The sequence below is a fragment of the Scardinius erythrophthalmus genome, assembly GCF_964197995.2.
Source record: "Scardinius erythrophthalmus genome assembly, chromosome: 3".
NCBI classification, from domain to species: Eukaryota; Metazoa; Chordata; class Actinopteri; order Cypriniformes; family Leuciscidae; genus Scardinius; species Scardinius erythrophthalmus.
In genome coordinates, this window is record NC_138223.1 from 6175603 (window position 1) to 6300207 (window position 124605).

General features: G+C 37.4%; 4 protein-coding genes across 5 annotated transcripts; 3 read left to right on the forward strand and 1 right to left on the reverse strand.

Moving 5' to 3' along the window:
* Window positions 1-1185: 1185 nt before the first annotated feature.
* Window positions 1186-8665, reverse strand: mdh1b (malate dehydrogenase 1B, NAD (soluble); the record flags this gene model as incomplete). Its single annotated transcript, XM_081362346.1, has 9 exons — window positions 1186-1888; window positions 2287-2426; window positions 2761-2936; window positions 3172-3313; window positions 4023-4537; window positions 4990-5132; window positions 7911-8045; window positions 8183-8295; window positions 8644-8665. The coding sequence occupies 9 exons, from the start codon at window positions 8663-8665 to the stop codon at window positions 1847-1849; spliced, it is 1428 nt and encodes a 475-aa protein (XP_081218472.1). The 3' UTR covers window positions 1186-1846.
* Window positions 8666-8892: 227 nt separating this feature from the next.
* fastkd2 (FAST kinase domains 2) lies at window positions 8893-19314 on the forward strand. Its single transcript, XM_081360604.1, has 12 exons — window positions 8893-9005; window positions 10323-10948; window positions 13229-13332; window positions 13468-13576; window positions 14662-14785; window positions 14879-15018; window positions 15146-15318; window positions 16943-17106; window positions 17191-17415; window positions 18340-18424; window positions 18564-18678; window positions 18962-19314. Exons 2-12 carry the CDS (start codon window positions 10361-10363, stop codon window positions 19088-19090), a joined length of 1956 nt encoding a protein of 651 aa, XP_081216730.1. The 5' UTR covers window positions 8893-9005; window positions 10323-10360; the 3' UTR covers window positions 19091-19314.
* A 7947-nt stretch (window positions 19315-27261) lies between these two features.
* On the forward strand, window positions 27262-44285 carry gtf3c3 (general transcription factor IIIC, polypeptide 3). Its single transcript, XM_081360837.1, has 18 exons — window positions 27262-27896; window positions 28096-28195; window positions 32751-33025; window positions 33112-33235; window positions 34538-34729; window positions 35638-35803; window positions 36036-36183; window positions 36902-37034; window positions 37951-38051; window positions 38518-38689; window positions 38818-39020; window positions 39098-39199; window positions 40453-40588; window positions 40831-41056; window positions 41903-42093; window positions 42297-42421; window positions 43719-43871; window positions 44072-44285. The coding sequence occupies exons 1-18, from the start codon at window positions 27810-27812 to the stop codon at window positions 44192-44194; spliced, it is 2757 nt and encodes a 918-aa protein (XP_081216963.1). The 5' UTR covers window positions 27262-27809; the 3' UTR covers window positions 44195-44285.
* Window positions 44286-46201: 1916 nt separating this feature from the next.
* hecw2b (HECT, C2 and WW domain containing E3 ubiquitin protein ligase 2b) lies at window positions 46202-103657 on the forward strand. 2 transcript variants are annotated; one of them, XM_081362130.1, is made up of 31 exons: window positions 46202-46692; window positions 59849-60002; window positions 65905-67750; window positions 73327-73434; window positions 75283-75377; window positions 78604-78679; window positions 79506-79675; window positions 80073-80215; window positions 80528-80628; window positions 81748-82433; window positions 83266-83560; window positions 86162-86263; window positions 86398-86548; window positions 87947-88047; window positions 88161-88285; window positions 89411-89596; window positions 90548-90682; window positions 93044-93143; window positions 93310-93406; window positions 93488-93571; window positions 94534-94643; window positions 96051-96171; window positions 96249-96362; window positions 96584-96736; window positions 96908-97006; window positions 97725-97854; window positions 97939-98085; window positions 99946-100060; window positions 100284-100369; window positions 100464-100576; window positions 102707-103657. In XM_081362130.1, exons 3-31 carry the CDS (start codon window positions 67417-67419, stop codon window positions 102816-102818), a joined length of 4389 nt encoding a protein of 1462 aa, XP_081218256.1. In that variant the 5' UTR covers window positions 46202-46692; window positions 59849-60002; window positions 65905-67416; the 3' UTR covers window positions 102819-103657. The 2 variants fall into 2 exon arrangements, with proteins under 2 accessions (XP_081218256.1, XP_081218255.1); XM_081362129.1 differs by lacking the exon at window positions 59849-60002.
* Window positions 103658-124605: the final 20948 nt, after the last annotated feature.

A 124605-nucleotide genomic window follows, 5' to 3' on the forward strand; every position in this document is an offset into this window, starting at 1 on the left:
ACATATGCGTTATAATGCTTGTTTCTGCTTTTTCTTCGCCTGTTTTTACCATATAACACTAAAAACATGGATTGCTGGAAAATGCTGTCAATGGCAGGGAAGAAGTTCATGGCTGTGTCGGAAAATGTAGTGATTTTGTAAGCATTGTTTGTGCACAAAGGCACCTCACGAAACAGATTTCTGAGAGACTTCTGAGGCAGTGTAATGGTTTAATGATCTACTGCAAAATAGACAGAGCTTTTGATAACTAATCAAATATTGAATTACTACAATAGTAATTTCTCGCTAAATGACATCAGAAGTGGAAAACGTTGGTCAAAAACGTATATTTACACACAAACTGACCACCAACCATCTTTATTTTTTAGCTCGCACAAGATTGTGGGATATCAAAGACAGCGAAGGATACATCTATGCTGCGTTCAAAAAACGATCAGATGAAGGTATCTCAGGAGGGGAAGCTAACATTGGATTCGGACATGCCTTACCTTGACACAGTCCATGTCTTTATACTTTAAAATATCCATTAAAATTTTAGGACTGGGGTCCCTCGCACAAGAATTTGGGGTTCGTGGTGTCTAAAAGATTGAAAACCCCTGATGTAAGAGTACAGGTTTTGATATGTTTTTGCATGAAATATTTGCTGACTGCGCTTAGGGAACAGCGAGAGATAAAGCCAGGCATGAAGAAGGTCATGTGAGGTAAGGCTAGCATGTTGACAGGCCTGCGGTGAGCTGGCAACAGAATCGAACGCAGATGGTTGCACGGCTTATACTCGGAGGTGACTGTAATCTCGATTATTGGGGGTGAATAATCTCTAAGTATGGAAACATTACAGAGGTCTTTGGTATTAAATGGAAAGTTAAGCCACAAAAAAAAAAAAAAAAAAAACTGTCATCATTTACTCACCCTTATGTTGTTCCAAACCTGTACGAGTTTCTTTCTTTTGTTAAACTAAAAACAATATATTTTGAAGAATGTTTGTAACCAGACAGTAGCCATTTACTTCCATAGTATTTCTTTCCTGTTATGGAAGTCAATGGCTATACCGTCAACTGTCTGGTTACCAGCGTCTATAGCACCAACAACCATGTGATTGGCTGATTAGATATTTGTGTTAAAGAGCAGTTGCACCTAATAAAGTGGCTGGTGAGTGTATTGAGGGAAGAAAAAATGAATGATTTCAGAGAGTTTACATGTTTATTTTATGTGCTTTTTAGCAATTTAATTAAAAGTTAGATTAGTTTAATAAATGGATAATAACACTTTTAAGACAACCTGCAGTCCTCTTAGAAATTTCCTGAAAACTGCTCTAACCCTTTGGAAAATTAATTTTCAAAGTTAGATTAAGGAAATTATAGCATTTACCAATAAATGGCAACTATGAGTGCATCACCTATTAATATATTACTTAAGCACAAAGTTCTTCTGGTATTGGTTCACAAATTTGTTTACAAGGAAAATAGTGACAACCTGAAACACACTGTATAGTCTTCCAACTCACATTTGTTTGGTAAAATTGCATGACACTATTAAAGCCTATCATCAAGAGTCTCTCAAGATTTGAGCTAAACATTTTTATAGGCCAAGTTCGACACATTTAAAGCATTGAGATTGTGTAACCCAAAATAACTTTAAAAAAATGCTCTCTAAAAAATGCTGTGTTTTTTAACCCAATTTTGGGTCAACAGTGGACAAACCCAAATGTTGGGTTAAAAATGTAATTAAAAAATTTAACCCAATGGCTGGGTTTGTCCATATTTGACCCAAAGTCGGGTTGAAACAACCCAGCATTTTTTGATGAAGTGTTATCGAAGGGTTATCGAAGTCTGCTTTTGGAGAGCCTTCATTCATCTTTCTTCAATATTCTAGCAGCAACGTCTTTCTCCTAGAGCAAATAAATACATAAAACAACATTGATTAACCACTGCAATCTTATCAAAGCTGATCAAGTGTTCTATCCATGTCTTATCAGAAACATAAAATGCACATTAAAAGCATGCCTTTATTTGTTATTTAAAGTGCCACCAAACTTTCACTAAACCTTTGAGGTTTCCAAAACTCTCCAAAAAAGCAGAGAACATTCTCTGGTTGGCTAATAAACTTTACACTCTAAGAAAATCTTACTTTACAGTAGAGCCTTAAAGGTTCTTTCAGGCATTGAATACATATAACCTTTTAGGGGTTCCCATCATGGGATAATTTCATTGATTTAGTACTAGAACCCCATTTAATCATATATATATATATATTTTTTCTTTTATTTTTTTTACTTCTTGCACTCACCATTTGAAGTTCATCAGCACAAGCATCAAGTTTTACCCTCAGCACATCTGTAACTGTAACATCTGAGCGCACTGTCCAGCAACCATCCCTGAAGCTCACGGGCATAGAAAACACCAAACCTGCTGGAATCCCAAACTGACCTGCAGATTTAGAAAGGTCAGACATTTACAAGGATTAGCCTATAAAGTAACTACTGTGCAAAATTATATGATCAAAAAGTTATTACAACATATGTCCATTTACATTGCTTTGTTTAACTCATCAACAAACAACAAACAAATAACAAACTTTTTTAGTTATACAAGGTTCAACTCATTTTTTTAAGTCAGTTTAATATAATTTAAGTTGAAATGACTTAAACATCCAAGTTGATTGTAGCCTACTTAAAAATTTAAGGCAGCATATTATATATATTTTTTTAAATACTGTAAGCCATATTTATTTTATGTTTATGAATGATTTGAATGGTCCTGCCTGTGCTGAGTACACCCATTGAGAAAACTTTCTCTGGAGAAGCGTCATTATTCCAGGCCCTTAAAATGGTCATTATTCCATTGGTTGATGATATTGCAGTGGCTTTGTTGGTCTTCGACGAAATTGTGGCACGATGTTTATGTACTAAACTCATAAAATCTGTCTCCAGCCATTTCCTTATGAAACAAAACATGAGTATGATTACATCAATGGCAAATGCATTTAGACAATTTAAAATATGTATGGAATTTCAGGTGTTTATCTGAAGATGACGCTCCAGTTCGGCAACGTCAGATTTTTGGTTTACTTACTGATAAAATGGTACCCTTTAGAATAATTCATGAATTGATTCATAATGGAATTGCATAAAAGAGCCATATGGCTTGAGTCATGCACCACAATGACCTTTACCAATCATATATCATGTTCATGACTCGCTGAGAAAAACCATCTGGTCCCCGAACTGCGCCATCATATCTGAGAACCTCCGCCCTCTGCAGGTCAACATGGAAACTGCCACTGATGTTTCCCCATACCACAACATCAGTTATGTCTGTGAATAATAAAAAAATAAATAAATTGAGCACGCGCAGAAAGACAGTAAAAAAAAGCATAATTTATTTTATTAATATTACTTATTAAAAATAATATATATGGTATTAATTTGTTAAAATGAATAGCATTTATTGTTAAATTATTTTAACAATGCAATTCTTGATTAAAATTAATATATCACATATATATTGTACAAAAATATATATTAATATACAAATGAAATATGTGAATACAATAAAAAGGGGAAATTTGAGCATGCAAAGGCAAAAGACAATAAGAATCCTTTTTTAATTATTTTAATAATTAAATTATGTGTATATATATATGATATTATTATAATTATCTATAATTAATATAAATTATTTTTTAAATGATTTAAACAATATAATTCTTGATTAAAATGAATATATATATATATATTATTGTTTATAATATAATTAATATAAATATTAATATTAAATAAATTATACATATATATATGTGTATGTATTATTATTTTTTAATACTTTTTTATATTAATATAAAATTGTATGTAATAATACATATCCTTCATGAGCTTGTGAATGTATAAAATGGCATATTGTGTCTTCAGAATATTTTCTAAAATAATGATTAATCATATCAAAATAGTCAAACTGAACTGAATGAAATTTTGAATGTATCATTGTATTGCAATTTAATATTAGAATAAAAATGTATTATTTTACCTGCTGTCTTCACCGATAACTTCTGTGCAAGCTGAGTTCTTGCCTCGTATTCTAGTTGCGTCGTCATTGCCACAAAGTTGTGCGGGTCAACGGAGGGTGCGTTCTCAATTAACAGTGAGCACTTCAGGTTAATAACGGAGTCTCCTGCCACTAGCACTCTTACGTCCTTCCGTGCATTCGCCTCGATGAGTTGCCCGTAGCAACAGAAACATTCAGCTACCCGGCTCACCATGTGGTCCTTGTCATCCGGCTCATTGTTACCTTCACATATAGGCTGCAGGTCATCCAGAAAGATGATGAAGTGGGCTTCCTGAAACGCCTGTGTCTGGTCTGAATGGACAGTGACCTCATGGAGCTGAGGTAGCATGAGGTCTTCTGTTTCCATCTTGAGTCCTTGCATCATTTCCTCAGAGCCGCAGGTGTCCATGAGGTGAAGGCTGAAAAGGGGGAGACCTGGAAACAGTCCCGGGGTGAACAACTGAGGAATGAGGATGTTGCAGATGGGGTTCAGAGCGCTGAAAGAGGTTTTCTCACGTTAAACATCATGCATCTAAAGACAATAACAACTTTTCTTTACTCTTTTAAAGTGCCCCTATTATGCTATCTTAAAGGATCCTAATTTTGTTTTGGAGGCCTCCTATCTCAATTCACATGGATTCGTTTTACAATCTCTTGATGAACTTTTGAAGCGTCAGAGTGGTAGTTGTGTAGCTGTCAATGGAGGGACAGAAATCTCTCAGATTTCATCAAAAAGATCTTCATTTGTGTTCTGAAGATCAATGAAAGTCTTACGGGTTTGGGATGATATGAGGGTGAGTAAATGATGACAGAATTTTCATTTTTGGCTGAACTATCCCTTTAACATTCACAAACAGCTATATCACACACTGCATGAAATGTAATATACATCCGAAAACATATAATAGGGGCACTTTAAATGTGAAGTGGCCTGATAAAAGACGTCCACCTGCTGATCCAGATGTGCAGAGGTCTGAGAGACTTGAGCCGGTGAACTTCCTCCTTCATACACAGTTCTTTAGTTTGTTGATTCTCTGCTGCAATTTTTAGCATCAGATCAGAGTTCATATCTGAGGTAATGCCATAGTAACCCTGCAGGAGTGGACAAAAGTATTGATATTCACATACAGTATCTAAATTAAACAGGATGTCGCTGATCTTGGATTAGCTTCTGAATTAATATAATTCAGGGCAGAAAGTAACTTTCTGCAGTCATTTTGGTCACTGTGAGATAAAATGGAAGGTATTTGTTCAATTTTAAGTTTTATCTCGCAGTAATTTAATAGCTAAAATTAGTGATGTAGTACTCGAGTCCGGTCTCGAGACCGATTTCTGCTTTCTCTGACTCGACTCGGACTTGTTCCTCGGACTCGACCCTTCAAAGACTCGGTCTTGACTCGGACTCGGCATAGGCGGTCTCGTCCCCATCACTAGTCCACTAGAATACATACCACTAGAAATTTTTAATTTGCTCTGCATGTCCTAACTATGATTAAAAAAGTCAGGGTGGGCTTAACATGTTGATGACAAAGCAGTACTGTTGAAGCAGTTTAGAAAAATAGGCAGAAGATGATGCATGTGGTAGGGATTTTTTTAATGATAGTAAAAGCATAGTCCATATTAAGACGTTAAGACTGCTCCTCTAAACAATTCCCAATCTAGCTTAGTCTGTAGGCCTAACTGTTGATTATTAACTAGGGTGATATTAAATCATGAATATGAAAACTGACATGTTTTTATGGTCTTGGTCTCGACTCCTAAAGACTCGGTCTCGACTCGGACTTGCTTCCTCAAAGACTCGGTCTTGACTCGGACTCGACTGAATTTGAAAACCAACGGACTCGGTCTCGACTCGGACTCGACCCTTCAAAGACTCGGTCTTTACTCGGACTCGGCATAGGCGGTCTCGTCCCCATCACTAGCTAAAATAAAATCTGATATCCACCAGAGGACACTCCTCCCGACTCCTTTGCCTTTCCATCATGAACTTTATTTTCCATAACCCATTGCCTGGACTCATTATTGTTTGATCACTTGCACCTGTGTGTCATTATCTTACATTTACATTTATGCATTTGGCAGACGCTTTTATCCAAAGCAACTTACGCTGCATTTCAAGGTACACATTTACATTCTTATCAGTTCTTGATTTCCCTGGGAACTGAACCCATGACTTTGGCATTACAAGCACCAACGCTCTACTGTTTGAGCTACAGGAAAGGCTTCTTGTTATACTTATAGAGCTATAGGCTTCTTGTTATGGCTATATAAGCCCTGTGTATTCACTCTCACTTTGTGAAGTCTTGTTTGTGTTACACTGTATTTCTGAGCGCTTTCTCTGGGTTCCCGTATTATGGTTCTGATCTACTGCCTGGTTTCCTGGATTTCCCTGTTTGCCCTGTGTTGTGACCATTTGTGTGATATGTAAATTACAATGGTAGATTACCCCTAATAAAGCTGCGTTTGGATCTTCTAACCGCAGTACATAACAACCTGACATTTCTTTTGCAAAAAAAGCACTGCATAGCAGCTATTACAGTTTTTCTCAATTGCTTTGGATCGGTTCTCAAATGTGATTTAATTAATAAGTTCAGATCTCTGAACAATAAGTTTCTAGTTCACTCATTATTTGCGTGATATACTTGTGTGCAAAAGAGTAAATACTGCTTGCAGAGATGAGTTGATTCTCAGTGAAATTGACATGCTCTTGACTTCTAAATATTCTTTCATTGTGTGAGCCATCATCACATGCAAAACGATTCATTCAATTACAAAATCTGTCTGACACATACATAAAATTGTGGCAGTGACCACTTTGCTTACACAATGAGTTTTTAAGCATGAATTAAATGTGTTTGGTGAGTAGGGATGGGAATTGATAAGAATTTAACGATTCCGATTCCATTATCGATATTGCTTATCGATCCGATTCCTTATCGATTCTCTTATCGATTCTTATTGGGTGAGGGAATAAGTACAAATTTGTTTGTATTAACTCCCTTTAATATCTGATCAAATTGATCATTATCACATTCATTGATCCGGACAAAAAAAAAAAAAAAACTGCCATTTATGTGCCATAAAAACTAAAAACACAGACTGAAAACAGTTAAGGAAGAGCTTGTGCCTTTTCGAATATTAACAGTGCTCATTTGTATTAGGCTATTGAGTTACTTAAACAATCTTTGTCAAATAATACACAGGTTTTCTTCACATTTTGAACGTTTTTGTTTCCATTTGTTTAATTTCAAGATCTGATGTGACTTATCCATTGTTGTTTTTACATCTACAAAGCTGGGAGCACTAAATGATATTCAGTCACATTATACACGCTTTTAACATTAAATAAAGCACATAAATAGTACCTGATATTATCATTGCCACACTTTGAGATTGTTGTTCCAGCGCGATGTCGCAGTAAAATAGGATCCGTTTCAAATAGAATTGTTGCGTGTCGCGGCTGGTTAAACTTTGATTAACATGGAAAATGATACTTTTTATTGCGTGTCGCACCGTCGTGTCACATGTAGTTAGGACGCGGTCAGAGCGCTTCTGCCTCGATGCCATGTTTGCTCATAGTGTTTGCTACATTCTGAACCAAAACAACGCAGCACGTGTGTGACGTCGTGTCACATTTGAACGAGCGGAACCGATAAGCGGAATCGTTAAGCAGGCATACTAACGGTTCCAAGGAATCGATTCACTGGGCACCGGTTCTGAAGAAGAACCGGTTCTCGGTTCCCATCCCTATTGGTGAGTGACTACATTTTGCAAGCGTTTTCAAAAAATGAGCCAAAGCAACTCAGAAAAACAAATTTATCCTTTTATGCTTGATTCCTCTATTTTATTTTGGTATGCTGTCATGCAAACCTGAGCATGCTCAAGGAAATCGTTGAAGCCTCCGAGGAGCATTCCTTTCCCCCCGCGGTCGATCAGCTCCCTCCAAACTAAAGGACAGCTTGAATGCGTCCATCCATTTGATGCACAGGTGTCCTCCAGCCATGTCTACAGAGAAAGATGGTTCAATATCAATACAAGACATAAATGAGTCAAGGACATCTTTAGTTCAACTTAAAAATACTGTGAACGGTGTGAAAAGGATTAAAGAGCTCTTGAAGCTCCACATGAACTCAGAGGTTTACCTCCCAGTCACTGGGATGCACACAGATCTTGTGAATGCGAAAATCTGGCAGATTTCTTTGCAGCACATCAGCAAGAAGCTCAGCTTTTGCATAATAAGGACAATCAGCTTTCCCTGTACAGATGAATAGATAATACTATATATGCTGCTGACTGTGACATGATTTACTATAATCATACTGAAGAAGAAACTACAGTTACAGCTATAATGTGGCATAACATTTAGGGCAGACAGATAGACAGATAGACAGACAGATAGATAGATAGATAGATAGACAGATAGACAGATAGACAGACAGATAGATAGATAGATAGATAGATAGATAGATAGATAGATAGATAGATAGATAGATAGATAGATAGATAGATAGATAGATAGATAGATAGAACGCTGACTAATGTTTGCTTTCCTTAAAGTACTAATCTCTGTAGTTTTGTTTAATTAGCCATAAAACTGACCAACCTGCAAGAACAAATTTTGCCATAGTTCATTCACATGCGCGTCCGACCGTTGCTAAGTAACAGTGTGTGTTCCGCATAAAATGTTCCTGGGGAGGAAGCATTTTGGATTTCGCTTTCTTTTTTCAAATCTATTTTTTTAAATGATTTTTAAATAATATTGTATGCATATTATGGATTAAACAAGTGTTATATGTGTTTATTTCACTATTTGGACGGGGTTTTAAAAATAACATTGTGAAAACCACGCGATACTACAAGCGGAACTATCGTGCGGCAGCAATCGTGCGCGCGCTCCCTGTTTCTGTCATGGCTGCGCTCACAGTGAGAGCAGTACACATGTGTGAAGACAACAGCAACCGAAGGGTAATATCCTTATATTATGAGTATTAAAGATCAAGGGCGCATTCAAATATGTGACTGTGTCATAATTAACTACAAACATGTAATAGTATACTTGATTTTAGTATACAATAGTGAGGCATTTTTTCAAGGTTTTTGTACAAGGACATGAATGCAATATAAGCACAAAACTGCTGTCCTCTAAGTGTATTTGTTTATTTTACTTGGTTTTTCCATTTCCATTTTTCACTTTATTATATTTATGTCTTTAGATAAATTCAATATTTGGCTATGTATTTGTTCGTGTTGAAATGTATTGTGGATAAATCAGACAGATACGTTCATACAAATATACATTTATTTCTGGGTTATTCTGATTCTAGTAATATTTCAAGATCTTTATATAGTGTGTCTTTAAAACGGTTAAAACTTGCGTTCAAAACCTAACAATTCAAAACTGATTAAAACAGCAATTTGCAACATTTATACAGTAATCTATTTAATCTAATCAAATCTAATCTATACCACAGGAGCAAACTTACTGTAATGTAGACATGGATCATGTAACAATTCTGCAGTGAATTACAATTAGTAGAGATAGTGTCATTCTTGTCTTGTAAAGAATAGAAAACATTATAAAATGCACCTGTTGTCAGTGTGTTTTAGCTCATTGTTTAACAAAATGCGCTAGTGTTCATAGAATTAGCTGATTTGAGACACATATGAAGTGTTTTGGTAGTTTTAGTGCATTTTGCATGTGAAATGAACTGCTGTGCCAAACTGAAAGTTGGTAAAGAGAACTGTGTGATTGAAGAGTTTAAAAAAAAAGTGACATTCAGACACCTTCAACATTTCTCACATTATCACAGTATATTCGCTATAGTTTAGAAAATGGTAATAAAATATGACAAGAACTAATAATATCAGTTGATATTTCACTGGTTTTGTCCATCCTTCTGTCAGACTGTCTCACAAATGAATTAGGTTGAATAGCTGTCAGCTGTTAAATTTAACTACACAATTAGATAATACCAATTTAGGTCAACCAATTACTTTATTAATGCTTAGTTGTGTTCAGTCTGTGATGTAAAAAGGTTGCAGTAGCAATTAAAGAAAAAACACTTGGTCAGGTCAAAGTGTCTGAATAATTTTTGGTCCCAAATTTTTATACATTTTACTGTTAGTCCACTGTATGAAGAATTTAAGGTATAAAATGTCACAGTTTACTTTATTTTGCTATCCTCACTTACATAAATGAACTATAGTGTCCTGCTCCCACTAGATAAAAAAACTGTAGTAAGTACAGAGATTTCTGTTTGACCTTTTCATTTGTTAAAACAGGTTAACATCATGTCTGAAGCTTTGGAGAATCACCCACGATGAGCATGTATAAATCAGGTTTGGACATGCTCAGATGTGCTCTGAGATCCACGTCGCTGTGGACATGTGACTCTTTTAGATGGACACAGATGTCTTTATGCTATAAAAGGAGAAGCTTTGCTGTATCATCTCAGCTGGGAAGAAAACACACATTAAAACAAGTCCGGTATTACACTGAGAGTGGTCCTGATGCTCTTAACGTTAAGATTAAGCAAACTGCAGCTTCTACAGAGACCAGCGAACCCCTGGATAAAGCAGAACGGACTCCTTTCTACAGCCATTTGCAGAACTGTGTTAGCCCCACTGATGTGCTGGACACGCTGAAGCAGTTCCCAGCTTCGCAGCATGTCCTCAGCAGCATCTTCACACGCATCTGGGAGAGCACAAAGAAACTGACGGATGAGCAGCGGAGCTGTGAGCTGCGGCTGATGTACGAACACCCGGGGTTTGAGGAGGTCTGTGAACGGGCTGCGACCGAAGCCTGGCGCATGAGGAGCGAAGATCTGGCCTACAGTCTGCTGGCCATCGTCAACCTGGGAGTTTCACAAAACACACGTGTTGTGCAGACGCTGCTGCGTGTTATACAGGTGAGGCGAGGCCTGTGAATGTAATCACATTGGAGGTTTTGTCTTCTAGGCTGAAAATGTGAATATTCATTAAAGGTGCAGTATGCAAGAAATGCTGTTGAAAGTGGATCGGACAGAGTCAATCATTTGGAAAACATTGAAGCTTCCCCGGGAGCCGCCATTAATTAGCAGACCATCACCTGCTGTTAGCATACCATTGACTCCCATTCATTTTGGCGTCACTTTGACAGCGAATAACTTTACATCTGAGGCGTTTAAAGACTTCTTTTGTCCATTATTTATTTCTAAAGAAACACGACAATGTAGAAAAGGCTCCATTACCTTGTATCTTACGTTATGGCCCCGTAGAAGCCGTTTTTGTAAAAATAGGCTAACAATTGCGTCATAACCACGCGACTCTCTGTCGCACACTAGAGAGATTACCGTATGGACAGGAGGAGAAGCTCGCGGGCGATCGGGGGGACGTGGAGGCAAAATGACAAAATAATTAATCAGAATACTTCGCAAAAGTTTCTCCTGCTCCTAGCTCATGGACACCTCCTCACACTCTCCGTCTCTGCAAGTTTCGGAAGGGAATGATTCAGATTTCTCTTGGCACAGCTACTAGAAGACAGACGGGTTGCTCTCATGTCACATCTACGTCGTCAAGCTCAGTTTGAGTCTGCGCAGTACGCTCAGCCATCAGGAAGTGAGTGCTTCTAATTGACTTCACTTTTCTCCGTTGAATCCAATGGGGTCACTGTGTCCAGTTTATATACCGTCTATGACCACAACACACTTGTAGCCAATCAGCAGCAGTAGGGGGCGTGTCCACTCATGATGGGGAGGAGAGAGAGTGAGCAAGAGGGAGATTTGAAAAAAGACTGTAGACAGAGAGCTGGCTGAGAGACATTACAAAAGAGAGAAGATCAGAGGAATATCACTGGAAAAAGAAGGGTTATGTTCAGGAAAGAGCTTTAGGACCCGCGGTAATACTAGAAAGGCTTTCCAGCGCTGGAGAGACCGAAGTGGGAAGGCCTGAAAACAGACGCCAAAGTTGCTTTGTTTCTTGTCCATATGTGAGTAACATTAGTTTTGCTATGCTTCACAGAACCAAGATATGCTGTTGTTGTAATATAAGCTAGAGTAACAGCACAGTTTGGAGCATAGACTGTAAAAAAAGATGGACGACGCCCCGTTGCTCTCTTCCATTGGTGAGAACTGAAGCCGCCAGTGTCCCGATCTCGGGACCAGACCTGCGCAGTAGTGAGCAGGAAGTAAAGACGCAAAATCAACGCTCCGCCCTCACTCTTGCAGAATGCACTCTCCCTGAGTGCACTTTTTTTAAAATTGATTGCAGTACGACAAGAGGCTTGTTAAAATAAAGTAAATACAATTTCCTCAGAAAATGTCCGTTGGTGCTTCAGTGACTACTTCGCTCAGATAACCTGTCAATCACAGCTGTCAATCATGACGTTACACCACCGTTTTTATAGCATCACGAAACTTATTTTTGAAACAGACACTTGAACTTACATCAGCGTGATATAGAAACGACAGCAAATGAAAGAAACCACCTTTGGAAAAAAGATATTTGAAGTGTAATTTAATTGTTTAGTTGGTCTCACGTCCCGTTGAATAACACGGGGAGGCGGGGCTTATGACCTATACTAGGACCAGTCACCGGGGGGCGATCGAGACGTTTTGGCTTCACTTTTCAGGGCTTGTGCGGCACGCTTGGTCTGGAGCTGGTGAACGAGCAATTGCTCATTTTTCGTTCTTGTTCGTTATCTTCGCTTTATTTTTCGCAAAGCATTATTTTGATTCACTTCAGCTATGATAAATGATAAAAGCATCTGCTAAATGCATAAATATAAAAAGACATCCATTCTTGCATTGCATTTTGTGCATTTTGGCAGCGGAGCAGTGTGTGTTTGTTTAGGTTGATTGCACATATATATCAACAGTGTTTCTCAGAAATCACTTATTGCACCTTTTAATCACAGTCATGAATGTTGTAATAGTTGCACAATATTTAAATTCAGATTTGATTTAATAAATGGATTTTCTGTGTATATTATATTTATTTTTTAATGTTTTTGATATTAGTCTCTTCAACAGGGTGCCATTTATTTGATAAAAAATACAGTAAAAACAGTAGTGTTGTGAAATATTAGAATTAAAAATAATAGTTTTCTATTTTAATTAATATAATTTATTCCTGTGACGCAAAGCTGATTTTTTTAGCATTATTACTCCAGTCTTCAGTGTCACATGATCCTTCTGTTATGCTGATTCCAGGAACGGCTGAATCAGTTTGATATCAGGGCTCTTTCGGTGTTGGCTGGCTGTTTACGGGAGATGGAGGACTGTAGGAACGTTCAGGCCCTAAAAGAGGCTTTAAGGTGTGAAGATGGATACAGCCCTAATATGACCTTATAGTGTGTGTGTGTGTGTGTGTGTGTGTGTGTGTGTGTGTGTGTGTGTGTGTGTGTGTGTGTGTGTGTGTGTTTTCATCACTTTGTGTTCTGGTTTTGAAGGCTGTTGCTGAAGGATCGTATTCCTGAGATCCAGAGCGTGGTTGCCCTGCAGAGCATGATGCGTGCGGTGGGCAAAAACTCTCCGATACTTCTGAAGAAACAGCTGGCGGTTAGATCTATGATTTATTCACATTAAATGTATATCACCTAAAATGTATTGTTTACTGACACTCGCACAGAAATTGGATTTCTCAATCAATTGATTTCTGTGGATGAATCTAATAAAAATGTAAAAAAAAACAACAACAAAAAAACAAAGAAGAAATTATATTTTGCATAATGAAAATAAAGCTTTTTCCGATAATGATATTATGATATTTTTTTATATATTTTTGTTTTATTATAGTTTTATTACTATTCAGAAGGAGTGTTTTTAAATTTTTAGTTTATTTTTTTTGTTTATTTTTTTTGCAATTTCGTTATGTGCCTTAGTCATATGCGTTTTTTTTTTTATATTGCCATTTAGATTTAATTTATTTTTGTTTTAGTAATTTTATTTATTTATATATATATATATATATATATATATATATATATATATATATATATATATATATATAGTTAATGATAGCAGTGCTTCAACTTAAAACTTATTTCAGTTTATTGCCAAGGCAACATTTCTAATTTTCATTTAGTTTTTCAACTAATATTTATATTTATTTTATTTCAGCTTTATTTCAATTAACAGAACTGTTTGTATAAGTTTTAGTTTTAGTCAACAATAATAACAACCCTTAGTAGTAGTTCTCATAAAATTTTCATTCCTGTAAAAGGAGTTTATTTATTTTTTATTTTATTTTTACAACCATGATATGTAAATACTATACAGTTTGGGGAAAAACTTTTTTTTTCTCAATGTATTAATTATAATTCATATTTTTGTAAATTATTTAGTTGTTTTTCACATTACAGGAATGAGAATGAGATTTGTTTGCATTATGATAGTAATCATTTGTGAAGGAAATTGTGCTTAATTGTCTTGAAAATGATATCACAAAACATATTGCTTCATAGATTAAAAATTTTTTTCAATGCAAATATAATTGAGTATTTATTTTCTTATGATTCTGGGATGAAATAATCCTAACATGATGCAGCTGTCTAACAAGAAATTATTGTTTCTTGAAATAGAAATGAAAAAGTATTTTGTCACTAGATCAGTTTCTAGCTCGATTCCTCTTTATCCCCTCTCAGACAAAGACTCTGTCATTGGCAGATGAGTTTAGTCCACCCAACACCCAGTACATGTTCTCCAGCCTGGCTTCCATGGGCCTGAACTTCAAACCTCTGCTGGATGTCTGCAGCAAGAACATAGCTGGTGAGAATGACCATGATCCCCATGAAGTACAGTAAACGGCTAGAATGAGTATAGACCAGTCACAGTCACTTGACCTTTCATTGTTTCCTGCAGAAAATGTGCATGAATTCCCCTTCGGTAGGCTTCTGTCTGTCCTGAAGTCCTGCCATGAGCTTCGCTACAGAAACTACACCCTCTTCAGCTCCGTCTCTGAGTACATGGCCAACACGTTTGATATGTGGTCCAACAAACAGGTGCGATATCTGCTGATCCAAGTCAAACTACATTGTACAAAGACTAATGCACAATATTTTTGCTGAAATAAATGCAGTCTTATTCAGCATAATGCTTCAAAAACATTATTTTTTTCATGTTTTCCAGGTTATTCTAATTCTAGTATCATTTGAGGATCTCTTGTTCAGACCTGTGGTCCTGTTGGATGTATTTGCGGAGAGAATCATCAAGAGTCCTGACAGTCTGACCCTGAAAGACCTTCTTAGTGTTTTAAAAGTCTTTTCACTCCTCAATCATGACCTGAAAGAGAAAAAAACAGAGTAAGCCATTGTTTTAATTCTTATTCACTTACACAGTCAAGTTTGGGGTCGGTAAGATTTTTTTATTTTCAGATGTTTTTGAAAAGCTCACCCAGGCTGCAATTACTTGTTCAGAAATGCAGTAAAACAGTAATATTGTGAAATGTAAATGAAATTTCTATTTGAAATAAATTAAATTTATTCCTGTGATGCAAAGCTGAATTTTCAGCATCATTACTCCAGTCTTCAGTCTCACATGATTCTTCAGAAATCATTCGAATATGCTGATAAAGGTTATGTCCTTTTTCAAAGTCTTGATTTTGTTTTTCAGGGTCTACTAGAATAGGTTTTCATATTAGTTTTTTTAAAAACATTATTTTTCACATATTTGACATTGTTGCAGCACAGTCTGTCAGTAGCGCTCTGTTCAGTTCCTGTCTCTATGAAGCCCCTCCTTCCGAAAAGCGCACTGTACTCTGATTGGTCAGCTGGATCACTAGCTATGTTTCCATCCACACGTTTTTATCCAAATTAAGTGATATCGAATGAAAAATGCCTTATGGAAACCGTAAAATTCGATTGAATTTCATGAATATCGACTCAAATGAAATGCGTTCGGTCTCATCGGATTTTATCTTGATCGATATACGGCTTATGCGATAAACGCTGATGGAAACGATAGATGGCGCGATCCATTTTGCCTAGCAAAACTTTGTTCGCAAATGTATGCTTGAATGTTGTGCAATTCAGTGCGAAAATGAAATGGAAACACCTTAAAATGTCTCAAATCAATTCGATATACCAATTTGATCGCAAAACAGCATGTGACGTCATTACGCACAGGTTTTTATTCGCTTTAAAGCCGTTGGATGGAAACACATTTTCACCAGCTTTATTCACATGAGCTTTTTTACCGAACTTCAGATAATTCGATTGACAAGTGGATGGAAACTTAGATAGTGTGTTATGATTGAACAACCACTTCGAGCGTGTATGGGAAATGCCACACCCCTTACCATAACCGTGAGTTTCAACACACTGCTAACTTATTTTGCGTATGCCGTGGGCGGGAATTGTTTAAATGAGGAATATTGTGACGTGTTCGTTCCCATCGAACTCAAGACTACAGTCGACTACAGGGCGTTCAGAAACTGCGCACTGATATAGAGAATAAGACAAGTTTAGACTAGTCGGTTGCAAAAAAAATTGTTTAAACGTTAACTAAATTAGTCATTGAGCATATCCCTGAAAAGGACCACTTTAATATTTTCAACTTAATATTTTTGTGGAAACCACTATACTTGTTTTCAGAATTTTTTGATGAATGGAAAGTTCAAGTTCAACTTTACTTTATTTGAAATAGAAATCTTTATGAACAACATTATAAATGTCCCTACTGTCACTTTTGATGACATACTTGCTAAATAAAACATTAATTTCATTAAATAAATAAAAATCTTACTGACCTAAAACTTTTGAACGGTAATGTATATTCAATGAAATGATTTACCAATCAAAATAAATATTCTTTCTTACATATCAGAATATTCAACAAGTCCTCCAAAAACCCAAAGTAACAGTTGTTTTTGCAGAACAGGCATGTCTCTGACTTCAGCAAACTTACACTTGCTTGCTTTTTAATCAGGTTTCTGGCCAGTGTAACGAAGGTCTTAGAGTCCTACCTTCCAAAGATGTCCTCCACCGACCTACTGAAAGCCATTCACTATCTGGCATTGCTGGAGCACGTCCCTCAAACCCTACTGGAGAAACTGCTACAGCGGGAAACCCTGGACCAAATACTACAGAAAGGTTAATATCTCTTACTCTACTTCCTCTCTCTCCTCATCTGAAGTGCCTCTTAGTTCAGCTGTCGTCTGTTATGTGTCCTCACAGGCAACCAGTCGAATAAGGTTCAGAGGTGGCTGCACATGTTGGCTGTGTGTATGCGACTGGATCAACCTCAGCTGCCACACTCCTTGAGGTCTATCCCAGACTTCCACTTCACAGTTCCTGCTCATAAAGTCCCAGTCAACCAGGAAATGCTTAGTGCAATCAGGAGCATTGTGGGAAATGATGCGGTTCAGGACAGTGTGCTGGAGGAGAGCATCTACTTCATTGGTGAGATGAATCTCGTGTTTCTGTGCAGTTTTCAATTAGTTATTTACAGTGGCAGGATTCAAACTAACATTTACCACTCAATGTGTCGAGGCAGATGCGCTAATCGCTAGGACACAGCTCAGACTTTAAAAAACAGAAATGTTCAAAAGTTTTCGGATAAGTATAATTTTTTCCTCCTTACAAAATACTTCTTTTATATTGGTGTAATCAAAACTGAGTTGAGGTGGTAAAAGTAATAGTAACTATATTTAATTTTTTATTATTACCATATTTTATTTGTATTATTATTATATTAATTTAAGATTATTTAATATAACATAATTATGTTAAATTAATATAATATAATGTCATTTATTATATTATTTCAAATAATAAAACTTCCAATAAATGTAAAGTACTTTTGACAAATGTATAAGTGTAAAAAAATTATTTCAGGAAAACATGGCCAGGTTAAATTTACTCTAAAATCAAAAGGATAAAAACAATAAATTATATTTTGCATAATAAAAATAAAACGTTTTGCACCATGCACCATTTGACACACTATGCAAGCAATAAAAATTAAAACAAAAGTTTATAAAAAAAATAAGATTTATCAACAATGAAATGTCCATAAAGCAAAGTAGAATATAAATAAATTATAATGAAAATATATAAAATAAACTAATAGTAAAAAAATTATAATTATAAGACAAATACATAAAAGCCGTACTAATAAGTGGGTTTTTAATATGCACATTATATTAATTTAATATTAATTTACATTATAATTGTATTATATATAAGCTAAAATAGATTACTTTGGACAATCAATCAAATCTCTACATTCCCGCTGAATCATTTTACTCAGAAAAGTTTCACATTATGGATGTTGTGAATGGCATTTTATGTTGGATTTAACATTGTTTGCATCTTTTGCTCTAGACTGTGTGATTACTCTGCCTCGTCCAAAAGAAGAAACCAGCGACCTCCATGCAGAGGATTCTGGGTCACCCGAATGTGCCCATAGGTAGCAAAACACAAGACAGCTGTGATGTTTATATGAAGAATCACATGATAATCTCACATACCAAGATGTTTCCCCCCAACTCTGGATTGTTGGAAGTTTGTTTTTGAGACAAAAAGCTCTTCTCTGTCCTATATTTCAGGATTGCTGTGGTCTGCGTTCCACCTACGTCATTTTGCTTTGGCACAACACATCCTCGAGCCAGCTTGGCTATCAAACTTCGGCATCTCGAAAAACTTGGTTATAAACCTGTTTTGGTAAGTGTGTTAAACTCTGATACACACTAAATAATCCCACCAAAACCTGACACTCAATATTTTTGGTACATGTGAGACATGTTTTTTAGTCGTATGATTCTTTGAAATACGAGCAGCATGTAAAATACCATATGAATATGCTAAACATCACAGTGCTGACATAGTACTTTTTTGTTAGGGTAAACTGCTTATGAACAACTGGAGAGATGTAACCAAAAGATCAATCTCTGGTTCTCGATTTTGCATTTCCAATACTATTCCTCATTTATATCATCCTTTTTAGGTTCCTGTAATTGAGCTCAACTCTAAAACTGAGGAAGAGAAGAGTCAGATGCTACAGAAGCTCATTTTTCCAGCTCAGGAATCCTCTGGAACGCAGGAAATACTGAACAACATCCCAAAAGCAGAGTGAATTTCATAACAGTTCCTGAGGGAGCAGTTCTGTGGTGTTTAATTTGCCTTCATGTGTGAAGGACATTTTGATCTTACTCAAAGATGGATTCATGATACATATTTATTGATGTGTAATATCAATATTGTACGGTTATGTATTCCTCCAACACCAAGTGAAAAACATAATGAGAGAATGAATAAATATGCACTGACATTTTTTGATAATAAAAAGGAATGATTGATTTTTTCAGTGCTTCTTTTCAAACTGGTTACATTTTGACTTCAGAAAAATAAGATTGGGATTGTTCTGCCTTTTAACACAAACTCTCCTGACTCAGTCCATGAAGTAATATCTTTAGTTTTAGACATTTTATTTAAAATGTAACGAACATTTTTCACACTCCTCTACGGAATACTCTTTAAAATCTGGTCTTCTTTTGCAAATTTTTCAAAAATTTGTGTTTCTGGGGTACATCCGACATGCTAATTTGGGTATTTTCTCTGGGGTTTTTAATAATTAGTGTTCAAGCTAATGGTCCTGCTGGATTTACATTGAAAGAAGTTGTTTTGTACAATATACAAGGCACTCAAACTTGTGTGGTGTACATACTGAGTCAACACTTGTTCAACTACTAGCATCTTTCATAACATCCAGTATAAAAAAATTTGTCTTGTTGGTGGGGAACAAACGCTCGTCATTCAGGGTCTGTGGGATACCTTCAATACATTTAATATCATACAGTTTTAACAATTCATCATACAAAGGTTGTACACAATGTTTTCAATATTTTTAGAAACAACATTTTTACAAAAAAAAAAAAGTTTCTGAGCTAGAAGGACCACTTAACATGCACGGAAATGGGTGTTGTAATCTAAAAACAATCAAGAGTCTCACCCCTCGAAGACCAAACACGTTGTCAGTAGCCATATGGTGTGGTTCGGTCCGGTACCAAAACGATTAAACTACCACCTCCACCTAACAGTCTGGAAAACGCCACTATTTCAGAAAGTGTGTCATGTAAAAACATGGTGTATGCTAAATCTGTAGAAGATATCTCCCGCAGATTTATAAACCTGTGGATTTCCAGACCATTGAACCGAGTTTGTGACAGTACAGTGAACACATTCACATCGCCACCCTCTCTACAAGTGATTCTATATCATATCTATATCTATATGGCTATGTGTGAGAACCTATTGTTGGGTGCAGCAGGATTGAGTGTGCGGTGTGACTGGGTACCCGATCCCTCTCCTGACTGGTGAGAGGATACAAGATCTTCACAATCAGAATGTGGTTCAGGATCCTCATCTGTCATCGATCTCATAATGTTTATTAATTCTAGCAATGTATCAGTTGTAGACTCAGACCTATTCATATCCTCCGTTGTCTGAATTAAGCAGGGCAATGTTTCTGTGTTACTGCACTGTTCAAGGGGGACCGGCACTGCCATCGCCATCATCGAGTTTCTTTTCAAGCATGAGCACGACCTGCTTTAAAAATTCCACCGTCAGGCTTTGATCTCTGGCTACTTGTTGGATAGTCTCACTATGCAACCGCTACGCTGCTATTAGTAGGGAGGTTAAGTGACTTTTGACTTCAAGTCATGATGCAAAGGTCCCCTTTGGTATGGAAGTACCTTAGGGCCATAGAAATAAATTTATCCTAAGACACACGTGAGATCACATTTTGTATCTTATATACGCACATTTTTTTAAAATGGCCGCCGACCATACTTGAGAGGCCCATATCTTTGCTTCTGTTATAGCTATAATGACAAATTTGGTATCAACGTGTACATTTTTGGGGTCAAGGAGTCCAATAAAATAGGTTCCAAGACTAAAAAACAATAATGTTGTCCTTACCATGACAATTGGAGGTGAAGTATGCAATTTTTTATTAAAAAACACATGCCAAACACAGTGTTTCGGCGCCAGAGGTTTTTTCCTAAAATGTTCGATTTTGACATCTTAATTTCAAAAGGCTATATCTTAAAAGTGATAAAAGATAGAGACTTTCTGTAAATTAGAGAAATATTAAGGATGACCCAAAGTTTATGTAGGGATTACATTTTCCCATCTAATTTGCATATTATGACGTCATTATGGTGGCGGCCATCTTGGATTATAGAATTTTCATGAAAAGTCTCGTTTAAATGATAAAATTATCAAATGCAGCACTTCTTTCCCCCCAAAATGTCCCTCACCTTCTGTATGCTATATTGCACAATACTGAATGCTCAGGTAAATAGTAAGTAGTAAACAAACTGTGTAAATCATTACTAATAAATGGTAGAAACAAACCGAATGCAAGTAGTGGTTGGCCTTTTGCTGTAGAGATACTCTATTTACTACATATAGTAAATCGTCCTCATTGGCCAAGTACTCAAAAGCCGGCATTCCCATCAGCTTGCGATAGACTATGCATAATAGCCCCTCTGCCCCGTGTCACACCGTCTCTGGTCCTGCTGGGAGCAGCGCGGCCAAATCTGCCTCGCGCGCGCGCCGAATGTGCACAGCTCGGACTACTGTCATTGTCATTGCGACTCCCCACCCTGCCTCCACGTTGCCCCCTAACTGTCCTATGAATACTTCGACCTCGTCTAACATACCCAGTGGCATTAGACAAACAAAGTCTCCACCACAATACTGTCACCGCGATTGTGGAGAGGCACACACGGTACTTTCACTTTCAGAATCAGGCAGATATTCCCCTTCATAATCAGGGTCCACGAATAGAAGACCCAACACTTCATTGCGGGTAAGCTTTATTGATGCCATTAGATATAATAATCATAATAATAATAATAATAATCTAATGCAAATACTCGCTGACGTTGACAATATTGCTCTGATAAAATGGCTCACTCGCACACTAGCTCCGCTTTTGTTCGCACTGATTCAATGCACTCTAGCTCGAAGATTTTGTATAGAAGCATGACGTTTTTTTGAGTCGCGGATGAAGTATGACATGTCTGCCATCGAATGGAGGGTAGGTTGAACGAAATTTGACACCCTATTTGACAAAATCGGCCCTTTTATTAAGTGGACTGCCTGAGGTGGGACCACGACACCAATCTGCTCCTAGTGACTGATCACTGAATTCGCTATATCTATGCTAAATGTTTTCAAGCGGTCATATGACACACATTCCTCTTTTATGCATGGCCTCCACCAGATATCTACTACCACTTTGCTGGTGTAGTTTCATTGCCAGATATATCGAAGCTGGTGTTTCCCTCTCTCTTATGTGATGAGGAACACTGCCATGTTTCTTGGATCTGCATCTTACAGAGTTGAAAATTATTTGCTGCCCAATGGATGTTGCAGCCTGGAACTTCTCAGGTCCAGGAGGTGGCTGATCAATACCTGATCCATCAAGAAGCATGTGTAAGAACGGTCTCAGCATGGGAGGGATAGAATCAGCTTCACAGGAAGTTGAGAAGGCACCTGTAAAAGCATGCTTCATGGGGAGATACTCTTGCCGAAGGATTTTGGCTGCTTTGAAGATGATGGAGACATCGGTAGAAGTGTTGTTTTTCATGTTAGCAACAGCTTTGCTCAGGTCATCATCAAATACAATGGACCAGACACGATTTATTTGTACTGATCTGATGTCAGGAATCAGGCGTTCAATATCCTTCCGAAGGCGTGTGGTGTTGCATTTGATGTTTGGAAATCCAAGATCAGCAATGCGCTTGTCATAGAGGGCTGTCAAGTCAGACATTGCCAGTGATTCCCCTGAGCAACGATAGTCCTCGATGTATTCGAGCAACTCATTGAGGACATGTGCTCTGATGACCTTAGTTGCATTACTTTCAGTTGAGTCACATCCAACAGTTTCTGCTTTTCTATAGAGCCTAGTCAGGCATGCACGATGATAAACAGCATTAATAGCAACCATGTCACCAGCAGCTAGTTCAGCCAATAGATGCCTGTCACCCACCACCTGAGCACATTCTTTCACTTTTCTATCCAAGCCAAGGGTGGCAGCCCTCCTCAGTTCCTTTTTTTTGCCCACTTCACCACAGAAGAGACACAGTTTATCAAATGATTCACATGATGATGTTGAGGGTCTGGGTAAAGCGAGTGTGGTGGACTTGTCACTCGTGCGCCATGTTTTTACTGAACTCACAGACTCTTCATGCTTTTTTCTTTTTCTTGCTCTCTCAACTTTTTGTTTATCAATCGCATTTCTGCAGCTTTTGTGCCACACCATAGGATTTTGAATCATCAGCTGAACTACATCCTGACTACCACCACTCATGTCCACTATAAACTCAGGCAGATCCCCTAATGCCTTCAGCTCCTGGATGTTATCTAAAGCTTCTTTGTAACATGATTGCAATCTTTCAGAATTGTTTCTCAGTTTGAATGATGAAGAGGGATCTATCCATCCATCCATCCATCCATCCATCTTCTTCCGCTTATCCGGGGCCGGGTCGCGGGGGCAGCAGTCTAAGCAGAGATGCCCAGACTTCCCTCTCCCTAGACACTTCCTCCAGCTCTTCCGGGGGGACACCGAGGCGTTCCCAGGCCAGCCGGGAGACATAGTGTCTCCATAGTCTGTCCTAGGTCTTCCCGGGAAGGCGTCCAGGAGGCATCCGGAACAGATGCCCGAGCCACCTCAGCTGACCCCTCTCGATGTGGAGGAGCAGCGGCTCTACTCTGAGCTCCTCCCGAGTGACCGAGCTTCTCACCCTATCTCTAAGAGATCGCCCAGCCACCCTGCGGAGAAAGCTCATTTCGGCCGCCTGTATCTGGGATCTTGTCCTTTCGGTCATGACCCAAAGCTCATGACCATAGGTGAGAATAGGAACGTAGATTGACCGGTAAATCGAGAGCTTCGCCTTGCGGCTCAGCTCTTTCTTCACCATGACAGACCGGTACATTGACCGCATTACTGCAAAAGCTGCACCGATCCGTCTGTCAATCTCCCGTTCCATCCTTCCCTCACTCGTGAACAAAACCCCAAGATACTTAAACTCCTCCACTTGAGGCAGGAACTCTCCACCAACCTGAAGTGGGCAAGCCACCCTTTTCTGGCCTCGGATTTGGAGGTGTTGATTCTCATCCCAGCCGCTTCACACTCGGCTGCAAACCGTCCCAGTGCATGCTGAAGGTCCTGGTTTGATGAGGCCAACACGACAACATCATCTGCAAAGAGCAAAGACGAAATCGTGTTGTCACCAAACCTGACGCCCTCCGGCCCCTGGCTGCGCCTAGAAATTCTGTCCATAAAAATTATGAACAGAACCGGCGACAAAGGGCAGCCCTGCCAGAGTCCAACATGCACCGGGAGTCCCGCAAGCCAACCAGGCCCGATAGGACTCCTTCTTCAGCTTGACGGCATCCCTTACTTCCGGTGTCCACCACCGGGTTCGGGGATTGCCGCCTCGACAGGCACCGGAGACCTTACGGCCACAGCTCCGAGCGGCCGCTTCGACAATGGAGGTGGAGAACATGGTCCACTCGGACTCAATATCTCCAGCCTCCCTCGGGATCCGGTCGAAGCTCCACCGGAGGTGGGAGTTGAAGATCCCTCTGACAGGAGACTCGGTCAAACGTTCCCAGCAGACCCTCACAGTACGCTTGGGTCTGCCGAGTCTGTCCAGCTTCCTCCCCCGCCATCGGATCCAACCCACCACCAGGTGGTGATCAGTTGACAGCTCCACCCCTCTCTTTACCCGAGTGTCCAAGACATACGGCCGCAGGTCAGATGAAACGACCACAAAGTCGATCATCGACCTACGGCCTAGGGTGTCCTGGTGCCACGTGCACTGATGGACACCCTTATGCTTGAACATGGTGTTCGTTATGGACAAACTGTAACTAGCACAGAAGTCCAATAACTGAACACCGCTCGGGTTCAGATCAGGGGGGCCATTCCTCCCAATCACGCCCCTCCAGGTGTCACTGCCACTGCCCACGTGGGCATTGAAGTCCCCCAGTAGAACGACGGAGTCCCCAGTTGGAGCACTTTCCAGCACCCCTCCCAGAGACCCCAAGAAGGCCGGGTACTCTGCACTGCCGTTTGGCCCGTAGGCACACACGACAGTGAAAGACCTATCCCCGACCCGAAGGCGCAGGGAAACGACCCTCTCGTTCACCGGGGTGAACTCCAACACATGGCGGCTGAGCTGGGGGGCTATAAGCAAACCCACACCAGCCCGCCACCTCTCACCATGGGCAACTCCAGAGTGGTGAAGAGTCCATCCTCTCTCGAGGAGTGTGGTTCCAGAGCCCAAGCCGTGCGTAGAGGTGATCCCGACTATCTCTAGTCGGAACCTCTCAACCTCACGCACAATCTCAGGCTCCTTCCCCGCCAGCGAGGTGACGTTCCACGTCCCTAGAGCTAGCTTCCGTGTCCAGGGATCGGGTTGTCGAGGCCCCGCCTTCGACTGCCGCCCGATCCTCTCAGCACTGACCCCCTTACGGTCCCTCCTGCAGGTGGTGAGCCCACGGGAAGGCGGCCCCACGTCGCTCCTTCGGGTTGAGCCCGGCCGGACCCCGTGGGGGGAGGCCCGGCCACCAGGCGCTCGCATACGAGCCCCAACCCCGGGCCTGGCTCCAGGGTGGGGCCCCGGCTGCGCCATACCGTGCGACGTCACGGTCCTCGGTTTAAGAGGGATCTAATGTTTTTTCAATCTTTAGGGCGGACTGACATAGGAAGCATAAACTCCAGTCACGGCATTCCATTATGGCTAATCTGAAAAAAGAAATGAAGTTGCTTTAACATCATAAGAGAGATAATATGAGCATTAACAAGCATTCGCAAAAGTAAAAAAATATCAAATAATGAAGCTAACTAACTAGCTAGCAACATGTAGGCTATGTGCTTGCTTCAATAAAAATGACGCTAACTAGTCACTAGCTAGTTATGATGAAGCTAACTAGTTACTAGCGACCTAGTTATAATGAAGCTAACTAGTTACTAGCTAGCTAGTTACTAGTTATCTAACATTAAAAGCATTTTTCTATTTAATGAGGAAGTCATACGAACCTCAAAGTGTTAACCTGTCACCTCTGACCTTCAACAGCTGTCACAGCTCCTGGTGCATATGGGATGTGTTGTTGCAGGAACTGATTTGCTATAGGCTACTCCTGACTGGTCGAAATCTCATGCTACTTAGGACAAATGTAATGTACAGAAGTAGCTGCACTGCTTAAATACAAAATTAAAGTTTTTGAAGGAAAAGATGAGTAAAGTCGCTCTGATGACACAATTTTTATGTGAAATGTGCATATTTACCCCCAATTGTCATGGTATGGGGAATTTTTTTGTTTTTTTCAACTTGAAACCAATTTTATTGGATTCCTTGACCCCAAAAATGTACACTTTGACACCAAATTTGACATTATAGTGATAACAGAAGCAAAGATATGGGCTCTAGAGTATTTTCGGCGCATTGGCGGCCATTTTTGAAAAAACCTGTTTATTTCTGATACAAAGTGTGATCTCACTTGTGTCTTAGGATAAATTTATTTGTATGACCCTAAGGTACTTCCATACCAAAGACGACCTTTGCATCATGACTTGAAGTCAAAGGCCTATTTTTTGGGCTTAACCTCCCTACTATATGACTTATTTAATCAAACTACCATTCAAATCCAAATACTCGTGCTGCCGTCGCAGAGCGTTAAGCATCTAAGGCCCCGTCCACACTACTGCGTTTTAGTTTAAAAACGGAGACCTTTTGCTACGTTTGCACCTCCCGTCCACACTAAAAAAACGGAGACCCAAAACAGAGAAGTTTAGAAACGCTGCCGACCCGTTTTTCGTTTTGAATCTCCGGAGGGCGTTTTAGTGTGGACGGGTCAAAACGGAGGACTTTAGAAAACGATGACGCAGAGGCTCACGCTCGGCTCTATGATTGGGTGTCATCAGTCATGGAGTACACAGGTAATATTCAGTAAACTTCACCCGCTGGAACAGTTTCTTACAGTAATAAACTGCCGCGTCTCAAATCGGTAAATAGAACCGACGCCTATTTTTCATGCGATACGTTGGAAGCGTTTCCAGGCAAAATAGAATAGGAAAATATGTAATTTTGACACAAATACATATTAATAAATGACATTTTGATGTTTGAAAGCATTTTTTTACAGTCTATGTCTGAAAGTCTCTGTTTACACCGGCACGCGCATGCCCAGTGTTGGTGAATAGTATCAATTCTAATACGGAGCTAAAACGCTGGTGTGGACGGAGATCGTATTCGTTTTAATTCTCCGTTTCTTAACGAAAACGCAGTAGTGTGGACGGGGCCTAAGCGTCTCTCAAAAGCATCAAGGCGTTCGTTAAAACGCACCATGAAGGCGTTCAATGCGGTCTTGACAGAGTCCTGTATCAGTCCGATTATGTGTTGATTGTCTATATTGAGATGTGATAACCGTCTCACGGATTTGAAGGCAGCACTTCAACATCATTTATATCGGGAACCGCATTGTCGGTTCCCCCACCTGCCAAATCCCACTTTAACCACCGTGTATATGTATTTAAAACATACTGAAAAATAAATTTCTCGTAATATACAGTCTCTTTCTTTACCAGTGGCTGACACTTGATGGCGGTGTAGGGCTTTTGGGATCACGTCACCTGTGTTTGTGTTTCACTCACCGTCGAAGAAGAGTTTGAGCTTTCTAATTGGCTGAAAGGCTGAAACGCAGTGACAACAGCGCTCATGCCGTGTTATGATTATACTGTATGACATGAAGCAGTAAACTGAATTATTTTGTCTACAATGTCCGAATTGAACGAGTATTTAGAAGGAAAGATTACTTTCGAGGAGTTTGAGAGGCGGAGAGAGGAAAGAAAAGCAAAGAATAAGGTAACGTTAACTGCTTTTATTCCATTAGTAAATTTGATCCGCTCTCATGTTCACCTTTCAGCTTCTAAATAATACGTGTCTTAATGTACAGTTTATTACAGTGCATATATCCACTAAGCATTCATTTTGGATTGTGATGTGGGCATGCAACATGGTGTTGTTGTAGTAATGTGGAGATGCAGCGCATGTTGTGTTTCAGGAGCAGAATGTGTCGGATGAGGATGAAACTGCTGAACTGGAGGATTCTGCTCCATCCACTTCCAAACTCTGTGCTGGAGCAACACGGAGACGCCAAACAGGTGATATTACACCACAGTACCAGGGTAACAGGGGCATTACACCACAGTACCAGGGTAACAGGGGCATTACACCACAGTACCAGGGTAACAGGGGCATTACACCACAGTACCAGGGTAACAGGGGCATTACACCACAGTACCAGGGTAACACGGGCATTACAGCACAGTACCAGGGTAACAGGGGCATTACAGCACAGTGCCAGGGTAACAGGGGCATTACAGCACAGTGCCAGGGTAACAGGGGCATTACAGCACAGTACCAGGGCAACAGGGGCATTACATCACAGTACCAGGGTAACAGGGGCATTGCAGCACAGTACCAGGGTAACCGGGGCATTACATCACAGTACCAGGGTAACAGGGGCATTGCAGCACAGTACCAGGGTAACCGGGGCATTACATCACAGTACCAGGGCAACAGGGGCATTACATCACAGTACCAGGGTAACAGGGGCATTACAGCACAGTGCCAGGGTAACAGGGGCATTACAGCACAGTACCAGGGTAACAGGGGCATTGCAGCACAGTACCAGGGTAACCGGGGCATTGCAGCACAGTACCAGGGTAACCGGGGCATTACATCACAGTACCAGGGCAACAGGGGCATTGCAGCACAGTACCAGGGTAACCGGGGCATTACATCACAGTACCAGGGCAACAGGGGCATTACATCACAGTACCAGGGTAACAGGGGCATTACAGCACAGTACCAGGGTAACAGGGGCATTGCAGCACAGTACCAGGGTAACCGGGGCATTGCAGCACAGTACCAGGGTAACCGGGGCATTACATCACAGTACCAGGGTAACAGGGGCATTGCAGCACAGTACCAGGGTAACCGGGGCATTACATCACAGTACCAGGGCAACAGGGGCATTACATCACAGTACCAGGGTAACAGGGGCATTGCACCACACTACCAGGGTAACAGGGGCATTACACCACACTACCAGGGTAACAGGGGCATTACATCACAGTACCAGGGTAACAGGGGCATTACATCACAGTACCAGGGTAACAGGGGCATTGCAGCACAGTACCAGGGTAACAGGGGCATTGCAGCTCAATACCAGGGTAACAGGAGAATTGTAGCACAGTACCAGGGTAACAGGGGCATTGCAGCACAGTACCAGGGTAACCGGGGCATTACATCACAGTACCAGGGTAACAGGGGCATTGCACCACACTACCATGGTAACAGGGGCATTGCACCACACTACCAGGGTAACAGGGGCATTACATCACAGTACCAGGGTAACAGGGGCATTGCACCACACTACCAGGGTAACAGGGGCATTACACCACACTACCAGGGTAACAGGAGCATTACATCACAGTACCAGGGTAACAGGGGCATTACATCACAGTACCAGGGTAACAGGGGCATTGCAGCACAGTACCAGGGTAACGGGCATTACATCACAGTACCAGGGTAACCGGGGCATTACATCACAGTACCAGGGCAACAGGGGCATTACATCACAGTACCAGGGTAACAGGGGCATTGCACCACACTACCAGGGTAACAGGGGCATTACACCACACTACCAGGGTAACAGGGGCATTACATCACAGTACCAGGGTAACAGGGGCATTACATCACAGTACCAGGGTAACAGGGGCATTGCAGCACAGTACCAGGGGAACAGGGGCATTGCAGCTCAATACCAGGGTAACAGGAGCATTGCAGCACAGTACCAGGGTAACAGGGGCATTACAGCACAGTACCAGGGTAACCGGGGCATTACATCACAGTACCAGGGTAACAGGGGCATTGCACCACACTACCATGGTAACAGGGGCAGTGCACCACACTACCAGGGTAACAGGGGCATTGCACCACACTACCAGGGTAACAGGGGCATTACATCACAGTACCAGGGTAACAGGGGCATTGCACCACACTACCAGGGTAACAGGGGCATTACACCACACTACCAGGGTAACAGGGGCATTACATCACAGTACCAGGGTAACAGGGGCATTACATCACAGTACCAGGGTAACAGGGGCGTTGCAGCACAGTACCAGGGTAACAGGGGCATTACATCACAGTACCAGGGTAACCGGGGCATTACATCACAGTACCAGGGCAACAGGGGCATTACATCACAGTACCAGGGTAACAGGGGCATTGCACCACACTACCAGGGTAACAGGGGCATTACACCACACTACCAGGGTAACAGGGGCATTACATCACAGTACCAGGGTAACAGGGGCATTACATCACAGTACCAGGGTAACAGGGGCATTGCAGCACAGTACCAGGGTAACAGGGGCATTACATCACAGTACCAGGGTAACCGGGGCATTACATCACAGTACCAGGGTAACCGGGGCATTACATCACAGTACCAGGGCAACAGGGGCATTACATCACAGTACCAGGGTAACAGGGGCATTGCACCACACTACCAGGGTAACAGGGGCATTACACCACACTACCAGGGTAACAGGGGCATTACATCACAGTACCAGGGTAACAGGGGCATTACATCACAGTACCAGGGTAACAGGGGCATTGCAGCACAGTACCAGGGTAACAGGGGCATTACATCACAGTACCAGGGTAACCGGGGCATTACATCACAGTACCAGGGCAACAGGGGCATTACATCACAGTACCAGGGTAACAGGGGCATTGCACCACACTACCAGGGTAACAGGGGCATTACACCACACTACCAGGGTAACAGGGGCATTACATCACAGTACCAGGGTAACAGGGGCATTACATCACAGTACCAGGGTAACAGGGGCATTGCAGCACAGTACCAGGGTAACAGGGGCATTGCAGCTCAATACCAGGGTAACAGGAGCATTGCAGCACAGTACCAGGGTAACAGGGGCATTACAGCACAGTACCAGGGTAACCGGGGCATTACATCACAGTACCAGGGTAACAGGGGCATTGCACCACACTACCATGGTAACAGGGGCAGTGCACCACACTACCAGGGTAACAGGGGCATTACATCACAGTACCAGGGTAACAGGGGCATTACATCACAGTACCAGGGTAACAGGGGCATTGCAGCACAGTACCAGGGTAACAGGGGCATTGCAGCTCAATACCAGGGTAACAGGGGCATTGCACCACACTACCATGGTAACAGGGGCAGTGCACCACACTACCAGGGTAACAGGGGCATTGCACCACACTACCAGGGTAACAGGGGCATTACATCACAGTACCAGGGTAACAGGGGCATTGCAGCACAGTAGCAGCACAGTACCAGGGTAACACGGGCATTACAGCACAGTACCAGGGTAACAGGGGCAACACTACAGGGGAAAGGGGTACAAATGATATTGACATTTTTATGAAACCTCACCTGTTTTTCCTGTCATTACAATGGGCCAGTTACATAAACAACATAGCAATTTGTTAAGACTGTGTCCGAACTAATTACTAGCAGTTATAATTTGTTGCTTTTGTTGAAATTTTACATGCACTATATATATATATACACTACTGTGCAAAAGTTTGGGGTCAGTAAGAATTTTTATTTTATTTTTTTGGGGAAAGAAATAAAATAAATCAATACTTTTATTCATCAAGGATGAGTTAAACTGATCAAAAGTTACAGTAAAGACATTTATAATGTTAGAAAATATTCTATTTTAAATAAATGCTGTTCTTTTGAACTTCCTATTTATCAAAGAATTTTGAAGAAAAAATTGTACACAACTGTTTTCAACATTGATAATAATAATGAATGTTTCTTGGACATCAAATCATCATATTAGAATGATTTCTGAAGGATCATGTGACACTGAAGACTGGAGTAATGATGCTGAAAATTCAGCTTTGATCACAGGAATAAATTACAGTTTAAAATATATTAAAATAGAAAACAGTAATTTTAAATTGTCATAATATTTCACAATATTACTGTTTTTTTAATTGTTTTTTATCAAATAAATGCAGCCTTGGTGAGCAGAAGATACTTCTTTTAAAAACATTAAAAAACCTTACTGACCCCAAACTTTTGAACAGTAGTATATACTGTATATATATATATATATATATATATATATATATATATATATATATATATATATATATATATATATATATATATATATATATATATATATATATATATATATATTGTTTTTAAAAGAGGATTTTCTAATATATTTGGATACATTGAGAGGGATGAAAAGTTCCAAAGACTAAAATATAAATTATATAAAAAAACCTTACTCCCCTACTTTTCATTTTCTTTTAATTAATTTAGTTATTTACTGTTTTACCCACTTATTGTTTAGTATGTTGTGTTGAATGTGATTTGAAAATTCAATGTAATCTCAGTCTTTGCTTGTAAATCTTTCAATTATGACTGCCTTTCTGTTAATGTTTAACAAGTATATTAATTAAAACAAATTAAATAGGGTAATTAATTAGTCATACTTTTCAGATAATATTATTTTGTTTTTATATCCTTGTATAGCAAACGTATGGAGCATTTGAATGAGGCATGTGGGGATCAATATTCAGTGTGAGAGCATCACATCACAAGCTGTGTTTTGTGTGCTGTCTTGACAGAGACAACAGAGGAAGGAGTCAGTCCATCTGTTCAGAGAGCCTTTGCCTCCATGATGGGAGACGGGCTGGAGGAATGTGTGGATGAGGATGAAGAGGATGAAGATGGAAAGATGGAGTGGAGCGTTATTGGAGAAGAGGACGGCGACGACGATGATGATGATGCTGAAGATGAAGAAGAAGATGACGAAGAGGACAATGATGGCAATGAAGTCACACCCGGAGACGTGTTCGCCTTAGAAATGGAGCTGAACCGTGAGAATAAGAAGATGATGAAGGTCAGTAGATCATTAGACATCACTGTTATTGATCATGATACATTTTCAGTTTATTTCTAAGCACACTGGTCTCGTTATTTGTTTAGGAGAGACGTCCCCGCAGTAAGTTACCACGGGCTCTCAGGGGACTCATGGGAGAGGCCAACATCCGCTACGCTAGAGGAGACAAGGAGGATGCCATCCTGATGTGCATGGAGATCATTCGCCAAGGTGGGTTTTTGTTGTTGGTTAATTGCGGTGTGAAATGCCTTGGTGTATTGGTGCCACAAACAGAGCCTAATAAGGGGAGAAGTTCCACTCTCAGTAAACTTCCGGCTTCTGAACTGGTTGCAGTTCCACTCTGGCTCCATATGAGGGCGCTCACAGGACGAGTGCAGAATGAATGGAGGTCAATGGCGCTATACACATCAAAATCCACTTTTCTCAGGATATAATTTTTTGTCTAGTAATTTGAATGTTGTTTTCGAAAGGAGATGCAAAGAAATTACACATTGCTGGGTGTTAGATTTTTTAGAGTCACTTATATGCTTTAAAAAGTCTTTTAAAATGTCAATGACGTCATACACATCGTACGACCAGAGATACTGCTTTACGGCAATCCTTCAGTCACTTTGGTGCATTCGCGCTCTGCACTTTCTTTTCTCTTGAGGCATCGACAACACAGCTGACACAGGTAAATACACATGCTAGAAGAGTTTTTGTTTTGTTTGTTTCTGGTCCCTCTTCGGATGACACGATGCCATCAAGCGGTATCTCTGGTCGCAATCAGTCCTTCACTGACCAATCAGCGTTCATTAGCAGAATGCTAGCGTGTTATGGGCAACAACAACTCAACCTGTAAGAAATCGAAAGGACATAAGTACTCGTTCATTCAACTTTCGACCTATAACCCATGTTGAACTTGCAAAACCTACAATCAAATCTGAGATTTCACAATGGCAATCGGGTGAAAGAGACGCTGTCTAGCCCCATTGACTCCCATTCATTCTGCACTCATGGGCGATCGCCCCTAGTGGAACTCTGGTGGAACTACAACCAAAATTCAGTACAATAGGACTTAATAGGGAGTGGCCAGGCTCTCCGTAGACGGGCTCTGGCCACGGTGTTTAAAAGTCGTACGAATATCATACCTGTGTGACGTATATCAGAGTGAAACGGCTTCTCGAACAAGAAAAAAATGGAAGGCGGGGCTTGATTTTATCCATGGGGAATTGATTGGATGATTGTGGTTTGCTATTGGTCGATCTCATGTGAGTGACAGGTTGTCCCGCCCTCATACCTGTAAACACATCATCAGAGAAGAGAAGAGATGTCACTGCAAGAGGGAGAGGGAGTTATTTTGGTTTAAGATGATGAGGGCATCTGAAAAAAAAATGATGTGTACGCATTTACAATAAACACTGCACTATATACCATAGAAAATAAATCAATTTTGATTTAATGGCGACTTTAATTGTAGTTGTGCCTGCATATTAATCCGAGAATAAACCTCGTCTCTTCCACGTCTCTCAGCTCCTGTGGCATACGAGCCGTTCTCCACGCTGGCTATGATCTACGAGGATCAGGGGGACATGGAGAAAGCGCTTCAGTTCGGACTGATCGCCGCTCACCTGAACCCCAGTGACTGTGAAGAGTGGGTCAAGCTGGCGGACATGTCCCTGGAGCAGGACAACATCAAACAAGCCATCATCTGCTACACTAAAGGTCTGTACACACACAGTAGAAACACAACCATTCAAAAATGTGGGATCGGTAAGCTTTTTAAATGTTTCTTATGGTCACCAAGGCTGCATTTATTTGAGCAAAAACATTAATAATGTGGAATATTATAACTAAAATTATAATATTAATATAATAATTTTAATCTATTTAAAATGTTATTTATTCCTGTGATTTATTCATCATTACTCCAGTCTTTAGTGTCACATGATCCTTCAGAAATCATTCTAAAATGCTGATTTACTAGTAATATCAATGTTGAAAACAGTTATGCTGCTTATGGAAACCATAATTTTCAAGATTCTTTGATGAATAGAAAGTTCAGAAGAACAGCATTTATTTGAAATGTAAATCTTTTGCACCATTATAAATGTCTTTACTGTCACTTTTGATCAATTCAGTGTATCCTTGCTGAATAAGAGTTAATTTCTTAACTCTTAAAATCTTACTGACCCCAAACATTTAAACAACTTTTAAACTAATTAATTATATTGATATATATTAGTATTTTTTTAGTTTTTACAATTTTAAAAACTATTTTATTAGTATTTTATTCATATTCCTCAATTTATTGATTCATTCATTTTTGGATATAATTTTAAATATATAGATTTATTTAGAAAATGAATATTATAATTATCATTTTTTATAATCATTGTTAATTTGTTCTTGTTCAAATAAAAAATCTTGTTGTAAATCTGTCTCTATTGACCTCTTAGAGATTAAAAAATGTTTGGTTTGGATTGTAAGACAAAAAGTGAGAGGAAGTGTGTCGCTTCCAATCCGCATTATCACTGAACTGTCAGTTACTGTACCTTACTATAAATCAGCAGATGTTTGTTTACTGAGATGCCTTTGTGAAATGTGTCTAAAGCATGCTGTTGTGTTCCCAGCTATTAAATACGACCCCAGTAATGTTCAGTACCTGTGGGAGCGCTCCAGTCTGTATGAGCAGGTCGGGGAGCACAAGCAAGCCATGGACGGGTATCGCCGAATCCTCAGCCTGCTGCCGCCATCCGACGGAGAACAGTTCATGCAGCTCTCACGAGACATGGCAAAGTACGGTGGCCACATATATTCTGAATCTTATGTTGACCAAGGTTTTTTGCATTATACCCTTAATATTTAAACACTACTACTGCTTCTGCACCTTTATGACTTCACATATGTAAGAGGACTCTTGTATTTTAAGTTTATATATAAATGTAGATATGAGTGCATGGTTGTGTCATCAATGCCATGCCCATTTCTGAATGCCACACAGTTTGAACTGTGCATGTATTTATTTCAGGAGTTACTATGAGAGCAGTGAGTTGCCTTCTGCTATAGGGGTCATGGAGGAAGCTCTGGACAGACATCCTGAACTAGTCTCACATGAGTGTGTCAACATGGCTTCTGAACTCTTCATAGCCAACCATCAACATGACAAAGCTCTAGAGGTGAGACCAGATGAAGACTAGCAGGATGATCAGTGGCCAATAACAAAATATATAGAGCAGAACAGAGTGCCAGTTGGCCGATTTAACAGCGTTATATAGAAATGCATGTCATACACACACACACACACTCACCGGCCACTTTGGACCCCTTTTTAACTTCAGAACTGCCTTAATTCTTCATGGCGTAGATTCAACAAGGTGCTGGAAGCATTCCTCAGAGATTTTGGTCCATATTGTCATGATAGCATCACACAGTTGCTGCAGATTTGTCGGCTGCACATCTGTGATGTGACTCTCTCGTTCCACCACATCCGGAATATGCTTTATTTAACTGAGATCTGGTGACTGTGGAGGCCATTTGAGTTTAGTGAACTCATTGTCATGTTTGAGATGATTTGAGTGTTGTGACATGGCGTGTTATCCTGCTGGAAGTCATCAGAACATGAGAACATGGGATGGACGTGATCAGCAGCAATACTCAGATCGGCTGTGGAGTTTAAATGATGCTTGATTGGTACTAAGGGGTCCAAAGTGTGCCAAGAAAAATCCAACACACCATTACACCACCAGCAGCCTGAACCACTGATACAAGACAAGATGGATCCATGCTTTCATATTGTTTACGCTTAATTCTGGTAATAGATTAAGAGTTTTTTTGACTCCCCTTTCCTCTGTTGTATTCATGTTTATTTAAGTGCTAAAATGCATGTGTCTGCAGGCCCTGGTGAAGTTTTGTGGCATCGTTCTGAAAAGACAAGAGAAGGAGGAAACGGAGACAGAGACTGATGACCAGACGCCTGCACAAGATACAGAAGGAGAAGAGAAGAAAGAAAACTCAGAGGAGGAAAAAGGTGAGACAAAAGATGATTGTTCTGGCATAAGGTGTTTTGTATGGAAGCTTGTTTCCGCCACAAAATAAAATATTTTAAAAGATAATTGCGACTTTTTATCTCACAATTGTGAGTTTACATCTCGCAATTCTGGATTTATTTCTCAGAATTGCAAGATATAAAGTCAGAATTGCGTGAAATAAAGTCGCAATTACGTGTTATAAAGTCAGAATTCTGACTTTTTTTTCTCGCAATTGCGACTATATCACACAATTCTGACTTTATAACACATAACTGCGAGTTTATATCTCGCAATTCTGACATCTTTTCTCAGAATTGTGAGATATAAACTCACAATTGTGAGATATAAAGTCCAATTCTAAGGAAAAAAAAGACTGACTTTTTTTTTGTACCTCAGAATAGTTTATATCTCACAATTCTGACTTTATAACACGCAATTGCGACTTTATATAATGCAATTCTGACTTTATATCTCCCAATTGCGACTTTATTTCTCAGAATTGCGACTTTATTTCTCAGAATTGCGACTTTATATCTCGCAATTGCGACTTTATTTCTCAGAATTGCGACTTTATTTCTCACAATTCAGACTTCATATCCTCTCAATTGTGAGAAAAAAAGTCAGAATTGTGAGATAAAAAGTCGCAATTATTATTATTATTTATTATTCAGTGGCGGAAATAAGCTTCCATTGTTTTGCTGTACCACAGAGGTGTCTAAATATATAATAGTAATAATAATAAAAATGTTTCCTGCAATTAAATGTACTGAAAGGCATCTTTTCATGGTGTACTGTATATATTCTGTGCTGTCTTTGCAGTGCAGAGTTTAGTTTGGTAGGACTTGGCTGATGATAATATTGTTAATCAGAGAAGAGCATTATGAACATATCGCTAACATGTTTTTAAATGCATAGGGAAAATCTTAGAGGTGGTGATTCCTGATGATGTTCCCGTCGACATCAGGGTGAAGATGATGGTGTGCCTCATCCACCAGCAAGTCTTCAAACCTCTGGATGTAAGTAGATTCCTACACATACACAAGCTCTCATTTGTATCACTGTAGCTGTATGACAGATACTTCCTATCTTAATTCTTGACTTCTCTGAATTTTTTTCTATCATACAGCCCCTGATTTTGCTTTATTACTGTTGAAAATACTGCTAATATTGTTGGTTTCTGATTATTTTCCACATATTTAAGTCGCCTTGCATTAGAAGTGTCTGTAGTTTTTTTTTAGACATGTTTTCTCCGAGACGTTTATGAAAGTACATTATCTGCAAAGCATTGCCTTCCACTTTAAGCATCATATTTGTGTTTAATATGTGTTCATTTTACATTCATAAACAAAATGTCATTTTAACATTCAAAAGGGATCATTTTAACTTATTGCAAATGAGCGAACACTCAAGAATCTTCCAAATGAAAGCGTGCTGATAGAATAAACGTGTTTGATTTTCTGGCCTGTGACCTTGTGTCTGCAGCCCATGTTGACGTCTCTGATGGAGCAGAGCCCGGAGGAGCTGGGTGATTTGTATTTGGACGTGGCGGAGGCTTTTATGGAAGAGGGCGAGTATAACTCTGCCCTGCCTCTGCTGTCCGCCCTCGTCTGCTCGGAGAGATACAACCTGGCGGTCGTTTGGCTCCGACACGCAGGTTACACACCTTTTTTGGCGCACTAAATTTGGAAAAGCAATGAAAAAAGTTTGCTGTTATTACAGTAAAATGTATATTTCTGGTCAAGAACTGCCTACTTAAACCGCAAATGATTTACTTGTTTGCAGAGTGTCTGAAGGCACTTGGTCATTTGGAGGTTGCGGTGAAGAGCTACAGTAAGGTTGTTGAAATGGCTCCATTGCATCTAGACGCCCGTCTGGCACTATCCACCCTCCAGCAGCAGCTGGGCCGACCCAACATGGCCCTCGAGGCCCTGGAGCCCATGTATGATGCCGAAACCCTTGCACAGGACTCTTCTGCTGCCCAGCAGGTGTGTGCACTGCATATCATAGTCCTCTGTTTAAATGCGAAGTGCTTGTGTATAATTATGTGTGTGATGTTTTTCAGGAGCTGAAGCTGTTGTTGCATCGCTCGACTCTCCTTCATGCTCAAGGACGCACTGATGATTACATTGATACTGTATTGACCATGCTGTCCATGCTACTGAAGGTCAGATTTTGTGCTCAATGTGTGATAGTGATATGAAGACAGCTGTGTGGACAATATGATACAGTATATTGATAGATTTACACAAAATACCTGAAATTGCAATATATTACTGTTCAAATGTTTGGGCTCACTTTTTTGAAAAGTCTCTTATGCCCACCAAGGCTGCATTTATTTGATCCGTAAAAACAGTAATATTGTGAAATAATGATAACAATTCTAAATAAGTGTTTTCTATTTGAATAGATCCTGTGATGCAAAGCTGAATTTTCAGCATCATTACTCTCTAGATCCTTCAGAAATCATTCTAATATGCTGATTTTTCTATTATTTCTATTTCTATTATTATTATTATTATGTTATTTTATAACATTCAAAAGAACAGCATTTATTTGAAATAAAAAATCTTCTGTAACATTATACGTGTCTTTACTGTCATAAAAGTTTACTCGCTGAATAAAAGTATACATTTTTGAACGGTAGTGTATTTTACATAGTATTTATCGCACCATACTCGCTGTATCTGATTAATCCACACCGTTATCAGTCTATTTGTAGCCACCATGCTCTAGATACATTGTCTATTTATCTTATTATCTGATTAATCAGACTATTTTTCATTAATTAGCATACATCAAATTGAATTGAGGAATTCATTGGCTATAAACCTATATTGCCAGATTCAGTTTTATATAGGCAGATTAATCTGTGACCACCATGCTTTCTCATAAACAACTGACATATACAGTTGAAACAGTGTTATTTTAGTATTGATTGTTATAACATTGATATGCTATTATAGTTTCTGGTAATGTTTTGAATTAGATTTTATTTTTATATTTCTGTTTTCAATTTAATTTGAATTAGTTATAGTAATTTTGTTGTGTTTTTATCATTTTTTTATTACTTTTTCCTTTTATAATGTCTAAATAGTTTTTTTTAAATTTTAGTTATTTTAGTACTTCAACTAAAACTAAACGAAAATGAGAAATGATGCCTTAGCAACTATCTGAAATAAAATAAGTTTAATTTTATTTAATTTTATTTCAAGTATGAAAATGCTTCTTTTATAGTTTTAGTTCTGGTAAAAAGTTTATTATTTTACTTGTATTGAATCAGCCTATATCAGTCTATAGTCGATTACCCGTCTAATATGACCATATCACTCAACCACTAGTAGTTCATTCTGACTTCCTGTCTGCAGGTTTATGAGACTTGATATTTTACACATTGTTGTGCTTTCTTGTTTTGTGAAGGTGGCGATGGTGAGGGCTCAGGTGTGTGTCGTCTCTGATACGTCCTCCGGTGTCAAACATCTGAAGCTTATAAAAGTGTCACGCAACAAACTGAAGGAGATTGATGACCAAGAGGCAGCTTATCTGGATGTGACGGGTAAAGCACATCACATGGAACCGTGCCGTTAAACTGCTGTCCTAGGACTTTAAGATCACACAATGAATTGAATGATCAATAATATTTGCATACTTCAACCCAGCCCAGTCGATTGAAACTAAACCAGCTCTTCTTTTAAGTCAACAAGCCTTTGTAAACTTGCATCAAAATGTAATGACTGGCGCCTCTTCATTCGACCTTTTCCAAGTCTTCTTAGGTTTAACAGTGTCTTTCTCTCTAAGGTAAGACAAGCGTCCTCTCTCGAGACGACTGGTGGAAGCTGTTACTGCGCTGCTTGGCTGTGCTGTGTGAGTTGAAGCGCTTTGCTGAGGCCGAGTTATTAGTCGACTCCACTTTAGAGTACTACTCCTTCTACGACGACCGCGTCAAGCGCAAAGAGCTCGAATACCTCGGCCTGTCCGCCGCCTTCCTCGACCACAACTTCCGCAAGGCTTATGACTATATAAGGTCAGTCAGTTGGATATTAAGTCTGTCTACATGAACATCCTAAATAAAATTCTAGACGTTTCTAAAATTCTACGTTTCTATCCTTGTTTGTTTGTTTATGCGGTATTTTGGCTAATATGATTTATTGTTATACTATGCCATGTTTAAAACACAGCATCACAATTTTCCACTAATTTTCACTTGTTTTGGTGGGAAATGCAGTTTTCTGTGATTTTTAACATGTTGTTATTATTTATTCTGTGTTTATAAAAACTGATTAAATTGATAAATATCTTACACATTTAATCAGTTTTTGTTTGTTTATGCAGTATTTTGGCTAATTAAATTTATCGTTTTTAAAATACATGCTTAAAACACAGAATGCTGCATTATCCACCAAAATTTTATTCTTTTGGTAGTAAATATGGGATTCTGTGTTTTATACATGATACTCTCTGTTTTTAAAAACTATATATATTGAGTTTTTCTTATTATTTATTTTATATTTAATCCTCTTTTAAAGACTCAGAAACAGAAAGACAAAAGAATACAGAATTTCCAGTTTTAAACACAGATTCCTGCATTTTTCACATATATAAATACAATTTTAGTGGAAAATGTGGTATTCTGTATTTTGAACAATATAAAACTATGATCATAATAGCCAAAATATTGCATAAAGAAACACACAAGGGGAGGAATGTGTAAAACTCAAGATAAACTGGTTCTTCTTGAGGAACAGAGGGTGGAAAATAAAATGGGTGAATTTTTTATTTTTTTTTTATTGAGAAGTGGCTTTAGTGATCATTTGTGCTTCTTTCTCAGTAGAGAACTTTAAGTACTGTAAATATACCCCATCTATTGCAGGTTGATGTTAATGGACAATGTGGAACGGACTCAGCTGTGGAACGTGTTTAATCAGGTTACCCTGCACTCTCAGGATGCCAGACATCATCGTTTCTGTCTGCGTCTCATGCTCAAGCACCCCGATAACCATGCGCTCTACCTTCTCAATGGACACACCTCGCTGGTTTCTGGGACTTTCAAACATGCACTCGGTATGGTTTAGACATTGAACCATTTCCTATGGCACAATTCTGGTGTTTATTCCTAGGTTCTGTTCATGAGTGGGTCACACCTTGTTTATTTAGATTTTCTGTGCATAAGTGGCATTATTGGTGGAACCTGCACTATTAAAATTAGTTTTGTAATTATAATTATTATTATGATTGTTTTATTCTACTTTCTCTTCTCTGAGTAGGTCAGTACATGCAGGCCTTCAGAAACCAGCAAGACCATCCCCTTCATAGTTTGGTTGTAGGTCTCACGTTCTTCCATATGGCCTGTCAGAGGTTCGTCATGAAAAGGCATCCTCTCGTTATACAGGTACAGCATGATGTGTATTTTTTCTAAATTAGCCACTTTTGAGTGTTTAAAGTTGCTGAAATTTCCCCTCTGGTCGGCTTTCTAGAACATGCTAGAAAAAAGTATGTTTTGCATTATGACAATTAAAATTCTATATATTATATTATTTATAAATGTTAAATGATTTAGCATTAAATTTTTTATGTAATATTCATACATTTTCATTTATTGCGTAATAAAATTTTAGAAAGCATTGTATTACAGATTTATATATTTATTTAAGTCCCAGACTTGCTGCAGTAATGAGAATTTGTAGGACAAATGTACTTAACTGTCATGAAAATAATGACAATACCTCACAATGGTCTTAAAATTTTAGGGCGTGTTCACACTTTACATGTTTAGTTTGATTAAAACGAACCCTGGTGAGATTGCTCTGTTAGTGCGGTTCATTTGAATAAGTGTGAACGTCTGAACCCTGGTGCGCATCAAACAAGTGAACCGAGACCGAGTCTCAGTCCGCTTCCAAACGAACTCTGGTGCGGATCAAATGAAATATGAACGCAACACAGACCAAAGACATGTAAACGAACCAAAAACAGGCCATGATGTCACAAGATGTGACTCTGAAAAGGACACAGTGCTCAAGCATACCTGTTTTTTCTTGTCATAGTCGTGATGTTGCCCATCACAGTTCAGTACAGGCATCAGAACCGCGTCTCCTCGCTGCAGATCTTTGTTTGTGTGTGTCTTTGTTCGTGTGTGTGACGTAGGGATTCCTGCCGCTGTTTTGACTCCTTTACACATTTTATAAGCTCTTCACGAGTTCTCATCTGGTCAAAATACCATCATATGTAGCTTCGCACATACAACAAGCGCATTTAGCCCAAAACACAGCATTGTTTCAGATGTTCGGTAAGTTTCATCGCGAAATATACATTAATACAATATACGTAACATAATAAAAAAGTTGTGAGCATATCCCCATAGCCTTTAGATTCGGTATCTTTAGGTTCGGTGTTAAAATGCCAATGTGAACGCTAAGCGGATCAAAAACGAAAGGTTTTTTATTTATTTATTTATTTATTTTGTCTGGTTCAATCGAACCAAGTGAACTGAACACACCCTTAATTATGCAAAAGTTAGTATATGTTTTTTTTTTTTTTTTGGCATTTTGGAGTATTTTCAATTTAGGAATAGTAGTAATAATAGTAAATTAAAAAAATGCAGTAGTCATTTTAAAACCGTAGATGTCATTCAGACGTCCCTAATTTGATGAGTGATCTGCATAGATAACCCTATTTTGGTTGTTCCTCAGGGTTTCTCATTCCTGTGGCGCTATGTGGATCTCAGGGGTCATTGTCAAGAGTCTTTGTATAATCTTGGCCGGGCTTTACACCAGCTCGGACTCAGTCATTTAGCCATTCACTACTACGAGAAAGCCCTCACCCTCCCCCCACTCAAACTGGAGGTAAGACGCTTTCAGTTTAATATCTGTGTGATCCACTATACATGCATAAATCATCACAGAAATATCCCAGATTCTCAAAACATAGTAAACAAGACACACATTCAAAGGCTCTATGCTGTAAATATGTATATTTATCTATGCATTAATAGGCTGTTTAAAATGCTTTGTGAAATGCAAATGATTTCTCTTGTCATTTCAAGGGGATTGATGATGATCAAGTGGATTTGAGAAGAGAGATTGCCTACAACTTATCCCTGATTTACCAGTCCAGTGGTAATAAGGAGATGGCCCGACATGTCATCTATACTTACTGTATTGTCTGACTCAGTGAGCCTTTTACAGTTGCTTCCTTAAATTTATAAAATATACTATATTTTTTACTATATTTTCTTTTCAATAAACTAATTTATAATATTCATGCAGTGTTTGATTTTGAGTTGTGTATTTGTTTGGGTGTAGAATGAGTTATATATATATATATATAAAAAATGCATGTATATGTAAATTACAATACAATTATCAGCTTAGTCAATTTTTTATGAAGCCCCGAAGCCTATTTGCAGTTCATTACGTTGTCTTATATTTTAGCAGAATTTTATAGCCAAAGTCTGAGCATTTATGTGCATTTTGGTAGCAGGTATACAAAGGTAAGCATTATATAGAAATCCCTAATATGTTTAATTCTTCTTCACACTTTTCTAAAGTTAATTCAGCTCCAATCAGTCTCTCTGTTCACACTTTGTTTTATAAGTAATCAACTTAAGTGTGCTAACATTTTTGTACTGGTAGTTATTTTATTACCTTATTTTATTATATTTTTTAGATTATTTTATTTATTACTTGCTAATTAAAGTACTTTCCCTTCCTTGGGGAATGCTAATCAAGATTATTATTATTATTATTATTATTATTAGTTGCCACCAGTAGGCTAGAAATCCCCCTTCACCCCATTTGTGCGAAAAATTAATTTCAAGTCACCTTTTTGAATCAGTTCGTTGGTTTGTGTTTCATTCCCATGGCTTATGTCCAAGCAAACTATTCAATTATATTCTATTCAACTATTCAAACTATTCAGCCGTCACTCAAAAGTTTCTCAATAATATGTTTGCATAAGTGTTCATACAGGACGGGTTCAGACGAGTCTTTGGCCGTTATGAAACGTTTCGACTAATAGACAGAGTTTCTTAAAGGGATAGTTCACCCAAACATGAACATTTCTGTCATTAATTACTCATGTCGTTCCAAACCTGTAAGACTTTTGTTCATCTTCGGAACACAAATGAAGATATTTTTTATGAAATCTGAGATCACTTTGACGCTTCAAAACGTTCATAAAGAGATCGTAAAACCACTCAATGGATTCGTTTTACGATCTCTTTATGAACTTTTGATGCATCAAAGATTCAGCTGTCTATGGAGAGACAGAAAGCTCTCAGATTTAATCAAAAAGATCTTAATCATTTTTGTTCCGAAGATGAACAAAAGTTACGAGTTTGGAACTACACGAGGATTGGTGAGTAATTGATGACAGAATTAAAAATGTGTGGGTGAACTATCCCTTTAATAAAATGCTGCATGGCTTTTTAATGTTTAATTTGCTAAATAAATATATTTAGAATAGGCCTACTGCTGTTTAACTTATTTTAAAGATGGGGCCCTTTACTCAATTTTTAAAGCTGCATTGCTGTTTTTAGCATGGGTGTTGTATTTTTAAATATCCTACATTTTTAATGACTTTTAAAGGAGAACTCAAAGTAGTCGATTGCCGAGTTCACGCGCGTGATCATAGGTAACTAAACCTATGCGCGTGAACTTGGCAATCGATTACTTTGGACTTCAACCGAAAAACAGGATGTGAACAGGTATTTGCGCTGGCTTAAATAACATCATTTTTATACATATCTTTTACATCTACTGCAGTCAGATCCACTCGTGTTCACTCAGAAGGAATCACTCACATTTTCTGTGCACTTGTAATGACACATCAAGAATGTTAAGAGGCTAAAAGCAGGTTTAGTACTTGCCCTATTGAAGTCAACAGGGTGCAAATTTTAAAAATAGAATAACTCGGTGTAGGCAACACCGATTTTTGTCGTTGTTCTCTGTATTGACAGCACTCCAAATGTACAAAAAAATGAGCTCAATGTTAAAATTGACCGGAGTTCTCCTTTAAGGTAACACTTTCATAGTATTCAAAAAGCGTCTGGAATCTGTTCTGTGTGAACAGAACCTACACACGCCTTTCGAGTCGTTTAGAACGAATCAAAGAACCGGTTCAGCAGCAGGTTGACTCGTTCGCGAATCGAACATCACAACAGTGTGAGAGAGTGAACGCCTACCTCTCGTGAGCTGCGCGCCTGTGAGCTGGTGCTCAAAACAAAAGCAGACGCAAAGCCCGTGGAATTAATCCAACAACAACACTAATGCAAAGCAACATTCCTCACAACGAACCTCTCGCGCGTTCAGATGAAGCTGTACGCCCGGCCAGGCGCGTGTTTTTGTTCGGGCGCGAGTGTTTTCAGTGGGTATGAGGTGGCATAGCGCGGACACGGGGCTCTTTGTAAATGAATAAGACATGAACGCGGCTGGAACCAGACTGGCACACCGAGCGCACGGACGCAGACCGACACTGCGCAGTAAATATCAGCTGGGCTGTGTTCGGGCTGGTTCGGCTGGGCTGTGGTTCCTCTGAGACGGATGGTTTAGGCAGAAGAGGAGGAGGAAGCGCGCTGGAGCCGAACGGAGGCCCTCAGCTGCGCACATCAGCTGTTCCCGTGTGCTTATTTGAGCTTTCTCAATTCATCATCACCTTTATTTGACGGTAGGTTACATGTTTACCTGCATGTGGATTTAATTTGGATTCACTGGCAACATTTTAAATGAGCTGAATTGATATTGTAGTCATTAAAATAAAATAAATGTATTGGCAAAGGCACTTCTGCTGGCTGTTGATTCTTATGGGAACTAAACAACAGGATTTGTGTGTTAAAGTTTAATTTAGCCTACTTAAACATTTTATACATGTACAACCTTAAAGCTTTAAAATTGCATTTCAGACATTCGGTCCCCCAGATGCCACAGGTTTCTGTTTTATATATCCTTAAAACACAAAATCCACAGAACCTTTGGCATTTGAGGGCCAATTTATTTGATTCAATCCTAGTTAGGCCTATATTTAAAGTTGCTGTTATTGTCTAAAAGGTAGCGTAGATGTAAATCTACAAGTTTTCCCGGTGCATTTGTCATAAAGACCGCTATTGAGTGTATGAACTAACACTAGATGTTTTTTCATGCACATGTTCATCTATCTCTGTGTGGATTTGGTTTTATTGCTGAAATATTGATTGCCAATGTAGCATGTCCATAGTTTTGATAAAACGGTAATTAGCACTCCTTAGAGAGACTATTGATCCATATGGGGAAAAAAAAATCATGAATATTATATTTTATATTTATATTTTATAAGTTAAAATATATATTGTGTTAAGTAGAAACGTTATTTTGCATTCAAATGTCAAGTGAATTACTGACTCACCTCACATAATCATCAGATTTATTTGACTGTGCATGTATGTGCATGTTTGGTTTTATTGTTTTATTTAATGTGAGAGATCTTGGTTTCCTATACTGATTGTTTTTGTTTTCGAATCAGATGCTTTTTTAGTTATATTATGCATTGAAATGTCCCAAAAAGTAATTCAGACACGCCTAGCAGAAAGTTTCCAAGACTAGGCTAGTTTTCCTCATAAGTAATGAGGTCATATGAAGCTTTGCTTTGAAGAGCAGCTCCAAAATCCCACTTCAGGACTATTTAGACCATCTATGTGATCTGTGGATTAAATGACACAGTTAAAGCTGGTGGCTCAGTCATTAATGCCTCGTCTCAGACTCAATTTCAGGATGGCCTGGTTCTCGTTCAGTCCAATATTTGCCTCTCTACAAGGCTCAATTGTTTACATATCCATGCAGATTCATTTCTGAGAGCCGCCCAAGTGTTGAGTGCTTTGCCTTAGTGCTCTTTTGGACTTATAAAATTGCTAGACTCCTCAGATTTTCCTGTTAAATCTAACACCTAAAATGCGGAAAAGTCTGCAGATTCCGTCTGGGCCTTGCAACGTCTGATCCAATCATCTTGATTTAAGTTTCGATTCATCTCTGTGGATGTTATTGGACATCGGATCAGACAGTCTTGGATGAATAATAGCAGAAGCTTTAGGTGGAGACAGATCGAGCCTGACATCATAAGGGAGGAGATATATGGTTTGAGACGGCTACAGAGATGAGCGGACAATAAAAGCTTAAAATAAGGGTCTGAAGGAATTCATTTGGTTTGTACTTTGGCATGACAAATAGTTAATTGGGTATGTTTACTTTTTTATTGCATGAGCAACAATTAGCTGCGCACAATAGTAAAATTGACTTTTGGTGGTCCAGATGGTAATGATCAAATTAACTGATAATGTGTTTGTTTTTCTGGCTGTTGGCACAAATATGGTTATTCACATTTTGCATTGTTTATTTAGCATGCTTCCACTAATTGACATCCATTGATGAGGAATTTGTGTAGAATTATTTTAAAAGTTATGTTCAATGAAAAACTTTGGGTGAAGTAATTCACAAGCCATTTCACTTATAATATAAGTTAAAAAAAATATTAATTATATCAATAAAATGTAGATCTGGACTTTATTTTTTCTTTTAGGCTACAATGAGTGGGACATTTTTAATGAAAGATTTTGGTTTTTGGTATTTGGTATATCATGCACTGATAAAACATTTTTAATTAGATTGCAAGGCCTTGAAGAACAGAAATAAGTCTGACTGATTGATCAAACAAGCCATATTGTGGCATGCGATGAAAGCATTGCAACTTCCCATCATTATAACTCCATCATTCTGCCTATCAGTTCTGCAGTGTTTGGCATGCCAAGTGTTTTGTCAAAGTCATGTAAGGTGACACCCACTAAGCCAGCCTGAGTTTCATTAGCATGACCTGAACTGGCCTTATTAGCTTACAGAATCAGGAATGCTGTCACACATTTAGCGGTGAAAAGCCGTGGACAGGGATATTTTTGTGGCTGACCTTATCATTGCATATGCATTTGTAGGATTTTCCTTTTCAGACGCACGTGAGGAGAGTATTTAAATGAATCATGCAAGATGATTTACTAAGGTTTACGCTCGTCAATTTACTGGGATTTGCACCATTATTTACCGCCCCAGAAAAAGCATGTCTTAAACCAGGTGCTAATTTGTGCTGCTCCTGGTAGATTGTGTTGATCATTATGGAAATGATCCGGCTGTGTCCGGATGTGTTCTTTCATTTGTGCGTCGTCAGTAGATCCTGTGCAAAACCTTCCACTCCCATCGGCTTCTTTTGGAATTTTCCCTGTTTAGTAAATCTGATCCTATACCGTCTAAAAGTTTGGGGTTGGTAAGATTTTTTTTTTTTTTAAAGAAAATTATACTTTTATTAAGCAAGGACGCTTTAAATTGATCAAAAGTGACATTAAAGACATTTATAATGTTTAAAAAATTCTATTTCAAACAAATGTTGTTCTTTTAGTTATACAGTTAAGCCAAACAACAGGTTTCTAATTACATTTAAATATCTCATAATTTTTTTTAAATCAAAGTTGTATATCTTTTAAATAGGATCTTTAGTTAATGATGTTAGGTCCCCATTTGTTCTGTAGTGTTTCTGTGAGTAAAATTGTTTTTTTGATGGTGTTATGTTTGGTTTGGGCAGTGGTTCCCAAACTACAAGAACAAAATGCTGTGTTTTGCCCTTCATTTAACTCTACCCCACCTTAAAATAACATTAAAGCCGAACATGCATTCCTAACAGGCAAAATGGTTCCTCTAGTTTAAAAACAGGAAAATGGTAGTGCCGTAAAAGGTCAAACACATGACATCCAATCAAATTACCTCATCTTTTGCGGTCAAAACTGACTGCATCCATACAAGCAGCCAGTGCGCATATTATAGGTTGCGTGCAGAGTGTGTTGCCTTAGCAAATCGCACTACATTACTGCCGTTCTGAATATGTACCTTTATAAAAGTGGTCACTTTCACTCGCAAGTGAAAGTAACATGTGAAGGCCAAGTATGGGAACTCATTCTCGGAATTTGTCCTTTGCATTTAAAGGGATAGTTCACTTTGAAATTAAATTTTGGTATGTTTTATCTTACCTCAAGGGCATCCAAGATGTAGGTGTCTTTTTTTCCGCAGTAGTTTCAATTTTGATATTTTTAGGTCAAACCATTCTTGTCTGTCAGTCGTATAATGCAGGTCTATGGTCACTGTCTCAAAGAGCATGCACAGAGTCCAAATTAAAACAATTCCCCATCGTCCAAATTAAACAATTAAACAATAACTGGTGCATAGATATATACACTAGATGTCGCCTTGTCTACGGCAGTTCATTGGAACAATGTCTTTAAGGCGACATCTAGTGTATATATATCTATGCACCAGTCTGCGCACACGTCACACAGCAGGAAGCGCGCGCGCCCTCAGATCACTTGGATGTGGCTGTGTATTAGAGGTAAAAACGATATAATACTGTTCGTTTTCTCACACAAACCGCTCGTTTCGGGTCTTAGGCCATTAATGTGCACTTACGATGGGGAATTGTTTAATTTGGACGATGGGGAATTGTTTTAATTTGGACTCTGTGCATGCTCTTTGAGACAGTGATCATAGACCTGCATTATATGACTGACAGACAAGAACGGTTTAAATAAAATTTAATTTCAAAGTGAACTATCCCTTTAACCCATCCAAGTTAGTGAACACACATTAGGAGCGGTGAAGAGTGAAAACACACACACACAGAGCATTCACTGCAGCGCCCGGAGAGCGATTGGGGGTTAGGTGCCTCGCTCAAGGGAACCTCAGTTATTTCCTGCTGGTATTGAGATTCAAACCCACAACCTTCAGGTTATCAGTCTGACCAGTAGGCCACGACTGGCCCATAAAACATGAAGCATGAAGAACAAATATAGACACAAGATGCGTCCCAAATGACGCATTTGTAAAAATCCAATTTAAGTGAAAATGCAACACAGAGGTGCAATTCATAATCTTTGTGGAATAAATTAACATTGTTTTCATATTACATAAAGTTTTGCAGTATTAAAATAGTTTTAATGCATTATAAGTAGCCTATTTTAGAGTAGTATGTTACTTCTAATCGCTGGAGGTCTTCTGGACTTTTAAGTGTTATAAACAGTGGTGTTTAGTTGACCTGAAGCTGTGAACCGCACTACTGCACTGCTACTAACCCATAAACCTTATTAAACACCCTGCTGCTAACCACTTGTTGCGCATTTTAGCCATGGATATTGAGACTACAGAATAACTTGACATTTTCTTAAATAATTTTACATTGTGTGCTAATGACAGAGTGCTTTGGTCTCTGTTGCTTTTCTTAAACTAATTATTACTTTATTAATCCTGTTTGTGCTGCAAAGATGGCTTTTTTTGGACACCATCAGGTGACGCATCAATTTGTATCTCAAGTTTAGACATTTCCAGATCTTCTATATATGGAAGTGTGTGCACTGATTTATGGCAAACTGGTGGCTAATTCGTGTGAATTTGTAAGATCTTAGTCGTATTTGTTTGTACAATCCGCTTACTTGTGCGATTCACATTCTACAAATTCATATGAAGTCGCAACCTCATAAAATAATTGCGTTTTCCTGTGAGATCAGGTCAGTGAAATGCATGTGCGTCTGGTTGGATGTCTGGTTTTCATCCCTGTGAATGTGTGTTTAAGTTAGACTTTTCTTGCGTCAAATGCATTGTTTCTAATTTTGTGCATTGGTATGTTTACAATGATCAGGTTTGCGGGTGAATCATGGGAAGAACGTATGTCATCGTTCCTGTGTCAAAGTGGTAACAATGTAAGCTTAAACTTGGACTGTGTTTCCGCAGCAATCGCAGGAAGAAGTCAAGGCTCTTTCCTGGTGTTTCCTTGAGCAAAATGCATGTGCAAACACACACTTACATCACTCTGTACCCAAAATAGAATATGCATCATGGCCTATTGTTCATCCAAACAGTGCGGTTACACTGATGTGGCCTTATTTGTCAATACAGGCTGAAATGTGTGTTTGATAAACCCAGATGACATTTATTGAATATTAGTCAAAAGCAGGGGTGTAACAATATAATCATGTCACAATATGTCACAATACAAAAATGCAACAATATCTATCGTGGATAGTTCACCCAAAATAAAAATTACTGTGTGAGGAAGTTTTCAGAGTTTTAGTGTCAGTCCTACATTAAACTACTATATGTAATGTTAAATATAATGTATAATAATGCAATGTGGGAATATTTGTGGGTCCTGATAATGCCAAATGTCTGATGTTACCAGTAAAAAGTGGCCGACAATATTTTAAACATATCTAGACAGAGTGCAAGCATATTCATCTGAAATAATTCTGCATTTTCAGATTCAGAATCATGAATATTGTTATTCTGGTGTCTCTATTGTCCTGTGCATTGGGTTACCAGCACCAAGTCCAAGCCTATTCATTTACACCCACAATGTAACACCAAATTTAGCATTTTAATCAACAGTAAATTTTTTGTTAGCCTTTTATCATGTCTTGAATCACAATAATATCATATCGTGAGATCAGTATCGCGTTATGTATCGAATCGTGACATGAGGGTATCGTTACACCCCTTGTCAAAAGTCACAACTAGGGTTGGGAATCGAAAATCAATTCTGGAATCGGATACTTAAGGTCAGGAATCGGATACTAGTTATAAAATTAAAATTTCTACTTCGCTTATCGATTCCCATCTGTGCTTTTAAACCATTCAGAATTGCAAGAAGAATTGCAACTGGTTTTAAACCATTCAGAATTGCAAGAAGAATTGCAACTGGTTTTAAACCATTCAGAATTGCAAGAAGATGCAATAATATTTGCTTTCTGTGTTGTGAACGTAAGCAGTTGAGAAAGAAAATGCATGTGTAACAGTATATTGGATCCATGCATTAGGTCTTAAAGTGACAGCAGCCTAATAAACCGGCTACTGACTTATCAAAGAACAAAAGAAAAAGAAAACCACTCTAATCTTGACTGAATAACTTATGTAACTTTAATAAGGATTAATCCATATGATATCTATTACAATAAAACTATGCAGTGTTATTTGATTCCAATTTCTGAACTTTGTTCAGTTGTATTTATTGTGCTATTGCTAATTTGCTCATTGTATTACTAGCTGTATACTTTAATAATGTTTGAAATTGTTAGTCTAGTTTGTTAGTTAGTTCTTTAGGCTGATTTTATTCCACGCTATTCATCTGCAACAGAATGTTTTGCAAAAAGACAGAATACATTTTTTTACTATCTAAATGTTTGCTTTTTTTTCATATTGGAATCGATAACCAGAATCGGAATTGGAATCAGAATGGCTAAAATTTAAACAATACCGAACCCTAGTCACATTGCCTTTGGGATTATTTTACAACAGACGATAAAACAACCAGATGACTTTTGCACAATAAGTCAGTCTTCTTGAGAAATTTTGTTACTCAAAAGTCTGTTTTTTGTAACTTTCAGTGAAGTATAAACTTGTGTGGGAGACGACTGTGGATATACTGTAGAAGTATGGAGCTATAAAAATGAATGTCAATAATATTTCTCAGATAATTGTCTTTGGAGAATATGATAACAAATATATATTGTAATCTCTGACTTTAGATTGCAGACTTTATTTTGGCAAATATGAGCACAATTTGATTGATTTTGAGATGTTTTTGAAACTGGTGGATAAATGTGTAAGATTATTAGCATATTTTTCTTCTGAGAAGCAAAAGACCTTTTGACATTTCTCTCCATGCTTTCTTAGAGATATCAAGGGATATCATTTGTTTTTTTCCCTCTATTCTCATTCTTTGTCCTTTGCTACTTCACAGTTATTGTCAGATTTTGTCAGAGCAGCAGCATAGAAATCTTTACAAATCTTACAAATGAGTTAAATCCATTCTGTCATGCTAAACGCTGACTCATAGCATCAGAATGTGTGTTAATAAACGGACATACGATGTATTGCTAGGAAGCACGTTAACATGCTACATTAGCCTATTGTTTGGCTGTGGACGCCAGCTGGCATGCACAAACCCGCCTCAGATATGGGTCAGTGTTTTGGCATCTGAGTGGCCGGGATGTGCTGGCTCATCTATAAATAGAGTCACCCTCAACGCTGTATAAATAAACAGTGAAGCGATACGAGGTGTTGCATGCGGGGGCTAGTCTAGTTTGAGGGAGTGTTTGCCCCTAAAACTCAAGTTTACTTACTCTTGATCTGAGAAATGTAATTACAGGCAGAAAATCTGAAGATAGCATCAGTAGCGGTTTTGCTGAATAGTTTTTTGCTGAATTCGGTTTAATAACTATACAGTGAGTGCTCTCATTGCTGTTTACACCTGTAATATGATTTTAACAGATCCTGATCCTGCAGTTATTTTGGTCGTTTTGGTCGGAAACACCATTTTTAAAGATTTTCTTTTTCATTGGTGTATTTAAGCTGTAGGTGCATGCATGCACACCCTTGTGAAAAAGAAGTCCACTTTAGCATACTTTTAAATGAGTTTTCGATTTATTATAGAAATAATATACTTCTGTGTAAACTGACTGTTTTCTGACACATAATTGCATGTTAATTGCAATTAAATGGAAATGTTATATAGTTTAAATGATTTTTAAATGAAATAACTTCAGTTAAAATACCTACAGTAAGTAGGACTCATTTCATAATTACTTCTATTGCCTTAGAAATACATGGTTAAAGAGTACCAAAATCTACTGATAAGCATTTATGGGAAACTAAAATATACTTTAATGTAATTTCTATTAATATTTTTTATATATAACACATTTTTAATGATACATTACTAGCAATTTAGTACATGCCACAGTTAAAATGGTAAGTCCTGTGCTTTGGTATATGTTAGTCAGCACACCAAAATAAGTGTACTTTTTTAAAATACAAAACATAATGATTTAAAAACTTTTAATTTGACCTTACAAAGTGCACTTTTTAAAAGTGTACTCATAAGTAGCCTTTTATTTCATTAATATTATGTTATCTAAATAAAAAAAATTGTTTAAGATTTGAAGTACGCTACAAGTGCACATGCAATACAAATTAAGCACACCAGACAGGAGCCTTTTACAAAAATGTATATATATATATATATATATATATATATTTTTTTTTTTCTTCAGAAAATGCAATCTACTTTCTAATCATGTTCCCTGGAAAATGTATTTTAATTTTAAATTTATGTTTTTGTCCCCCAATTTAATTTATATTGTAATAATGATGACTGAAGTAACTAAGGTGTTTTGGTGGACAATCTATGGTCAATTTTTTGTGGCCATTAATTTATGCAGAGCCCAGACAATTCTTCTGGCATGAGTCACAACATTGGTTTAAATGGTCATTTCCTTTTCCTGCCAAGAGATAATCATGTTGAAGGAAAGGATGCATACAGCGAAGACTTGCATAATGATGATCATTTAGATACTATGTTGTCAAGGTTAAGGTGAAAGGTTCTACCTCAGATATTCCCATTTACCCAAATAATCTAGTTAGCGTCATGCATGTGTCGTCCCATCAGGCCGGCGTTTAGCCTGAGTACTCTGAGGGTTCAAAGGTAAAGTCTTTCAGTGGAGGCATTAGACAGGATTTGGGAGCGCTGAGTCAGTCATCGGGAGGAAGTGCCTTGAGGTGGGGACAGGATATAAGATCATTAGCTAATGCATCTTAGGTGAGCTTCTGACCGTTCCTGGCAGAGTAACAGCCACAGGCGTCAGCGCCACAGACAGACCTCCTGACCTCGCCCTCCCCCATTACTTGTGTTGGCGCGGTCCAGTTGCCAGCAGTTGAAGTTATGTGGACCGTACCAACTAGACAGATGGAGGGGTAAGTTTTATGGTTGGGTGTTTAATTGTTTCTGTGCTTGTTTGGCTTTTGAAGGGTTTTATTTCTACATTTGATTGATTATGTTGTGCATTGTTAGCCTGACGTCGTCATACTCTACTCAGATTCTAGTCAGAATATGAGTCTGAAATTGCTCCATTGGGCTGTGATTATGGGACGTGTTTCAACCGAACCAGGAAAGAAAATAACTCTTCACTCAATTGGATAGACCTACAACCAATCAGAGCAATGGAGGAGTGACATATGTTCGTCATTCATCTTTCCAATCGACAAATGCCTTGATCGCGGTTCTCTGTTCCTCTTTTAAAATGAATGCGCTGTCGATATGTTCTGTAACAGACGCGATGGTGGAATCTGCACATCTCAATTCTCCATCGGCAGTCATCTTTGTTGTAAACGAATTCAACCCAAGCGCTCTTTGGTAACGTGGATGATTATGTTACTGTTGATCACCTGTCCATCATCGTATAAAGCCCGCCCTGACAATTTGATTGGTCCGAACAGCTCTGGAAACGGATCAAGTCCTGACCAAACTCAATTCAATTGTGCGTTCAAGTCATGTCAGAAAAATCATATTTACGAGTTGAACTGAAGACTAAAAATGTACCGCACTGAAAAAAATGTAATCAATTTTTTAATTGTAAGTGGTTGCACACAATTGATTTTAGCTAATTTTTTTTAGTTTTTCTAAACTAAAATTGATTAAGTTTAACTTAATGCATTTGTTTAAATGTAGCTAAAATAAATTGTGTGCAACCACTTACGATAAAAATATTTATTAAATTCAACAAATAATTTTTTTCAGTGTGTTTAATGTTATTTTTTTGTATTATTTTTCTTTATTCATTTTCATAATAATTTCATAATGTATTTTGTGAGTCAGAGTATGTTGTACATGTGTTGCTGAGCAGAGATCTGGGATGAGCTAGGCTATGTTTTGCTTAGAGGTATGTGTGCAATGTAACACGTTCACTGAGAAGAGATGTTCCTCTGATGATGATACCTCAAATTCGTACCGTTGGCATGTTCTTTACAAGGACAGGAATGTTTCAACTGATGCGAATGTACCACAAATATATACACAGAAGGGAAGGTTCTTAACATGGAGAATGCCACCAAAATTACGATTGGGATACTCTGAACTTTGGGGACGAAATATAGGGGACGCAGTGTTGCTGTTGACAGTAAATTTGTTGAAATTAAATTATTTTGTTATTTACAAAAAACAAACAAAAACTAAGTTACAAAATGTGACGGTATTGTTTAATTACAATAGAATACGTAATGATTAAATTTACAGCACCTGCATAAATTGAATAAAAACATAAAAAAGCAAAAACACACCTAATGCACATTCTTTATGTATAATTCACTGCTCAAGCTTGAGTTCATGTTGTTGAATTCGGAAAATGATTCAAACATAATTCGTACTTGTGCAAAGCGAACTTGCTTTATAAAATGTCTTCGCAAAATTAAACTAAAGCGCGTTTTTCTTTTTCTGTCAGGTCAATTAGTCATGGCGGAGCAACAGTTTGATAATAATCTTGTTGAGCAAGTTAACTTTGATCATGTTTATTAATAGCTACTTGAATAGTAGCATTTGTGGTTTGATTCTCAGACATTTGAAGGTAACTTTGTTGCCCCATTTGTGTATTGATCGACACATTAACACAAGGTGTATCAGTGTGCAACTTATTGTCTGGCAGGGATTTGCATCTGTGTTTGTGAACTTGTTTGTAAACAATAATTTTATCAAGCCTTATAGCATTAAGCCATATCGTGATATCGGTTTTATTATATATTGTGCAGTCGTAGTCCATAGGAATAGACTTGTCAAGAGTCTCTGTCACTCGTGTTGCGTGACTTTGCCAACTGTATTGACACTATCATTATTAAAAAAAATAATAACTCAATCTTTTTTGAAAGCATTAACTGATACTGAGTTTATAAAGAAAATAATCTGTTCTATTCATCATTCCAATAATTCCTTAATGGCTTGCTTATAGTTGATATCTTTGACTAATCTGTCTACTCTCAGCGATTGAGAGTGACTGGAGGTTTGATTTTGAGTCAAATCTGGATTAGTTCAGCAGGGATACAGACAGACCACAACACAAAAGACTTTCACCTTGCAGATGACAAAACTTACATGGAGGAATCCATGTGTGTAAATGGTCATATTTTGTTGTTACCAGGATATTGTCTATTCCAGAAACTCTTCTGAAACCACCTAGCAACCACCCAGAATATTCTTAGTGTTATTTTAGTATTATTTAGTATTTATTAAGTATCATTTACTTACCAATAATTTGATTTATTAGTATAAAAGCTCATTTGAAATTATATTTTTATTTTCATATATATTTTCAGGTTTAATTTTATAGTTTAATTTTAATTTTAAAGTTTTAGTAATTGCTTAATTGCAATACGTTTTTTACTTGATTTTTTTAAAGTTTAGTTTTTCATCTGACATTTATATATATATATTTTTTTAATCATTATTTCAGTTATTGAAAAATAGTTTTGTTTTAGTTAACACTAACAACACTGTCTCTAGCTTTGTAACGTCAGCTATTACAAATCACAGTTTCTATACATATGGTATATTTAGACATATAATCCTAAAATATAATTAATTTGTACAAAATAAAGCATACAAAAGAGGATTAACTGTTTATTCATTTGAGAAAGGTAAAGTGCATGACAGTAATCCAAAAAGAAAAGAGAGACATATGCTGTGTTGTTTGGGAAAAACATGTTAGGAAGAAATTACAGCGTAATGAAAAATATGAGTAGGACAGGTGGAGGAGGCAGAGATGAAATGTGAGATGCTGCCGGCTGTAGCCTGTGCTGTTGTGTTTGTGTTTGTGAAGAGAGAGAGAGAGAGAGAGAGAGAGAGAGAGAGAGAGAGAGAGGGGCAATCAGGCCACAGAAATGAGATGAGACCGGCGCGGTAATGCAGGGATTAATAGAAGCATTCTGTCACCGCTAAATCCACCCATTCACCCTCTAATCCTCGCCCAGCGATCAGACGCACACCTACTGTATGTGTGCCAGTTAGCGTGCTAGCCTGTAGGATGTGGAAGCAGACATGTTGCCAATGAGCTGAAGTATACATTGATTTGTTTATTAAAAGTTTGGGGAGATTGACCTTCTGACCTACTGAAAAAACTTAGGTATAGTATCTATCTATCTATCTGTCTGTCTGTCTGTCTGTCTATCTATCTATGATTTTTAAAGACAGACCTACTGTAAGCGACGTGGTTGTTAATTGATGGAAAAAGCTTTTGTTGAAGCCATCTGCCTGCATTGTTTTAACTTTTTTTTAAATAATCATGTTTAACAGTGGTATTCCTGGTGGGAAACTACATTACCCATGATTCTGCAAAAAATCTACATCATTCAGAGAATCGCGACAAGTAAATTGCGCCAAAATAACTCTTATTGGCTCTCCCGCTAACAGTGAAGCATTGCGAATGACATAAGAGTCAGTTTCCCTACGCTCTCAAATTACTTAAATATTTTTATTAATATGTGAATATTCATTGACTACAGTGCTTTCGCTCGTTGAAGACTTTTTTTGGGGTCTAATGTTGTGATTCACTTTGTAGCTGGTTTGTTTGGTTTGTGGCTTATAAGTCTTTAAGACTTTTTAAGATCCCTGTTGGAAAAATACTTCTGGAAAAAGCTGAAAAAGTGTGTGAGCACTGTTGACCTCATGTTGGTGTTTCCAAGATGGCCACCTTATGAAATTGTCTTTGCTTCTAATCTACAGAAAAGTAGCTAATCTGAGATAAGATTGATGCTATGCTTTAGATGAAAGTAGTTACGTTACAAGATTCTGAAGCTACTTATAATTTTTATAAATAGGAAATGTTATAAATAATAATAAACAATTATATAGTATTTTGTTTAATAAAAACCTGCAGTTCTCTAAAAAGGTACAAAGTTTTTTCTTTTGTTGTTGTTTTTTTGGTGATTTTTGCCTTTTATTGTGACAGGACAGTATAGAGTTGACAGGAAGTGAGGTGGGAGAGAGACGGGGGGACGGGATCGGGAAAGGTCCACGAGCCGGGACTCGAACTCGGGCCGCCCAAGCGCAACGGCGCTACATGTCGGCGCGCTGACCACGAGGCCATCGGCGCCGACAAAAGGGTACAAAGTTAAACTACATTAAATAGTAGGGACATTTTAACATTGTAGCATATGTAGAGTTAAGTTACACACTTCCACTGCTGGTTTGTCATTGGTGGACTCTCGTGTTTAAACCAAAAACAGAAACTGTGTAAATGTAGCTTGCTTTTAAATAGATTCAAAGTCCTGCTCTGTGTATTCATGGCATTTGTGGGACATCAGGAAAATGACTGACCTAGTTTTTCTTAAAACTTCACCCTTCTGATGGCATCCCAGCAATCTTAGCAGGGAGTGCGCTGGTGTGAAGATCTCCTGCTGACCATCACATCAGAGGAGAATAATAAATGAGAGATCTAACACTGGTAGTGTGAATCTCCTCTTGATCTTATTTAGTTTCACCTGCTACCAGGACCAACACTTACCGTGATGCTCTCAGAGCAATCCGAGACTAATTGGTGAGTTCAAGAGGAAATGAAAGGCACAATGGGAGGGTTGATGGAACTGGAGTGGAATTTTTTGAAGGTTCACTGTATGCATTTCTTCATTAAACCTCCGTAGTCCTCGTCAGTGTTTGTATTTGTAAAGAAGAGCTTTTGTGTTGTTAAAGGGTTAGTTCACCCAAAAATGAAAATTCTGTCAGTAATTACTCACCCTCATGTTGTCCCAACCCCGTAAGACTTTCGTTCATCTTCGGAACACAAATTAAGATATTTTTGATGAAATCTGAGAGCCGGCTCACTCCTTCATAGGCTGCTAGGTAATCGATATCTGCCATCCCAGAAAAGTTAGTAAAGACATCGTTAAAATAGTCCAAGTGACTACAGTGGCTCAACCTTAAGTTTATCAAGCGACGAGAATACTTTTTGTGCGCAAAAAAACAAACAAAAATAACGACTTTGTGTTGTTAAATGGAACATTGTTTTGGATGTTTGGTAAGTTCTGTCACGAAATATACATAATAAAAGCCGAGCAATCAGGTTGTGAACACATCCCTGTGCCTTTAGGTTCAGTGTTAAAATGGCAATGTGAACGCTAAGGTTTTTGGTCCAGACCAAACGAACCAAGTGAACCAAACTACAAGTGTGAACACATCCTAATTGTGCAGTTCTTGGTCAGATTGTGTGAAAATGTGGACCAGTCATGCTCAAACATCTGGCTCTGCAAGACTAGAGAATTGCTGAATGTTCTCCTAAAATGCTGCAGAACCATGGAGGTATAATGTCTTTCCAAACTGACTGTCTCCAGATAATTTTCTTAGGTATTAAAGCCCACTCGTCTCAACGTGTTACGACGCTTCTCACTGTCTGCTGTTGTAAAATGGAGCAGTCGGTCCTCTGAGGATTTGCTCTGACAGCGGCATACAGACGAGCTGTTGAAGTAATGATGAAAAGTTTCATCGGAAGCTTTGTGCAACTGTGATGAGGGCTAATTTTAGCAGTAAGAAAAGGTGAGGACAGAAAAAAATGAAATATCTGATGGTGTCATGAGCACAACCAGTTGGCATGATGTGTGAAAAAGCATGGTGAACGTAATCTGTATATCAAACAGAGAGAATGGAAAATGCTTTTTTCAACTAAACTGGCTTTTTTTTAGTGTATGGAAGTGTAGAAAATACTTAAGAAATGAATCACTGTGAATCATTATTGACTAATTAATAGGTGAGAAAAGCTTTAAATAAAAGAGATATTTTTATGGACTGTAACCATAGCATGAACGATCCTGCGCACTTCAGAGTAAGACAACAAACACTTATGCTTCACGGAAAGGTAAACATACTTCACCTGTCACCCCTCAACCTCCCTCCTTCCTGTTTTTATTGATAGTGACATTTCCCAGGAAAGTTCCTTGCTGTCACACTTTTAAACAATGCAGCAGAAATGTGTGGGAGAGAGCGAGTGAACAGCATGGCGGTTACATAAGCACCAGACCGCCCAGTGGGACCTTCTCAACTCCTGCTCAACAGACACACTTGTCCTTTTTTTTATCACTCACACTTATTGAGCAGCGTATTCACATGGTAAACTAAGCTGGTATCAGAAATATTAGTACACTACCGTTCAAAAGTTTGGGGTCGGTACGATTTTAAGTCATTTATTTGATCAAAAATACAGTAAAAATAGTAATATTGTGAAATATTATTACAATTTAAAATAACTTTTCTATTTTTGAATGTATTTTAAAATATAATTTATTATTGTTTTGGCAAAGCTGAATTTTCAGCATCATTATTAATCTTCAGTGTCACATGATCCTTCAGAAATCATTCTAATATGCTGATTTGCTGCTCAAGACACATTTCTTATTATTATTATCAATGCTGAAAACAGTTGTGCTGCTTAATATTTTTAAACTTTTTTTTTTTATTCAGGATTCTTTGAAACCGCGTTTATTTGAAACAGTAAAGACATTTATAATGTTACAAAAGATTTGTCACTTTTAATCAATTTAATGCATCCTTGCTGAAGTATTGATTTCTTAAAAAAATCTTACTGACCCCAAACATTTTAATGGTAATGTATGTCATGCTAAAATACTTTAAAGGAACACGCCGACTTTTTGGGACTTTAGCTTATTCACCGTATCCCCAGAGTTAGATAAGTCCATACATACCCTTTTCATCTCCGTGCGTGCCGTAACTCTGTCTGACGCACCCACCGCTAGCCTAGCTTAGCACAAAGACTGGAGGTAAATGGTTCCAGCTAGCATACCGCTCCCAATAAGTGACAAAATTATGCCAACATTTTCCTATTTACATGTTGTGATTTGTATAGTCACAGCGTGAACAAATAACAAGGTCACATGAGACACAGCCATCTTCTAAGCGTATACATACTGGGAACTATATTCTCAGAAGGCGAAGCACTGCTACTTGGGCGGAGTGATTTACTCCAACTCTGAGCGAACTCTGCTCCTCACCACAGGGCTTCTCAGGTGCTGCGAGCAAATCACTCAGCCCAAGTAATGGCTTTCTTCTTCCACTAGGGGTTTAGGCGTCACATCATTTGTTTCCAGGCGGACCAATAAAGAACGCGACACAAACGTCTCCCGGACATCCTGCAGAATTCAATCAATCAGATTGTGACTTCAAAACTCCTGAAGTGTTTCCAGAAAAGTGTGCCATATGCATCGGACGTTCAGCCAACGGTCTCTGAGGCTGAGACTACATGTCAACTAACTCTCAGAGTATTATTAGACCGTTAGTAGACTGTTAGGTTAGGGTTAATTGATATGTTGTTGCAAAGTTACTTGTAGTCAGTAGAATGTTTGTTGAGGAGCATCAGAATAAAGTGAGCAGATAGTCTACTAATACTCTAATGAGAGTTAGTAGACATGTAGTTGTAAAGTTACTTAGTAGAATGTCTAAAGTGGACTATCGAAAGAAAAAAAACAAGTGTTAGCATAACCACACATCAGAGAAAGGCAAAAAAAAGATCAGGAGATATTTTAGTTTACAGCATCTGAAGTGTGACTTTTTGTAGCATCGCTGCAGTATCACTGAGCTTTAACGTTTCTCTCCAGAGTATTTAGTATGGCTCTGCACTTGTCATGATTTACTCATGCTTTTACAAAACCCGTATGATTATCCTTTTTTTTTTTCCTGTATTCATTGCTGTTTGCCGTACAATTACAATATAATGGGACTGGAGCTTTCAAGCTTCAAAATAGACAGAAAAGCACCATAGACATATCCTACAAGTATCCTATCACAAATGCTATATTTCAAGTCTTCTGCTGTCAATTTAAGACATTTTTCACTGAAAATCTTTCCTTACAGTGAGCTTTTAACCTCTGCAATCATTCATAGAAAGAAAAGTACTTTCAAAAGAATGATTTGTACTACATCTTTCTTGAACTATGATGAATGCACCAAGGAGAGCAAACCCGGGCGTCAAAAGTTCCAGTGAATAATGACAATTTTGCTCTGTTTCGCACACAAAGCTATTGTAAGACTTGGGACTTATATATCACACCACCTTTATGACACTGTTAGGGTGTCATACTTTTATGGTTCTCATTTCAGAGCTTGACAGCACCAGTCCTCATGCGCTTTGATAATATCCTAAATGTTCTGAAATCCTTTGTGTTTCACAGAAGAAAGATAGTCATACGGGTTTGAAATAGCATGATGAGTAACTGATGCCATTTTTGGGGAAATATCCTTTAAGATTCTACACCAATCAATTCTAATAGCCGTGTTAACAATATTTCTCTACTGTTGTCATTAAAATGTGATGTTTATGATCTAATGCCTTACTTGTGTTCATATGCCGTATCTGATATATGGTTTTCATTTGTCTTCTCTCTTTCTCTCTCTCTCGCCGTCTGTCTGCGCTGTAGTTATGCAAGTTCCACTGTACCGTCTGATCTCGATCATATTTTATCTCCCGAGTTTCATCGCTTTCTCTTCTGTTTCTTAATTTCTCCATCTGTCTTTGTTTCTCTCCATTCTCTGTATATGATAATTGGATCCATATTAAACCACCGCACAGCAATTTAACAAAATGGCTTTACTCTGTCAAAAGCAAACCACTTGTGGTGAAATCCATGTAAACTTATTTTCATTTTTCAAAAGTTCGAACTAAGTGATCTTTTTATATGCAACATCTACTGTTAATGTTGTTTTTACAGGAAAATACAGGGGTGTACCATGGCATTAGATGCAATGGCATAGTACATTGATATATTGATATATAGTATATAACATGAGACTGATTGATTAGCACATTTATGTACTATGGTATTTACTTATAAACGTGGTATTGTGATGGGTCAGTGCCTATTGTCTGACCTACAGACACAGCGAGACAGCTTGTGGCTGTGTACGGGATGATTTTGGCAGTAGTATAGAAAGCTCTTGTGTTTGGTCGGTGGCCAGGGCGTGCTGAGGAAAGCTGGGCATGCCACATCGCTCGCTGTTTCACACCCTTATGGAAACCTGCACAGACAACTCAAGCAGAAAGAGCTAATTTAGGAGCTGCACGCTTATCTAAGCTTGAAAGGAGGGCTGACTGTGAGAGAGATGATGTGAGGGAAAATGGGAGAAGAATGGTGATATACAGTAAGAAAGAGGTTTACAGTAGGATTACACAGTGATGCCGATGGGCAGTATTTAGATTTTTTTTTTTTTTATGTCAATCAATATGAATCTTTTTGCTGTTACCATTGATTTTGAAATTTAACCAAATTAAAATATATTTATTTTTTTGGCAGATTTAATATACACTACTGTTCAAAAACTTGGGGTCTGTATGATTTTTGTTTTTGTTTTTGTTTTTGAAAGTTATCTTACGCACAACAAGACTGTATTTTTTGACCAGAAATACAATTAAAACCGTAATATTGTGAAATATTATTACAATTTCTATTTTAAAGTTTATTAAGTTTTCAGCATAATTACTCCAGTCTTCAGTGTCACATGAAATCATTCTAATATGCGGGTTTTTTGCTCAGGAAACATTTCTTATCATTATCAGTGTTGAAAACAGTTGTGCTGCTTGCTTTATATTTTTTTGTGGATTCTTTGATGAATAGAAAGTTTAAAATAACAGCATTCATTTGAAATAGAAATCTTTACTGTCAATTCTGATCAATTTCTGATCCCAGCATTTTGAATGGTAGTGTAGGTTTTTTTATGCTGATTTTAAGAAAGCAGATTCGTTATGAATACAAATGCACCATTAGACTGGGTCTTTTGTCCATCATAAATTGATCAGATTGTGAAAAGTGGTCTAATATGTGAAAAAGGAGCAGGTTTGGCTACAGCAAGTTGTTACAATTTTGTATAGATCATGCAACAAATTTTTAGCTTATGTTAAACTGATGAATCATTGTCTTCAACTTCATTGTGATAAATGTATAATTTATAAACACAATCTGTTTTTCTACCTATTTACCCCTCTTGCTTTTTTCCCTTTTCTTTTAGGGATCATTTGTCCTCCATTTATGGCCGCTGGCATATGTCCCATTAACCAAACCCCAGCGTGGACTCGAACCCTGTCTCAATCCATCTCCTGGACCTGAAGGCAAAGCGGAGATCAGATTCCTTACATCACAAATCCAGTTCTTACTACCATCTTGGCTACTACAAATGGACAGGAAAAATCCACCCTGCATTAAACGAAAGGAAGTAGTAATGCCCATAGCAGATGATTTGGATGGAAACTGCTATGATACTGAGAAATATGTTATATTCAGTTCATTTTTGTTTTTCAATGCCCTAATCCCTCTGAGACTCTAAATATGGACCTTTGAGATTCCTGACTGGTATCCGGCAGCTTTTCTTTTCTGGTTTGGATGCTTATTTGATACCTCAACGGCGTAAACTCAAGCCTGTTGGGTATTTTAGAAGTGGGTTATGTAATCGCCTTTTTAGATGCCAAATCCCAGAGAACTTGAAGAAGGAGAAAACATAATCAGCTAGTGCTGTGAGTGGGTTTGTCGGCCCGTTTGGGCCTAAACCCAAACCTCAGCATTTTTTTTAAGGCCATTTGGCACCCAGAAACGATCTCTGCATGATCTCCACCATTCATTGATTGTGGACTTTTGAAAGATCTGACTGGCATTAAATGCTCTTTGAGTTGAGATTTGGAGGCCCAGCAAACCCTCAATCATCTGGATTGGATGTCTTTAAGATATCTTAAGGTCGCAAACCCAAGATTGTTATGAATTTCGGAAGTCAAATTTATATAGTGATCATTTTAGATGTTACTGCCGCTTCTAGAGAGTTTAAGGAAGAAGAGAACTTGCGCTGACTAGGGCTTGTTGGTGTTTCTTGGGCCTAACCCAAATCTAACCTTGTTTTAAGGCTATTTTCCACCCAGAAACTAACTCCGTATAACCTCCACCATTCCTCAAAGACTTTGAAAATGAACTCTTGAGAGATCTGACTCTCAGCAACTCTTGAGAGATCTGACTGGCATTAGATGCTCTTTGAGTTGAGTTTGAGGCCCAGCAAACCCTCAATCTTTTTGGATTAGATGTGCTTAAAATACCTTGAGGTCGCAAACCCAAGTTTGTTATGAATATCTCAAGTTAAATTCTGTGTCTTTACTTATTATTAGATGCCACCACCACTTCCAGAGAACTTAAGGAAGGAGAAAGCTTCCACCAACTAGGGCTTGTTGGGACGTCTTGAGCCCAAACCCAATCCCACCCCCTTTCCCCCCTTTTTGGCCATTTGGCTCCTATTTCTTACCTCCATCTCATCCCGACCTCCACCATTCGCCCCTCGCTGGCCACGGCAGTCCTCCCTCCCCGTTCCCGCCCCCATCATCCCCCTCCTCACCACCCAACCTCTTCACCACACCACACTCCCCATCACCCAACCTCTTCACCACACCACACTCCCCATCACCCAACCTCTTCACCACACCACACTCCCCATCACCAAACCTCTTCCCCACACCACACTCCCCACCCATCCACCCAAGTCACCATGGCAACCGGCACTACCACCACCGCCCGTGAACATCTCCTAGTGGTGCGGAGGCGCACCCCTCACATGCGCTACACGCTGAGCCCGGAAAACCTCCGCAGCCTTTCGTCGCATGGTGGCTCTGCCAATGGGGCGAGCTCTAGAGGAGGAGCACCTGAACCGATGGGCCTGCAGCGGGCCAACAGTGACACCGACCTGGTGACGTCGGATAGTCGTTCCTCTTTAACCGCCTCTACGTACCAGTTCACACTTGGGCGAGGGCAAAACCTGGTCATCTCTTGGGACATCAAGGAGGAGGTGGATGCCACTGACTGGATTGGGCTGTACCAAATTGGTAAGATGTTTTGGGGTGTGGGGAAACTCTCTATTGAAAGTATTTAATTATATTACTTTTAAGGAAGGTAAACTTATATTTACTTACCGTTACTTCCATCATTTTAGACAATCAGGTAGTTCCGGTCAAAACTAACGACATTGGTTGAGCTAATGTTGTGACGCTCAAACAAGCAGATTGCAGTTCCATTTGGTGCCACTAGAAGTGCAGAAATTGCAGAATTGCAGCTTGAAGTGAAGTGATGTGGAGAAGGCTTTGTCTCCTCAAAATAGCAGGCCTAATTTCTCATGCAGGGAATATAGCCTGTAGACATTGTGATTGCAGTTTAGACAGTTTTGTGTCAAAAGAGACTTTAGTTTGACACATTGCACCGCTCATTTGTGTAGACTAGATGTCATGCTCACTGTTTAGGCCAACATGACTACATATAGTGTACATTTTGAAGTTAGCATTAAAAAAGTTGTTTGCAACACATTTTACTTCCATACTGTGAAGTATTTCTGACTAAAACCAAGCACAATTGTGCTAATTTTGATTTAAAGTCACATTACATAATTTGCTTTGAATGTTCTCTAGATAATCTTATGTCTTCATTTAATATAGTTTTTCCATCAGGGGTTCATTTTGATTGGGTTAAAGGTCAGATTTGTCTGTGTTTAAATCCTGTTTTGACAGATACATGAATAGGGTTTGGAAATAGCTGAGTGAGAGAACCATATCTGGTCTGATAAGATGGATGAATGATGGAAAAAGATTATTCTCTCTGTTGCCGCTCCATTGAGCTGGACAGGCTGTAACCCAGAGGTGGGCGGTATGACCAAACTCTTATTGTGTCATATGAATAATTTTATATAATAGTAACGGTATAGTATATTGCAATATTTAAACCCCAATTTCTATGAATATTTATATGTATTTTTATATGTAATCAAGTAAATTAAATATTAAACATATGAATGCTTCTTCATATCATTTGATTTACTTTTTTTGCTTCATTTGGACTTTATTTATTTAACTCTTATCTGTCTTACTCTTATCTGTATGACCTTAAATTAGTATTTAGTTAGTTAGTTATGAGCATCCCTACTCACATTATAATCAACAAAGCTGTGTATCACATCATAAGTAATATAGCAGAAACCAGACATTCTACCATTGCATGGTAAATACTGTCACAAAGACTGCAAGTGAATGAGCAAATGAAAACAGATAAACTGCTGACTCTGTTATTCACTGGCTTAATTGCACCATGTCATCAGCTACATTTTATCTCGTCTTCTCCTCCGCACTTGCACTGATGGTTGAATCTAATTACTCAGCATTATTGTAGATGCTTTTGAGAGCCCATAACCGCCGTAGTTTTGATTTGTAGAGGAGAAGTGGGAGGATTAGCGTCCCATGAGAATGATGAGATGCCAACCAACCATGAAAAAGCTCAACCCACCAGTATCCCTAGATACAGACTAGCTGAGCAACTGCAATACAATTAACCATTCACTGACTTGCAATGAACTATACACACATTTGTTACGTTTGGAGACATTATTATTTTATCATTTTGGATAATTGCAGGTAAAGTGGACACATTTGATTTCCCTTTTCCACTGTATAGTGTAGTGATGGTTAGCTATTTAAAATTAATTTGCTAACCATAAAAATTAAATTAAATATCGTGTGAGAGGCAAATCCATTTGGCATCATATTCTTAAATAACACCAGTGACTAAATTATCAGAAAGTGCTGTAAATTTAGAAATATTTGGATCTGTCTTTCTGGGTCTAATGCTTTTAAAGTTCTCTTTCTTGCACAAGAAAGAAAAAATTATACTTCATAAAATTTTCTCAGCTAAAGAAAAGCATTAGCTTGAATCAAATGGATCAAAACCGCTTCAGTAATGCTATCTCTATAGATTTGGCTTCTTGGAAGTGGGAATTTAGTGGTGCAAGTTACAGTAATGATACCTTGAATTGTGCAGCTCGTGTGCTGTTACTTTTCTGTGATTTGTCTTTTGCTTTGCAAATGGTTAACAGCCAAAAAGTAACTTGGAGGGGCATGGGTTATCTAGGGATCGAATATTGATATCATAAAACCCCTCAAGCACCCACAAAAGCATGCAATCATTACTCGTGGATTATTTAGAAATAGTAAAAATATTGTGTATATAAGATTTCATGATTAGTTGACATATAAACTTGCTTTTTGTTAGCTTATTCTTAAAGATAGATGTATATTATTATATACAAGTGTAAGTAATCTGTTATGTGGTATGAGCACAGGTCTGTTTGACAGTCATGGTCAGTGAAAGCCGATCTCTACTACAGCCGGCTTCATGGGGCCATCGATCAGGCCGGGGGAATTCCTCTGTGGCCTGTCCCAGAGAAAGGCCTCCGCTCAGGGATTGTGCCCGTCATCGATCCACTCAGATCCTCTGGAGTTTCATTCATAGTCTTATGTTCCCCACGGGGCTGACCAAGGCCTGATTCATGACCTGTGCTACACACTAACAGAATAACTGCCTTAATATGACATGTTTTAAATGACCAATAATGACCAAACGTTTGATTTGGCTGATTTTATTTATTTATTTTAAAACAGTAATAAAAATATTTATCTCATGAGTTTTATATGTATTCAGTCATTTTTGTTAAAAAGATGTCCATCACAAAATCTATACCAACAACACACTTGGTCAAATCTCAGCCCAAATATATATATATATTTTTTTTTTTTTTCATAAAGAAATTCAAGCCTGTTTTTAGTTAGTATTTTTTTTTTTTTTGCGTTATGACAACATTTTCATGGCAAATTAAGCACATTTTCCTCACTTTTACTTAATTGGACAAAAATAAAAAGAGGTCAAGTAAATGTCAATACAAAGTAAATCTGTAAATACTGTACGTCATACCAAAATAAATATGATATCATTAGTTCTACTGCCTTTTTATGCTGGTTTAAATAACTAAAAGGAACATTTGTTAATTTTTTTTCTTCGTAATTGAGAATAATGGGGATTACAAAAAACTTCCTTCGTAAAACGTCTAGGCACGTCACGTTAATGATCATTTGAGGGCAAAACGTGCTGAATTGTCATGAAAATGTCCTGAAATAATGAAAAAGAATCATAATGGTGTTAAAACATTTTCTTTTCTTCATATTATTTTATGTATATAAATGTATATATGTATATATTTAGGTACCTATAAATAAATCTTTCAACACTTTCAGATAAACAAGATTCATAGACAGCTGTTATTTTTACTGTCACATTAGTTAAGCGTGTTAACTGTGTTACATTTAACACATGAAATATTGCATTATTCACTGGTCTTATTGTTGATGATGTGCTCAGAATATGTCCTGATTTTACAGTAATGCATTTAGCTGGTTTTTCTGGGAAACTGGATGATGCAAGGCACTGCTGGAGTCAGAGATGATCGATTTTTACGTGAGTCATGTGACACGCGGGGTGAATTGTGGGGTTTTGTAGACGTTCAGGAACAGAGGCCCAGTGTCAGCGCTGTGATATAGTTTCAGATGAGCTGCTGTAGATCACAGTAGACAAGGCTGGTCTATTCACTGAGGGTCTGACTGAATAAAGAGCCTCTCGAAATTACTGATCACAGGCTGCTGTCACACCGAGAGACAAACACGAGCTGTCAACCTTTCTTCAGAGGAATCTCACTTCTGAATGTCCCTTTCTTCTTCATGATTCATTTTATGATTGTTTGGAAATGCATACCGGCAGGTCCATTCTCTGATGTACACTCAATTAGTTTTCAGTTGTCTTGCTCAAAGGTTTCTCTTTCATAGCTCAGGAGATTCAGTGGAGTTAAAGTTAAGTATCTCTTTCCTATTGGATGTGACCTCATATTCTGACTCTACTGTGGACATTTGTGCAAATGGATTCTGGATCATGTTGTGCTGCTTGTTAGTTTTTCTGAATGCATAGATGGATCATGCTAAAATCTTTCTTTAACCTGTATTTTACACTGACTGCATGAAATGTATAGCTTGCAGCTAGAAAAGTAAAAATTAAGTTTCACAAGCACTTTTATTCTTGTAATAATAGAGAAAATAATATTTTTTTTGTTGAAAAAATATTACTTATATCAAATTGATTTTGTATCTTTATATTAGGTCACACTGCATCCAATTCTGCTTTGCTTGTCAAATCCAATCTTTAGATTTACTGTCTGGACTGTCATTTAGCAAGTGCTGAAATCAGATCCGGAAAGTGTATTTTTTTCCAGTACATCTGATGTTAAATGCATGCTGCATCCCGAATTAATATTTTGAAATCAAATCCTTTCCAAACATCTTATTTTATATTTTCAAATCGCATACAATAGTGGTCAGAACAAGTCTGCTTAAAATCATATTCCTTAATTATTATAATTTTTTTGGCAACTGGACAGATTTGACTCGCACATTCGCGTCTTAATAAGGCATAATTCCACCTAAATGAGACTTGATTGCTTAATTGGGAGATTTGTCATTAGATGTTATTCTCTCTTTTGTTCAGAGACGGGTTGTCCTGAACCACAGGGCAGAAAGGAGAAGAAGATTGTGTCACAGAGAGATAATCAGTGGGTCATTGGGTCTCTGGTTTATGTGGCTGTATTGATTAGACAAGCTCAGACTGGAAACTGAAGCTAATGTGCTCATGGACTCATGGGTTCACCCAGTGCTCTGAATCACAGCCAATCACTTCATTACTGCACTCTTCTCTTACTCTGCCACTTGAAATGAAGATTCATTATTCTACATCTTATTAATTAATTTATTTTTATAAATAATTGTCTGTATTAAAATAAAATAAAGCTAAATTGTTTATGTAGATTTTAAATTTTATATTTTATATAATTATCTTGAGATAGTACACGTACACACACACACACACACACACATACATATATATATAAATATATATATATATATATCACGCACATATATAATAATAATATAAAAATCATAAATTATTAGAATATTTAATTAATCTTTTTCAAAATAATTTCAAAATTAAATTTCTTTTTTAAATAATTAGCGTTTTAAAGATAGATTTATATATTACTCAGTAAATATAAATACATTATGAATACATCTCTCTCTCTCTCTCTCTCTCTCTCTCTCTCTCTCTCTCTCTCTCTCTCTCTCTCTCTCTCTCTCTCTCTCTCTCTCATATATATTATATATCCTTGAGTATGCTGTATTTACTGTATTATGCGTGCATGTTCTCTGCATGGAGTGAGATCTATGAGAGAGGCAAACAGATGGGAGCTGGCTGGAGGTTTGTTTGATCAGGGCCATGTTGAGCTGAGGAGTTAAAGAACAGGAAACACCAACTAAGAACATGGTTCCTTACCTTCAGGACAGACACAGAGCCTTAGAAAAGACTTTAAGCTCTTGAGAGAATGTGACTGAGGTGTGGCGGCTTCATGGCACGATCGATCAGCCAATCCTGTTGTTTCACAGCCATGTGTTTACAATGAGAGCTGTTGACTCCTGGTGGAGGCCCTTCATCTTAGTCATTTATTTATGCATAAGGCAAATATTTACACGTTTTTGTGCCGACACAGATGAGACGTGTCCCGCTAACGTTTGGGATTCGAAGAACCGCGGGGTGAACGGCACTCAGAGGGGGCAGATCGTCTGGAGGCTTGAGGCCGGACCTTACTTCATGGAGCGTAAGTGAGAGTGTTTTTCTCTTTTTATTTATTTATTTATTTATTTAATTAATTAATAATTGTGCTACAGTACTGTGAAAGCATTAATTAATCAATGGATCTGGTAAAGTTTACAAGTTTACTGGCATCTAATGTTTGGTATACTACCGTTCAAAAGTTTGGGGTCAGTATATAGTATTATAATATCATCATATATAATTTTCTTGAGCAGCAAATCAGCATATTATAATGATTTCTGTAGGATCATGTGACTGAAGAATTGAAGAGTAATGATGCTGAAAATTCAGCTTTGATCACAGGAATAAATGACATTTTAAAATGTATTCAAATGGAAACAGTCATTTTAAATTGTAATAATATTTCACAATTTTACTGTTTTTACTGTATATTTGATCAAATAAATGAAGCCTTGGTGGGCATAAGAGACTTCGTTCAAAAACACAAAAATATATTACTGATGTTTAGAACTTTTGAACGGTACTGTAGAAACTTAGTTTTCTATTTTAGCAGCAAACTAACTAGATGTAAGAGAACAAAGTGCATATTCTGTCAAATACCAATTTTTCATTTATGCCTGTGATTATTAACTTGCGATAAATCTTCTCTTATTCAGTATGTAAAAACAAAACAATGTTTGAGCGCTTTACATGTTGGTCAGACATATCCTGTATAGTGTATATTTCTATATTTATCGTGTTGAATTTTTGGGATGTTTATGACCAAGTAAAGCTGAAATGAGATGTAAATTTGAGAGACAAGCTAAATAAATATATATCTGATATCGGGCTTTCCCCTCCACAGACGCACATCGGTAAATTAGGGAGTGAACTTGCGCTCCCGGGGGCGGTTCAGCGCAAAGAGGCGGCGTGTTCTGGCGCAAACGTTCCCTGGTGCTATTTTGCAGTTTCAGAAAACAATTCCGCCACAGACCAGGAAAAACCTAGACTAAAGTCAGTGGCGCGTTATTCAGATGCTAGTTTAAGGGCGCATGCTTGACCATAATGTAGCGTGTGCACAACACGCATACACAGGCGCAGCAGTTTTCATTTTTCCAAACCATACATAATTACAAGGAAAAATATTACCACACGAGGGAAATCATTGTTGTGTCCATGAAGATGTGATAAATAGGCATAAATCTAGCTTACACATTTACCCAAATTATCATACGCCTGTTTAACCAAAGTTAATTTGGGTGGGTTTCTCCCATCCCCATACTCTCTGTGTTTTACGGCCCTGACGAGAACGTCGGTCTCCTCGGCTGTGATCTGCTCCTGGCAAATCCGCCATTATAATAGCAATCCGCTATGGAACAAGCACGCCTGCTCTTAAAGGGAATGTGAGATGACGCTCTGATTGGTTTATTTCACGTTACGCCCAAACCACACCTATGAATAATGAAGCTACTTCAGACCAACCCATTTTAGATTTGCGTCGAACGCAAGAGTCATTTATCCCGCCGGTATAATAGCAACAGCACCCAAGACCCGCCCACAAAGTTACTTGCGTTTCGGAGTTTGATACTTGCGTTTCAGATCTTTAAAATAGGGCCCAATGTCTCTAAACTCTTGAATATCTTTTAAATATTAGATGCAATGAATCTCGCAAACTTTGGCAAGATTTCTTCTTTGAAACGCCTAGTGTAGCAGCCAATCAGAATACAGCTTGCCCTTTTGAGAAAGCTCTTTCCATTTTTGTGTGCATTATGGGTCAGATGGTCTGTGAGAGTCCTACCTTAGGCTGATATAATAATCAAATATGAGAATAATAATGGAGATACCATATGTGCTGTTTGTATTTAAAAAATTTGATCTGTCAGTAACATGACCCTGTGTTTATATTTCTTAGCTGAGACCAAAATCTGTTTCAAATATTACCATGGAGTGAGTGGAGCGTTGAGGGCCACAACCTCCTGCATCACTGTCAAGAACCCTGGAGTTACAGTAAGTGTCTGACTCTGTTGAGTGTTGGATTGAGTGTGGCATCAGATGGGTGCCTTTGTAAATCTTTGAATTGTGGTTGAAAAGAGTATTTTCACTCATAAAGTGATTGTCTTCAGAGAAACATCTAAAAGCATCTCTCATCAAAATGGCATAACGTTACATTTTCATAATAGTACCCCCACCCCTTTAACCTATTTTTTAATAGTTAGGTCAGGACAATAGTTAGTTTAGGTCAATATTATATGTCAGAGCCATAGCCTAGACTAGAGATTAATGCATATACTCCAACACACTGAGCTGTGGAGCTTATTTGGGAAGCGCAGGGTCAATTGATGCCTGTCATATTTCCATTATTGTCACGTCACCACTACAAAGAACAAAAAGGGTCGAAAATGGAATTGGATTGTAGAGGACTTGGGGTTTCTCTTAGAAATATCAATTTATTAATTAATAAAAGAAAAATGTAAATAATTTGCTTTTCATATTGACAAATAAATAGAATGTCTAAAATAGATTTTTCCATATTTAAAAATATAGTTAAATGTAACAACAAATAATACATTGATAAATCATTTTAAATGCAATATTTAAACAGCACTTTTAAAGTGTTTACACTGAGGCATTTATATTCAAAAGGATCTTAAAACAGATTTTATAATGATTTTGTAACGTTCACAGAGGCTGCCTTTTAAAGAAAATAAAAAATACAGTAAAAAAACTAAAATTGTGAAACATTATTAGCATTTAAAAGAACTGTTTTCTATTTGAATATGTTTTAAAGTATAATTTATTCCTGTAATGGTTAAGCTGAATTTTCAGCATCATTACTCCAGTCTTCAGTGTCACATGATCCTTCAGCAATCATTCTAATATGATGATTTGCGAACATTTCTTATTATTAACAATGTTGAAAACAGTTATCCTGCTTAATATTTATGTGTAAAACATGATACATGTTTTCAGAATTCTTTGATGAATAGAAAGTTTAAAAGAACAGTACTTATTTAAAGCAGAACTGTATTATGAATGTCATTAATTTAGTATTAATTACATTAAAAAAACTAATTCTTACTGACCCCAGTCTTTTGAATGGTAATTTAATTCCAAGTAATATATTTCACTAGCCCAATTTAAGTCTGTTATGGTTCTCAAGCAATGCATTAATTGCATTAATATGAAATGAATTAGATTTCTGTGTATATTGGCTATTGGTAAATTCGAACAGAGCTCATCCTTATGCACAAAAGCAGCAAAAGCATGTGTGATCGATCGGCTTCACATCGTCTCTGCCTGCATGTGTTTCTTGGTCTTTCTCTGCCTGTGTATCTGTAGGCTCCATTACGAGGCGCTGGAGTTTGCCTGAGCTCCACAGAGACGTATCATGTTCACAGGCATGCAGGGAATGCACAGGAAGTAGAGAGCGCTCTTTGATATGCTTAACGCCTGGCTGCCGACACGACGCCACAGAACTAGTCTAAAGGGCACGTTCCACCCTCTGTGACATGAGCTTGAACCCATAGTTAATGGATTAATTCACGCGCACAGCGTCGCTATTGCTGTTTGAACAACTGTTTGAACTTATTTTTGAGCTATGGAAATTAATTAAAGGGGTGGTTGAATATGATTTCACTTTTCTAACTTTATTTAGTGTTTTAGTATTGAGCATAAACAACATCTGCAAAGTTACGACGCTGAAAGTTCAAAGCAAAGGGAGATTTCTTTTAAAGAAATAGCTTTTTAAGGACTAAACGGCTGGTAGGAACTACACGACATTCCTCCCGGGTTAGTGACATCACCAACCCTAAAATTTACATAAACCCCGCCCCCGGGAATGCGATTTATAGATTATCAAGACAGAATATGCTAATCAATGACTAGAAGGTAACTACACATAAGCTACATAAATTCACCAAATAACCATTCAGAAATGTTGTCTACATGTTGTCACTTCTTCTTGAGTCTCTCCATCTTTCTGACTTCGGTTTGAACATAAAAGGCTAAAAGTTTTAGAAATTTCCAGTGCATGTCTGTGTGAGGTAAAAGGACACAAGCTCTTGAAGCTCCGCCCCCTGTGTCGTGAGCAGCAGCTCATTTGCATTTAAAGGAATAGACACAAAAACGGTGCGTTTTCACTCACCCTCAAAAAGTGACAACTTTAACATGCTATATAAAAATATCTGTGCGATATTTTGAGCTAAAACTTCACATAGACACTCTGGGGACATCAAAGACTTATTTTACATCTTGTGAAAAGGGCATTATACCACCCCTTTAAAACATCTGATCATGTGACTGTGATCTAAGGTCTGAGGTCTGCATACTTAAAGCTTATGGAATATTTTCTGGATTCAATCTGAACTGAACGTTTTATAAAATTGATGTTTTGATATAATTACTGTTTCCTCTTGCTATTTTATATGGTTTAGATTGATGCAGGACATGTTTTGAGCGAATACACACCAAAAATTTGACCAAAATGTGAGTTAAATGTGCATCGGTTTGACATATGGAAATGTATATTATATTATATAGGCCTATTACATCTCACCGTCATTCAAAAGCCATCATTTTGGGGCTCTGCCACTGAACAAGTGTCTATAATCATAAATCATGCTGCCACATTAATGAGCAGGAACATTATAATGTGATTAAATTATTCATAACCATGATCCTGATCCTGAATGAAAACTCCTGTCTGAACATCTCTTCTGCTAAAGTCATTAAAACCACCCTAGTTTTACCAAAATACTGCTGTAAAATATATTAAATTGAATAAATATATGGCATAAATATTTAATAAATATGTTGAATATGTTGAGGATATTGAATAATGGGATCTCATTCAAGAAATATGATTCACTTGCATAGCGTCGCTATTGCTGTTTGAACAACTTATTTCTGTGATATTGAATATATATATATATGTGTAATTTAGTATAGTATACTATATGATATATACATTAAAATAAATTACCTGCCTGCAGTTTATAAATGAATATATAATTTGATGTGTGTGTATATTGGTTATTGGTATATTTGAACAGAGCTTATCCTATCACCTATCAGTTTCTAAATGAAAATGTTTTTGGTTCTCTGTCCATTGCTTCAGCTCAGGCATTCAATCGTGCTTGTTATGTTTGTGTAGGGATATTAATTATGCAGGCTGCTAGGGCCTCCATATCTCTATATCATAATGTGTAATAGTGTGTTATGGTGTCCTCTGCAGGTCGGGACAGAGGGACAGGTGGATGGACAGTCTGTCACAGAACACTGCAGGAAATTGGTCAGCTTTACTCTATCAGGTAAGAATAGTGGATATTTACCAAATATTTCATTATGAAGCTGATTTCTAGATAATGTTAGAAGCTGTATGAGAGGCCATACACCCAAACCTTCCTTAACCAGATAATAAAACTATAGTAAAACAATGGATTGTTCTGAAAAACGCCAATGTTCAGTAAATAGTTTTTTTTTTTTTTTTTACAAAAAATATCCACAATATACAATTTGTGCACCAAATAATATACTGTAGTTAATCTGGCTTAAATGTATAGACCATCCAAAAATAACAATTCTGTCATCATTTACTCATCCTCGTGTTGTTCTAAACGTTTATGACTTTTTTTTGTGTGTGTGTGTGTGTGGAACATTAAAGAAGATATTTTGAAGAATGTTGATAACCAAACAGTTTTGGTTCCCATTGATTTCCATTGTATTTTTTGTCCATACAGTGGAAGTCAATGGGAACCGAAACTGTTTGATTACCAACATATCTTCTTTTAAGTTCCAGAGAAGAAAGTCATACAGGTTTGGATCGACATGAGGGTGAGTAAATGATGACAGATTTTTTTATTTCAAGGTGATCTATCTGTTTAATGAATTTGACATTGCTGACTAATTCACAATGATTTCAAATATCTCATCCTAACCCGAATATACAATCTTACATATAAATTGATGTTGCCTTCTAAATTAAAACTGCTATATATCTGCCCTCTTGTGGTAATGAGCTGCTAGTGCAGATAGATAGATATATGGATGGATGGATGGATGGATGGATGGACGAACAGACAGACAGACAGATTTTTTTCATGCTGCTAGCTTACATTGTATATGTGTTTATTGCAGATATCAGGGCTCAGGGTCTGAAGAAGGGCATGTTTTTTAATCCGGACCCCTATCTGAAGATGAGTATCCAACCAGGCAAGAGACACGGCTTCCCTACGTTCACCCACCACGGCCAAGAGAGACGAAGCTCCATCATATCCAACACCACTAACCCTGTGTGGCACGGAGAGGTAAATCATATTCGGACTGGGGCAGTTAATGAGGTAACCAAGTAGTGGTGACCAGTTTCAAACTAGTTTTCAGTGAGTGCTTTGTGTCCTTGAGCAAGGCTTTAACCTCAGATTTTCCAAGAAACTACTGAACTAGAAGTTGGTAATATTTCTCAAACTTAAATATTTTTCTTAATTTTAAAAAACCTAGTGAATTATATAAATGTTAAGCCATATCAATGTATTTACATGGTACTCCAACACACTGTATTTCAAAGAACGTCATGATATTACAGTGCCATGTTAAGTAAATAAGAGTAAAGTTTTGTTACCATATATGAGATTGAACATAAGAATGAATATTATTTCACTTCCTCAGCACAGAATTTTTAATACTTCTATTTGTTTCCCCTTGCAGAAGTACACTTTTGTTGCACTGATGACGGACGTTTTGGAAATTGAGGTCAAGGACAAATTTGCAAAAAGTCGCCCGATCATCAAACGCTTTTTAGGTCAGCTGACGATGCCGGTGCAGAGACTGCTGGAGAGACATACAGCGGGGTCAGTATTCACTATTAAATATGCCTGAGAGGATCTATTATACATGAGCTTCCATTAACAACAGAGTCATTTCCTCCAGGAACTTTGCAGTTCATTTATGTCCTCTGACATTTATGGAAACACAAGTTGTGCAATAATAATAGTAACTACTACTGTAAAAATAAAAGAATAAAATAAAATGTAGGAAAAAAAAACTTTTTTTGCTGCTTCACAAGATTATATGCATTTTTATAAAATTTATTACAAATTTATTTTTTTAAACTTGCTTGCTTTAAACTTATTGTTTTCTGTATGACTGTTTTTGGTAAAAAGTGATCTACATGTGAGCTACACGCTTTGTCGGCGTCTACCGACAGACCATGTGAGCGGACAGCTTCTCTTCAGGGTGGAGATCACCTCCAACGGACATGAAGGTAACAATTACAGGATCTTTATCAATACATACACTACAGTTCAAAAGCCGTTAAGATTTTTAAAGGTTTCTTATGCTCACCAAGTCTCTTTTGCTCACCAAAAAAAGAGTAAAAACAGTCATATTGTGAAAAATTATTACAATTTATAAGAACTTGTTTTCTATTTGAATATATTTTAAACATGTGCATCGATTTCAGATTTCGTCATGAGTCATTTTGTACCCACCACTTTTAACTTAACGTCCATAATAATTGGACTTTGGGTTCGATTTTTTGACAGTTTTCAGTGGTTATGAGGAGCATATGAGGAGAGAGAAATTTGGTGATCGTTGTTTTGGTACATTAAACCACGTAAAGCTTTTTCACGTTAGGACTTATATATAAAGCCCATGAGAACCGTGGGGAGTCAACCCACAGCCGCTCCGCTGCCCTGCTGAAAATGTGAAGCTAATGTCAGATAACATCCATAATAATTTGACTTTTGGTTCATTTTTTTTTACCGTTCTCAGTGGTTATGAGGAGCAATATGAGAGAGAAATTTGGTAATCATTGGGTACATTAAACCATGTCATGTCATATTGTCAACATGGTACTTATGAAGCAGAATAGTGGGTCATATGTCTAATGCTTTTTGAAAACTTAAGGCTTTCTTCTTCATAAAACGAGTCGGACATCATCACATTTTTGTATACATTTTTATTTATTTACATTAGTAAGCTACAGGACATCGTCTTTCAAAACATGACCTGTGCGAAAGAGGAAAAATAAATAAATGCGTCATTGTACCCAGCACTTCTGAAAATGCACTTCCGATTGCGTCTCTGTCCCCAGCACATTTCAAACCAAACTGACGCCCATTATTTTAAAATGTAATTTATTCCTGTGATTCAAAGCTGAATTTTCAGCATCATTACTCCAGTCTTCAGTGTCACATGATCCTTCAGAAATCATTCTAATATGCTGATTTGCTGCTCAAGAAACATTTCTTATAACATTTCGTTTTAGTGTTTTTTTGGGGGCGTTTTAGTTAGTTTTGCCATGCCTTGCAAGATCCATTAATCGTGTTAGAATCACTTGTGTCTTATTGTTTTTAATATGCAGTGTCATGTGATTTTGTAGATGCAATGGGCTCTCTGCTGGGAGCCTCCTCTATGAACGGAGATCCTGGGAGCCCATCAGACGACGAGGACGTTTTGCATCCTTCCTCCCGCATGGCCCGGGGCCCCTCGCCCACTGGCTCCGAAGGGTCCCTGCACGGTGACGCCTTCAGGACTGACGAGTGCATGATGGACCCTGATGAGGATCTGCTCTTGAGAGAAGGAGCCCCAGATATGGCCGAAGTAACCCCGGCCCATACTCATCGCCAGGCCTCGCTTAACGACTACCTGGATGCCATTGAGCCCCCGAAGGGCCCCGGAGACAGACTGCTTGGGGCCGCCTCACCTAAGCTACGCTCTAGTTTCCCCACTGACACACGGCTCAATGCTATGTTGCATATAGACTCTGATGAAGACGAGGAGGGGCACGCCTCCCGGGATACGGCATTGACCAATGGCGCTCCTCGGCCTGATGGACACACCTCCTCTGCACAGGACAAAGGGAAGGGTCCCGTGAAAGCCAGGGAGAGGCTTGAGTCGGAAGCTGCGAGCAGCGCCACAGATACTGAAGCCACAGCGTCAGGGTCAAGCAGTGGCACCATAAAGAGCCAAAATGGAGGTGCTGATGGTGGCCAAGAAGAAGCTTCTGCCTCTGGAGACTCAACACAAGGCACGGGAAGCTCTCACCAGCCAGCTTTCAAAATACAGGTCTGAAGGGTTTGCCGTTTTTACCTGTTATGGAAATATGTTGTATTACCACAGTTTGCATGCAGGTTTTAAGTAGTTAGCAGTACAGTTTTATAGTTATGTAGTTAAATTGAATGTAAACTTTAATAAATTGGTGACACTTTATTTTAAGGTATCCGTGTTACGGCGTAATTATACATTTAAGTACTGAGTAATATTAATTAACTACATGTACTTACTATAGGGTTAGGATTAGGGTTAGTTGCATTTAATTAAGCACAATTTATAGTAATTAATAACCATAGTAATAACCACACGTAATGTGTAACAAAGACACTAAAATAAAGTTATTGTAAACATTAAACTTAATAATATTTTTTATTAATATTATGTGTAGTAATATGTATATATGTGTCTATATGTGTCTATATGTGTGTGTGTGTGTGTGTGTGTGTGTGTGTGTGTATATACACACACACACACACACACATATATACATATTACTACAAATAATCATAACAAAAAATATTATTAAGTTTAATGTTTACAATAAATTTATTGGTAAAACATAATTTTAGTGTCTTTGTTTACACATTACATGTTTACATATAAACCTTTATTACATACCGGTATATGTAATATATACAACACACATACACATATGTGTGTGTTGTCAGCTACAGTTAGGCAATTAAACTATATTATAAATAATATTTTATGATATAATCATAATTTTATGCATAATAACAAAAATAATAATGATAGTAATGAATTCATATAAATAATTTGCACAAATTTGTTTTGTTATGTAGTCCTTCCTTTGTATCATTTTTACCTAAAACATTTCTCACAGGATGAGGAAGGAGTTGCATTGAAGGCGGATGAAGGATCAACAGAGGCTGCTGCAGTCACAGAGCCCTCGGCTTCTGGCAGTGATGAAGCTGGTGAAGGGGGCGGAGCCACAGCAGAGCAGGGGAACTCCAGTGAGGCAGCCAATGAGGAGGAAGAAGATGCTGAAATCTGGCAGAGGAGGCAGAGTCTGCAAGCATCAGGGAACGCATCACAGACTGAAGGGATGGAATTAACCAATGAAGCGAGGAGGCCAGCTGATGCAGCACAGGCTGCCATGGTAACAGATGGAGAGACAGGTAACTGTGTGACGACACATGTTATTTACGAAGTAAATCAGCATCGGGACACTTTTATGAGAGAGATGAGATCAAACTTCATTCAGGTTTCCCATCAGTTTGAACTTTTCTGCACATTAATAAAAATAAAAAAATCATAAATAATATTATATTATGATTTAATGCATTTAAATATTAACCCTCTGGGCTTCTTCGCCCGAAAACGGGCGAAAACTTGAACGTTTCGAATTGTTTAATTTTTTTGCTTCATCGGATGGGGGTGAAACTTGGTGACTTTTCTTTTATTACCTATATGAACACACAAAAAAATCAAGGAGATGATTCTGATATGTTAAAGGGTCGTAAAAAAAAAAGTCACACTTAGCTTCCTCCCGCCCGAAAACGGGCGACATAGGAAATGAATGGGAAATACGAAAAAATAGGAAAACTCAGAGAAACTTTTGGTGGTACAAGCTACAGATCAGCCACTGTGCTGAAAAAAAGTGTACAGCAATGAAGGGGTGACACTCTAGAACATCAAGAGTGCAAAAAAGACACCCTCCCCCCCACACACACACACCCACACACACAAACACACACACACACACACAGAGAAATGAACTGGTAAGACTGAAACAGCAAATTTTGCCCCAAACTATATAAAAATGATATAATCATAATAACTCCAAAACTATAGCAAGGAGAGTCAAAAGGTAGGTATCGTTTGAAAGAACTCTTTTTAAATTTTTTGAAAATATAAATTACATTACATTTGGACATTGTCCCGCCAAGAAACGGTGGATAAAAGACAATATATATATATAATTTTTATTATGATTTTGCATATCTTTCATATTTGTCATGGAATAACTCAGTAAGGAAATAAGGTAGGAGGAAAATTCTTTTTTAGTGAAGTCCCCCTACATGTTAGCTGCATCTGGATAAAAAAATAATAATTTTTGGATAAAGGAATCAAAAATTACAGCATTTTGAAAAGAGACAGCCTTTTTGTACAGTCTTTCACACCCCCTCATGGGCAATTTTTTCTCCATGAAGAATATCTTGTCATAAAAGCAATAGATTATGTTAATTTTGGGCTCATTTTAATTGTAATAATATGCTGTAAAAAATGAAGTGCCATTTTCAATTATCTGAGAATGTTTCATGAGCTGTATGATGTTTTTGACACATTGCAGTACATTATTTTATAGATTATGAAAAAAAGAGAAATTCTATGTATCAGCAAATAACTCAGCAATACTTAAGAGTTTTTCAAAGTGGATACATTCACTGTAAAGTTCAGACTCTAAGCTTTCAAATGACATCAACTTTGTGTTTATCAAGGCAAGATTTTTGAAAAATATGGTAATAAATATTTTCGCAGCTAGGTGGCGCCTGCTGGCGGTACAGTTGGTTTTAGAGGGATTACTCAGCACTCGTTAGGAATTAATACATTTAATTAGATGCATTAAAAAGCTGAGATTCTAAGCTTTAAAATGATATATAATTGGTGTTGTTCCATTCAGTGGTTGATTAGTAATAAATTGTTTTCTTTCCGAATGGGAATAAATCAAATAAATAAATAAAAAAGCTATAGGCCGCCTATGGGCGGTTATAGGACATGACACAAATTAATAAATTTTGAAGCCACTAGGTGGCGCTCTTCTCAGTTGAAATATTTTTTTTTTTTAGGCCTGCACTCTAATTTGATGTGAAATGTTGCATTTATTGAAAAATAAAATAAAATAAATAAAATAAAAATATATATATTAATTCTAATGGAAAAAATAGCTCATAAAAATTACATAATTAATGCAAAGTATCATAAAAAATTCTAAAAATTCTATATAATAATCAGAAAACATTATAGAACAAAACAATATTTGAATGGTTATCCTAGGACAAAGTTAAGTACAATTTTAAGGCTTCGCCCGTTTTCGGGCGGGAGGAAGCTAAGTGTGACCCAATTATGAAGAAGCCCAGAGGGTTAAATATTAACTGCTAAGAACATAAATAATAATAACAATAATATTTTATTATAATAAATACTATTTTAATATTAAATAGTATATCACGTTTGTTGATAGGAATGATAATAATACGATTTTTTTTATATAACTACATAAAAAACAATAATTCATTATGTTAGTATTAAAGTATAATATTATATAAATATTAAGAACATGAATGATATTTATTTAAAAAATATAACATAATCTGATTTTCAATTATTGTTGATAATATAAAAATAATTATATTACAATAAATAAAATCATTCGTTGTTATTATTCAAATAAAATGTATTATATAAATATGTAAAAACTTGAATAAAAATCTTAAAATAATATTGATAATATTAAAATATAAAATAGTATAACACAACATCAATTATAAAAATATAAAACGAAAAATAAATATATTGCATCAATTAAAAATAATAATTCAATATGTTTTTGAATTATTATATAAAATATAATTAATTAATTTCCTGTTTGGCTTTACAGAATAAATCTACCAGAGTAATAGAGGACTTTATGAACGATTTGTGTATAGTATATTGATGTTTACATTGATTTTATTATATTCACAATGCAACTTTAAACTCATTTTGCCCTTTTGAAGGAGCCAGTGCTCAAGTGAATGGCCTCCAGCCAATGCGTTCCCTTCACTCAGCGCGTCACGACATCAGCCGCTATCAGAGAGTGGACGAGCCTCTTCCGCCAAGTGAGAGAGTATTTTTGTCTTTGTGTGAGATTCACCCAACCACTGTCCCATGTAGTCATTCTATAATGAGCATAGCACAAAGCCTTTGACTAACATTATAATTGCCCATGGTCATTATAACATGTATGTTGTAGACTGGGAAGCCCGTATTGACAGCCACGGCAGGATTTTCTATGTGGATCACGTGAACAGAACCACCACCTGGCAGCGGCCCACTGCTCCAGCTGCACCTCAGATCCTACAGAGATCCAACTCCATTCAACAGATGGAGCAGCTTAACCGAAGGTCAGTCACACGTGCACGCTATACTCACACCAGCAGAGATCTGTCAAGATGGCATGAAGTCAGCTATGATTAGAGTGAGTTCTGATAGAGTGTTTTGTGCACACAGTGACCTTAAGTTCTAATATCTTGGGATTTATCCGAGTCCGAAATGCCATTTATTAATCCTCACTCGTATGCTCTTTAAAAATGTCACCACTGCAGCCTAATCTGTTCTGCCATTATCATGCTCTATCAAAACATCTCTCGTGCTTTCTCTCCCTTTATTGGTTTATTGGCATGCATTTTAATTGCAAAAGCATTTGTGCCATAGATGTGCGCAGCATCTAAAATTAAAAGATCGTCAAGCACAAAATGTCAGTAAAAACGATAGTCAAGTCTTTTTTACTCCTAAAATTGTTGTTTTTTGCACATATTTGGAATATTCCCTTCATTACTAAAAATAATGCAAAATACAGTTTTATGGCTTGCAATAAGTATTTGTTGCATACACATTTTCCTAATTCACAGGTATGGCACAAATATAAAGAGAAATAGTAAGTTCAAATCAAGTAAACAAATAATATTACTAAATAAAATAAATGATTAATAATTTCATTTAATTTAATTTACTGCAGCATCATTCATTTGATTTGTTTACACCATTTTAATTAAATAAAGTTAATAATCTAATATGCTGATTTTTGTGCTCAAGAAACAATGTTGTTTCAGTTGTGCTGCTTAATATTTTAATATTATGTTGAAAAAAATATATATATGAAGAGTTCAGATGCAAAAGCCTCTAAGTGCCATCTGAAATTTTCTTCTAGAATGATCATTTTTATAAAGCTTGTATATTTAAGTTAAGTAATTTCACTGAAATGACAACTAATAGGTAATTTTCATTGCCATTTAAGTGAAATTATTTAACTTAAATAAACGAGCTTGATAATGATCATTCAAGAAGAAAATTTCAGATGGCACTTTAAGGCTTTTGCATCTGAACTCTTAAATAATTTATTAAAAATTGAAGTAAAAATAACATTTATGATTACTTAATATGTATTATTAAGTAAACATGCAATTACAGTGCTATGCATAAGTTTAGACACCCATGCTAAAGTTGACTAAAAAATCATCTTTTGGAAATTGAACTTAATGCCTTAATTAAAAAAAATTAGGAAAAATCCAACCTTTATATGTATAATTTATTAAAAATAAAATGTAAAACTACAGTTATGATTACTTAATATTATTATTCTGCATTTTTATTTATTTAAAACTGTGCAGAGTAAGCTAATATATAACCAACTAATTTAACAATAATATTTGTAAAAATATTATTTTATTATATCTATGAAGGATAAAGTATAATTGTCCTTGTACAAAATTATGAATGCAAAATATGCCATATTTGTTCAGGTATCAGAGTATTCGTAGGACAATAACCAATGAGAGGACAGACGAACAGGCTGCAGAGATGCCGCCAGACGACGCTGACCTTCTGCATCACTCCATACCTGGTACTCTCTCACAATAGAAATGCACTGCTTGTACAGTATATGAGTCTCGTAAAAAAGATCTTTTGTTTTAACCCAACAGACACACCACACTTATAAGCTGTCCTCTGTTTCAGAGTACCGTCGGGACGGTGTGGTTGGGCCCACTAGCTCTCGCTCTCGGTTGTCTCTGCTGCTTCAATCCCCCAGCGCCAAGTTTCTCACCAGCCCAGATTTCTTCACCGTACTGCATTCCAACCCTGTTAGTCTCCAAACACATTAATTATTCACACTTTTTTTACCCACAGGTATGGATGTCATGGTGAGAAAATTTTCACACCGGTATATAAGCTTGCTTAAACCAGTAAAAAACATTGCTTTTGAATTTACAAGACAAAATATTTGTCAATGACGCTCAGGATCTATTGCGCACCAAATCCTCCACCATCATCTTGTCAGTCATTTCTCCTTATTCTCGTCACATGATTAGTGCAATCTTGTTCGGAATCACCCCATATACCCTCATTCACTATTCCCTACATTAGTCCATTAATATAGTCCACTTGAGGGAGTGAATGAGTGAATTTGGACAGTGAGTGCACTGGAAGGACTGCCGCTTTTGCATAGTTTGTGGTTGCTGTCATCTGAATCTTAGCAAACTGGCAGCTCCAGTAGTAATGAAAACACTTATCTTAAACTCCGTCATGGAAACTATGTACAACCCTTAATTAAACAATGTAATTATCAATTATGCTTATATGATATTACACTGTAGCCACATTGGACCAGCGGTTTGGAAAATGGATGGAAGGATGATTCAGCTGTGGTTGCCATCTTGTGGTCAGACCCTCACAGTGCATCATGGGTATTGTCTAGCCGTTGAGTGTACTTTGGTTGTTCGCTTGTTATTGCGGTGCATTATGGGATTGAATGATTGCACTTAATAACGTCCACTATGGTTTCGGGCACCACTACAAATGGCTGTTCCCTAATTACAGATATAGGGGGCGATTTTGGAGTAGAGCAGATGCTTTCAGTTTATAGTTTTAGTGTTCGTTGTTCAATTCAACTTAATCGTTTTTATTTCTATATAAAGAAAGATTGTGGGTGCGGTGCCGCAGTGGCCAAGTAATGTAATCGATGTAAGGCCGAACATTGTGTAACACAGACTACCGCAGTAAGCCTACCCACAAGCCCATTTCCAGTCCCTTGAAGGGAATTTGTGGTCAGTCATGCCATAAAAACAAGTGTTTCTCTGACCAGTCATCTGGTTCTGTCACTAATTTTGGGGAAATGCTGTGCTGTTGTAAAAGTAATTTTGTTACATATTTAGCATTGCTTAAACACGGTATGAAACACTCTTGACTGTTTGCCTTTCCTTTCTCAGAGTGCCTACCGCATGTTTACAAGTAACACATGTCTAAAACACATGATCAGCAAAGTGCGCCGGGACACGCACCACTTTGAGCGCTACCAGCACAATCGAGACCTGGTTGCCTTCCTCAACATGTTCGCCAACAAACAGCTGGATCTTCCACGAGGCTGGGAAATGAAACACGACCACACGGGAAAGGTCTGGAAACATCTCTTCTGTGTTCTGTGTTCACATTCTGGATATTGCTCTATTTTCTACCCCTTGCTTTTAACTTTTAATTTCTAAATAAAATAAAATATGGCCAAAAAAATAATAAATTATAATCTCTCTCTCTCTATCTATCTATCTATCTATCTATCTATCTATCTATCTATCTATCTATCTATCTATCTATCTATCTATCTATCTATCTATCTATCTATCTATCTATCTATCTATCTATCTATCTATCTATCTATCTATCTATCTATCTATCTTTCCCCTGAATTCTTTGATGAATAGAAAGTTCAAAAGAACAGCATTTTTTAAAATTTAAATCTTTTATAACATTGTAAATATCTTTACTGTCACTTTTAATCAATTTAATGTATTTTATACTAAATAAAATAAATAAAGCAATAATTAAAAGTGTGTGTATATGTATGTAATATATATATGTATCTATGTGTGTGTATATATATATATATATATATATATATATCATTCATTGTCCATCTTTCTCTTCTATATTTGATTATTTTTTACATTTAGTCCCGTATATTTTTACATTAAAAAATTATAGATAGATATATTTTGAATTATTTTCAGCATATTTACTAATATGTACCATAAGTGAATTACATTTGATTCATCAGTGGCTTGTTGCCAATTACCACATAACACAATTTTGATGTATCAGGAAGAGCTTTACAGTAATATGCTTATAATGGAAGCTTAGCAGGAAAGCAGATAGTACTGCAAATGAATGTTTAAAATATACTTTGAAGGTACAACCGTAACACTTACTGTAAATATTTCATGTGTTAGTGTTTTTACTGGCGCATTAATCTAAAGTGCTTTTACATGAATATGAGCTTCACATTTGTGCTTTTAAACCCTTCGGCCTACTTGCTGCTGGGAAAGCTTGACGTGATTGTGTTACTCCCTCAGCCTTTCTTCGTGGACCATAACTGCAGGGCCACCACCTTCATAGACCCACGCCTGCCACTGCAGAGCGCTCGACCCAGCATCCTCCTGGCCCACCGCCAGCACCTCAGCCGCCAGCGCAGCCACAGCGCAGGGGAGGTGAGCCGCCAATCACACACTGCACGCTACAGTTCAAGCTCCGCCCATGTGGTTGCACCAAACATCACTGCAAACCTCTGACTTCATTCATTAATTAAATTAAACTTTGAGACTTTTGATTCGGGCAGCTATACACAACACACTAGCCACCACCTGACGATTTTTGCATGTACAAATGTAGTTCATATACACTACTGTTCAAAGATTTGGGGTCAGTAAGCTTATTTGTTTTTGAAGGAATTAATGCATTAAATTGATTTAAAATAAATTGATTTCATATGAATTCATCATTGACACTAAATGTACACTACTGTTCAAAAGTTTAGGGTAAGATTTAGAATTTTTTTTTTTTAAAGAAATTAATATTTTTTAGCTAGGTGTTTGATCAAAAGTGAGTAGTAAAAGTATAGATTACTATTTCAAATAAATGCTGTTCTTTAAGCTTTCTAGTCACTAAAGAATCCAAAAAATAAAATATATCTGTTTCCACAAAAATATTTAGCAGCACAACTGTTTTCAACATTAATAATAAGAAGAAATGTTTATGAGCAGCAAATCAGCATATTAGAACAATTTCTGAAGGATCATGGGACAATAAAGACTTGGAGTAATGATACTGAAAATTCAGCTTTACCATCACAGAATAAATACATTTTAAAATACATTACAATTATTTGAAATTGTAAAAACATTTCACAATATTACAGTTTTTACTGTATGTTTGATCAAATAAATGCAGTCTTGGTGAGCATAAGCATAATAGCTTTTGAATGGTTTTAACCATTAAGCCTTTATTTAAACAGTAATAAAATGCTTAACATGCATGTGACAGTGATCAGATATTCTAATGAAAATATCTTTAGTTTTACATGATAAAACACTCTCAGCAGGTTTCTCATTAGGGAATCTGATGTTCTGTCACGTCGGGGCGTGTGGAGAACAGATCACCCTCTCAGGCCTCTTTAGATATGCTTATTAATTTCACAGCATCGGCCTCCGCTGTGTCCCAGCATGCACCGTGTCATTTTCACATCAGTCCACCCACAATCCCTTGTGTGAGTGCGTTTGTCAGTGGACCATATGTGTATGCATGTAAACATATTGTGTCTAAATATTATTCCACTAATCGTTAAATCCTCTGTGTCTTCATAATATAAAATGCAAATGAGCGCACTTCATTAAAAAGTCCCTCTGCTTATATAAACACCTTGGGAATAAAGGCCAGGGAAAGTTTTACAATCCACTCAGCTTTAGCAAAAGAGCTGTCAGATCTTAAGTCACAGGGCTCTTAATGAAGCTTTCATCTTTAAAGAACACTCACTAGGGAGCACATATCCGGTGAATTATGCAAAAGCAACTGAAGCCTGTTATTTTATATATATGTTGAAAAGCGTTGTACAAATAAAATTGACTTGACAGTGTGTGTGTGTGTGTGTGTGTGTGTGTGTGTATATATATTATACAGCGGGGGAAATAAGTATTGAACACGTCATCATTTTTCTCATTAAATATATTTCCAAAGGTGCTATTGACATGAAATTCTCACCAGATGTTGGTAACAACCCAAGTAAGCCATACATACAAAGAAACAAACAAATAATAAGTTCAGAAATTAAGTTATATGTAAAAATGTGAAATGACACAGAGAAAAAGTATTGAACACATGAAGAAAGGGAGGTGCAAAAAGGCATGGAAAGCCAAGACAACTGCTGAAAACTTACAGTAATTAAAAAGCAATCCAGCCCCCTGTCAGTGGAAATTAATAACAGCTGGTTCAGTCCCAAATGACGGCCTACAAAAAGGTCTCATTGCCAAGGTGTCACACAAGACACATCTCATGATGGGTAAAAGCAAAGATCTGTCTCAAGACCTTTGCAACCTAATTGTTGCAAAACATAATGATGGCAGTGGTTATAGGCGCCATTCTAAGCTTCGGAATGGTCCAGTGAGCACTTTTGGGGCCATAATACGGAAGTGGAAAGACAATAATTTCACCATAAATTTGCCTCGACCAGTGCTCCTCGCAAGATTTCTGACAGAGGAGTGAAAGGAATATGAAAAAAAAAAAAAAAAAAAAAAAAATATATATATATATATATATATATATATATATATATATATATATATATATATATATATATATATATATATATATATATATATATATATATATATATACACACATATATACACACACAGGTATACATATGTACACACATATTATATAATAAACACAAACTTTTATGTTAGATGCTACAATATTCACATACAGTCACTGCAGTAAACTGATGTTTTCTTGTGGGACGTCCTGTGGATGTGAGGACATAGTGGTCACTTGTTCCTATTTTGTTTGTGCTGCAGGTGGGCGATGACCCTCGGCATGCTGGACCCGCTGTACTGCCACGCCCCTCCAACACCTTCTCAGCCAATCGCAACCAGTGTCCAGATGTAGTTCCTGTTGGTGAGCCAGTTCAAGCCAAGCTTCATCAGGAAGTTTTTAGACACAACTAGATTTGTTCATCTTGTTAAATCCTTCATAAAGCATAGTTTTATCAAAATGTGGAGTTATAACTTTTGAAGCATCTTCATTTGACATTTCACCAATTGCTTTGCTCCTCTCTTTATAGCCTACAATGATAAAATAGTGGCATTTTTGCGGCAGCCGAACGTATATGAGATCCTTCAGGAGAGGCAGCCTGAGCTCATTAGGAATCACTCACTCAGGTGAGACTCAAAGAAATATTACAAATCAAACCTCAGTTCTGAGCTATTGGTTATGAAAATGTTGATGTTTCTAATCCACAGGGAGAAGGTGCAGTTTATTCGTAATGAGGGAGCTTCGGGTTTAGCTCGCCTCTCCAGCGATGCAGACTTGGTGATTTTGCTCAGGTACTCTTCCAGTGATTAATGTGAATTTACAGTACCCTGCAAAAATTACCCATACAAATTTCTAAGGCTTTATCAACATAATCAAAACTTGCCAAGAAACCTGTTCTACACAATTGACTACATGTGTTGTCATCTGATTGGTAGATTATACTGTTTAGCACATATAATAATTTTGTATAATTGTAAAAACGAGGTATAACTCAACTTTTATATTCTTAGCAAAATTTCAAGATGTCCCCATTTAGTTTTGTTTATCCATACTTTTTTTATTTTATAGAAAAATCAAGTTAAAATGTATCAAATATGATCCATCAGGCTTTTGATGAATGTTTATTTGTTAATCTCTTATATTTACAGTATTATAGTTATATACGTATACATAAAATTACATTATTATAATTAAATACATTACATTATATGTTTTGAGCTTTGATCATAAAACTATAATTTTACTAAGTATTACTGGGAGATATAAACTGATTTTTATCTCAAATCTCATTGATTTATTTACATTACAGGCTATCAGCATTTTATCTTTTTGGCTATTTAAATATCAACAACTGCACCAAATTTCATATCTTTCTCAATTTGTGGCTCTGAATAAAACGTTCCCCCTCAAAATATTCCTCAAAAATATATAAAGCACCATATTCTCCCATATCTTACTAAATGAAAATAAACCATAAAACCCGGACATATCAAATATCATACCATTCAAAAAACACATGTGCAGACTTTTTTAGATTTGGACTAAATGTTCAATAAACTGTTGTATTATATCATATGTCAGGGTTAAGCTCAAAACAAAACTGTAATTCACAGTACATTCTTTGAAAAAACAAAATCATTAAATGAGTAATTGATATCTAATGCAATTTGGCTTCTCAGGGAAATGTATCTTAGAAATCTTTTTTTGTTTGCCTCCAAACACAAACAATCTTTGTCTCTTTTTCTCACTGTAGCTTGTTTGAAGAGGAAGTGATGTCGTATGTGCCACCTCATGCCTTACTGCACCCCAGCTACTGTCAATCACCTCGAGGGTCTCCGGTCTCCTCCCCTCAGAACTCCCCTGGTCAGTTCCTCACGGTCTCATCTACAAAACCTCAAGAAACTGTTATTATTAATACTATTACGATATTTTAAAAAATTCTTTCATTTGATAATTGCAAATTTGTGTTTCTGGTCCTACCCATCCTTCCACAGCATTGCTTTGGTTTGGTTGTGGAGCTTGACTTCAGTCGGCCAGATTTCCTGGGTATATTTTGAGTTGGCTGCCAAATCCATCAGATCCGCTATTTGGGATTTGGTGTGTGTTTGGAGTCTAGGGTTTTTGGGTAATCCCTACAGGCTGCTTTTAAACCGTGATACTGACACTCTGATTTTCAAAACTCTGTTTGGAGTGTGGCGGACATCACGGTGCCAGAGGGAATCATGCTCTAACAAACCCTGATCTGACTTTAGTCACCGCTGACGCTCAGGGATTACACTGTCCGCTGGTTACAGGTTCTATAATAGAGGCTCTATAGTGCTTTTTTTGCTCGCTTACAAACCATTCTGATTACTTTTACCCTTTAAAATCTCCATCCATCCATCCATCCATCCATCCTCTCCGTCTATCTATCTATTCATCCATCCATCCAGTCTGTCTGTCTGACCATCCGTCCATCCATCCTCTCCGTCTATCTATCTATTCACCCATTCATCCATCCAACCTGTCTGTCTGACCATCCATCCATCCATCCATCCATCCATCCATCCATCCATCCATCCATCCATCCATCCATCCATCCATCCATCCATCCATCCATCCATCCATCCATCCATCCATCCATCCATCCATCCATCCATCCATCCATCCATCCATCCATCCATCCATCCATCCATCCATCGGTTGTTCATTTATATCTATACCAAGTGATATAATGGAGATCTCAGTTATGTTTCATTTATTTTTTCTTTAATTTAAATTGTCTAGGAGAATAGAGTAATTTTGCACCATATCCCTTATGTACAACTGCTACTATTTATTTATTTATTGACAGTGGAATTTTTTATTGCTCAGAGATTGCTCTTTTTTATTTCAGGAGATATAATGGGAGATCTCAGTTATATTTTATTTATTTTGCGTTCAAATTTTCTGACTCTAGGAGAAATGATAATAAATATGTTGAATATGTTGAGTATATTGAATAATTAATAAAAAATGGGATCGCTTTCAAGAAATATGATTCACTCGCATAGCGTCGCTATTGCTGTTTGAACAACTTATTCTTATGATATTGAAATATATATATATAGATAGATAGATATAGATATAGATAGATATATAAATGAAGTCTCATGTGTAAAGAGCCATCAAATTTGACTAATAAAGCCTGAATTGTTCCATATAATCTATACATTTTATACACATTAATCTATGTTTGATAAAAGTCACTTTTCTCAGGAAACTCTCTTAACTATGATCTCTTCCTCTCAGGTACACAACGAGCCAACGCTCGGGCCCCTGCGCCGTACAAACGGGACTTTGAAGCCAAACTTCGGAATTTCTATCGCAAACTGGAGACTAAAGGCTACGGACAGGGTCCAGGCAAAGTCAAGTGAGCATCTGTAGGGTACGCTGAGGTCTTGCTTTATAACACATTCTCACACTCATGCTAACTTGTGCTTGTTTTAGGTTGATAATCCGCAGAGATCATCTACTGGAGGACGCCTTCAATCAGATAATGTGTTACTCGCGCAAAGATCTACAGAGAAGTAAACTCTACGTCAGCTTTGTTGGAGAAGAGGGGTCAGTGTTACCACTTTGTTTTAAAGATAACCAGACTTTACACTACATGACATGTATTAATATATATCATTGTCACTGTAAAAAATCTATTTGACCAAATAATCCAATATACCACAGTATGATTTATTGAAGCAGAAGTTAAAGTCTCTTGTTGTATACACACATATATAGATTTTTTCATTGATTCTCAACACGTTTGTTTATGTTTTGCTCCCGTTCAGACTGGACTACAGTGGCCCATCTCGAGAGTTTTTCTTTCTGGTGTCACGGGAGCTTTTTAACCCATACTACGGCCTGTTTGAGTATTCAGCCAATGACACCTACACCGTCCAGATCAGCCCCATGTCTGCCTTCGTCGACAACCATCATGAGTGGTGTGTGCACATTTGACAGTTTCATATCACATGTGAAGCTTCAATGCACATCCAATATTAAAACCAATATTGAGAATGTACTTGGCTCGGTCTGTGCCTACAAGATGACTTTTGATAGACCAAACTAACAGAAATATATCCCGATGTTTTTTAAACACGTTCTGTTGTCAGGTTTCGGTTTAGTGGCCGTATTCTGGGTCTCGCTCTTATCCATCAATACCTGCTGGATGCCTTCTTCACACGACCCTTCTACAAAGGCCTATTGCGAATGTGAGTGGCAAAGCACATTTCTGATATGTTTTTTGGTAAATATTTTCGGAAATATGAAATAGTAAAAATCCCCCAAAATCTGGTTAAAACTGAATAAAAACGTCTATTTTTTTGCTAAAAATAACGTTATTTGAATGTGATCTCATGAGTATTTGTAAATTAAAAAGTACTAACACAAAAATAAAAATATAAAAAATGGCCCTTCACAAATATATATATATATATATATATATATATATATATATATATATATATATACAGTATGTGTGTGTATATATATATATATATATATATATATATATATATATATATACACATTTAAAATATATATTTTATAATCATTTCCTACTGTATAAAATCATTTCTACCTTAAAACTACTTGTATTCAAATATTTTTTGATATATATATATCTATATATATATATCTATATATCTATATCTATATCTATATATATATATATATATATATATATATATATATATATATATATATATTGATAAAAAAAAAAAAAAATATATATATATATATATATATATATATATATATATATATATATATATATATATAGTAATGACAGGATTTAGGATTCAAATTTGAACATAAATTTGAAATTTATTTAATAAATGTACTTGTGCTTGAACTAGACTTATGATTACTTCTGTGTGATTACATAAATCACGACCATGATTTCATGTTTGTTGATATCTGTGTATGCAGTCCGTGTGACCTGAGTGATCTGGAGTATCTTGATGAGGAGTTTCATCAGAGTCTTCAGTGGATGAAGGACAATGACATAGAGGACATGCTGGACCTGACCTTCACCGTCAACGAGGAGGTGTTCGGACAGGTCAGTGTGTGACTAGAAACTGTTGTTTGTGTGCACAACCTCTCGCCATTGTCTCACAGAAGCGTGTGTGTGTGTGTGTGTTAGATCACAGAGCGTGAGCTGAAGACTGGCGGTGCCAATATCCCTGTGTCAGAGAAGAATAAGAAGGAGTACATCGAGCGCATGGTGAAGTGGCGTATAGAGCGTGGTGTCGTCCAACAGACTGAGAGTCTCGTGCGTGGATTTTATGAGGTACTGGAATCGAATCAACACTCCGGATGCTTTCCCTCACTGATCGTTATTTAAGAACATGACATAAACATGCCACTTCTGCCATGTAGAGTTGCCCTGAGATTTTCCAGAATGCGCTTTTATTGAATTTCTGCTTCATAGATATGAGTCATTGTACAATTTTGGTTGCAAATGCTCTCGCTTAAATATAGCAAGAAGTCTTGCTAGTACATTACCGTTAAGTAGTTTGGGGTCAGTAAAAAAATATTTAGTTGAAATAAATTAATGCTTTTATTCAGCATTAATTTGATCAAGTGTAACAGTGAAGACTTACATTATTACAAAAAAGTTCAAATTGTTGTTTTGAACTTTCTATTCATCAAAAAATCCTGAAATTTTGTTATCAAGGTTTCCTCAAAAATATATCTGCATTTAACGTTATAATAGAAAAAGTTTCTTGAGCAGCATATTACAATGAGTCCTGAGGGATCATGTGACAATGAAGACTGGAGGAATGATAATGGAAGAAGAAGATATATTAAAATAGAAAACTGATAGTATTGTAATAATATTTCACAATATTACTGGTTTTACTGTATTATTAACCAAATAAATACAGCTTTGGTGAGCATAAAAGCCTTAATTCAAAAACATTAATAAAAAAAAATCTTACCGACCCCAAACTTTTGAGCGGTAGTGTATTGAAGAAATACTATAAAATTCACATATTTCATAAAATCACATATTGTGTCTTTCTTTAACATAATTGGCAATATGTTAAGAGATAAATTGATTAAATATTGTTAGTTAATATATTTTAATAATATAAAATTTGGCAATATGTTAAATAGTTAAATGTATTAAATATTGTTAGTTAATATTATTTAATAATGCTATATTTAAAAATGATAATTATTAAATACTATTTTAATATAAGTAGCATTATGACTACATTAAATCTGGATGCTGAAGGTTATAGTCATGACCACATCATATCCACATATTATGCCATAATATTAATATAATATTAAAAACCATGTGCTTTTTAAATGGTCAAATTTTAAATGTCAGTGTTGTTAGTCAAATTATGTTAGCTTTTCATTCATTTCTTCAGTTAGCCTAGTCATTATATAATTATAATGCCTGCTCCCATTATGAAAATCAACTTAAAAGAGCAGGTACTGAAATATATTTCAAAATATATGAAAAAGTAATTTTAAAAGACTCTCTAGTTTTTCTCTCTTAATTCTAAAATTCATCAGTTCTGCTGTTACTGGTTTTTGTTACCTTAAATTAGAACAAGTCGGCCAATGAGGAATGAAAATTTATTTTTAAAATCCTAAATTATTTAGTGTGTCCTTGAATGAAATGAGAAAGAAGATGAATTAATTAATATAGCTCAGTAGGTTTAATGTATGATTGATGAGTTTCATCTCTGAATCTTCAGGTGCAACTGTACAATGACCCATTTACTCTAGTCTTAAAGCCCCATCACACCAAGAATGATAACTATAACAGTAACTATATTAGCATCCACATCAGATATCATTCTGTTTATTCTAAGTTTAGTCATAATGCTCAAGCTCTTTAAAGCAGGATGGATTCTGATTGGCTGTCAACATTTTTATCATTTATCAGCTGGAAAAAATCATTCTGAAAGTGATTCAGTGCTTCACGGTGCCGTTATCATTATAGTTCTAAAGTTATAGTTATAGATTCTGCTATTCTTTTATATTTAGAAGGATTTTTAGAACTATATTTTTAAAGCGATCATCCTTTGTTGCGAACAGGCCTTTTCCCAATGCCAGTGTTTCAGCAGATCTAGAACTTCACATCATATTTGATAAAGCAGATGTTTCATGATCTGTGTGACTGATGCAGGTTGTGGACGCGCGGCTGGTGTCGGTGTTCGATGCGCGCGAGCTGGAGCTGGTGATCGCAGGAACCGCAGAGATTGATCTGGCAGACTGGAGGAACAACACCGAGTACAGAGGAGGTAACAACACGCTGACAGGTTCACTACAGCAGTAATAAATGATGACTGTATTTATGATCTGTCCAAAACTGTGGGAAAACATAGGAAGATCATGGTATCAAGATGTGTGAAGTTTCTGATTTATGGGTGAAATTTTATCCGCATGGAAGATTTCACAGTGTTTGTCATCCACATAGGTCACATTTTGAGTTTATTGGAACAAGTTTATTGGTTTTTCCTCCAGGTTACCATGACAACCACATCGTGATTCGCTGGTTCTGGGCGGCAGTGGAGCGATTCAACAATGAGCAGAGACTCAGATTGCTCCAGGTGAGTGTTGGAAGAGAAATGTGAGCTCTTTTTATAAGACTGTGTACAATTGTGTGTACTCAGACCCGTGGCTGAAATGTCTCTGTCGTCTCAGTTCGTGACCGGGACGTCCAGTATCCCGTACGAAGGCTTTGCCTCCCTCAGGGGCAGCAACGGACCTCGACGCTTCTGTGTAGAGAAATGGGGGAAAATCACGTCTCTGCCCAGGTGATGTCTCTTTCTGCCTCTCGACGCGAGATCCTGTATATGAAAGTTTGAGATGCGTTTCAGAAGCCTTTAAGACCCCATGAAATCAGACCTAGTCCGTCTGTCAGTTTAAAGGCCGTCTATAAACTCATTAAACTCTGCTAAATTAACTTCAGTCATCATCGTAATGCATTTCATTATGTAAATAAAATGCAATTATTAAAAAAAATTAATATATGTATTTAACTAAGATATAGGCTATATATATATATATATATATATATATATATATATATATATATATATATATATATTAGGGCTGTCAATCGATTAAAATTTTTAATCGCGATTAATCGCATGGTTGTCATGAGTTAACTCGCGATTAATCGCATTTAATCGCACATTTTTTATTTGTTCTAAATATACCTTAAATTAATACTTTTCAAGTTTGTAATACTCTAATCAACGTGGGCATTGATAAATATAGATGCTTTATGCAAATGTATGTTTATTATTGAAACCATAGTCAATATAGCATGAAGACGAGACATGTTTCAAAGGTCATAGATGTTTTTCAAAGAACTTGTTCATGTCTATTAGACACATGTAGAAAGAAAAAAGAAATACCAGGTTCCCATTACTTCTCTTTCTTTGCACTGAGCAATTTACTAACACAAACATGTTTAGATTTTTGCATGACAGGGCAGCTCTTCTGAAAATGCTAAATGTACATTTAGCATTTATTATTACATTGTAGTTTGTCTCTCTCTGTGCCCATTTTGATGAAGCTAAATTCTCAATACATTCTCAATAAAACGTATATTTTACTGTTTCTGTTGTCAAACAACGGAATGAATTTGAAATGGTGACTGAAACGCGACCAAATAAACATAACCAGCTCTCCCTTCCAAGACGTTAATCTGCACAAAAATTCTGATAATCGAGCCGTCGTCTGGTGAAATCAAATACACATAAGCTAAAGACAATATCCGTGCTCTGATTTCGGCTATATTTGTAAAATTAGAGAAGCAACATAATATCTGTGTTTAACTGAATTAAAGCGCTGCTCCTCCGCGTGAGACGCAGAGAGAGAGAGAGAGAGAGAGAGAGAGAGAGAGAGAGAGAGAGCGAGAGAGAGAGAGGCGCGCGCGCGTGCTGGGAGAGCAGTACCGGCGGTACCGGTATATTCTCAGAAACTAAATAAGGTTTGGGCGCTTTGTTGAAGGGAAAAAAATCGCTAAAGGGGTCTGCAATGTGGCTAAGTTGCCAACACTGTGTATCTGCATTTCTCCAACTAGGTTTTGGGCCACGGGTCAAACAGAAAATACGCGCTGCGTTAATCGTCCGTTAAAAAAATTAGTGCCGTTAATATGATTTTGCGTTAACGCGTTATTAACGCGCTAAATTTGACTGCCCTAATATATATATATATATATATAGTGGTCTTTTTATAAATATATAGTGTTATATACATGGTAAATATGTAAAATAAAGTATAACCAATAAATATGGTTTGGGATCAGTAAGATTTTTTAAATATTTTTGAATGAAGTCTCTTATGCTAAACCAAGGCAGCATTTATTTAATCAAAAATACAGTAAAAACAGTAATATTGTAAAATATTATTATGATTTAAAATACCTGTTTTCAATTTTAATATATCTTAATTTATTCCTGTGATCAAAGCTGAATTTTCAGCATCATTACTCCAGTCTTCAGAGTCACATGATCCTTCAGAAATCATTGTCATATGCTGATCACTGAACAGAATCTTTGAAGTATTTCAGAAAAACAATAAATAAAAGCCTGATGTGTCCAATGTTATATATGAAACTCAAAACAAATGATTACACTTCTACTAAAATTAAATATAAATATGACTGTAAATATTTTTTTGTTAAATCCGTCTAACATTAAAAAGCAAAAATTTAGGTTAGAATTGTTTTAGAGTTTACAATTTACAGAAACATCAAAGTGAGTCCAATAATGGCACAGTTTTTTTTTTTTTTTTTTTGGCCACAGATGTCTTTGCTAATGTGATCCACAAGATGGCACAATCTGGCAATTCATAATACAGTCACATAAAAATGTGTGTGGATGGAAATGTATATATGGTCAGAAAACGAAAGGTGTCTTTATTTGTCTTTGTAGGGCTCACACATGTTTCAATCGTCTGGATCTCCCCCCGTATCCCTCCTTCTCCATGCTGTACGAGAAGATGCTGACGGCAGTGGAGGAGACCAGCACTTTCGGTTTGGAGTGAATGTTGACCTTTGCACTTTGAGCTGATCAAAATACATTTCCTCAACACGTCTAGAAGAGCAAAGGAAGTAACCATTTAAACAGACACCAGAAGCACTTAGACGTATATTTTGTACACCGCATCACTTAAACTTACTTCCTCGGAAATGAGCCGAACAGAACAGAAAACAACCAATCACGTTCTCTGAATGTTTCAAACGTGATTATTTTCGTCTGTTGGCTCTGGACGCATTGAGAAGGAGGACGACGTGACCAGCCAAAATGCAAAGCTGAGTTACTTCCTAGCGGATTAAAATGAGGAACAAAACAAACCCAAAGGACTTTGATATTCTCACTCTTTTTATCTGTAAAAAGACTTTTTACGAAGCATCACAATGCAGCGTAAATGAACAAATGTTGTGTTGTGAGCTTTTTCAGACGTCTCAGATCGCCTCAAGCACTATCACGCACGACAGCGCCGCCTTGTATATCCAATCGAAATGCGTGTTCTCTCTTCTTTTCGTCACATTTATACACGAGTCCATCTCATGTGTCCAGCTGTCATGTCAGATTTGTGACACTTTTGAATGAATCTGGCTGTGCATATACTTTTACACGCGACGCTTTCAAAGGGCATGTTACACTAAAGTGCACTATCAGACGCACTACATCATCATGAATGTGAGCACTAAGTGCAAATGATAAAAAACGAACAATAGAAGATGATTTTATGAGCTTATAATCCAACCCTGGCCTTTCTGTTGTCCTCAGATTTATTTCTGATGAATGCTCACATATACCCACTAAATAAGTCAACGTGAAATTAAAACGGACCCTATTATGATCCAAACTATTTCAAAATGGCTTATTATTATTTTCACATCCTCATATAGAGGACTTGAATGTTTGCTGATGTGAACGCAGCTTTCTTAATGTTTTTTTTCCCCACTTTTCCCTTTTTTTTTTTTTACTCTCTTCTCAAGTCTGACCGTGTTTTCTTGTATGATTTGAAACTGGATTATCAAGCCCAAAAAAAAACATATCAATACATTCCAGACCTTTCCGTTCGCGTTAACTCAACCCAGCCTTTTATGAAACACTGCCGTGGCTGAGGAACGCTGGATTGTACTCTAGTTCTGAATGTTTTGTATAACCTGAATTTTGTGTGAGAAATTAATATCGCTTCCAGGGAAAACTAGTGTAGTTGAAACTGCCATGGGGCTTTATGAGGTCCATCAAATTTTGGAATAGCAACAGAAGAAAAATACAAGCATATCCTCTTTGTCGACTCTATTTTGGCTGGCTAGGTCATTAATCCAAACCAGATAGATCTTTGTTTTTTGTATTAAGGCTTTTGCAGTGCCGTGCTGATATTTGTGCTGAATGTACCAAAGGTTTAGGGCTGCCGCAGACTGACCCAACCACTCTTTTGTCCATGTTTTATTTGATTTTAAAAAAGAGAAAATGTATTTAAAACAATATTAAAAGGCATATCTTTTTAATCACCCACTTTTTCCTCCCAATTTAACTTTTTAGATAGAGTAGTTTTTTCACAATGCTGTTTTACACTGGCTGTTTAAAACCTAAATATAAAAGAGTTATAAAATGTGTCCACATTTATGCTTTTTGCTTTATGCTTATATGCTTTATCTTCATACAACAAGAAGATGAAAATGCATTGCTGATGCAGATGTCTAATATGTTTGGTTTATCCGGCGATTTAATGGAATAGTTAAGCCAAAAATGTAATTTCTGTCTTTTATTCACCCTCATGTCTTTCCAAACCTGTATGTCTTTTTTTGTGTGGAATAGCAAAGTGATTTCGCAGATTGTTCAGGCCACCATTCTCCATAGAGTGAACGTTAGTGAAGCCTGGGAATGTAGAAAAGTCCAGCGAACATCATGTGGATTAAGACTTGAGGGTGAGTAAATGATATTTTTTTTAGCAAACTGTTCCCTTAAGGGTGTTCACACTTGTAGTTCGGTTCGATTGGTTTGTTTTGGTCCGAACTAAACAACTAAATTATACATTTAGTCCGGGTTCGCTTAGCGTTCACACTGTCATTTTAACACTGAACCTAAAGGTTCAAAACGAAAGGCATAAGGATAACGCCACAGCTTTTATGATGTAGCCTATATTTTGTGGCGAAACTTACCGAACATCCAAAGCAATGCTGGGATAATGCGTTCGTTGAATGTGTCCTAGTGGTATTTTAGTGGTCAAAACGGTGCCAGGAAGATCTGCTGTGAGGAGACACGGTTCTGATGCCTGTACTGAACTGTGATGGGCAACAGAGATCATATGATGAGAAAAAAACGGGTATCCTCGAGCATTCTGTCCTTTTTAGGGTTGCATGTCTTTGGTTCGGATGGCAGTGTTCACACATTTATACAACTGAATCGCATTAACAGAGCAATCGCACCAGAGTTTGTTTTAATCCAACCAATTCTGCCAAGTGTGAACACTCCCCTGCCTTTCTAAAGACCAGAGGCTTCCGACCGAGATCTGCTGGTGTTCATTACAACAAAGCTGCTGCTGCTTTTGACTCTCTGTACAACTTCAAGTTTGCACCGTTCACATGCTCTGAAATGGGTGACTGTTGATTGGATAACAGCTTTCAGAGCTCCACATGGGTTTCTCTGTTTTGTTTCAGCAAAGATGATTGTATAAAGCTGTTTGTCTCACGGAAAATGACTCAGAGTCTTCATTTCATATTTCGGTGGGCTATTTCTGTTTGTTGTTTTGCATTTTGAGTGCATATTCAGTAATGTTTTCAGTAAAATGCAATAATTTTAGTCGAACTGAAACCAAAGTTGAAACCATATAAAAATGTCCTGCCTTTTATTTACATGCATTTTATTTTATTTATTAATTTGGAAAATTCTGTCAGCCTTTTCCTAGCCAAGATGACATTTATATGTAAGGTAAAACAACAGTGTGGGAAAAATGGCTCAGTTGGTCTTAAAAATATAATAATATAAATACAATAAAGCAACAGGCAATTTTGAGAAAAGGAGAATTTCAAAGTTTTGTTATCCAAGTTTTTGAATCAGCTAATTAATGACATGTGACATGTTTGTTTTCTGTGAACATGAGCCTATACAATCTTGTTATTAATAAATCAACAATAGACCATTTAAATATTAAATGCACCAAATATGGTACTTGCATCTGCATTATGGTCTATGATAAATATTTGTTTCCATTTGTAGAGCTTTTCTTGCAGAAAGGCAAACTGGAATTAAACGCATACAGCAGCCATGCTAAAATATTCATGAAAACAAAAACTTAAAAGTAAATGCAGCATGAACCTTATTCTTTCAGATCTATAATCAGTTTAAAGAAACCAAAATTCATAACACATCTCTCAAAGTAATGCATGCATGTCTATTTGTGAGCAGCAGATGGCAGACCACATTTACGGTTGACTTTCAGAGGCTCTCCCACCAAAACATCATTAGAGGCTGTCAAATGTCCATCTAATCCGATATGTTTATTAACCTCTGAATCTTACGGAGAGATTTCAGAACCGTGTTATAATACACGGCACAAAAGATGCACAATAATGTCAGATTTCAGTCAGTCTGACAATATGGCAGTCAGTTAGAAGAATGAAAATAGATGCTAATTATCGCCTTCCACTGTAAAGCGCACACATCCACATCTGGGAGAGATGCGCGTCTTTGCTGCATGAACGAGTGTGTTGATGCGGGGTGCAAGAAAGAAATCACACAGGCCTTGATTGCCGGTTGTGTGAACTCCAGGCCCACCGCCTCTGTTCAATGAGGCAGTATTTTCAGGGTCCCTTAGAAACCTATTTCAGCTGTTTTATCTGTTCAGTAGTGCTTTGCTGACACTACCCATAAACCCTTGTGCTTTTAGTGTGACATGGACCATGCACTGTTTGTGTGTGTGTGTGTGTGTGTGTGGCCTGGTAAACCTTACATTATGGGGCCAAAATATCCCCACAAAGATGGCGATATCTGAAATCCTTGTCCTTTTGGGGACATTTTTTGGTCCCCATTAGGGAAAACAGCTTATAAATCATACTAAGTTATGTTTTTTGATGTAAAATGTAAAAATGCAGAAAGATTTCTATGATGGGTAGGGGTAGGGTTAGTGCAAGGAGACAGAATATACAGTAAAACATGAAAAAACAATGTGTGTGTGTGTGTGTGTGTGTGTGTGTGTGTGTGTGTGTGTGTGTGTGTGTGTGTGTGTGTGTGTAAAGTGAGTGGGGGTGACCCTGCTGTAACAGCTGGTGTGTACGCTCCCATGGGATGTGATAAACTCATCCGATATATAATAATAAATCAGGAAGGTTACTCTTTTCTTTCCCTTTTTAATTTTTTTTTTACAAAATACTAAATGCAAAATAGTAAATGCAATCACTGATATTTATGCATCAGATGTGTGAGCAACAATTCACAATAATGGACAATTTGTTTGACTTGTCATTCCACTTCAATATCTCACAAATGTGCACATACAGATGCGCATGCACAGACACACGGACATATTGAGTTATTGACCTTGAGGGAGTAAAAAAAGCTCATAGTGCCTTTGAAAGATTCCCTGCGAATCATTTTGGTCACAAGAAGAATGTGCATATGGCATCTTCCCCTGGGTTGAGGAAATGAGAAATCGAGTTATTGAAAATCAAGATATTGAAGAGGATCAAATGTATATTAAAAAAAAAAAAATCAGCCATTGAAAAACCTAAATTGTCCAACTTCAGCTCAAAGTGCAAATTTCTTTTTAAATGCCTATTCTGTTTAAAGTCAAACTAGATCTTGTCATACTTGTACAATGTATTCACATTAAAAGACCAGAAGGTACTGTGGTATTACTATATTTATGGATGCCTTGCAAATGAGTACTATGGCAGTATCATATATAGTGTTACTAAAGCATACTGTAATACTATGGCACTAAAATTCTATGTACTGTGAGTATTTTCTCCAGAGAATAGCCTACATGGTGGTATACTGTGGTACATGTTCAAAAAAACTGTGGTAGTACCATGGTACAGTATACAAGTGACAATGTAATACTCTGGAAGGAGGCCTATAACATTTAAAAAAATAAAATAGCAATCTTACTAATGAGAGTGCAAAGAACATAATCTAAACTCTTCTCTTTACCTTACCCAGATATACATTTATAAACCTATAATAATGATTTATATTTGTAGCTTCGGGACGGATTTCGCGGTAAAATGCATAATTGCATTCTGCCATGTGTCACGTCATTACCGAAGTAGCTCCCTTTTTTTAACCACTAGAGGGCCTTACATTGTTTAGCTGTATCTTATACCTAGTACATGTATCAAATACCTTAGTATTAAATGTGGTAACCAATACATTACAAAAAAGCTGCCTACCAAGAAGTTTCATAGTGTTTTGGATATGTAGACTACTATTGTTAAACATTATTTTAGTACCATGCCTAGTCAAAGTAGCACAGTATCTGACACCATCACTGTAGGCCATGATACCTTTTGAGTGTTTGTAAGGGGAATACCATGTTTGTTTTTACAGTTACCATGGTAATGCCACTGTTTGAAGTATGTAAATGCAATAGTAGGCTACAGTGTGACTGCTTTTGCTAAGTAACATGATCTTGTATTAACAACTAATAACATTTTATTTAACCAGTCTGATTTTAGGATTGAGATTATAGTTAAGGTTTATTTTAGGGCTTCAATAACATTCTTAACTTGATAATTCCTTTCAGTTTTAATAGTAGCTCATGCTTGTGGTTGTTTAAAGGGATAGTTCACACAAATGGAAAATTCTGTCATCATTTACTCACTCTTATGTTGTTCCATATCCAAACCAAACACAAAAGATATTTTGAAGAATGTTGGTAACCAGACAGTTGACGGTAGCCATTAACTTAGTATTTTCTACTCCATTTAACAATGGAAGTCGATGGCTACCGTCAACTGTCTGGAGGTTTGGAACAACGTTAACATTAACTATGGAAGTCGATGGCTACACTCTCAGAAAAAAAGGTACAAAAGCTGTCACTGTAGCGGGACTTTTTCAAAAGGTACACTGTTAGAAAAATCTGTAGAAATTACAGTATTACTGGCAGCTACTTGCCAGTAACTTACTGTAGATTTAAATTGATGTTATTTACTGGCAACAATTTGTTCAAAATTAAATGAACATTAAACATTAACATGTCTTTATCTTTACAGAATAAAACTAAAATAACATCCTCATGCAAAGCATTCTGGGAACCAAAATCTGAAGGAAAAAAAACAGAAAAAGGTTGATGAAGATTTCTGGTTCCCAGAATGCTTTGCATTAGATTGTTATTTTATAATTTTATTCTTTAAAGACAAAGACTTGTTAATGTTTAATGTTCATTTAACTTTGAACAAACTGTTGCCAGTAAATAACATACATTTAAATCTACAGTAAGTTACTGGCAAACAGCTGCAAAACTACAGCAAATTTTTTACAGTGTACACCTTTGTACCTAAAGAGTGCATATTAGTCCCTCAAAGGTACATATTGGTACCAAAAGTGTACATATTAGTTCCAAAAGTGTACATATTAGTACCTAAATGGTACATATTAGTTCCAAAAGTGTACATATTAGAACCCTTTTGAAGGGTACTGTCCCAGTGACAGCTTTTGTACCTTTTTTTTCTGAGAGTGTGTACCGTCAACTGTCTGGAGGTTTGTAACAATGTTAACATTAACTATGGAAGTCGATGGCTAGCGTCAACTGTCTGGAGGTTTGGAACAATGTTAACATTAACTATGGAAGTCGATGGATAGCGTCAACTGTCTGGAGGTTTGGAACAACATAAAGGTGACTGAATGATGACAGAATTTTCATCTCTTTAATGTGGTGCTCCAGAACCAAGAAAATATCTCGAATCGTCCTCCTTGCCAATATCACTTTTCACAGTGGTGACGATAAACGCCTTGAATCTTGAATATCCCTTGTCGCTCCTTCCCAAATAGATGTTGCATGCTTACATATCTATTCAGTCATGAGATTTATCTTGACATGGATAAACGTTTCTCTGAAAAATACCCACTAAATGTGAACCGTGGAAACAGATGGGCATCAATTTCTCCACGTGACAATTTAGCAGCCACAGCTCACCAGACACCTTATCATCACACATTTACAAAACACATCTGTCCTGAAGTTGACGTATAGCTCTGATGTGATTGGTTGCTTGTGGAGGACAGGAGCATGCATGATAAAATAGTGAAGCAGGAACAGTTTGGTCCTCCATGGGTCTATTTTTACAGGCATGGCAGGAGGAAGTGGAATGGAAAGACTATCTTGCATTATGCATGGCCCGAGAGAAAGAGAGGAGCAGAAGACAGAAAGAAAACAGCACTTCCTCTAGTGGGACCACAGACAAATGAATGCTTTTATAGTTAGTGTGCATGTATGTAAATGTGCATTTTATGATCTGTACTATAGTAGCTGAGAAACAAATACAGAACAAATATTACATGTGCAGTTGTATGGACATTACTATTAATAATTGAACAGTTGTATTGTGAATGTGAAGGATTTTGTCCATGCAAAAATCTTAGCCAGTGCCAATAATAAACCACAACAATGCAAAAAAATTCTTTGCATGTACAGAGAAGTTCAGGGAATTCAAAACTGCGAAACCATGTTAAAAGTAATGCATATTTTGTTTAGTCAAATGGAGGCTGATTTGAATGAAAGCTCAGTGTGAAGTGCGTCTCTCGTGAGCAAAGCGGCGGGTTTGCATCTCTGGAGACAGGTGTTGACTAATGAGGAGCTTTTTTCTGAATCCAGCCATGATGATTAAGTGTTAATTACAACAGGTCAGCTTGACACATTTCCAATAATTGGAAATATTTTGGGGGCTTTTTGATTTGCAGCACAACACAAAAGAATGCATTAGTGTGTCTAATGAGATGTCTATTTAGCTCTCCGCTGACACTCTTGACTTTCTGGTGTCTCTTTCAAGGACTATTGAGAATTTAGAGAAAGAGCTGAAAGCTTCATCGACCAGCTGAGATTGAGTCGAAAACACTGTCAAAATGTATTTTTTCCTGTTTACACAGCTCGTGTTCAATACGTCAACTCAACTTTTATCTATGGAAGCCTCAGCCTCAAAGTAAAGCAACTCTGTCTCACAGTGTCACGTTATTTCTTGCTTTAAACTTTATTTATGTCTGTTTCATGTCCATATAGACCTTGTGTAGCCCTGCTCATTTTCTTGCGCTTCGTTTGTTGTGTTCGGTCTTCCGGTCTTTACGGATTTATGAATGAACCGCTCGTTTTGAAATCTACTGGCATTTGTTATAACATCTGCTTCAAACATCACAATGCTCATGATAACCTTTGCTAACTCTACAGTGAGTAAATCCACTTCACCAGCTAATTACTCTTTGACAGCGATGCCATAGAAATATACAAAGTTCAATCACAAAATTGATGGCTGCGTGCTTGATTCTCAGGAGCGTACTGTCTATAGACTGAACACATAATACACATGCACATGAAGTCACCATTTTTCACAAATTTGCGTTTTTGTAGTTTACACGGAGACAAAAAACTTGCACTTTGAAACCCGTTTTCAAAAGGTTGCGTTTTCAGGGCCCCAAAAATACCGTTGCCGTGTAAATGAACGCCCAAAACGCAGAAATTCTGAAAAAAAAGTTTGTTTTTTATACAGTTTTATATACCTAAAGGTATTTATTAACATTAAAAAAAATATTCATTCATGATTCATGAAAATAAACATTAACTGAAAAAAGAATATATCTATATTTTTTCAGTTAATGTTGATATTATTTCAAGAATTAATGTTTTTTAATGGTTAACTTTAGCTATAACTAATAAAATAACCTTTGTCACGATAAATGAAAATCTGACATTTGGTTTCAAGAGCATTTTGTGATTGATCTTGTTTCATGTAAAAAAAAAAAAAAAAGTTTATAGCAGGCAACCTTTTAGTTAGGAAAAAAAATGAAGTAAAAAATTATAAAAGCATAATCATATTTGCTAAAAAAATTGTTTAATTTGTTTTTATTATTATTTATTATTTAATTACAGATTTGAATAGTTCTATACAACCACTGATACAAAATAATTCCATAGTAAAATTAGTAATATATATATATATATATATATATATATATATATATATATATATATATATATATATATATATATATATATATACACATACATGTATACAATGTGGCACATGGAAATGGTAAAAATTCATGGTGCATTATTAAATAACCATAGTATATGATACCATCATTGTACCATAGTACTACCATGGTTAGTTATTTCTAAATGTCTGAATATTAATAGTGTTTTTCATAACAAAAAAAACATGTAGCTAACCATGGTAATCTCTGGTTTTATCCGTGGTCTGACTATACAGTTAAATCATGGTCACCACGCAAAAAACACAAATCTAATGCTTTAGTTACAGTCAAAGTGCTCCTTTAGTAATCACGTGACAGTAATGAAACAACACGATTGAATTATGCTCTTGTGTGAGAGAATCGAATGAATGAGGTATGAATTCGCTGAGGGCGGTAAAGCAGAGTACCGTAGTAAACCCTCTCAACCACGCCAGGCTTGTTTATAATAAAGCTGTAGCGAGGAGCAAGATAAGCGGAGACGCTGAACTCTATTTCTAACTTGGCAGGCTTATAAACACTGCCAAATGTGACAATAATGTCTCGTAACCACTGCCAGCTGCCTGCCAGATACCTGACAGCTCTCAATGATTCTGCTGTTTCTCTGCCAATAGGGTTTGTAAGGGCTGTCCCGCTGCATTAAGACCTCTGAAGCTTCCAGATTCTTCTCCCGCTTTGAAAACGCACCCTTAACGCTCGACTGACGACATCCAAGCATTTCCAGGAGCTTGTTTTGGTATTACCAAGAGGCAGGAGCTAAATCTCACAGCGTTTAAACACGTGGTGAAGTTTCTCAGAGTTTGATGCTTCATAATCGTGAATGGGAAACCAAACAGTCAAATTCTATACATGTATGCTTGGTCGGACAAGTAGTTGACACCTGAAAAATGTGGTGTATATGAAGAATAGGCCTATATTTTATTCCAATCACACTGAGTTTCTCAGTTAAAGGACTAATTTAATTAGGCTGGAGAAGAATTCACCCCTTTGTCTTGGTGCCTGGGTGAATTAAGGTTTAAACAGACTTGATACGGACTGTCAGACCCCATTAGAAAACAGCAATCTGACAAAAAAAAGAGAGGGAAAAAGAGCTGAGAGCTATGGCACAAAGCTACTAGTGCCAACGTTATTCAGGCTGTTGGTATAAATTAAACATTGACTGTACTCATACGACTGCCAGGACAAAACGCTCCACTGATTATATGCTGTCAGCGTGCGGCAAACACATCCAGCGAAAGTGAAGGTCAAACATGTCGGGTTTTTACATGAGAGAGAGAGACTTCACTCTTCTGTTTGATTGATGGCACTCTTTCATCCCACATCACCTCGCTCCTTTTCACGCGGCTTTCGAAATATGAAACGCTGAAAGAGTTGAGGACTGTATGACAAATTTGCCTTCCTCAAATCATTTTGAGGTTAGATCTAAGGGTGTGTTCGCACTTGTGGTTCAGTTCACTTGGTTAGTTTGGTCCGGACGAAAAACCCCCCACAAAACATTTAGTCCTGGATCGCTTAGCGTTCACATTGGCATTTTAAAGGAACACTCCACCGTTTTTTCATATTAAACTGTTATTCCCTTAACTAAGACGAGTTGATACATACCCTCTCTCGTCTCAGTGCGTGCACTCAGTCGCTCTGGCGTGCGGTGACACTTTGATAGCACTTAGCTTAGCCCAGTTCATTCATTAGGAACCAAACAGAGATGAAGTTAGAAGCGACTAAACACCTCCACGTTTTCCCTATTTAAATACAGTTACACGAGTAGTTACACGACCAAGTATGGTGACACAAAATAAAACGTGGCGCTTTTCTAAGCGGGTAAAAAGGATACTGTAACTATAATGTATGGTGGAATAGCACTGGGAGCACTTCGACTCGGCGCAGTAAAAAGTCACGTTGGTTCTAATGACAGAAGTGAGAGGGAGAGGATTTTTCAGACGTGACTTTTTACTGCGCCGAGTCGAAGTGCTCACGATAGGGAAAACGTGGAGGTGTTTAGCCGCTTCTAACTTCATCTCTGTTTGGTTCCTAATGAATGAACTGGGCTAAGCTAAGTGCTATCAAAGTGTCGCCGAGCGATTGAGAGGTATGTATCAACTAAGTGTGCACCAGAGCGATTGAGAGGTATGTATCAACTCGTCTTAGTTAAAGGGGTGGTTCAGGATTTTCAACATCAGACCTCATTTTCAAGTGAGCCTGTTTGTCATTCATCAGTGGAGACAGTTTTCAAAAAAAATTCATCCAGTCCTTACTTTTGGATAGTTCGCCGGTGCTAGGCTAGCGCGAGTCAACGGTAGATGCGTTAGCCTGTCATTAAAAACAGTTTTACCCACTCCACAGTACACCAAAAGCAAATCAATTATAACGCCAGACTACCGATGTAAATGTCTGTTGAGAGAATAATGTTAGAAATCAAACTACCCTTTCATCGCATTGCAATAGTTATACTTTGTTCCCTGTATTTATTAGCACAGTCTACAGCAGCGGCGGAGTGATATTAAGTTACCTAGGCAACCAAGACTACTACTAGCTAGCTAGACGTCCCGACTGTAGTGCGCTTCTGTTCTGTGTTTACTTTTCGGCGCAGTACTACTAACCGGAGCAAAGTAAAATTCCACCACTGCTGAGAAACTAGTTCCTGTAAATGTAATGCGATCATTGAGATGCAAGTGTAGTTTGAATTCTAACATTATTCTCTCAACAGACATTTACATCGATAGTCTGGCGTTATAATTGATTTGCTTTTGGTGTACTGTGGAGTGGGTAAAACTGTTTTTAATGGCAGGCTAACGCATCTACCGTTGACTCGCGCTAGCCTAGCACCGGCGAACTATCCAAAAGTAAGGACTGGATGAATTTTTTTTGAAAACTGTCTCCACTGATGAATGACAAACAGGCTCACTTGAAAATGAGGTCCGATGTTGAAAATCCTGAACCACCCCTTTAAGGGAATAACATAGTTTAATATGAAAAAACGGTGGAGTGTTCCTTTAACACCGAACCTAAAAAAACTGAAACTTAAGGCATAGGGATATGTTCACAACCTGATTGGTCGGCTTTTATTACGTATATCTGGTGACGGAACTTACCGAACACTTGAAACAATGCTGTGTTTTGGGCTAAATGCGCTTGTTGTATGTGCGAAGCTACATATGATGGTATTTTGACCAGATGAGAACTCTTGAAGAGCTTATAAAATGTGTAAAGGAGTCAAAACAGCGGCAGGAATCCCTCCGTCACACACACGAACAAAGACACACAAAGAAAGATCTGCAGCGAGGAGACGCGGTTCTGATGCCTGTACTGAACTGTGATGGGAAACATCACGACTATGACGAGAAAAAAAGCATTCTGTCCTTTATAGAGTCACATCTTGTGACATATAATGTCCTGTTTTTGGTTCGTTTACATGTCTTTGGTTTTTTTTGAGTTCATATTTCATTCAAACCGCACCAGTGTTCGTTTGGAAGCGGACTGAGACCCATTTTTTCAGCGTCTCTGTCCACTTGTTTGGTGGCACCAGGATTATCGGATGCCAGCGTTCACACTTATTCAAATGAACCGCACTAACAGAGCAATCGCACCAGGATTTGTTTTAAATGAACCAAACATGCCAATTGTAAACACACCCTAAATCTGAGTAAAATGACAAACGAAAAAAAACAGAAAATACATTTTGGAAACTGTTAGCACAATATACATTACACACTATAGATTATAAAATATGATAATAAACTCAATATAGATTATAAAACCCATGGCAAATGTTGAAAACACATTGTGATGAGGAGTTACTGTATGACAAATTTAACTACTTCAATTAATTTCAAGGTCTGCAGACTCTGAAAAGAAACAATTGGCTGCTAAAATGAAGCATTTAGAAGCCTTTTTTAGTCCACAAATTGCTTGATAAAATGGTTGCTGCAAAGCTCTTCAGGGAAAACTTGTTTCCTTTATAACAACAGGCAGTGTTGCAGTGAGCATGTGCTGTGATGAAGGGACATTTTATAGCATTTTTTTTTATTAGACAGGCCTACCTATATTATTACCTACAGGCCTATGCCTACATAGATTTTTTTTTCTAGTTGTATTTTGAATAAAATAGTTCCAAGTTGATGCTGCTGTTGCTCAAATTATCCTGATTGTGGCATGTGTATTGGACAATTGGACTTAGCCTACTTAAAAATATAATTAGTCAAATATTTGAGACATTTTAAGAATACTTGATACTTGAGATTACAGATGACAAAGTTTACAGATTTAACTACAGAAACTTTTTATGCCGTTCATTTACATGAAAACTGCGTTTTTGGGGCCTGAAAACGCAAACTTTTGAAACGGGTTTGAAATGGCAAGTTTATGAAAACTATACCATTATCGTCTCCATGTAAACATAATACAGCATAATACAGCAATCGTAGTCGTTTTCGTGGATCCGTGTGAACGAGGACCGTTTTGACAACATTGTCGTCTGTATGTGAAAAACACAAAGTTTTTTTCACAAAACACAAAACTTTTCCATTTTTAGTACCTTAGAAAGATGTCACAAACCTGCTTCCGGTTCACCTCGAATCAGTAACCCACAAATGACAGTGTCAGTGTCGGAGTCAGTTCATTGTGTGACTGAATTTAGATGCGTTCACGCCATATGTAATTACCGTAGTGCGAGATTACGAAAATCGTAATCACAGCTCCTAAGATGGACATTTTCTGAGAGCTCCTACTTGTACTACGTGACTGCTGCAGATTCATTAGGTGTTGCCTAAATAGCGTTGCCTTAGAAACGCATGTCTAAAGGAAGTGAACAGCTCCGAATTGAAAGTCACGTGTTGTCGTACCGAGACCATGGTAGTTAGGACATGGCGTGAACAAGCATAATAATGGCCAGTAAGGAAAGGTAGTAAAGACATCGTTAAAATAGTCCATGTGACTTTAGTGGTTCAACCCTAATGTTATGAAGCGACGGGAATACTTTTTGTGCACTTGTTTACAATACCTTTTCTGGGGGTTTGCACACAAAAAGTATTCTCAACACTGAACCATAATAGTCAGTCACATGGATTATTTTAATGAAGTCTTCACTACCTTTCTGGGGCTTGAAAGTGGTGGTTGCGTAGCTGTCAATGGAGGGACAGAAAGCTCTCAGAATTCATGAAAAATACCTTCATTTGTGTTCCGAAAATGAACAAAGATCTTGCAGGTGTGGAACGGCGTGAGGGTGAGTAATTAATGACAGTCATTTTTGGGTGAACGAACCCTTTTTGTCATATGTTGGCGCCTTAAACATGTAGTAGTGCATTCATGGATGTTTGTTTCATCGTGAGGTCAGATTTCCTCTGTGCTAGAAAAGCATTACACCACCCCTGTATATGTGTGATATGATGAGAAGTGAAATCGGAGAACAGGTCATTGCAGATATAGGGCAATGTGTGTATTTCTCTGTGCGTGTGTGGGTACTGACATTTGATCATGATGAATTTTAAAGCAGGATCAAGGGGTAGTGACAGTCTAGGGCAGTTCATGAAGACAGCGGTGGGAGGTATTGGTGCATGTGCAGGGACGCACTGAATCACAGAGTAGTCCTCAGAAGACCTTGGGGTTGAAGGGCTGTGTGTTTAGTCTATGCAGTCAGCGTGGGGTATGTTTTTATGTATGTGTGATGATCAAAGCAGTGGTTATGAATCCCTACCCCCTCTCAACATATTGTGAGCATTTGGTAAGAAAGAACTACCGTGGGATTAAAGGGATAGTTCACCCAAAAATGAAAATTCTGTCATTAATTACTCACCCTCATGTCGTTCCAAACCTGTAAGTCTTTCGTTCATCTTCGGGACACAAATGTTTTTCATGAAATCTGATTGCTTTCTGTCCCTCCATTGACAGCCTACGCAACTACCACTTTCAAGCACCAGAAAGGTAGTAAAGTGCTTTGTTTGCACTAATCTTATTTTTTACTACTTCGCATGCGTGTTGTGTTGGTGTGAGAGCAGACATTGTTGTGAATGCGTGTTTGAGATTCATATTTTGTAAATAAAGTGATAAATTGTTTTTTTAAAGCACCAACATTTTTAAGTGCATATTACAAGACCCGAATGAATTAAACAGAGCCCAAGCGTCTCAAATCAAACATCTTCAGATTACATTAAAAGCACTCCTCGACTGGGTTGTCTCATGTTATCTCTCCAGTCACTGTCTTTTACCAGCGCATCCCCCAGTAAAGCCCCAGAGCTGCTCTCCTCTGTCATTTTCTCCCCTTACACATCCTCCAACCCCCTCTCCCGCTGCTTCGAGGAAATATTTCTCCTGGGACTGTCTTTGTTTAAAGCAAATAGGCAGAATCTAAGCCAAAAGCAGAATGTGAGCGCATCCATTCATATACACGCTCTGCTCCTGGTTCTGAGGCCAGGAGCTGACTAAGCCAAGGCAGTGCTGAGTAAATCTTTTACATCCAACCTGTTGCTATTTTGCCCTGGTTATACATAAACATATATTTTATATGCAATTTTGTGGCATGATCTTCATGAAAATAAAGCACATTTCCCCATCAAATTCTCATTACCATAAATTATTATATATTGTATGCAACATGCAGCGACATCTCTTCTCTTCTCTGATGATGTGTTTACTGGCGTGTGGGCGGGACAACCTGTCACTCACATGAGATCGACCAATAGCAAACCACAACCATTCCTGATAGACAAAATCAAGTCCTAACTTTTTTTTCTTGTTCGAAAAGCCGTTTCACTCGGATATAAATCACAATAGGGAAGAAAAGACTATCACAACCTTCGTTTCATGCCGACTTCCAGTTTATTTCTTATAGTAATGAGAATGAGATTGTTTTGCACTATGGTAATGAGAACTGGGATTTAAAATGTGCTTAATGAATCGAATGCTGTAATGGTCTTCCTAACATAGTCTTAATTTCCACAAAGCAAAATATGATTTATTATTATTCTCTTTCTCTTGATTTTGGGGTGAAATATGACCTGGACGTAATCTTTGTGTGATTCACCCTTTAAGTGAAAGGAATGTCATATTCAGAGATTTTTCTGTATTGCAAATAGATTCCCAGTCCCCAAAGCACTCTAGACATGAACCATCATGTCAGTATAATTGTAAAATGATAGGCAATAAGTCAGACAGATACAAGTGAATGAATCGTAAGATGAGGGTGCCCGTTTCAATTATGTACATTAGTTATAGATGAGGAACCTTTTGGGAATAACCCATACCGAATACATTTGCAGAATTAATACACTGTGCAAGGCCATTTTCTTGTACGTAATTGCACCCTAATTATCCATTAGTTATTGAATTACCCCTTTATCTGTTTGTCATGGGCAAAGGCTTAATAAATGGAAGCGAAATCATCAACTTGGTTATCAACGCTCCAAATTTGCAACACAGAGAGTGAGGGGAAATACAGAGAGAGAGAGAGAGAGAGATGGAGAGAGACTGCACTACACAACAGTAGCAGAAACAGATGGAGACAGATGGGGAGAGATAGTGAGGCATAGATGGAGAGACAGAGAAAAAGAGACATACATATATTCATGAGCATCTTCGGGTTGTAATTAAGAATCAAATAGCTACAAGGAAGCCATTAGTTTAGTAAGTGCAAGAGACTGTGCAAGTAACTCAAAAGATTTTTTGCTTTTCTTTCTCTCTGCCGATGCACAACAATCTGGGAAATGATTCCAACTATGAATGTTTTTATCATTTCTATTGTAGTGTGAATTGTGGATTGAGTCGAAATCCAAGTCCAGAATCCAAAACCATTTGGAATATAGACTTGGATAGGAGCATTATATTCATTAAGCTCATTTTAAACCCCAGTTTTCATTACCATGGTGCAAAACAATCTCATTCTCATATATATTCTCTTATATATATGTATATATGAGTCAAAACATTATGACCAGTCACAGGTGAAGTGAATATCGTTGATCATCTCCTAACAAGGCCACATATTAAGGTCTACAATGGGCACGCGAGTGTCTGACCTGGACCTTGGAGCAGTGGAAGAAGGGTCTCGTTTTATTTCACATCACGTGGACGGCCGTGGACGCGTGTGTGTTACCTGGGGGAGTGATGGCACCAGGATGCACTGTGTTGCAACGTTGTTGCAGAACATGATCATGACAATGGTGTTCCCTGGTGGAAGTGGCCTCTTTCAACAGGATAATGAACACTGCACACATTGTTCAGGAATGGCTTGAGGAATATGATGAAGAGTTCAAGGTGTTGCCCTGTCCCCCAAATTCCCCACATATAAATTATCCAGTTGAACATCTGTGGGATGTGCAGGACCAACAAGTTTGATCCACTGCATATGTGTGTGTGCATATACTTTTTGTTTTAAACAGTATTGTGGCTAAATGCTGTATTTCATCAAAAGTTGCACTGTAAACCCAGATAAGTTTGCAAAACAAAAAATGTCAGTTACATCCACATTTTTTTGTTAAGAAACTCAAAGTTTAAGTATATGTAGAACTGGCAGTTTATTTATTTTGTACTCATGCATTTTAATTGCACTTAACTTAAAATATTCGCTTTAAATAGCTAATTGGTAACTGTGATAGCGTTAGCATAGCATAGTAATTGCTGAATGAGTACAGCAATATAGAACATTCTCAAACCAAGCTCATGCTCCACTCGTCACCATGATAGAAACCCCCCAAAACCCAACATAACAGAAACTCTTCTAAATTAGCATATAGCAAAACATTAAACACCACTAAATCTCCCACTTAACATTAATCTTGCTATAACACTTGATTTGAGCATTTACTTTTCCTTTCAGGTGTGATGGCAAAGCATGCTGGGAAATAGAAATCCCAGCCCAGTTTCAGTTCAAAAAAGTTTGTCTAAATTAAAAGAAGTTCATAAAACTCAAAACAATGAAACAATTCTGATCACTTTTTAAATGTGTCAGTTTTGTGAACTCAAAAGAAAAAGAAAGTTCTAAATACTCATACAAGTTAATTTGATAGAACTCATTTAATTTGAGTTTACACCAGTTAATTATTTTGAGCATTAGGGTTTATGCAGGATATTCATGCTTGATGTCTATCCGCTGCTGACCATATCGAGTTTCATTGTGTTGAAACATTTGATTTGCAGGTGTATGAATATCATCAAGGTAATGTACAGCGTTTTACATGCACATCCAACTTTTGCTAAACAAGTTAATCACCATGTAATTCAGTAACTTGAGTCAATGATCACTTTGTATTGTTTAAAAGTGAATATTTATCATTAATTGTGTACATTAATCTCCTCAGTCAGGTGCGTCTACATGTGGATTGAAGTTGTAAATCTAACATTACAGCCTTGTAGGTATAGGTATACTTTGGAACCAGTCCTAATTTGGTCCTGTCCTACTGGATAAAGTGAAATTCTGGACCTGAAAATATGCAGCCAGCAGGATTTGATTTGATTCTTAGTGGATTGTTAGAAGTTTGTTTTAGTATTTGTGGTTTAAATTAGGATAGAAATTCCATCAGCAATACTTTACATTCCTTTATGAAATAGACTGTGTTCTATAGAACCAAGACCTTCTAACTTCAACTTTGGGACATTTAGAAAAGGCAAAAAAGGCAAAAAAAGCAGACTACAATATCAATAAGATTCTACCATTTATTACACATAATGACATTCTTAAATAAAAATGCTTCACTTAACAGTTCTTGCATAGATATATTACAATACCAATTTAAAAAAGAATTATGAAACAAACCAGTAACAAAAATAAACTCTTTTCCTTTTTCCTTAATAAAGAACATTGTCATACTAACATCATATAATACAAATAATATATGCAAACACTTTTTACAGCAAATAAAACCAAAAATAAAAATAAAAAACGGCATAAATAGAAGCAAAGAGGAAAGCATGAAATGTCTGCAAAAAGCAGAGGGATCGGAACGGATTTCATTTACAGCAGGAAGTGTGGGAAAAAAGCCTTTAACCGGAAAACTACACTACGAGTGCAACAAACATTGGAAATCACTCTATCAGCTTCATACCATCCATTTGGAAGCTTTTAGCACAGCGTTTTGAGCAATAGAAGGGCACAGAAAAGAAAAAGACAATGAGCGAATGGAGATCAGCTGCTAACATGAATGTAGGCCTACAGACAATCCAAAAACAATGTACAGACCTCTAAAACAGACTAATCATAGTATCACGAGATATGAAATGCATTCAGACTCCTAATTTAGTGTTCCCTGCATGTGTAGTAGTGTCTCGTGCCAGAACTTTAGGATGTAAATCTTACATTGTAGAATGTAAAAATGTACCTGTAAGTGTGCATCGGTAATTACGAATAATTGCATTATCCCACAGCAAAAAGGTCAGTAAGTTGTCTGTGCGATTTAAAAGCTGTTTAAGTGGTAACATACAAGGTTTATACACACTTGAGAAAAGACGGTGCACATGAAACAACAAGCTTTCTCTGTGGGGCTTCTCGGGGCCATTAAGACAAACTCATTAGTTAGTTTTTGCCAAGGTAACATCCCTAATTGGTCCTGCTGGAGGGTGTTAAAGAAGGATTTTAAGGGAAAGGTGCACTTAAAGTGAACAAATGGTCAGAAGTCCACAAGGAGAACTACTAGTAAACATCATATGTCAATAACTTGACAAGCTCAATGCGAAGTTTAGCACAAGACTTGTGACAGAACACTGTTTGTATCCATTAGCAGGTATTAAGGTACACTGTGAATCCTCACAAAACCCGAAAAGAAACGCCCAGGTCGTATTACACCCTCAAATTAAGATTTGTGACATTTTCATGATAATTAAACACATTTTATATCCAACTTCCCATGAACAAAATGATTAAAAAAACCATACTGTACAGTAACATGACGAATAACTAATATTATTTAGGGAAAATAAATTGGAAAAAAGTTAGGATTAAGAAAGAAGTGTCTTATGCTCACCAAGGCTGCATTTTATTTGAACAAAAATACTTTCAAATAGTCAAAATTTAAAGTTGTCAAATTATTAAAAGTGTTCATATTAGAATGATTTCTGAAGGTCATGTGACACTGAGGACTGGAGTAATGACGCTTTGCCATTACAGGAATAAATTACATTTAAAATATATTAAAATATAACATCAGTTTTTTTTTTTTGTTGATTGAGATATCGTTTTTTGAGATATCGAAAAAAAATCACAATTAAAAATGTATGAATTCATAAAAATTATGAATTATGATGGTTTAAAAAAAATCTAAACTTTTGTCCGGTAATATCACAAATATTATTTCTTATTTATTTTGGTTTTTGAGGTGAAATATGATCCAAGCATGTTCTTGACAGGTTTTGTGATATTCACTTTCTCATATGCGTTTATCCTCCTCGCCAAAAACTCCCATTGAAAATCGAAACGATGCTTTACTTCCTAGTTTGCATAGCCAATAATCATCAAATTTAGAAGATAAATGTTAACATTTCAGATTGTGGTCTTAAACCCTCTCTGATTTTTGTCAGAACCCGTCGTGTGCGATGGTCTCTCGAGGGCACTGGATGCGAGCGGCTCAGCTCTGGAATCCAGTGACCTTGTGTCTTTGTTATTTTTCATGGAGCTAATGTGGCCAGGGAGGGAGGTAAGCTGACACCCGGCTACATGGTGAAATTGACTGTGTCGGGCGGCCGCGATAAGATCTCCCGGTCAGCACAAGTGTGGCGTGTGACCCCCAGTGCGGTCCTACTCCGTTCCGCCCCATTGAGGGGGCAGCCAGTGCTGGGAGAGCCCAATTCCCCTCTCATTACCCATACTGCCGTTCTGTCACACGTGCCTCCCTGTTGGTCTGTGTTAGACAAGTGAGTGAGAGGAAGGAACTGACAGGTGACCAGACGGCTTGAACAAGACATGAATATCCTTGTCCATCACCTATTTTGGGGTGAAATGAACCAGATGTTTTTTATTTTATTTTTTATCTATAAATATGGTTAAAACTTGTCTAAGCAATAAAAAAAAAAATCAGTTTAAAATTCAATTGATTCTGTTTAGGGTTTAGAAATCTTTGACCAAGCCAAAGCATCAATATGAGCATTTTGATGTTTATATACAGTATGCAATAGTTAAAATAAAAAATAAATCTAGGTTTGCTGCGCTCATTTTATACATCTTCACATCTGGGCCTCTGAGTTTGATCATACACGTGTTGTTTACACCACAATGCGCACAAAACCACTATGACAGGATTTGGGGGAGAAGGGATAGTTCGCATAAAAATTCAAATGAAAAATCATTCACTCAACCTCATGTCGGGTCCAAACTTGTATGACTTTCTTTTAGCACAATGTTAAATATTAATTATTAATGTCAATTATGCTGCTCCAAAAAACAACAAAAAAAGACCAAAGGTAGTCAGTAACGGAGCCCTGCACATGGCATGCGGGAAAAAAACGTATTCTGTCATGACATCTCTCGGGAGATTGGTATGGTAATAGAGATTGGCATGGCGATGTTAATGTATTTGGTGTTGGTGGAATAGATCTGCTACGCTGCTTCTGCAGAGCAAGTACCGATACTTGCTACTGCCAATGCATTCACAGACACTGCTGTGAGCATGCGGACATACTGATGCTGTTGTAACATACATGAATTAACCCCCGTAGCA

Bases quoted from the DNA above. Each gene is read 5' to 3' on its own strand.
- fastkd2 (XM_081360604.1), top strand. From the start codon at position 10,361: ATGAGCATGTATAAATCAGGTTTGGACATGCTCAGATGTGCTCTGAGA. The intron at 10,949-13,228 runs GTGAGGCGAGGC...TGCTGATTCCAG, and splicing joins CGCTGCTGCGTGTTATACAG to GAACGGCTGAATCAGTTTGA. The intron at 18,425-18,563 runs GTAGCAAAACAC...CCTATATTTCAG, and splicing joins TCACCCGAATGTGCCCATAG to GATTGCTGTGGTCTGCGTTC.
- gtf3c3 (XM_081360837.1), top strand. From the start codon at position 27,810: ATGTCCGAATTGAACGAGTATTTAGAAGGAAAGATTACTTTCGAGGAG. The intron at 36,184-36,901 runs GTGAGACCAGAT...ATGTGTCTGCAG, and splicing joins AACATGACAAAGCTCTAGAG to GCCCTGGTGAAGTTTTGTGG. The intron at 43,872-44,071 runs GTAAGACGCTTT...TGTCATTTCAAG, and splicing joins TCCCCCCACTCAAACTGGAG to GGGATTGATGATGATCAAGT.
- hecw2b (XM_081362130.1), top strand. From the start codon at position 67,417: ATGGCAACCGGCACTACCACCACCGCCCGTGAACATCTCCTAGTGGTG. The intron at 82,434-83,265 runs GTCTGAAGGGTT...CATTTCTCACAG, and splicing joins AGCCAGCTTTCAAAATACAG to GATGAGGAAGGAGTTGCATT. The intron at 97,007-97,724 runs GTGAGTGGCAAA...CTGTGTATGCAG, and splicing joins TACAAAGGCCTATTGCGAAT to TCCGTGTGACCTGAGTGATC.